This window comes from Platalea leucorodia (genome assembly GCF_965183815.1).
Source record: "Platalea leucorodia genome assembly, chromosome: W".
In the NCBI taxonomy this organism is placed as follows: domain Eukaryota; kingdom Metazoa; phylum Chordata; class Aves; order Pelecaniformes; family Threskiornithidae; genus Platalea; species Platalea leucorodia.
This window is the reverse complement of record NC_138859.1, coordinates 40,295,109-40,439,287: the sequence shown is the minus strand read 5'-3', so window position 1 is coordinate 40,439,287 and position 144,179 is coordinate 40,295,109. Positions and strand designations below refer to the sequence as shown.

At 45.3% G+C, this 144,179-nt stretch overlaps 1 protein-coding gene across 2 annotated transcripts; it reads left to right on the top strand.

Annotated features, from left to right (window-relative positions):
- Window positions 1-84,434: 84,434 nt before the first annotated feature.
- LOC309602017 (macrophage immunometabolism regulator-like) lies at window positions 84,435-139,389 on the top strand. 2 transcript variants are annotated; one of them, XM_082335293.1, is made up of 2 exons: window positions 84,435-84,541; window positions 138,513-139,389. In XM_082335293.1, exon 2 carries the CDS (start codon window positions 138,534-138,536, stop codon window positions 139,149-139,151), a length of 618 nt encoding a protein of 205 aa, XP_082191419.1. In that variant the 5' UTR covers window positions 84,435-84,541; window positions 138,513-138,533; the 3' UTR covers window positions 139,152-139,389. The 2 variants fall into 2 exon arrangements, with proteins under 2 accessions (XP_082191419.1, XP_082191420.1); XM_082335294.1 differs by having other exon boundaries at window positions 84,479-84,534.
- The last annotated feature ends 4,790 nt before the right edge of the window (window positions 139,390-144,179 follow it).

Below are 144,179 nucleotides of genomic sequence, written 5' to 3'. Positions count from 1 at the left end.
ATATAAACTGGGGAGAGTTGGCCGGGGGGCAGTGATCGCTGCTCGGGGACGTGCTGGGCATTGGTCAGCGGGTGGCGAGCAACTGTAGAGTGTATCACTTGCTTTGTATATTATTATTGTATTATTATTACTATTACTATTACTACTATTCTATTTCATTTTACTTCAATTATTAAACTGTTCTTATCTCAGCCCACGAGTTTTCTGACTTTCACCCTTCCAATTCTCTCCCCCATCCCACTGGGGTGGGGGGAGTGAGCGAGCGGCTGTGTGGTGCTTAGTCGCTGGCTGGGGTTAAAACACAACAGTCCTTTTTGGCGCCCAACGTGGGGCACAAAGGGTTTGAGATAATAACAGATTAACCAGAGTGTATTAAGGAATTTGTATCTGTTAACAGTTGCTGGTCATAATATTGATTCATCTCTTCTCGGTATCAGTCTACCTGATCTGCACCATGCTCCTGTTTTCACAGTACGTGTTAAAGATTGGTGTTGGGTTTTGCAGTTTGCTGTGCTCTGCAGTGATTAGTGATGTTTTACCTGGGAGACTTGTTATTAAAACACTGACCTTGAGCGTTATCTGGTATTTGGGTTCTGTAGTGAAGCCATTACTGTACTTCGGGTACCACCTCATGGAGACAATTAGCAATTATACCTCTTCCTCTGAGAGGTTTTTTATGGAGGAAAGACAGAATGGCACCTTTGTTGCTTTCTTCTATGATGTTTCCTCCTTCATTACAACAACTTTTCTGTATCTTGAACATCCTTGGGTAGTTAAGATACATCTATTGATAGTTCTTGGGAATATTGTTTTGGTTTTGTCTAAGGTTAACAAGCATTTTAAGAATATCATCCAGAGATCTGCCCCAAGGCTGGACAGTTATGAGTGACAGGGTGTGTGGGAGAGCATGGGCAAATGCCTAGGATGGTGGGCCCCTCCAATGTTTTGGAACTTCACCCCTGAACAAGTGCAGAATCCTGAAAAACTAGTAAAGTATTTGGAAAAAGTATGTTGTCACCCTGGCAATTCTAGGGAGACACAAATCACTGCAATGTGCTGGGGCCTGGCCCATGCCTACTGAGCCGTATTAAACGCTATTCAGAATCCTTAAGGGGAAGAGAAGGTCTCTGGATCTGACGACAAAACAACTGGCGCTGCGGCTATGACAGCCCCAGTGACAGGCGCTGTGGCTATGCCAGTCCCAGCAACAGGCGCTGTGGCTATGACAGTTGCAGCGATAGGTGCTGCGGCTATGACAGCCCCCGTGACAGGTGCTGTGGCGGCGACAGGCGCTGTGGCTACGCCAGCCCCAGTGACGGACGCTGTGGCTATGCCAGCCCCCGTGACAGGCGCTGCACCTATGCCAGCCCCCGTGACAGGCGCTGTGGCTACGCCAGAGAACCAACCCATGCCAGTATCAGTCAGACCAATACAGAAGAAAAAATACACAAGAAAATCAGCTCGTTTAGTAAGGGCTGATGATGAACCAGGGCCATCATGAGAACAGGAGGAAGAAGAGGCAGAACCCACAAATGAGATGGTAACCACCCGATCCCTGTCCCCGAGTGAGCTGCGAGATATGCGAAAAGATTTCAGTCGTCGTCCAGGCGAGCACATCATCACCTGGCTCCTCCGATGCTGGGATAATGGGGCCAGTAGCCTGGAATTAGAGGGTAGGGAAGCCAAGCAGCTGGGATCCCTTTCTAGGGAAGGGGGCATTGACAAAGCAATTGCAAAAGGGGCAAAAGTCCCCAGCCTCTGGAGGCAACTCCTGTCAGGTGTGAAGGAAAGGCATCCCTTCAAGGAAGATGTTATATGTCACCCAGGCAAGTGGACCACCATGGAGAGAGGTATCCAGTACCTGAGGGAATTAGCCGTGCTGGAGGTGATTTATGGTGACCTGGACAACGAGCAGTTATCCAGAGATCCAGATGAAGTCCAATGCACACGACCCATGTGGCGGAAGTTTGTACGGAGCGCACCATTATCGTACGCAAATTCATTGGCAACAATGACCTGGAAAGATGAAGAGGGACCAATGGTGGATGAAATGGCTGGCCAACTCCAGCAATACAAAGAAAGCCTCTCTTCCCCCCTACGGGCCTGCATCTCGGCTGTGGAGAAACTGCCTGACGTGCTAGCTGAGAAATTATCCCAGGAGTTCCAGCAATTCAAAGAGGACATGTCCTTCTCCTCACCTGTATGGACCAGTATCTCAGCCATTAGGAGTAAGCGTCCCTCTGTTCAAGAGAGAAGATATAGTGGATACACACCACGGGCCACCCTGTGGTTTTATCTGTGTGACCACGGAGAGGACATGAGGAAGTGGGATGGAAAATCTACCTCGACCCTAGAGGCACGGGTACCTGAGTTGCAAGGAAAAACAACTACAAAAGGGGGTTCTTCCAGGAAAATTGCTGCTCCAGTTTCCAGTGAGCAGTTCCCCAGACAGAGCAGAAGGGCTGATTTTGCTTCCGATCTTAATAAAGGGACTTTTGATTGGCATTTACAAGAAGTGAGTAACGAATGCTATGACCAGGACTAGAGGGGCCCTGCCTCCAGCCAGATGGAGAAAAGGGACAACCGGGTGTACTGGACTGTGTGGATTCGATGGCCTGGCACATCAGACCCACAGGAGTATAAGGCTCTAGTGGACACCGACACACAGTGTACCCTCATGCCATCAAGCTATAAAGGGGCAGAACCCATCTGTATTTCTGGAGTGACAGGGGGATCCCAAGAGCTGACTGTATTGGAGGCCGAAGTGAGCCTAACCAGGAAGGAGTGGCAGAAGCGCCCCATTGTGACTGGCCCAGAGGCTCCGTGCATCCTTGGCATAGACTACCTCAGGAGAGGGTATTTCAGGGACCCAAAAGGGTACCGGTGGGCTTTTGGTATAGCTGCCTTGGAGACGGAGGAAATTAAACAGCTGTCTACCCTGCCCGGTCTCTCAAAGGACCCTTCTCTTGTGGGGTTGCTGAGGGTCAAAGAACAACAGGTGCCAATCGCTACCACAACAGTGCACCAGTGGCAATATCGCACCAACCGAGACTCCCTGATTCCCATCCATGATCTGATTCATCGACTGGAGAGGAAAGGAGTGATCAGCAAGACTCGCTCACCTTTTAATAGTCCCATATGGCCAGTGCGAAAGTCTAATGGAGAGTGGAGACTAACAGTAGACTATTGGGGCCTGAACGAAGTCACGCCACCACTGAGTGCTGCTGTGCCAGACATGCTAGAACTTCAATATGAATTGGAGTCAAAGGCAGCCAAGTGGTATGCCACCAGTGACAACGCTAATGCGTTTTTCTCAATCCCTTTGGCAGCAGAGTGCAGGCCACAGTTTGCTTTCACTTGGAGGGGCGTCCAGTACACCTGGAATCGACTGCCCCAGGGGTGGAAGCACAGCCCCACCATTTGCCATGGACTGATCCAGACTGCATTGCAACAGGGTGGGGCTTCAGAACACCTGCAATACATTGATGACATCATCATGTGGGGCAACACAGCAGAAGAGGTTTTTGAGAAAGGGAAGAAAATAGTCCAAATCCTTCTGGAGGCTGGCTTTGCCATAAACCAAAGTAAGGTCAAGGGACCTGCACAGGAGATCCAGTTCTTAGGAATAAAATGGCAAGATGGACGTCATCAGGTCCCAATGGATGTAATCAACAAAATAACAGCCATGTCTCCACCAACCACCAAGAAGGAAACACAGGCTTTCTTGGGCATTGTGGGTTTTTGGAGAATGCATATTCCAAATTACAGTCTGATGGTAAGCCCTCTCTATCAAGTGACCCGGAAGAAGAATGATTTCAAATGGGGCCCTGAGCAACGACAAGCCTTTGAACAAATTAAGCAGGAGAGAGTTCATGCAGTAGCCCTTGGGCCAGTCTGGGCAGGACAAGATGTAAAATATGTGCTCTACACTGCAGCCGGGGAGAACGGTCCTACCTGGAGCCTCTGGCAGAAAGCACCATGGGAGACTCGAGGTCGACCCCTAGGGTTTTGCAGTCGGGGATACAGAGGATCCGAGGCTGGCTATACTCCAACTGAAAAGGAGATATTGGCGGCATGTGAAGGGGTTCGAGCCGCTTCAGAAGTGGTTGGTACTGAAGCACAGCTCCTCCTGGCACCCCGACTGCCGGTGCTGGGCTGGATGTTCAAAGGGAGGGTCCCCTCTCCACATCATGCAACTGATGCTACGTGGAGTAAGTGGGTCACACTGATCACACAATGGGCTTGAATAGGAAACCCCTTTCTTGGGGGGATCTTGGAAGTGATCATGGACTGGCCAGAAGGCAAAGATTTCGGAATATCGCCAGAGGAGGAGGTGATGTGTGCTGAGGATGCCCTGCTGTATAATAAACTACCAGAAAATGAGAAGCAACATGCTCTGTGGCAAGCGCCATGTGCTTACAATGGTGGAAGGAACCACTGGATGGCTGGAAACATATCCTGTGCCCCATGCCACCGCCCAGAACACTATCCTGGGCCTTGAAAAACAAGTCCTGTGGCGACATGGCAGCCCAGAAAGAATTGAGTCAGACAACGGGACTCTTTTCTGAAACAACCTCATAGACACCTGGGCCAAAGAGCATGGCATTGAGTGGGTATATCACATCCCCTATCATGCACCAGCCTCCAGGAAAATCGAACGATACAATGGACTGTTAAAGACTACACTGAAAGCAATGGGTGGTGGGACGTTCAAACATTGGGATACACATTTAGCAAAGGCCACCTGGTTAGTCAACACCAGGGGATCTGCCAATCGAGCTGGCCCTGCCCAATCAAGACTTTTACATACTGTAGAGGGGGATAAAGTCCCTGTAGTGCACCTAAAAAATATGATGGGGAAGACAGTCTGGGTTACTCCCGCCCCAGGCAGAGGTTAACCCATTTGTGGGATTGCTTTTGCTCAAGGACCTGGGTGCACTTGGTGGGTGATGCGGGAGGATGGGGAAGTCCGATGTGTACCTCAAGGGGATTTGATTGTGGGTGAAAATAGCCAATGAACTGAACTGTATAATGTTAGTTGCTACATAATACTGGATGTCATCACTTCAATGATTACTATGTGCCATATCAGCAGTATACAGTAAGAATCACCCAAATTAATGAAGAATGAACTTTGAGGAAACCAAGCAGAGTGCAGAGGTGATGGAACCAGAACTGGCTTTAGCATGCAGCAATGCAACACCACACACCATCTCTCCTGCCATGAAAGACTGTTATGATAGATGAAGCCCAAAGTCATGGGCTAAATGAACTCAACAAACGTTTTAGAGGGTTAGCCTCTAAACTAGATAGACTAAGGAAATTATATCTCTGTGTGTGTGTATATGTATCTCTCTCAAAAGACTGGAAAAGTGGTGGTGATTAATTGGAATGTATTGGAAAGTGTAAGACCTGGGCATGATGCATACGGTATGGAATAAGGGGTGGGTATTGTCATGGTTTCGGCTGGGATAGAGTTAATTTTCTTCCTAGTAGCTGGTATAGTGCTGTGTTTTGGATTTAGGATGAGAATCATGTTGATAACACACTGATGTTTTAGTTGTTGCTAAGTAGTGCTTACACTAGTCAAGGACTTTTCAGCTTCCCATGCTCTGCCCAATGCACAAGAAGCTGGGAGGGGGCACAGCCAGGACAGCTGACCCAGACTGGCCAAAGGGCTATTCCATATGACGTCCATATGACATCATGCTCAGTATATAAACTGGGGAGAGTTGGCCAGGGGGCAGCGATCGCTGCTCGGGGACGTACTGGGCATTGGTCAGCGGGTGGTGAGCAACTGTAGAGTGTATCACTTGCTTTGTATATTATTATTGTATTATTATTACTATTACTATTACTACTATTCTATTTCATTTTACTTCAATTATTAAACTGTTCTTATCTCAGCCCACGAGTTTTCTGACTTTCACCCTTCCAATTCTCTCCCCCATCCCACTGGGGTGGGGGGAGTGAGCGAGCGGCTGTGTGGTGCTTAGTTGCTGGCTGGGGTTAAACCACGACAGGCTTTCAGGCCTCCTCTCCTTCTTCCTGTAACAGTAAGGAATATGCTGAATGACAAATGTTAGCCTGAATGAGTTCCATGGTCATAGTCTATTCAGGAATCAAGTCTGTTAACACTTTGTCAGAATCTCTAGTCGGTCATTCAGAAAGATGTAGGGAAGAATGCTGCCTTTTTATACCTAGGCTTGACTTGCAAATGTGCTTAGCATTGCAGCTCCTGTTGAATTTTCCTAGAATTTTGATAAGCTGTATTTTAGTACTTGCAGTTGAAAAACCATTTTGGTGGAAAAACTATAGTATGATTTTTGTAAATATTTGAGAAGACTTGATTGCAGAAGAGATAGGACTTGCAATTTGATTTCCATTGGAATCAAATGGTGGATTAAATAATTATTTACTGCCTATTCTGTTAAACTCCCCAAATTATTATATATCTATAAAAGTTGGCACAGTTCAAATAAAGGGAACATTGGGTGTACAAGCATGTTTGATTGTTCTACTTTCTTTTCACCTGTGTCTTGTACCTGCCATTGCACCTTTTGGCTTCTGTGACCACACACATACTTGCTCTCTGTCTCATCTGGCTGATTTTGCCATGTTGGACTAATGAAGGACAGCCTCTGTATAGCTGCTAAACTTCAAACATGATAGCAGCATGTTTTTACAATATTGTTGAAATAGCAGTACTGATTTAAAGCAAAATTATAGGTGACTTACTTAAATAAATGCAGAGCTATATATACTTTTGTCCTTTTCAGTTACTGATTTTCACAATGGTCATTTTAAAGAATTAAAAAATATTCTTTTCATATCAATATCAGAGAAATTTTAGCTCTGAGATTACATGCTGCAGTAGTTCCTACCCTCTTCTTTTGCTGAAGTGCATGCTTTCTTTATCCCTTTTTGCTTGTCTTCTTTTACTTGGTCTGATTTCTGGTTTGCTTGTATCTTTGTATTTTAATGTGATTCCTGTGTCATCTTCTGGTTCATTGCTAAAAATGTTGGGCGTATAATCATTAATTGCCTTGATCTTTTACTTTTTTCTTAATACTAATAAAGCTGTCTATTTGGGCCAAATAAATAGTTCATTCCTTACCTTTCTTCTTGGATAAAACCGAGACTTTTTCCCAAGATGGTTCAGATCCAATATTTGATAAGCCATGCACAGGCCTAAGGAGAAGTAGATATCCATCTTGTCTGGAACACAACCATGTATTTTAATTTCATAAAATTGGTAGTCCTGTTGAAGCCAATGTATCTTCTCATCTTCTGTCAAGTTATAAATTCTTATGTAAAATGCTTTTGGGCCCAAATTAAACATTTAAATCATCTTTCTGTCTCTTAAACAGATAACTATGAAATGCATGAAATCTCAGAATTTGAGTGGTGAATAAGTGAATTCATGTAATAGGTTAGTCTGGGCAAAGGGAATTGAGCCCTATTTGTGGTGTTTGTTTCTTTTATTTCTTAATGAGCTCATAAAATAAAGTTTAATTTACAGAATACATTGTACCCGAAGTACAGTAATGGCTTCACTACAGAACCCAAATACCAGATAACGCTCAAGGTCAGTGTTTTAATAATAAATCTCCCAGGTAAAACATCACTAATCACTGCAGAGCACAGCAAACTGCAAAACCCAACACCAATATCTTTAACACGTACTGTGAAAACAAGAGCATGGTGCAGATCAGGTAGACTGATACCGAGAAGAGATGAATCAATATTATGACCAGCAACTGTTAACAGATACAAATTCCTTAATAAGCTCTGGTTAATCTGTTATTATCTCAAACCCTTCGTGCCCCACGCTGGGCGCCAAAAAGGACTGTCGTGGTTTAACCCCAGCCAGCAACTAAGCACCACACAGCCACTCGCTCACTCCCCCCACCCCAGTGGGATGGGGGAGAGAATTGGAAGGGTGAAAGTCAGAAAACTCGTGGGCTGAGATAAGAACAGTTTAATAATTGAAGTAAAATGAAATAGAATAGTAGTAATAGTAATAGTAATAATAATACAATAATAATATACAAAGCAAGTGATACACTCTACAGTTGCTCACCACCCGCTGACCAATGCCCAGTACGTCCCCGAGCAGCGATCGCTGCCCCCTGGCCAACTCTCCCCAGTTTATATACTGAGCATGATGTCATATGGACGTCATATGGAATAGCCCTTTGGCCAGTCTGGGTCAGCTGTCCTGGCTGTGCCCCCTCCCAGCTTCTTGTGCACCTGGCAGAGCACGGGAAGCTGAGAGGTCCTTGACTAGTGTAAGCACTACTTAGCAACAACTAAAACATCAGTGTGTTATCAACATGATTCTCATCCTAAAGCCAAAACACAGCACTATACCAGCTACTAGGAAGAAAAATCAACGCTATCCCAGCTGAAACCAGGACAAATTGCAATGAAAATCGGGCTCCATTTCTTTTCCATTATCTGTAACTTCCTTTGTATTTATTATCCTTAGACAGCCTTTATGAAAAGATTTTTCTTCTTTGCTTTTCTATATTCCAAACTTGTACTGTTATGGTGATTTGAGAATTAATGAAGTTACTAAATCACAAGGGCTGAAAGCTGAGCAATTGAAAGAATATTTAATTCTTTGTTTTTGTGCCCATGGATTTAATTCCAAAGCCTAATTGGCCAAACAACATCTTTTATTAAATATTCAGTCTCTTTTCCCTTATTAGGGATTATAGCCATTATCCTGAAAAGAAAAGAAAAAAAAAAAAAAAAGATTTTTGCTGGAAATCCATAAGGACATTTGTGGGGTTTTTGGAAAAAAAGAGGAGGAAAACAATTCTTGAAACATCCTAAACTCACAGGAGTGGTGCATAATATTAAAAATATATGTATGAAATTTAAAAGATACAGGAAAAATTTATTTTAAAATTCTAAGACAAGTTAAACAACAACTGATAATAGGAGAACATATATGTCACACTCAAAACTGAGTAACATTCCTATAATTGAAATTATCTTTGCAAAAGCTAACACTGCAGTAGAATAAAAGGAGCATAAATTTGGCAGTGCAGCAGCACTGAGAGGGGTATGTTTGATGTGTGTCCACGTTCATAGGGACAATAAGGAAAAGACCCTAAGGGATTCATTAAAAAGACCACGTGAACCAGAAGAACTGGCCAATGGGCCTGTGAATTGCAAACTAGATTTTGAGGCGAGTATCACACAGAGGGTGAGTGATGGTGATGATGGTGGTGTTGGGGGAGCTCCCTTTGCCCATGGTTGGGGGGGATCTTGCAGCTACCTGCGAGACCATTATGGGTTGCAGGCTGGTGCTATATGTCTTTCCTTGTCATATATAGCAGCTGAAGAAAGGGAAAAGGGCATAGAAGTGACAGTGATGTTTAAGGGGGAGAAAAAAAGGAAAAATCCTGGAGAAGTCTTGAATGGCAACCAACTCCTCTCATACCCTGTTAACAAAGTTTCTTTGTACTTGAGTTAAATTGATTGTCCAGTGTTTCCTTTCGTACATGTGTGTAGTAGCAACACGTTGGTAGACATGTCTACGACGCCACTTCTGTTAAAAGAGATTTACTGTGCTCCTGGGGAGGTGGGAAGCTTTGGGGGTATAAATCCCCTTTTTGAAGCTGGTAAAAGGCGAATGGCTGATCTGAACAGAAGCCAAGTGGCAACGTGGCTTGCAAACCAGGACACTTGCAGCTTATACCAGGAGGCAAGAAAGCACTTAAAAAGAAGCAAGATGATTGTGGCAGAGGTGGATGCACAATGGCAAGCAGACTTGGTGGCTATGCAACAGTTTTCCAAACACAACGATGGTGTTAAGTACATCTTAGCGGTGACAGATGTTTAATCCAAGCATGCCTGGGCCATTGGCCTAAAAGGCAAAACAGGTTCTGAAATAGCTGGGGCTTTTAAAACAATTTTTAGCAGGGGACGCAAGCCTCAGAAATTACAGACTGAGCAGGGAAAAGAATTTTTAAACCAGCCTTTAAACAAGCTGTTAAAGCAGTGTAATGTTCACCATTTTGTTACTAATGATGAAATAAAAGCCTCTGTCATAGAGTGGTTTAACAGGATGCTCAAAACCAGGATGTGGAGATATTTTACACTGTGCAACACGTTCCGCTACATTGATGTATTGTCAGAGTTTATAAAGAGCTATAACCATAGTTTCCACAGAACTATCAGAGCCAGGCCTGTGGATGTGAACCCTTTAAACTCTGCAAGGGTTTGGAAAACCGTATGTGGGGGGGTGTCTAAAAGGAAAGAATCTGCTCCTCTGCTGAAAAAGGGAGACCACGTCAGGATGTCTAGAACAAAAAAGAGATTTGAGAAGGGTTATGAGCAGATGTTCACAGATGAAATTTTTGTAGTAGCTGAAATTGTGAGAAGGGGACAGCTACGTGTGTACCGCTTAATAGACTATGATCATGAAGCAATCAAGGGGGCATTTTACCCTGACGAACTTCAAAAAAGTGAATCCTGATGAAGACAGAATCTACAAAATTGAGAAGATCATTGCCGCCAAAGGGAAAGGAAGAAAGAAACGGCTGCTGATGAAGTGGCATGGCTGGCCCCAGAAATTTCAGTTGTGTAGAAGCCTCCAAAGTCCAGGACACCTAGTAACTTGGGTTGGAGCAGGGGGAAAAAGGATGGTGGACGGGGGTTTTTATATCACCCTGCCCAGCAAAGCCAGTGCCATGATCTTCCCGCAAAACACCAGCTCAGACTTAACCGTGCAGCTGGAGAGGCCCCTGGAGCTCTTGGGGAAGTGGGAAGTGGGGCTGGTGGAAATACAGTACCTGCACAGCAGGAATAATATCATTGAAGATGCCATCTTTGAAATAGTGCTGCAGGGTAAGACATGGCAGTACACGTTGCAGAAAGGCTATTATCCGTCCCTCTCCATGTTGATGGAATGGAATAGAATAGACTATTTCAGTTGGAAGGGACCTACAACGATCATCTAGTCCAACTGCCTGACCACTTCAGGGCTGACGAAAAGTTAAAGCATGTTATTAAGGGCATTGTCCAAATGCCTCTTAAACACTGACAGGCATGGGACATGGACCACTTCTCTAGGAAGCCCGTTCCAGTGTTTGACCACCCTCTCGGTAAAGAAATGCTTCCTAATGTCCAGTCTAAACCTCCCCGGCGCAGCTTTGAACCATTCCCACGCGTCCTATCACTGGATACCAGGGAGGAGAGATCAGCACCTCCCTCTCCGCTTTCCTTCCTCAGGAAGCTGTAGAGAGCAATGAGGTCACCCCTCAGCCTCCTTCTCTCCAAACTAGACAATCCCAGTGTCCTTAGTCGCTCCTCACAGGACATGCCTTCCAGCCCTTTCACCAGCTTTGTTGCCCTCCTCTGGACGCATTCAAGGACCTTAAGATCCTTCTTAAATTGAGGGGCCCAGAACTGCACACAGTACTCAAGGTGAGGCCGCACCAGTGCTAAATACAGCGGGATAATCACCTCTTTTGACCGGCTGGTTATACCGTGTTTGATGCACCCCAGGATGCGTTTTTCCCTCTTGGCTGCCAGGGCACACTGCTGACTCATATTGAGCCTGTTGTTAGCCAGCACCCCCAGATCCCTTTCTGCGGGGCTGCTCTCCAGCCACTCCTCTCCCAATTTATACTTGTGCCCGGTGTTACTCCGTCCCAGGTGCAGAATCCGGCATTTGTTCTTGTTAAATTTCATGCCATCGATGATTGCCTAATGCTCCAATTTATCTAGATCCCTCTGCAAGGCCTCTTGTCCCTCAAGAGATTCAACAGCACCTCCCAGTTTAGTGTCGTCAGCAAACTTGCTAATGGCGAATTCAGCTCCTGCATCCAGATCATTGATAAAAATATTGAACAGAACTGGCCCTAGAATTGAGCCCTGAGCATGACGTCATATGGTATGGAATATCCCTTTGGTCAGTTTGAGTCATCTCTCCTGGCTATGTCCTCTCCCAACCTTTTGCCCACCCTCAGTCTACTGACCTTTGCCGGGCAGGGAAGGGGTTGGAGACACAGCCTTGATGCTGTGGGAACACTGCTCGGCAGTAGCCAAAACATTGGTGTGTTATCAGCATCATTCTAGCTACAAATACAAAGCACAGCACTATGAGGGCTGCTATGGGGAAAGTTAACTCCATCCCAGCCAGACTCAGTACAACCTCCACCCCTTATTACATACCATTTGCATCATGCTCAGGTCCCACATAATTTGATACATTTACATATCTTCTGACCATCCCATTGTATCTAATTCTCATTACTGAAATTGCCTCTTACCAACACTTACAACTTACCTTACATATGTAAATCATCTTTACATCCAACATACAGATTTATACATTCTCATTAACTATCCGCTGTCCCTTAACAGATAGATAGATATTATTTCTCCATTCCATGGGCTTCCGCCACTCCCCCAAATCTTCATAAGAAATGGCTATGACTTGGGCATCATCTGTCAAGATGAACGCTCAGGACAGGAGAAGCAGCATGTTCAGTTGTTGGGTGCCAACACCAGCTTGGTTTGGGTCATTGCTGCACTTGCCTGGTTCCTCGCGAAGCTTTATCTTCATCGGTTCAGGCAGTTCCTGCTACATTACTTCCTACAACATGTAACTCACATCACAGATTATTTTCCCCCATAGTTGTTATCTTATTGATCAGATCCATAGGGATGTGATGATGTCCATCCTGCCATTTTACTCCCAGGAATTGGATCTCCTGTGCAGGTCCCTTGACCTTGCTTCTTTTTATGGTGAAACCAGCTTTCAGAAGAATCTGAATTACTCTTTTTCCCTTCTCAAACACTTCTGCTTTGATGTCCACACCATGATGTCATCAATGTATTGCAGATGTTCAGGGGCATCACCCTGTTCCAGTGCAGTTTGGATTAATCCATGACAAATGGTAGGGCTGTGCTTCCATCCCTGGGGCAGTTGATTCCAGGTGTATTGGAGACCCCTCCACATGAAAGCAAACTGTGGCCTGCATTCTGCTGCCAAACGAAAAGGCATTGGCAATGTCAGTTGTAGCATACCACTTGTCTGCCTTTAACTCCAGTTCGTATTGGAGCTCTAGCATGTCTGGTACAGCAGCACTCAGCGGCCGTGTGACTTTGTTCAGGCCACAATAGTCTACTGTTAGTCTCCACCCGCTGTCAGACTTTTGCACTGGCCACATGGGGCTATTAAAGGGTGAGTGAGTTTTGCTGATCACTCCTTTCCTCTCCAGTCGATGAATCAGATCATGGATGGGAGCCAGGGAGTCTCGGTTGGTGCGATATTGCTGCTGGTGCACCATCATTGGCACCTGCTGTTCTTTGACCTGCAGCAATCTTACAACAGAGGGATCTTCCAAGAGGCCAGGCAAGGTAGACAACTGTTTAATCTCTGTATTCACAGCGGCTACACCAAAAGCCCATCAGTACCCTTTTGGGTCCTTGAAATACCCTCTCCTGAGGTAGTCTATGCCAAGGATGCACGGGGCCTCTGGGCCAGTCACAATGGGGTGCTTTTGCCACTCATTCCCAGTTAGGCTCACTTCAGCCTCCAATACAGTTAGTTGTTGGGATCCCCCTCTCACTCCAGAAATACAGATGGGTTCTGCCCCTTTATAGCTTGATGGCATTAAGGTACACTGTGCACCAGTGTCTACTAAAGCCTTATACTCCTGTGGGTCTGATGTGCCAGGCCATCGAATCCACACAGTCCAGTAAACCCAGTCATCCCTTTCCTCCTCCTGGCCAAAGGCAGAGACCCTCTATTCCCGGTCAGAGTATTCACTGTCTGACCCTTGCAATGCCGGACCCGAGGTCCCCTCACCAGAATCAAGGGAGGTGATGTCAGTCCTTCTTCTGTGTCTGGGGGATCGCTGATTGCCGCCTTCCATCTCTACAGCAACTAAGCTGACAGCCTTCTTTGGTGGTCCCTTCTTAGCAGTTGTCTTTCCCCTCAGTTCATGTACATGGGCTTCCAGCTTAAAGGTGGGTTCACCATCCCACTTCCTCATGTCCTCCCCCTGGTCACACAGGAAGAACCTATTTTTGTCAGTTGGGAGCTTAAGGAAAGGGAGGGAGACAAACACACAAAGTCATAAAACCTGACCAATTAGCGTTAACATATACAGTAACTAGAAACAAACCTGGTCAGTCACACTAATTGATGGGCTATCAAGAAGCTGCAGGCAAACCTCGACTTTGCAACTAATTAAGGATACAAACCTGAGGATCCAGGATGTTGGAGGGGGTCAGTGGAACTATGACAGCTGAGGAGGCAATGTGCAGGGGAAGGGGGAGCAGGAAGGAACAAAGAGGGGGATAGATAGAAAAAGGTATAAAACTTGGGTAAAAAAGTCACGTGTAAACAGGGCTGGTCAGTACACTTGTCTGGCTGAGCCATGTGCCTGATCACCACAGTCTGTCCTATCTTCTTATATCTTCTTATTAAATCTTTTCTTAACTATGTCTCTGCATAATCTCACTCTCTGTCCCGTGTGTGTGTGTGCTGCAAGGACTAAGTGCCAACTACTGGTGAGACCTGTGTGTCTGTGAGTGAAAATTGGTGTCAGCTACTGGAGTCAGACCAGGGGTGTGGGTGGCCTTGGCCTATGGTGCCAGCTACTGGAGCAAGTGGGGGACTTTTTAAATTCCCATGTGTCCCAAAAATGAGCTACTGGAGAGGGGGGAAACCAGTGTGAGTGAGGCGAGTGAGGGGCTCAGCACTGGCAGCTGAAGCAGGACTGTGTGTCACAGCCTATGTGCCTGATGCCGGCTGTTGGTGGGGAGGGAGTGTCTGTATCTTCCCCAAAGTGGGTGTGCATGGGAGTGTGCACGGGAGTGTGCACATGTATTCACTAGCAAACTTCAGGCTGGACTGGGTGGGAGCAGGCCTTGTGTTTGCGCTGGGGTATCAGATGGGTGTTGTAGAAGTCACTTTTTAGCTCAAATAAGAATCCAAAGACCTTTTGAAGCCTTAAACTGCAAGCTGTGAACTTTCACCTAGATACGCTGACCATATGCTGAACTCCTACCTAGCTACATGAAGGAAGGCCCTGAAACTGGTGCAAACCAGAAAGATAAGGTAGCCGAAACCATCGGCAGAAGCTGCAACTATTCAAGATAAGAAAAGGAATGCCCTGCCTGGAGACAGGGAAAGGATCCAATAAGGAACAAGAAGACCCCAGACCCAAATATTGCTATTGGACCAAACCGTCGCGTGAGGAGAGGGAAACATAGACTGTAAGGGTATAATTGCTCAGGGATTTCTTTGTTCGAGGTCCCTCCCTGGAGGCACCCAGCTCGAGCTGCTCTTCACTGCTGTACCACTTAATAAATTCACCTGGCGTACGTCATGTCGGAGACTCTGCTTTGGGGAAACTTAGGATCGAGCCTGAGGGGAGAGAAAGCGCCCGAGGGTGAGTGTGTGTGTGAGCAAGGAGTCGAAAAGGGGCACCCGTCAGCTCAATGGAGCTGCCCGCTGCGAAGGGACTCCGGTCCTAGCAGTTAAAGTCTCGGGTGGTGTGTGTGTGACTCCCTGAATGGTTTGTGAATGCTCGGGCAGCTGCTGCTCCTTTAACATGGGTAAGGGTCTGTGCTGGCATGCCCAGGGGGACTTGTGAGTGTGGAGTGTGTGTTTGCCAGAGAGCACCAAACTGGACTAGCCAGCAAGTAGGGGACTTGTGAAGCAGGTAAGAGGGCCAAGGATCAAAGCAGAGAGAGCAGGCCATGCCTGTGCTTGAGGGATCTGCAACTGTGCATGTGCTCATGAATCTAGGGAGTGTCATGTGTGTGCTTTCAGTGGTGAACTTCTATCTCTGCCAGCCAAAGAGGAGGAAGGGGACTTGGCTGTCTACATTTATGTTTTATGTGAGTCCTGTAAGTAGGTGCTGTTGAAGGTAGCGCCTTGTCTGTGGCAGTCTGTGTAGCTGGCCATGTCAGTGTCCTCTCTGTATATATGTGTGTGTCTGGTACATGTGCTCAGCTTCACTACTGATTGAACGTGCAAATGGGAAAGTGGCAGCCGCATCCCTCAGCCTGGGCAGAGACCCTAGGTCCCTGGGCTGGACTCCAGCATCCAGGCAGGACGGAGTCCTGGGCTAGAGCAGCTGGAAGAGGTGGCCATGCTCTTAACATCCCTTAACACAGATCGTTCATATGCTACTCATATCAGTAATCATAACATATCTGACACTTGTGGAAGCTGCTGGCCATCATGACCGACAGAAAGTAGAGCAAACTGTGGCCTGCATTCTGCTGCCAAATTAATTGAGAAAAAGGCATTGGCAATGTCAAATCCTTGTAAGAATAATGTGTATTAATTTCTGTAAAACTAGTTTATTAAGTTCAGACTAAAAAAAATGTGATGTGTAAACAGGAATAAGTTAGAAATTTCCTTTCCGTTTTTTTAACTGATTGACAAGAGTGGGTGTCAATGAAGTGATTAAAAAGCTTAGTTGTCACTCTGTATGGCACAAATTCTGACTATAGAAAAGAACGGTTTGCTGTATTACTATTGTGGTTTAACCCCAGTCGGCAACTAAGCACCACACAGTCACTTGCTCACCCTCCCCCCTCCACAGTGGGATGGGGGAGAGAATTGGAAAAAAAAAGTAAAACCCGTGGGTTGAGATAAAGACAGTTTAATAGGACAGCAGAGGAAGAGAAAATAATAATAATGATAATGAAAAAAGAATATACAAAACAAGTGATGCACAATGCAATTGCACACCACCCACTGACCAATGCCCATCCCGTCCCCGAGCAGTGATCGCTGCCCCACAGCCAACTCTCCCCAGCTTATATACTGAGCATGACGTCATACGGTATGGAATAGCCCTTGGGCCAGTCTGGGTCAGCTGTCCTGGCTGTGCCCCCTCCCAGCTTCTTGTGCACCTGGCAGAGCATGGGAAGCTGAAAAGTCCTTGACTAGTATAAACACTACTTAGCAACAACTAAAACATCAGTGTGTTATCAACATTATTCTCATCCTAAATCCAAAACACAGCACTATACCAGCTACTAGGAAGATAATTAACTCTACCCCAGCTGAAACCAGGACAATTACTTTATTAGCTATATATTCATTTGAGGGGGGATATTAATTAATGAACAATTCCAAATGATGAAATTTCAAATTAAATAAAAAAACAAAACCGAAATGTTAATTAGCATTGAAAAGTTTATTTTTGTTATTTAATGTTTGTGATGTTGCTAACATTACAGAAATTCAGAACTGCAGAACCTGTCAGCACCATCTTTTGGCAAAATTATCTTCATAGCAATAAAAAAAATCTTTGCATGTTTAGTTTCAGTTTTGGGAAATATTTACATGTTGGAAGAATAGAACTTTCCTTCTGTAAGAAATCCTTCTTCAGAGTAGGAAGTTGAATGTAAACTTGTTTTAATTTGTCTTGATTTAAAAAAAAAAAAATCACACCCTCTCATAAGATTGTCTTTAGTTTATTAAATTAAAAGATTTCTGAATATTTCTTAGGATGATACCCTAGTTTCTGTTAAATTATAGTATTCATTTAAGTATTTAAAAATTAGCAGAATTAAAATAGTTTAATATTTTTAGTTTTGCAAATACTCCTATTTTTCCCATGTAACTAGCCTCAAATATCAAGTGAACAATACATTAAGTAAGGTTATTATTATCGTGGTTTAACTCTGGTAGGCAGCTAAGCACCACACAGCCACTCGCTCACTTCCCCTGCAGTGGTATGGGGGAGAGAATCGGAAGGGTAAAAGTAAGAAAATTCGTGGGCTGAGATAAAGATAGTTTAATAAGTAAAAAACAAAACAAAACAAAACAAAAAACACAAAGTAAAATGAAACAAAAAAAACCCAAGTGATGCAAAAAACCCAATTGCTTACCACAAGCCAGGCGATGCCCAGCCAGTCTCTGAGCAACAGCAGCCCCAGCAAACTTCCCCCCCCCCCCCCGGTTTTTATTGTTGAGCATGATGTCATATGGTATGGAATATCCCTTCGGTCAGTTGGGGTCAGCTCTCCCAACTGTGTCCCCTCCCAACTTCTTGTGCCTCCCTAGCCTACTTGCTGGCAGCACAGTGTGAGAATTAGAAAAGGCCTTGATGCTGTGTAAGCACTGTTCAGTAATAGATAAAACATTGGTGTGTTATCAACACTGTTTTGGTCACAAATCCAAAGCACAGCACCATAGGGGCTGCTATGATGAAAATTAATTCTATTCCAGCCAAAACCAGTACAATTTTAAATATGATGCTTATAAGCTTATAATACTACTCTTATTGCAGTGTTATTTCTCAGTGACTGGCCACTAATCAGTTAGGTTGTTCAACATCCATGCAACTGACAGAATTATACCTTACCTTGCCATAATTAATGGCAATCAGTGTAATTTTCCAAATTTTAAAGCTCCTTTGTGCAATGCTTGCTTAGATTTGTTAGGATTTAAATGACTATTCTGACTGGAAGGAGTAAATGCAACATGAGTAAGTTTGTAAAGCCAAGAGCTAACAAGAGCTTCCAGGGATTTATGAACAGTAAGTTGCAATTTTGCCAGTAAACAGAGGCTTTATTCTTTCACTTGTAGAGAGATTAGAGGATGATTTGCATGTTCTCAAATCTATGTAATTCTCTATAGTTTAATTGAATCAAAGGAATTACTAAATTGCAATATAGAAGACCTGGTCCTTATTTTAGAAATCTCATTAATAACAAAACCAGTGATTTTTTTTTTTTAAGTAATTGTAAATCATTTTAATGAGAAACAGTAATTTTGTTTGGTTTCACGTGTAACTGTTCCATGGACTTTTTGTAGAGAATTAATAATATCTTAGATATATGATGTCTAAATGTAATAGCTAATTTTTTTTTAAATAGCTAATGCCCTTAAGTTACACCTGTATGGAAGGACTTTCATTATGAGACTTGCAAAGGGAAGAGAAAAAATAATAATAAACCAATTTTGAAAAACTGTGAGAAAACCCAAAGGTTGTATAAAGGTTGGAATTCTTGTGATTATACTGTATTTCATTGTACTTTCATTTTACTCTATTAATCTAACAGAAGTCTTTAGCTCCTTAAAATTTAAAACTTTTGTAATATATGCCTTTTGGGAGACTGACTCTTACAAAGGCTAAAATTCAGGCTTCCTATGTTTAGCCTTTTAATTTTTTTTTAATTTTTGGTAAAGGCTCCAGAGGCCAATGGGCAGTGTAACATTAAATGTACACAAATTTTACACAGGCTAGATTAGACTGATTCGGGATGAGCAACTGTCAAGCAAGCAGCCACTAGATTTCCATCCTTTTATTCCTTTCAAAACCCTAGTGGCCATGAATGTACTCAGTACTGCACCTACCATTACAAGTTGAATTGCACAGAAGTACTGTGGGTTTTATGAATATTTATGTTTTTTTCTTAATGGTTCTTTTATCATGGAACTTTTGTTTAGCTAAATAACTACAGAATAGAAATTATTGGTTTAGATATTTCCAATTACTGCCTTGGATTCACTATAGTTGCTAATTGCCTTGGGTTTGTCTTTGTGTTAGCCTAAGGAGCTTTTCTCTCATCTATTCCATCTCTGGTGTCTGAAACTACAATAGTAAAATATATCACCTAGTCCATGGTAGGTTTACAGCACTGTTTGTTTTTGTTTTTCCCTGGGTAGTTTGTATGAAATAGCTTTCCCATTGACCTCATCCTTGCTGTCAGTCCTCAGATTGCATTTCTTGGAAGTGAAATGGAAGTGGAAGAATGCTTATGAGAACAGTTGGATTGAACAGTGCGACCCAAATATTTTGGGGATTGCACCCCTTTTTATTTTCCTTTCATTAGAAGATCACTTCCAGCTGAGACCTCTTAAACTCCTTGGGTGCTTTGTCTTAAGTTCTGTGATCTGCCTTGATTCAAAACATGGATGTTCTGGCACTTTGTGAATGGGGATATGTGCTCCACCTGAACTAGATTGTAGCCCAGTGATTGGTTTTGAGGATCACAGCTGGGGTGGGTTGACCCTGGCTGGCTGCCAGACACCCACCCAGTTGCTCTCTCACTCCCCCTCCTCCAAAAGGACAGGGGGAGAAAATAAGATGGAAAAGTGTATGGGTTGAGATAAAGACAGGGAGATCACTTACCAATTACAATCATGAGCAAAACAGACTCAACTGGGGGAAAATAATTTAATTTATTGCCAATTAAAAATAGAGTAGGATTATAAGAAAGAAAGGCAAAAACTAAAATACCTTATCCCCACCCATCCCTTTCTTCCCAGGCTCATCTCTGCTGCTCCTTCCTCCACACGCTTCTCCCCTGCTCCAGCACAGGTTTCATCTCCACAAGGTAAAGTCCTTCAGGAAAAAACCCTCTCCAGCATGGGTCCCCCATAGGTTCCAGTTCCTGTCAAGAAAATCTGCTTCTATGTGGGCTCCTCTCCGCAGGCTGCAGCTTCCTTCAGGGCATATCCACCTTCTCCGGCATAGGGTCCTCCACAGGCTGCAGCATGGACATCTGTTCCACCATGCTCCTCTCCAGTGGGTGCTGGTAGCACCTTTTCTACCATAGTCTCCTCCATGGGCTGCAGGGGAATCTCTGCTCCAGTGCCTGGAGCACTTTGTCTCTCTCCAGCTTCTCCGAAGTTGGTGTCTGCAGGGTTGTTTCTCACACATATTATATTAATATATATTTTTCCTTCTCCCCTACCCACTCCTTTCTCCCAGACAGTGTTTTTCCCTTTCTAAAAGACGCTTTCACAGAGGCATCACCAGCTTTGCTGACTGGCTCAGCTTTGGCCAGTAGTAGGTCCATTTTGGAGCTGGTTGGAACGACATGGCCAGCCCCCAGTCACTCCTCACAGAGCCCATCCCTGCAGCCCCCCCACTACCAAAACTTTGCCATGTAAACCCAATGCAACAGCAAAATACACAAACTTAGGTCTGAACTGAAGGGCACAAAGTACAATATGATGTGCTGAAACACATTAAATACTAGTGAAAAAACCTCAAGTTTCTCATAACTACAAAGAAATTGCTTTTTATTCACCTTCAGCTTGGCTACAGAATCATAGAATCATTTAGGTTGGAAAAGACCTTTAAGATCATCAAGTCCAACCGTTAACCTAGCACTGCCAAGTCCACCACTAAACCATGTCCCTAAGAGCCACGTCTACACGTCTTTTAAGTACCTCCAGAGATGGGGACTCAGTCACTTCCCTGGGCAGCCTGTGCCAATGCTTGACAACCCTTACGGTGAAGACGTTTTTCCTAATATCCAATCTAAACCTCCCCTGGCACAACTTGAGGCCATTTTCTCTAGCCCTGTCGCTTGTTACATGGCAGAAGAGACTGACCCCCACCTCGCTACAACCTCCTTTCAGGTAGTTGTAGAGAGCGATAAGGTCTCTCCTGAGCCTCCTTTTCTCCAAACTAAACAACCCCAGCTCCCTCAGCCGCTCCTCATAGGACTTGTTCTCTAGACCCTTCACCAGCTTCGTTGCCCTTCTTTGGACATGCTCCAGCATCTCAATGGCCTTCTTGTAGTGAGGGGCCCAAAAATGAACACAGTACTCGAGGTGCGGCCTCACCAGTGCCGAGTACAAGGGGATGATCACTTCCCTACTCCTGCTGGCCACACTATTCCTGATACAAGCCAGGATGCTGTTGGCCTTCTTGGCCACCTGAGCACACTGCTGGCTCATGTTCAGGCGGCTGTCGACCAACACCCCAGGCAGCTCTCCAGCCACTCTTCCCCAAGCCTGTAGCGTTACCTGGGGTTGTTGTGGCCCAAGTGCAGGACCCAGCACTTAGCCTTGTTGAATCTCATACAATTGTCCTCGGCCCATTGATCCAGCCTGTCCAGATCCCTCTGTAGGGCCTTCCTACCCTCCAGCAGATCAACACTCCTGCCCATCTTGGTGTCATCTGCAAACTTCCTGAGGGTGCACTCGATCCCCTTGTCCAGATCACTGATAAAGATATTAAACAGAACTGGCCCCAATACTGAGCCCTGGGGAACACCACTTGCGACTGGCCGCCAACTGGGTTTAACTCCATTCACCACAACTCTTTGGGCCCGGCCATCCAGCCAGTTTTTTACCCAGTGAAGAGTACACCCATCCAAGCCATGAGCAGCCAGCTTCTCCAGGAGAATGCTGTGGGAAACGGTGTCAAAGGCCTTACTAAAGTCCAAGTAGACAACATCCACAGCCTTTCCCTTGTCCACTAATGTCGTGGTTTAATGCCAGCTGGCAACTAAGCACCACACAGCCGCTCGCTCACTCCTCCCTGGTGGAATGGGGGAAAGAATCGGAAGAGTGAAAGTGAGAAAACTCATGGGTTGAGATAAAGACAGTTTAATAGGTAAAGCAAAAGCTGAGCACGCAAGCAAAGCAAAACAAGGAATTCATTCACTACTTCCCATTGGCAGGCAGGTGTTCAGCCATCCCCAGGAAAACAGGGCTCCATCATGCCTAACAGTTACTTGGGAAGACAAATGCCATCACTCCCAACGTCCCCCCCTTCCTTCTTCTTCCCACAGCTTTATATACTGAGCATGATGTCATATGGTATGGAAAAGCCCTTTGGTCAGTCTGGGTCAGATGTCCTGGCTGTGCCCCTTCCCAGATTCTTGTGCACCTGGCAGAGCATGGGAAGCTGAAAAGTCCTTGACTAGTGTAAGCACTACTCAGCAACAACTAAAACATCAGTGTGTTATCAACATTATTCTCATACTAAAATCAAAACACAGCATTATACCAGCTACTAGGAAGAAAATTAACTCTATCCCAGCTGAAACCAGGACAACTAAGCGGGTCACCTTGTCATAGAAGGAGATCGGGTTAGTCAAGCAAGACCTGCCTTTCATAAACCCATGCTGAATGGGCCTGATCCCCTGATTTTCCTGTACGTGCCCTGAGACAGTTGGACTGGATCATCTCAGAGGTCCTTTCCAACCTTAATGATTCTGTGATTCTATGGTACTCAGGATGATCTGCTCCATAACCTTCCCTGGCACCGAGGTCAGGCTGACAGGCCTGTAGTTCCCTGGATCTTCCTTCCGGCCTTTCTTGTAGATGGGCATCACATTTACTAACCTCCAGTCAACTGGGACCTCCCTTTTTAGCCAGGACTGCTGATAGATGATGGAAAGTGGCTTGGTGAGCACTTCCACCAGCTCCCTCAGTATCCTTGGGTGGATCCCATCCGGCCCCATAGACTTGTGTGTGTGTCTAAGTGGTGTAGCAGGTCACTAACTATTTCCCCTTGGATTATGGGGGCTTCATTCTGCTCCCTGTCCCTGTCTTCCAGCTCAGGGGGCTGGGTACCCCAAGAACAACTGGTCTGACTATTAAAGACTGAGGCAAAGAAGGCATTAAGTACCTCAGCCTTTTCCTCGTCCTTTGTCACTATGTTTCCCCCCGCATTCAATAAAGGATGGAGATTTTCCTTAGCTCTCCTTTTGTTGCTGATGTATTCGTAGAAACATTTTTTGTTGTCTTTTACAGCAGTAGACAGTTTAAGTTCCATCTGGGCTTTGGCCCTTTTAATCCTCTCCCTGCATAACCTCATGACATCCTTGTAGTCCTCCTGAGTGGCCTGCCCCTTCTTCCAAAGGTCGAAAACTCTCCTTTTTTCCCCTGAGTTCCAGCCAAAGCTCTCTGTTCAGCCAGGACGGTCTTCTCCCCCACTGGCTCATCTTTTGGCACATGGGGATAGCCTGCTCCTGTGCCTTTAAGATTTCCTTCTTGAAGAATGTCCAGCCTTCCTGGACTCCTTTGCCCTTCAGGACTGCCTTCCAAGGGACTCTGTCAACCAGGCTCCTGACGCGGCCAAAATCTGCCCTCCAGAAGTCCAGGACAGCTGTTCTGCTAACCACATTCCTTACTTCTCCAAGAACTGAAAACTCTATCATTTCATGATCACTACACCCAAGATGGTCTCCAGCCATCACATCACCCACCAGGCCTTCTCTATTCACAAACAAGAGGTCCAGCGGGGTGCCTTCCCTAGCTGGCTCCCTCACCAGCTGTGCCAGGAAGTTACCTCCCACATACTCCAGGAACCTCCTAGACTGTTTCCTCTCCGCTGTATTGTATTTCCAGCAGGCATCTGGTAAGTTGAAGTCCCCCTTGAGAACAAGGGCTAGCGATCATGAGACTTCTCCCAGCTGCTTATAGAATATTTCGTCTGCCTCTTCATCCTGGTTGGGTGGTCTATAACAGACTCCCACCATGATATCTGCCTTGTTGGCCTTCCCTCTCATTCTTACCCATAAACACTCAACCCTTTCATCACTATCATTAAGCCCCAGACAGTCGAAACACTCCTTAACATACAGGGCTACCCCACCGCCTCTCCTTCCTTGCCTATCCCTTCTGAAGAGTTCATAGCCTTCCATTGCAGCACTCCAGTTGTGCGAGTCATCCCACCATGTTTCCGTGATGGCAACTATGTCATAGCTTTCCTGCTGCACAATGGCTTCCAGCTCCTCCTGTTTGTTGCCCATGCTGCGTGCATTGGTGTAGATGCACTTCAGTTGGGCTATTGCTCCTGCCACCATTTTGGGGGAGAAGCCCTAACTCCTACATGAACAGTCTCAGGCGCTTCCATGGTTTCTAACACATCAATAACCCTTGCGTCTTTGCTGCCACATGGATCTCCATCCCCTACCTCCACTGAGATGGCAGACCAAAGGACCTCACTAGCACACCATCCCTCAAATGTTGGTGTGCTGCCCCCAGGCTTATCTCTAGTGAGCCTGGTTTTACCCCTTTCCCCCTTCCAATCTAGTTTAAGGCTCTTTCAATGAGCCCTGCTAACTCCTGTCCAAGGATCCTTTTCCCCCTTTGAGACAGGTGTACCCCATCTGTTGCCAGCAGGCCTGATGTCATGTAGACCAACCCATGATCAAAAAACCCAAAATCTTGCTGATGACACCAGGCTCGGAGCCTGGTGTTGATCTGCTGGCTCTTCCTGCATCTTCCCTCATCATTCCCTGCAACTGGAAGGGTAGAGGAGGACACTACTTGTGCTCCTGATCCCTTAACCAGTCGTCCAAAGGCCCTGAAGTCTCTCTTGACTGCCCTTGGACTTCTTGTTGCAACTTCATTGCTGCCTACCTGAAAAAACAATAATGGATAATAATCTGAGGGCCATACCAGGGTAGGAAGTTTTCTCTTCACATCTTTAACCTGGGCCCCAGGGAGGCAGCAGACTTCCCTAAAAAGTGGGTCTGGTCTGCATATTGGGCCTTCTGTTCCCCTCAAGAGAGAGTCTCCTATGACAATGACCCATCATCTTTTTTTCTTTGTGGAAGCTGTTTTGATGCAGGGTGTAGGCTGACTTAACTTTGGTGACACCTCTGAGCTGGATGTACCATCATCCCCATCATTGTTTGGTTCTACTTGCAGAGCTTCATACCTGTTTTGCAAGGGCACCTGGGAAGGTGGGGCAAACACAGAGGAGACACACCTGCTGCACCAGGCAGGAACTTGTCACCATTGCCCCCTATCCCTTAAGTCACTGTGTTCAGCCAGGCAGAGAGAGGATAGGGAATCTTCTGTATCATGTGTCCTGTCTGCCTGACAGGCCTGTCTCAGGGAAGGTAGGGTACGATTGCAGTAGTCTAACTCTCTCTCACACTCCCTGCTACTCCTCAGCCTACTCACCTCCTCCCAGAGCTCTGTCACTAAGCAGAGGAGCTCCTCTACCTGGGCACACCTCCCACAGGTGTGCTCACTGCTGCCATCAGATACTGGCCTAAGAGTAGGGCACACCCTGCAGCCTGACACCTGGGTGGCAGCATGTTCCCACCAGAGCTCTGTCTGGAAAGCTGTGTCAGTCGTGGTGGGTGCAGAGCTTAGAGAGGCCGTGGCTTTTTGTTGGGTGGATACCATTGCTCCGTGGTCAAGCTGACAGTGCTTCAGCACCCTGCCTGCACAAACTGACACGTCACTCCCTTGCTAACACACTATACCCTGCTCACGACGCTCCTAGTAGCTAGTGTTCCCTAAGGGCTTCCTTTATACGTGGAGGGGGGGGCTTGGCCGCCGTTGCCCCTGGCCCCGCCCAGATCTCGTCAGCCGCTGTCCCGCGAGCTGCGGGCTCCTGGCGGCTCTCTCGGCTCCCCCTGAGGCTCCCCCGGTTCGGGAAACCTTCCTGTGCGCTAGAGCGTTGCGTTGCCAATCGTGCCGGCTCCGGAGCTGCTCACCTCGGCGACTGAGTGCTGGTTTCAGTTACACCGCATTTCAATCTCCCGCCGTTGCTCTTGGTACCTACATAAAAAGTCTGTATGTTAAAAATACCTGAATTATTCTGAATAAATTCATTTCTGAAAGGAAGGAGTAATGGATTATCTAACAAGCAGAAGGTGTGATGGTGTGCTCTTCCCCCCCCCCCCCCCCCCCGATCTTTATCTCTCGTAACCCTGCTCAGGTGATGATCACCAGTGATGGTCGTAATGGCTGTATCTGGTTATGATGGCTGCATCCGCCTCAAAGTGGATTCGGGAGACAGATAACAGCACAATAGCCAAGGACTATTGTGCAGTGTGCCCACCTAACCACACTGAAGAAACTACAATCTGTGGTTGATATGCAAATATGACTATGGGTCAATCATCTTACCCCCTATAAATAGCAAGTAGCCCAAGAGCCCTTTGAGCTCTCCTACATGGCAGTAGGCTGGGATCTCTCTTTGAGTAGGGATGCTTCTCAAGGTTACTCCTTGAGATTGAGAGATTCCTTGCAGCAACAGATCCTTGGGAAGTGACTAATAGCATACTAAATTTTGAAACCTTAGCTAAGTGATAAACCATTGACCAAGTCTGGGACTAGGATTGGATCCAGCCACACACTCCTCTCTGAGAGGGAATTTAGAAAGCAAGGGGGTCCTCTCTGAACCTCATGACTCAATGGGAGAGTCTCCCTGACAGTTTTTGTCTGCCCCTGTCCTCTATACAGTAAATAATCAAGTGTACCTTGCCATTGAATCTTGTTAAACCACTGTTGCATTTACCATTGAACCTTGTTAACTCACTGGTTTGTATCAATAAAGTATATTTTTGCTTTTCTCTCACTCCATCTGTGACAGAAGGCTTTCTTTGGATTTTGGTGGGGTTTTTTTTTCTTTCTTTTACCAGAATTCATGATATTTGTTTTGCCATTATTTTTTTATTTAGAGGGAAACAGGTCAATTATCTTTTAGTACTGCCAGAGCAACCCACCCCCACCTCTTCTAAATAGTGTGTTAAGCAGTCTGTTTGTGAGAAGTTAATCCTGGTAGCCAACACTCTGCAACTTTTTCAAATGTTTGCCTTCTCTGTACATGCCTTTAATCAGTGTAAGTCTACTTTTACATAAACTAAGATTGAAGCAAGCATCTTGTGTTGGGTTTAGGTGGCAAGGTTTTGGTACTGGGGGAGGCTTCAGGGGTGGCTTCTGTGAGAAGATGCCAGAAGCTGCCCCCATGTCAGACAGAGCCAGTTCCAGCCGGCTCCAAGGACCCACCGCTGGCCAAAGCTGAGCCAATCAGCACCTCTGCGATAACATATTTAAAAAGAGGGGGGAAATGCTGCACAACAGCAGTTGGAAGAGAGATGTGAGAGGAACAACTATGCAGACACCAAGGTCAGTGAAGAAGGAGGGGGAGGAGGTGCTCCAGGTGCCGGAGCAGAGATTCCCCTGCAGCCCATGGTGAAGACCATGGTGAGGCAGGCTGTCCCCCTGCAGCCCATGGAGGTTAACAGTGGAGAAGATATCCACCTGCAGCCCATGGAGGACCCCACGCCAGAGCAGGTGGATGTGCCCTGAAGGAAGCTGTGACCCTGCGGAGAGCCCGTGCTGGAGCAGGCTCCTGGCAGGACCTGTGACCCCGTGGAGAGGAGCCCATGCTGAAGCAGGTTTTCTGGCAGGACCTGTGGCCCCATGGAAAGGACCCACACTGGAGCAGTCTGTTCCTGAAGGACTATATCCTGTGGAAAGGACCCATGCTGGAGCAATTCTTGAGGAACTGCAGCCCGTGGGAAGGACCCACACTGTAGAAGTTCGTGAAGGACTGTCTTCCATGGGTGGGACCCCATGCTGGAGCAGGGTAAGAGCGTAAGAAGAAGGAGCAGCAGAGACGATGTGTTATGAACTGACTGTAAATCCTGTTCCCCATTCCTCTGCGCCACTCAGGTGGAGGAGGTAGATAAGTTGGGAGTGTAGTTGAGCCTGGGAAGTGAGGGGTAAGGGGAAGGTGTTTTTTTTAGGTTTGATCTTATTTCTCATTATCCTACTCTGATTTTGATTGGCAATAAATTAAATTAATTTTTCCCAAGTCAAATCTGTTTTGCCTGTGACGGTAATTGGTGAGTGATCTCCCTGTCCTTATCTTGACCTACAAGCTTTTTTGTCGTTATTTTCTCCCTCCTGTTTTGTTGAGGGAGTGATAGAGCGGCTTGGTGGGCACCTGGCATCCAGTCAAGGTTAACCCACCACAGGCTCTAACATTCCATCTGTGCATGATTTTTTTTTTTAATGTTTGCTTTTAAATGAATTATGTTCTTTTACCACATGGTCTCCTCAGTTACAGAACAGTTTTTGTTTTGTATGCAGTGTATGCTCTTCAAAATAAAAAAAAAATAGAACTATTCAGCTGATTGAGCAATGAATCAGTTGAAAGTTCTTTTGGATTTTGTGATGAAAAATTTATACTATTTATGCAATTTATAAAAGATGTAATAAAGAATATAAACTGAATTTTTTAAAGTCTGCTATTGCATTCTTAACAAGCAATGGCTAGACAGGATAATTTTCGCTGAGCCCAGTGCCTCAGTGATGATGGATATTGATCAAGAATAGAGCTGAGAGTTGTGTTTTCCTGGTTATGAGATTAGGTGGTCTGTCTAAACATAATATGTAGCCCAGCAGAAAACATTAGATTTTGCAATAAATTTTTTGTGTTAGTGTGAAGTGACCAGCTGAGAAGGTAGAAAAATAACTGTAGAATTATATTGGGGTTTGAAATCAGAAGTAGTGACATATGCAGCATATTTTAGATGTGCTTTTATTTCAAACTGTAGAACCTGTTAGAAAATCGTGCTGGGAGTAGAGCAATATGACATATAATACAGAGCTGTTTAATTCTTTTTTTTTTTTTTTAAATTAGAAGTAGACAGCATAGTTTGTGTCCTCCTTTATCAACTGAAACAAAGGAACATTGATTACGTTGGAAACTGGTCACAAACCCTGGAAGGGAAGAGTGACCGTGATTCTATAGCATGTTACTCTTACTCCTAGAAAAGAGTATTTGGCAGGGAGAAGATGCATGAAAGACCACTCCCATAACCTTATTTCAAAACTCATTAGGCTTTCTTTGCAGCTCATATTTATACTTTAAGCACTCAGTTCCCAGAAAAAAAAAATGGGTTAACAGGGAATGCTTAGAAGTGTGGACAGGACTGTTATTAAGAACCAAAATTGCAATAGGGAAAGTGGATCAGGCTTTTAAGCTGTCTACCTAGTCACTTCTCCAAAGAGAAGTTCTGGGGTTTTTTTGTTTGGTTTTCTGTTTGTTTGTTTGTTTGTTTTGTACTGTACCTACTCTCAGTAAGATTCTCTACTGTAATTAGCTGTGCTGATTGATAATATGTAGCTTCCACAGAACTTGAGGTTAGAAAGGATGAATTTTCTCTTAGTTATGTCTTAAGTGACCCCATTAATGTGGGGTAGACTAAAACATTTTAGCAAAGATAAATAAGGTGTGCCAAGCATCTATCATGCTGCTGTGGAAAGCAGAAAATCATCCACATGTTGGAATAAAATTCTTGACCCCCAAACCTAGTTCTTGGCATGCATACTTAAAGTTCTAACATTAGCCAAGCATCTTAGAAAATTCTGTACTACTGCCAAACATTAGTTCAATCTGTCCAATGTTAGTTCTCCAGTTGTTTCCATCCATACCTAAGTATATTCTTGTTTACCAAGTTGCATCAATCATAGTTGGATTTCTTTTAGTAAGATTAAGAAATGGCTTTAAAAACTGAGAGTGGGAGGAGGGAGTATGTCATGTATTCAGGCATTTTAGTTGACAGTAAAACACCTTTTTCTAAAATATAGACTTAAATTTTGTTCAAAATGTTATACATGCTATATTTACCTTCACTGAATGCTGAACACATATTTCAACAGGTTAGAATAATAGCCAACTTCTCTGTAGGGGTTCAGACAACTAAATTTTTTATTCTTGGTTCAGGCATATGATAATTTTATATCTAGTAAATGTCTTCTGGAAAGTTAAGAAATCCAAGTTCTTAACTTTTGAAATAAATACTGAAATATTTAACTAAATATTGTTTATTAATATATTTCATGTACATTGAAAATTGTGTGTGGAGTTGTAGGGGAAAGTGAAATACGCATCATATACTATAGTGAACCCCAAGCATACTCTGAAAAGGATGAGAACCATAAGACCTGAATGTTACTGTAGTAAGCTCTGGTAAAACAACAAATTGTGTTTAAAAACAAAACAAACAAAACCAAACCACATACACATAACCTTAGACAGTACCAAGTATACAAATTCATATTGTTAAATATGCCTTGGTGATTATCTATGTTTTTACATAGATACATGGGTGTTTAATTTCCCACCTTAGTTTGCCATAGCAAAGAAAAAAAAAGGCAGAGTTTGTTTGTTTGCTTGCTTGCTTGCTTTAATAACTAAAACTTAGGATTGTTTTAATTGTTGCTGTGTTATTTGGTACTCCTTTATTTCAGAAGTCATAACCTCAGTAGGAAGGGCTGACATCCAACACTAGAACTTTTACTATCATATATAGTATACTATCTTAAGTATAAAAAGGTTTATTTAAAAAACAAACAAAACCAAAAAAAAACCCACACTGGAATTAGTCTACAAATGTCAGCTGTAAGTTGTGTGTGTGTTGTTTATCAGTGGAACATTCTAACACTTGCTTTGTATTCCAATATTTTGGCAAGGGCAAGAAGTGATGGGCGCCTGTACAATGATTCAATAAAATTATTGAACACCCTTTCTCTACTCCCTACTCCATTCAAAAGCACCTGACTTTCTGCCCCAAACAGGAGGGTGCAACCCACTCTCTCTCCTCCCAGACTCTCTCAGGATTACAACACAACTTGCTCTGCAATCCAGCACAGGGTCAGCCATACCTTTACTATCTTCCTTTCCCCACACCAAGAACCCTGAACCTTTTTAATCTTATCCAGATTCCCAGTCCCAGCCCAATGTGTCATCACTACTAGCTCTACCTGCTAATCCTAGTCTCCATTATAGGCAACATGGTAGGGCAATCTCCAAAATCAGCCTGGAAGAGGTGACACAATGGGAATTATACAAAACAGAAGTTAAAGAGTACACTTTTTTATTTGTTGCTTTTAGCCATCTGCTTGGTTGTATCTATAAAGCCAAATGTGGCTTTCAGACTGTCAGATGAAGAGCCATAATCTATGTTTAGTGACAACTCTGAACATGCTAAATTCTTTCTGCTTACAGGAATGCAACAAATATTTTGTAGTGTTCCAAAAGCATTCTTAATGTAATACTTTATACATTACTCCACCAGAAAAATTATAGCAGCTCCCATTCAAAAATTGAGACTAATCTTTCAGTTTCACTCTATTGAGCCCTGAAGAAACATTCTGAAGAGGAGCCAGAAGTTTTCTCTGCCAGGTGCATGCTACAAGCATTTTTCTCAGCCAAATAACTCTTGCACTCTTTACTGCTGAAGATGAAGTATAGGTGAGTGTACAGGTGCTTTTATTCACTTTTTTTTTTTTCAGCTTGGTGGTTAGAACATTTTTCTGATAAACAGAAAACAGGGACTTGAAACCACTGAGACGAGAGGGAAGAGAAACAATATTTCTCCTGTCCCATTCAAGTGTTCTAACCACTAGGCTACCGTGATCTAATGCCACTTCCCCCATATGCTAACAGTTTTCTTTAAAGGTGGTTGCTGGACTTCTACTTATAAGAGAGTGCTCAATGTTCTGGTTCCCAAGCACAAGGTACCTAATGTGCAAAATCTTACCAGCAAGATGCCTATGCTCTAAAGCGATTGGAATTCAGAAATACCCACCTTACTGGCATTTCCTACTAGAAACAACTCTGGACAGTGTTACTTACAGGGGCATGTATGTTTCTTGAAATACTATATGGCTAGGCTAGCCAAATAACTGCAGTTGCCTAAATCTTCTCCTGGGGACCTGAATTATTTCCCAAGAACTGTGCTACCTAAATGGTATGTCTAAAGTAAGGGTTCAATCTGATACTCTGTATTACAGTAGTTTTGTGGTGGGTTGACCTTGGCTGGCTGCTAGACACCCACCCAGACACTGTCTGACTCTCCCTCCTCAACAGGACAGGGAGAGAAAATAAGATGAAAAAGCTTATGGGTCAAGATAAAGACAGGGAGATCACTCACCATCATGGACAAAACAGACTAGAATTGGGGAAGATTAATTTAATTTATTGCCAATTAAAAATAGAGTAGGATGGTGAGAAACAAAGACAAAGCTAAAAAAAAATCCTCCTCCCCCCCCTCCTCCTCCTTCTTCCCAGGCTCAACTTCACTCCTTCATTCCTGACTCTTCTACCTCCTCCCCCCTACAAGCAGCCCGGGGTGGGGAATAGGGAATGGCGGGTTGTGGTCACTTCATAACAGTTCATCTCTGCTGCTCCTTCCTCCTCACACTTTTTCCCTGCTCCAGTGTGGGGTCCCTCCCACGGGCTACAGTACATCAGGAAAAGACTGTTCCAGCGTGGGTCCCCCATGGGCCATAGTTCCTGTCAGGAAAACCTGCTCCAGCGTGGGGTCTCCATAGGCTGCAGCTTCCTTGAGAACATATGTACCTGCTCTGGTGTGGGGTCCTCCATGGGCTGCAGTGTGGATATCTGCTCTAACGTGGTCTTCTCCACAGGCTGCAGGGGAATCTTTGCTCTGGCACCTGGAGCGCCTCCCCCCCTCCTTCTTCTCTGACCTTGGTGTCTGCAGGATTGTTTCTCTCACATTTTTTCTTACTCTTCTCTCTCACAGCTGCTGCACAGCATTTTTTACTTTCTTAAATATGTTTTCACAGAAGCACTACCAGCTTCGCTGATTGGCTCAGTTTTGGCCAGTGGCAGGTCTGTTGCGGAGCCAGCTGGAACTGGCTTTGTCTGGCACAGGGCAGCCCCTGGTCTGTTCTCACAGAGCCTACCCCTGCAGCCCCCCCCCCAGATGCCAAACCCTTGCCACATAAACCCAATACATTAATCCAGAGGACTAAAAATTCAGAGCTGTATCCTGCCACGTGAACTAGGATTCTGTTAAGAAGCCAGCTTTGCAGAGTGGAAAGACATACCTTTTATCTCATGGATGAATGAGATTTCTGTATCTAATCTCCCCTAATTAATTAAATTAATATTAATAATAATAAATGGCTAACTACAAAATGAACTACTACTGTGCAACAAGAAATGTATCAGAAAAGCAGTGCACAAATGCTCAATACTCAAAGTTTGCCAATACTTAATAAAGTCCCCAGGTTCAGGAAAACACCACTAGAACAAACAGAAAAGTTACACAGGCCCCTCTATATATCACCTATTTAATCTCTCTACAAGTTAGTCTCAGGTTACTACATGCAACAGGTTCTCAGCTCACAGACTATAGCTGCTTTTCTTCTCCACCTTGATTACATGTAAATAGCAATCTCCCATGCCAAATAATTTTACACTGAATTTATTGTCAGTTTTCAGGACATTAACACAGAGCCAAAAATGCAATGCTTTAAGTATATTAAAACTACATTTGGGAACGTCACCTTATGTGCTTCTTTGTACTCAAAAGCTTCATCTGCCTTTCTGATACCACAGCAGGCTGCAAACTCATGTCAGTACTATTTCAGTAGCACCGCTTCAGAGAAGTAGCAGTGTTCAACAGAACTTGGGAAATTATATGACTTTCTAACCAATGAATAAACCACAAAATTAGGTAAAAACCATTGGCCATGCCCACTATGTTTTAAAGACAATTCAAGTTTGCTAAATAGTTCTTATTAGGTCTGCTTGGAAAACAAGGAGGACTAGAAGAGTTTTGGTTATTCCGTCATCAAGCATTAGGAATGGATCCTGCAAAGCTAATCCTATGACAGGAGGAAACTGCCAGGTGACCTGATTTTGTTTCGTGTGTGCTCACTGAAAAGCAGACAAGAGCCACGGCTGGCACTCAGGCCCCCACAGGCACAGTCACTACTGCACTTCTGTTAGGGCTGTGCCACGGAGTCCAGCACAACTTGCCTCACAATGCAGCGCCTCCTCCACAGCCTGAGGGGGCCCTGGCGAGAGCCCGCGGCCCAGCTGGCCTTGAGAATCAGCCCCTAGTACCCCTACCATGGGAAACTTTTGCATTGTGGAATTGGGGCAGGGAAGAGGAAGACCCATTCTTGGCGATGCCTTTTCCCAGATGGGAAGGTAAGCGACTGAGGTGTGCAGCAGAGCGGCAACCACCACTGGGCCTGAAACATCCCCCAGCAGCCACAGCCAAATGGGGTAGGCCAACACAGCCCCACCACCACTGCCTGACACCCCCCACCTGAAAGGGATGACACAGCTAGCAAGGTTGAGTGAGCCACAGGAGGACGGGACCTGCCACATCCCCCATAGCAGGCTGAACCAGGGTGAGGAAGAAGGAGAGAGCCTGAAGCAGCGCAGGTAAAGCACTGTCTCACCTATGCATAACTCTGCCTGCACCCCCAACACCGCCTACCTCCACATCTCTCCCACCACTTCAAGGCATGCCACATAAATCTTGGGTACAACAGCTGTTACTTCAGCATGCTGGGTCGGGAGAAAACAAAACCAGCAGATTGCACCCCATGGGGCAGATTGCGCTGGCGCTTCTGCAGGTGCAGGCCTGGGGGGAAGGTAGAGAATGGGAGAGGAAGGGGGGGTAGAGGGAAGGAATGGATTGCGTTGATTTTGTTGCACTCATACATGGATCTTGCAGCATTAAAAAGGAAAATAGTTAAATGTTGGTTGGTATGACTGTGAAAACTAAGACACTAAAGCAAAAAGAACCCTGGTTATATGGAAGCTTCAGTTTCTTGTCTAAATATTTTCCTTGGCTCTAAAACAGTGGATTTTTTTTAATTTAAAGGTATTGAAGAATTACTTACTGACTGTAAAATTACTTTTTTTTTTAAATATAGAGTGTGTCAAAGCAGACTCTGAAACATGAATTTAGTTTGAGTGTTTGCTGTTTAACTGAGAACATATATTTGGGAAGAACAGAAGCACTGAAGCTAAATCCTGCCTTATATTTTTTCTTGGTTTTTTTGTTTCATTTTACTTTGTGTTTTTTGTTTTGTTTTGTTTTGTTTTTTACTTATTAAACTATCTTTATCTCAGCCCACGAATTTTCTTACTTTTACCCTTCCGATTCTCTCCCCCATACCACTGCAGGGGAAGTGAGCGAGTGGCTGTGTGGTGCTTAGCTGCCTACCAGAGTTAAACCACGATAATAATAACCTTACTTAATGTATTGTTCACTTGATATTTGAGGCTAGTTACATGGGAAAAATAGGAGTATTTGCAAAACTAAAAATATTAAACTATTTTAATTCTGCTAATTTTTAAATACTTAAATGAATACTATAATTTAACAGAAACTAGGGTATCATCCTAAGAAATATTCAGAAATCTTTTAATTTAATAAACTAAAGACAATCTTATGAGAGGGTGTGATTTTTTTTTTTTTAAATCAAGACAAATTAAAACAAGTTTACATTCAACTTCCTACTCTGAAGAAGGATTTCTTACAGAAGGAAAGTTCTATTCTTCCAACATGTAAATATTTCCCAAAACTGAAACTAAACATGCAAAGATTTTTTTTATTGCTATGAAGATAATTTTGCCAAAAGATGGTGCTGACAGGTTCTGCAGTTCTGAATTTCTGTAATGTTAGCAACATCACAAACATTAAATAACAAAAATAAACTTTTCAATGCTAATTAACATTTCGGTTTTGTTTTTTTATTTAATTTGAAATTTCATCATTTGGAATTGTTCATTAATTAATATCCCCCCTCAAATGAATATATAGCTAATAAAGTAATTGTCCTGGTTTCAGCTGGGGTAGAGTTAATTATCTTCCTAGTAGCTGGTATAGTGCTGTGTTTTGGATTTAGGATGAGAATAATGTTGATAACACACTGATGTTTTAGTTGTTGCTAAGTAGTGTTTATACTAGTCAAGGACTTTTCAGCTTCCCATGCTCTGCCAGGTGCACAAGAAGCTGGGAGGGGGCACAGCCAGGACAGCTGACCCAGACTGGCCCAAGGGCTATTCCATACCGTATGACGTCATGCTCAGTATATAAGCTGGGGAGAGTTGGCTGTGGGGCAGCGATCACTGCTCGGGGACGGGATGGGCATTGGTCAGTGGGTGGTGTGCAATTGCATTGTGCATCACTTGTTTTGTATATTCTTTTTTCATTATCATTATTATTATTTTCTCTTCCTCTGCTGTCCTATTAAACTGTCTTTATCTCAACCCACGGGTTTTACTTTTTTTTTCCAATTCTCTCCCCCATCCCACTGTGGAGGGGGGAGGGTGAGCAAGTGACTGTGTGGTGCTTAGTTGCCGACTGGGGTTAAACCACAATAGTAATACAGCAAACCGTTCTTTTCTATAGTCAGAATTTGTGCCATACAGAGTGACAACTAAGCTTTTTAATCACTTCATTGACACCCACTCTTGTCAATCAGTTAAAAAAACGGAAAGGAAATTTCTAACTTATTCCTGTTTACACATCACATTTTTTTTAGTCTGAACTTAATAAACTAGTTTTACAGAAATTAATACACATTATTCTTACAAGGATTTGACATTGCCAATGCCTTTTTCTCAATTAATTTGGCAGCAGAATGCAGGCCACAGTTTGCTCTACTTTCTGTCGGTCATGATGGCCAGCAGCTTCCACAAGTGTCAGATATGTTATGATTACTGATATGAGTAGCATATGAACGATCTGTGTTAAGGGATGTTAAGAGCATGGCCACCTCTTCCAGCTGCTCTAGCCCAGGACTCCGTCCTGCCTGGATGCTGGAGTCCAGCCCAGGGACCTAGGGTCTCTGCCCAGGCTGAGGGATGCGGCTGCCACTTTCCCATTTGCACGTTCAATCAGTAGTGAAGCTGAGCACATGTACCAGACACACACATATATACAGAGAGGACACTGACATGGCCAGCTACACAGACTGCCACAGACAAGGCGCTACCTTCAACAGCACCTACTTACAGGACTCACATAAAACATAAATGTAGACAGCCAAGTCCCCTTCCTCCTCTTTGGCTGGCAGAGATAGAAGTTCACCACTGAAAGCACACACATGACACTCCCTAGATTCATGAGCACATGCACAGTTGCAGATCCCTCAAGCACAGGCATGGCCTGCTCTCTCTGCTTTGATCCTTGGCCCTCTTACCTGCTTCACAAGTCCCCTACTTGCTGGCTAGTCCAGTTTGGTGCTCTCTGGCAAACACACACTCCACACTCACAAGTCCCCCTGGGCATGCCAGCACAGACCCTTACCCATGTTAAAGGAGCAGCAGCTGCCCGAGCATTCACAAACCATTCAGGGAGTCACACACACACCACCCGAGACTTTAACTGCTAGGACCGGAGTCCCTTCGCAGCGGGCAGCTCCATTGAGCTGACGGGTGCCCCTTTTCGACTCCTTGCTCACACACACACTCACCCTCGGGCGCTTTCTCTCCCCTCAGGCTCGATCCTAAGTTTCCCCAAAGCAGAGTCTCCGACATGACGTACGCCAGGTGAATTTATTAAGTGGTACAGCAGTGAAGAGCAGCTCGAGCTGGGTGCCTCCAGGGAGGGACCTCGAACAAAGAAATCCCTGAGCAATTATACCCTTACAGTCTATGTTTCCCTCTCCTCACGCGACGGTTTGGTCCAATAGCAATATTTGGGTCTGGGGTCTTCTTGTTCCTTATTGGATCCTTTCCCTGTCTCCAGGCAGGGCATTCCTTTTCTTATCTTGAATAGTTGCAGCTTCTGCCGATGGTTTCGGCTACCTTATCTTTCTGGTTTGCACCAGTTTCAGGGCCTTCCTTCATGTAGCTAGGTAGGAGTTCAGCATATGGTCAGCGTATCTAGGTGAAAGTTCACAGCTTGCAGTTTAAGGCTTCAAAAGGTCTTTGGATTCTTATTTGAGCTAAAAAGTGACTTCTACAACACCCATCTGATACCCCAGCGCAAACACAAGGCCTGCTCCCACCCAGTCCAGCCTGAAGTTTGCTAGTGAATACATGTGCACACTCCCGTGCACACTCCCATGCACACCCACTTTGGGGAAGATACAGACACTCCCTCCCCACCAACAGCCGGCATCAGGCACATAGGCTGTGACACACAGTCCTGCTTCAGCTGCCAGTGCTGAGCCCCTCACTCGCCTCACTCACACTGGTTTCCCCCCTCTCCAGTAGCTCATTTTTGGGACACATGGGAATTTAAAAAGTCCCCCACTTGCTCCAGTAGCTGGCACCATAGGCCAAGGCCACCCACACCCCTGGTCTGACTCCAGTAGCTGACACCAATTTTCACTCACAGACACACAGGTCTCACCAGTAGTTGGCACTTAGTCCTTGCAGCACACACACACACGGGACAGAGAGTGAGATTATGCAGAGACATAGTTAAGAAAAGATTTAATAAGAAGATATAAGAAGATAGGACAGACTGTGGTGATCAGGCACATGGCTCAGCCAGACAAGTGTACTGACCAGCCCTGTTTACACGTGACTTTTTTACCCAAGTTTTATACCTTTTTCTATCTATCCCCCTCTTTGTTCCTTCCTGCTCCCCCTTCCCCTGCACATTGCCTCCTCAGCTGTCATAGTTCCACTGACCCCCTCCAACATCCTGGATCCTCAGGTTTGTATCCTTAATTAGTTGCAAAGTCGAGGTTTGCCTGCAGCTTCTTGATAGCCCATCAATTAGTGTGACTGACCAGGTTTGTTTCTAGTTACTGTATATGTTAACGCTAATTGGTCAGGTTTTATGACTTTGTGTGTTTGTCTCCCTCCCTTTCCTTAAGCTCCCAACTGACAAAAATAGGTTCTTCCTGTGTGACCAGGGGGAGGACATGAGGAAGTGGGATGGTGAACCCACCTTTAAGCTGGAAGCCCATGTACATGAACTGAGGGGAAAGACAACTGCTAAGAAGGGACCACCAAAGAAGGCTGTCAGCTTAGTTGCTGTAGAGATGGAAGGCGGCAATCAGCGATCCCCCAGACACAGAAGAAGGACTGACATCACCTCCCTTGATTCTGGTGAGGGGACCTCGGGTCTGGCATTGCAAGGGTCAGACAGTGAATACTCTGACCGGGAATAGAGGGTCTCTGCCTTTGGCCAGGAGGAGGAAAGGGATGACTGGGTTTACTGGACTGTGTGGATTCGATGGCCTGGCACATCAGACCCACAGGAGTATAAGGCTTTAGTAGACACTGGTGCACAGTGTACCTTAATGCCATCAAGCTATAAAGGGGCAGAACCCATCTGTATTTCTGGAGTGAGAGGGGGATCCCAACAACTAACTGTATTGGAGGCTGAAGTGAGCCTAACTGGGAATGAGTGGCAAAAGCACCCCATTGTGACTGGCCCAGAGGCCCCGTGCATCCTTGGCATAGACTACCTCAGGAGAGGGTATTTCAAGGACCCAAAAGGGTACTGATGGGCTTTTGGTGTAGCCGCTGTGAATACAGAGATTAAACAGTTGTCTACCTTGCCTGGCCTCTTGGAAGATCCCTCTGTTGTAAGATTGCTGCAGGTCAAAGAACAGCAGGTGCCAATGATGGTGCACCAGCAGCAATATCGCACCAACCGAGACTCCCTGGCTCCCATCCATGATCTGATTCATCGACTGGAGAGGAAAGGAGTGATCAGCAAAACTCACTCACCCTTTAATAGCCCCATGTGGCCAGTGCAAAAGTCTGACAGCGGGTGGAGACTAACAGTAGACTATTGTGGCCTGAACAAAGTCACACGGCCGCTGAGTGCTGCTGTACCAGACATGCTAGAGCTCCAATACGAACTGGAGTTAAAGGCAGACAAGTGGTATGCTACAACTGACATTGCCAATGCCTTTTCGTTTGGCAGCAGAATGCAGGCCACAGTTTGCTTTCATGTGGAGGGGTCTCCAATACACCTGGAATCAACTGCCCCAGGGATGGAAGCACAGCCCTACCATTTGTCATGGATTAATCCAAACTGCACTGGAACAGGGTGATGCCCCTGAACATCTGCAATACATTGATGACATCATGGTGTGGACATCAAAGCAGAAGTGTTTGAGAAGGGAAAAAGAGTAATTCAGATTCTTCTGAAAGCTGGTTTCACCATAAAAAGAAGCAAGGTCAAGGGACCTGCACAGGAGATCCAATTCCTGGGAGTAAAATGGCAGGATGGACATCATCACATCCCTATGGATCTGATCAATAAGATAACAACTATGGGGGAAAATAATCTGTGATGTGAGTTACATGTTGTAGGAAGTAATGTAGCAGGAACTGCCTGAACCGATGAAGATAAAGCTTCGCGAGGAACCAGGCAAGTGCAGCAATGACCCAAACCAAGCTGGTGTTGGCACCCAACAACTGAACATGCTGCTTCTCCTGTCCTGAGCGTTCATCTTGACAGATGATGCCCAAGTCATAGCCATTTCTTATGAAGATTTGGGGGAGTGGCGGAAGCCCATGGAATGGAGAAATAATATCTATCTATCTGTTAAGGGACAGCGGATAGTTAATGAGAATGTATAAATCTGTATGTTGGATGTAAAGATGATTTACATATGTAAGGTAAGTTGTAAGTGTTGGTAAGAGGCAATTTCAGTAATGAGAATTAGATACAATGGGATGGTCAGAAGATATGTAAATGTATCAAATTATGTGGGACCTGAGCATGATGCAAATGGTATGTAATAAGGGGTGGAGGTTGTACTGAGTCTGGCTGGGATGGAGTTAACTTTCCCCATAGCAGCCCTCATAGTGCTGTGCTTTGTATTTGTAGCTAGAATGATGCTGATAACACACCAATGTTTTGGCTACTGCCGAGCAGTGTTCCCACAGCATCAAGGCTGTGTCTCCAACCCCTTCCCTGCCCGGCAAAGGTCAGTAGACTGAGGGTGGGCAAAAGGTTGGGAGAGGACATAGCCAGGAGAGATGACTCAAACTGACCAAAGGGATATTCCATACCATATGACGTCATGCTCAGGGCTCAATTCTAGGGCCAGTTCTGTTCAATATTTTTATCAATGATCTGGATGCAGGAGCTGAATTCGCCATTAGCAAGTTTGCTGACGACACTAAACTGGGAGGTGCTGTTGAATCTCTTGAGGGACAAGAGGCCTTGCAGAGGGATCTAGATAAATTGGAGCATTAGGCAATCATCGATGGCATGAAATTTAACAAGAACAAATGCCGGATTCTGCACCTGGGACGGAGTAACACCGGGCACAAGTATAAATTGGGAGAGGAGTGGCTGGAGAGCAGCCCCGCAGAAAGGGATCTGGGGGTGCTGGCTAACAACAGGCTCAATATGAGTCAGCAGTGTGCCCTGGCAGCCAAGAGGGAAAAACGCATCCTGGGGTGCATCAAACACGGTATAACCAGCCGGTCAAAAGAGGTGATTATCCCGCTGTATTTAGCACTGGTGCGGCCTCACCTTGAGTACTGTGTGCAGTTCTGGGCCCCTCAATTTAAGAAGGATCTTAAGGTCCTTGAATGCGTCCAGAGGAGGGCAACAAAGCTGGTGAAAGGGCTGGAAGGCATGTCCTGTGAGGAGCGACTAAGGACACTGGGATTGTCTAGTTTGGAGAGAAGGAGGCTGAGGGGTGACCTCATTGCTCTCTACAGCTTCCTGAGGAAGGAAAGCGGAGAGGGAGGTGCTGATCTCTCCTCCCTGGTATCCAGTGATAGGACGCGTGGGAATGGTTCAAAGCTGCGCCGGGGAGGTTTAGACTGGACATTAGGAAGCATTTCTTTACCGAGAGGGTGGTCAAACACTGGAACGGGCTTCCTAGAGAAGTGGTCCATGTCCCATGCCTGTCAGTGTTTAAGAGGCATTTGGACAATGCCCTTAATAACATGCTTTAACTTTTCGTCAGCCCTGAAGTGGTCAGGCAGTTGGACTAGATGATCGTTGTAGGTCCCTTCCAACTGAAATAGTCTATTCTATTCTATTCTATTCAGAGAAGATTATTCTGGGAGTTATTGAAAAACACCTGAAATACAATGCAGTCATTGGCCTGAGCCAGCACAGATTCACGAGGGGAAAGTCCTGCTTTACAAACTTTATTTCCTTCTATGACAAGGTTACCCACCTAGTTGACCAAGGGAAGCCAGTCGATGTAATCTTTTTGGACTTCAGTAAAGCCTTCGATACTGTCTCTCCCAGTATCCTCCTGGACAAAATGTCCAGCATACAGCTGGATAAACACATAACACAATGGGTGAGCAATTGGCTGACGGGTTGGGCTCAAAGGGTTATAGTAAATGGGGTTACATCGGGCTGGCGACCAGTCACTAGCAGGGTTCTGCAGGGATCCATCTCAGGGCCAGTGCTCTTCAATATCTTCATAAATGACTTGGATGCAGGACTTGAAGGTTTGTTATCAAAGTTTGCCAATGACACAAAATTGGGAGGAGCCGGGGCCCTGCAGAGAGATCTGGACAAATTAGAGAGCTGGGCAATCACCAACCATATGAAGTTCAACAAGGGCAAGTGCCGGAATTTGCACCTGGGACATGGCAGCCCTGGATGTACACACAGACTGGGGAACGAGAGGCTGGAGAGCAGCCCCGTGGAGAGGGATCTGGGGGTTCTGGTCGACGGCAAGTTGAACATGAGCCAACAGTGTGCCCTGGCAGCCAGGGGGGCCAACCGTGTCCTGGGGTGCATCAAGCACTGTATTGCTAGCCGGTTGAGGGAGGCGATTGTCCCGCTCTACTCTGCACTGGTGCGGCCTCATCTTGAGTACTGTGTGCAGTTTTGGGTGCCACAGTATAAAAAGGATACGAAGCTACTAGAGAGTGTCCAGAGGAGAGCCACGAAGATGGTGAAGGGTTTAGAGGGGAAGCCTTATGAGGAGCGGCTGAAGTCACTTGGTCTGTTCAGCCTGGAGAAGAGGAGACTGAGGGGAGACCTCATCGCAGTCTACAGCTTCCTCACAAGGGAAGGAGGAGGGGCAGGTGCTGATCTCTTCTCCCTGGCGACCAATGATAGGACCCGAGGGAATGGCAGGAAGATATGCCAGGGGAGGTATAGGTTGGAGATAAGGAAAAGGTTCTTCACCCAGAGGGTGGTGGAGCACTGGAACAGGCTCCCCCCGGGAGGTAGTCACGGCGCCAAGCCTGACAATATTCAAGAAGCATTTGGACAACGCCCTCAGACATATGATGTGAATTTTGGGGTTGTCCTTTGCAGGGACAGGTGTTGAACTCGATGATCCTTGTGGGTCCCTTCCAACTCAGGATATTCTATGATTCTATGATTCTATTCTATTCTGTTATAAAAGCTAAGAGAAAGGAGGAGGGGTGCGTATTCATTATTAAGATGTTTGTCTTCCGAAACAATCGCTAAGTGTACTGAGGTCCTACTGCCACGACCTTAAAAGATTACTTGATCTACGAATGTATAGAGATCGCGACCATGGGTTTGTAGGTTTCCGTAATACACAAGGGCACAGAGGCTTTTATCCTCTAAATTTCTCTGCTTTCTTACAAATTACCACAAATACCACACAAATGACCACTAGAATATATATTACCACAAAAATCACCACTAGCAAGTATAACCATGATTAATAAAGCATATATATATATCAAGCTATTATAAATTACTATCAGCCATCAATAATATAGTATCAATCAACATTATAAAAACAATCAATATTATAGTAACAACCAATAACAGCAACCAGGTAAGTATATGTTATTACAGGTTACTACAAACATCATTAGTGAAGCAAGCTTATCAACAATATAAGAGCAGATATAATAGATTACTTGTATGGATATATAATACTGGTATCAAGCGAATTAGACAGATTTCAGAAGGGACTAAACCATCCCAGAAGGGAGGACAAACCAGTCCCAGAGGGGGACCCAACCATACTAAAGGTGGTAGGACAAACCAAACCGAACCAAGAAGTGGTCCTGGTAGGGGGCAGGGATAAATAAAGTAAGAGAGTGTCACTTAAAAAATTATTTGTGTTACGGAGTTTGGAGTCAGTCAGGCGTCCCCCATGAGAGTCCAAGATCTCATAGAAAGTTCATGTGGAATTCAACCTGTTTAGGAAAAGTACGTGCAGCTATCCTATCCTTATGTCATAGAGACATAAGAGGGCATAGGACGCAACCGATAGGTGATGTTAATTTCTGTTTTTCACCTGGAACAGCCAATAGATGACCATAGAATCATAGAACAGCCCAGGTTGGAAGGGACCTTGAAAGATCATCTGGTCCAACAGATCATGGGAAGGGGAGCCTAGATGAGATTATCTAGCACCCTGTCCAATTGCATTTTGAAAACCTCCAATGATGGGGACTCTACCACATCCCTGGGGAGGTTGTTCCAGTGATTGATTGTTCTCACTGTAAAAAATTTCTTTCTTATGTCGAGATGAAACCTCTCCTGGTGCAACTTGTACCCGTTGCCCCTTGTCTTGTCCATGGGGCTCCTTGTGAAGAGAGAGCCTCCGTCCTCTTTGTAGCCGCCCTTTAAGTACTGGAATACTGTGAGGAGGTGCCCCACAAGCCTTCTCTTCTCCAGGGAGAAAAGACCTAACTCCTCCAGTCTTTCCTCATAGGGCAGGTTCTCCAGCCCTTTGATCATCTCTGTGGCCCTCCTTTGGACCCTCTCCAGTCTGTCTGCATCTTTCTTGAATTGTGGGAACCAGAAATGGACACGGTACTCCAGGTACGGCCTGACAAGCGCTGAGTAGAGTGGGATGATCACGTCTCTGTCTCTGCTAGTAATGCCCCTCCGGATGCAGCCCAGGATCCGATTTGCCTTTGTTGCTGCAGCGGTGCACTGCTGACTCATGTTCAGCTTGTTGTCCACCAGGACCCCCAGGTCCCTTTCAGCAGGGCTGCTCCCCAGCCACACAAATCCTAGCTGGTACTGGAGTCTTTGGTTATGTCGTCCCAGGTGCAGGACCTTGCACTTGCCTTTGTTAAACTTCATGCTGTTCTTGCTAGCCCACTCTTCCAGCCTGTCCAGGTCTCTCTGTAAGATGGCTTTTCCTTCTGATATGTCCACCTCACCACCCAGTTTGGTGTCATCAGCAAACTTGGTGAGGGTGCTTTCAATCCCATCGTCCAGATCATTTATGAAGATGTTGAACAGTGTGGGGCCCAGTATCGATCCCTGGGGGACCCCACTTGTGACAGGCTGCCAGCCTGAGTAAAAACCATTGATCACCACCCTCTGAAGGCAGCCTGTTAGCCAATTTCATACCCATCTTGCAGACCACCCATCCAATCTGTATCTTGCCAGTTTGTCCAGGAGAAGGCTGTGGGAAACTGTGTCAAATGCTTTGCTGAAGTCCAGGTAAACAACATCCACTGCTCTCCCCATTTCGACAGAAGATGTTATTTTGTTGTAGAAAGTGATCAGGTTAGTCTGGCATGATTTGCCCTTGGCAAATTTGTGCTGGCTTTTCCCAATCGCCTGCTTCATTTGGTTTGTGGTAGTTTCTAGGAGGACTCGTTCCATTATTTTCCCAGGGATTGAAGTAAGACTAATGGGCCTGTAGATGCCGGGGTCCTCTTTTGGGCCCTTCTTGAAGATGGGTGTGACATTTGCCTTCTTCCAGTCATCAGGGACATCCCGTGATCTCCACGACTTTTCAAAGATTATAGACAGTGGCCTTGCAACAATGTCAGCTACTTCTCCTGCCACCCTGGGGTGGATTCCATCCAGGGCCCATAGGTTTATGTGGGTTGAGCCCTCGCAAGAGGCCGCAGACCAGCCCTTCCTCCACTACTGGTGCGTTGACACGTGTTGTCGTAGCTACTTGATCCTGTGATCTGGGGTCCAGCTACACCAGTAAAGACAGAGGCAAAGAAGGTATTGAGAACCTCTGCCTTGTCAGCATTATTAATAACTAGTTTCCCTGCCCTGTTTAGTAATGGGCCTATGTCTTTCCTGTGCTTTTGCTTACTGCTCACGTACCTGAAGAACCCTTTCTTGTTGTTCTTGACATGTCTGGCCAATTTCAGTTCCAGCTGAGCCTTAGCCTTCCTGACTGCATCTCTGTATGCCCTAGCAAGGCTCTTGTAGTCCTCAATGGCTATTTGGCTGCCTTTCCATAGCCGGTATGCTTCTTTTTTGCTTTTAAGCATACCCATAAGGTCATTGTTAAGCCAGGGTGGTCTCTTGTTCTGCCTTCTTCCTTTCCCTTTGTAGGGGATGGACTGTTCTTATGCTTCCAGGAGGCTGTTCTTGAATAACTCCCAGCACTTGCAAGCTCCTTTGCCCTCTGTGGATGCTTCCCATGGAAACCCTTGCAGCTGGGTTCTGAATGTATTGAAGTTGGCTCTTCGAAAATCCAGGGTCTTTGTCCTACTACTGGTCTTCAGCGTGCTCGGCAGGATCTTAAACTCCACAGTGTTGTGATCGCTGTATCCAAGGCTACCATTGGTAGTTGTGTTGTCAAGTAGCAGGAAGCAGTCCTCAATGCATTCCAGGAACCTGATGGACGACTTATGCACTGCTGTGTTGTTTTCCCAACAAATGTCCGGGTAATTGAAGTCACCCATGAGGACCAGGTTCTGTTGGCCTGAGACTTCCTTGAGCAGCCGAAGTAAGGTTTTGTTGGCCTCATCATCCTGATTGGGAGGTCGGTAACAGATACCTAACATAAGATTCCCCTTGGTGACGATCCCTCTAATCCTGATCCAAAGGCATTTGGTAGAACTTTCGTGGTCTCCATAGGTCACCTCCATACACTCAAAATTCTCTTTTACGTAAAGTGTAACTCCACCTCCTCTTCTTCCCTTCCTATTTTTCCTAAAGAGCTTGTAGCCATCCACTGCGGTCTTCCAGTCATGTGAGTTTTCTCACCAAGTTTCTGTGATTCCGATGACATCATAACTCTTAGACTGGGCACGGAGCTCCAGTTCCTCCTGTTTGTTGCCCAGACTAGATACATTGGTATACATGCACTTGAGGTGGATGGACTTAGGGTTCTTGCCATCGGAGAGGGTTGGGGAGCATTCCTCACTATTCTGGTAGGTGCACTCATCCAACCTGTTGCTTATGGATATGCGGGTGTGTCATGGTATAACCCCAGTCGGCAACCAAGCACCACACAGCCTCTCGCTCACTGTCCCCCCCCAAGTGGAATGGGGGAGAGAATCGGAAGGGCAAAAGTAAGAAAACTCGTGGGTTGAGATAAGAACAGTTTAATGATTGAAATATAATAATAACAACAACAACAATAATAATAATAATATTGTAATGAAAAGGAAAACAACAAAAAGAGAGAGAGAAACAAAACCCAGGAAAAAACAAGTGATACAACCACTCACCATCCGCCGACCAATACCCAGCACGTTCCCGAGCAGCGATCGCTGCCCCCCGGCCAACTCTCCCCAGTTTATATACTGAGCATGATGTCATACGGTATGGAACAGCCCTTTGGTCAGTTTGGGTCAGCTGTCCTGGCTGTGTTCCCTCCCAGCTTCTTGTGCACCTCCTCGCACAGTGGGCTACCTGGGGTTATTTTTTAATTTTCTAATAAATAATATATAATAATATTATAATATATATTATATTAATATATATGTTATATAGTTTTTAAACATCTATCTATAAATAAGAAATAAAACCCAGCATATTCTAGACCACATATTCTAATACCTCTGTCAGCCTTCTAACTCATTTTTAGGTGTAACAGTGCTGTAGTCTAATTGAATACAGTTCCTTTAGGGATGGCACAAATTCAGTATTCCAGTTCTCAAGTTCCTTGCAAAATAGCTAGATGGAGGTCTGACTCAGTCGTCAATGATGTGCAGTTCTGTCTCTGATCCCTCCTTCTTCCTTCAATGAAGGAAGTGAGGGAAAGAAACTTTTCGTATTTTACATAGGTATCTCAATATTAGTCGGAAAGGGAGGTATTTTAGGCTATTTTTGGCTTGAACGTATCTTTTATCAAGCATACTTTTGAGAAATCCATTTTTATACAACATTCTTGATCTATATAATCTGATGACTGAGGAAAAAGGAAATTTCAAAGACGTTTTCTGAAGCACCGCACCTACATATTTCCATTCTGTTCAGTAAAAGGGACCAAAAAAAACCCAACAACAAGGAAAACGAAGATCATGAAGGGGATGTGCATTTTGTACCAGATCAAGGCTCCTCCTAATATAATTGCAACCTCTGCTTCCAACACAGTCTATTTGGTCTGGGTGCATGTGTCTAACTAAATCTCCTGATGTAATACATGTCTCTCCAGAAGAGGGAATAACTGCTCCTTTCATAAGCTTATTACTATTTATTGTATGCTGTCTCCTGTCAGTCTTTGAATATGTGGCTGTAAGACTATTTAGACCTTCTGTCTTATTTGTCTTCAGATTCTTGATAACTTTTAAAATCCATTAGTGGTGTAGGCTGTGTAACCTTACAACAAAAACAAAAGTCTAGGTAGACAATATCCACTGCTCTCCCCTCATCTACCAGGCCAGTCACTTCATCGTAGAAGTTTATCAAGTTGGTGAAGCATGACTTCCCTTTAGTGAAGTCATGCTGACTATTTGGGATGACTTTCTTGTCCTTCATGTGCCTGGAAATGGTTTCCAGGCTTAGCCTTCCAAGGGATCGAGGTGAGGCTGATGGGCCTGTAGTTCCCTGGGTCCTCCTTCTTGCCCTTCTTGAAGATAGGAAGGACATTTGCTTTCCTCCAGTCCTTGGGCCCCTCTCCCAATGATCGATCAAAGATTATCTAGAGTGGCCTCACAATGACATCTGCCAGATCCCTCAGCACTCGTGGGTGTATCCCATCAGGGCCCATGGACTTACTTATGTATGTCCAGCCCGCTTAAATATTCCCTGACCTGATCCTCTTCGTGAGCCTTCCTTGCTCCAGACTTTCCCCCGGTCTCTGGGACCTGGGATAACCTTGACAGGCTTGAGGAGTGGGCCCATGCGGATCTCATGAAGTTCAACAAGGACAAGTGCAGGGTCCTGCACTTGGGTCGGGGCAATCCCTGATATCAGTACAGGCTGGGGGGATGAAGGGATTGAGAGCAGCCCTGAGGAGAAGGACTTGGGGGTACTGATAGATGAAAAGCTGGACATGAGCTGGCAATGTGCTCTCGCAGCCCAGAAAGCCAACCGTATCCTGGGCTGCATCAAAAGAAGCGTGGCCAGCAGGTCAAGGGAGGTGATTCTCCCCCTCCACTCCACTCTGGTGAGACCCCATCTGGAGTACTACATCCAGTTCTGGGGTCCCCAGTATAAGAAGGACATGGACCTGTTGGAGTAGGTCCAGAGGAGGGCTGCGAAAACGGTCAGAGGGCTGGAACACCTCTCCTATGAGGAAAGGCTGAGAGAGTTGGGGTTGTTCAGCCTGGAGAAGAGAAGGCTCCAGGGAGACCTTATTGCAGCCTTTCAATACTTAAAGGGGGCTTATAAGAAAGATGGGGACAGACTTTTTAGCAGGGCCTGTAGTGATAGGACAAGGGGCAACGGTTTTAAACTAAAAGAGGGTAGATTTAGATTGGACATAAGGAAGAAATTTTTTATGATGAGGGTGGTGAGACAGTGGAACAGGTTGCCCAGAGAAGTTGTGGCTGCCCCATCCCTGGAAGTGTTCAAGGCCAGGCTGGATGGGGCTTTGAGCAACCTGATCTAGTGAAAGATGTCCCTGCCCATGGCAGGGCAGGGGTTGGACTAGATGATCTTTAAAGGTCCCTTCCAACCCAAACCATTCTATGATTCCTGAAGGCCAGTCTTGCTAGTAAAGCCTGAGGTGAAAAAAGCATTCAGTACCTCAGCCTTTTCCATGTCCTGTGTAACCAGGTCCCCCGTCTCCTTCAGCAGTGGGCCCATGTTTTCCCTAGCCTTCCTTTTGTTGCCTATGTACTTATAGAAGCCCTTCTTGTTCCCATTGACATCCCTGGCCAGATTCAATTCCATTTGGGCTTTAGCTTTCCTAACCTCATCCCTGGATTCTCAGACAATGTTTCTATATTCCTCCCAGGTTACCCGTCCTTGCTTCCACCCTCTGTATGCTTCCTTTCTGTGTTTGAATTTGTTGTGGTTTAACCCCAGCCAGCAACTAAGCACCACACACGCTTTTTACCCTCCTCCCTCCCCTCAGGATCCTGAACTCCACCATTTCATGGTCAGTGCATCCAAGGCTGCCTTTGACCTTCACATCCCCAGCGAGCCCCTCCTTGTTGGTAAGCATGAAGTCCAGCAGAGCACCTCTCCTCATTGGCTCCTCTATCACTTGGAGGAGGAAGTTATCATCAATACACTCCAGGGACCCGCTTATGCCCTGTCCCTCCAGCAGATATCAGGGCAGTTGAAATCTCCCATGAGGACCAAAGCCTGTGAACGTGAGGCTGCTCCTATCTGTCTGTAGAGGGCCTCATTCGCTTGTTCTTCCTGATCAGGCAACCTATAGCAGACACCCACTACAATGCCACCCTTACCTGTCCTCTCTTTCATCCTAACCCATAAGCTCTCAGTTGGTTCATCATCCATCCCCAGGCAGAGCTCCATGCACTCCAACTGCTCTTTCACATAAAGGGCAACTCCCCCTCCTTGTCTTCCCGGCCTGTCTTTCCTAAAAAGCCTGTATCCCTCCATTGCAACTCTTCAGTCACGCGAGCCATCCCACCACATCTCTGTGATCCCAACAAGATAGCAGCCCTGCAACTGCACACAGATTTCTAACTCCTCATGTTTATTCCCCATACTGCGTGCCTTAGTGTACAGGCACTTCAGAGGCACCCCAGCATGTTGACTTCCTAGAAAGGGTTTTGGGGATTTCTCCAAAAAAAGTGCCTTCCTTGTAGGCACTTCCTTGCTTCAGTGCAAATGCTGGAAGTGACCCTGCTTAAGCCCTTTTTTGGTGATTTTGTAATCCCTTCCTGTCACATCACCCCAGGCCCTTTGCTTGTCGACCCTGTCTGTCACTCCCTCACAGGGCTGTTGGTTACTCTCTCCCTCCCCCATCATTTTTAATTTAAAGCCCTTCTTATGAGGTCAGTCACCCACCGGCAAAAATAGCTTTGCCCCTCTTAGTGAGGTGGATCCCATCTCTCCCAAGCAGATGCTGATCTGCAAACAGGGTCCCACGGTTGTAGAACCCAAAACCCTGTTGCCAACACCAGTTCTGTGGCCAATTATTGACATGCATTATCAGTGTCCTCCTCCTTACACCCTTTCCCCTCACCAGCAGGATTGAGGAGAACACCACCTGGGCCCCATGCCCTTGACTACCACCCCCAGACTTCTGTAGTCACTTTTGATCCTATCCAGGTTTCCCCTAGCAGTACCATTTGTGTCCACATGGAAGAACAGCAGGGGGTAGTAGTCAGAGGGTCCGTTGAGCTTTGACAGTTGCTCCACAACATCCTGGATCCGGGCCCCCAGCAGGCAGCAAGCCTCTCTAGATGATAGGTCAGGTTGACAGATGGGTGCCTCTGTCCTCCTCAGCAGGGATGACTTGCTGCTTCTTCCTGGTGGTCTTTCATGGTTTAGGGTTAGGTGGACCAGATCCTTTGCTTGAAGGCACATCTGGCTCCTCTTCAACTTTGAGGGCGGTGAACCTATTTTGTAGCTGTAAGCCCCTTAGGTGGGGCAGGAGCCTTCCTCTTGGTGCCAGAAGTCACCAGCTTCCATTCGTCACCTTCTTCAGAGGTTACACTTACCTTAATACTAGGGGTAGACACTGCCTGCTTCTCTACTGCTTTGGGGGTCTGGGGCTCTTCAAGCTGCTGCATCTCAGAGAAAATCCTGTCTATCATCCTTTCATCTTCTCTGATGCTGCGCAGCCTACTCACTTCCTCCTGTAACTCCTCCACTCGGTGGCACAGCTCCTCTAAGACAGCACACCTCCTACAGGACAGAGGGACATCTCTCGTTATCAGAGAGGCCCCAGGCACTCCCTGCAGCCTGGGACTTGTAGGGCTGCATCCGCCATCTGAAGCTTGGTCTGCGTTGAAGCCTCTACCCCGGCAAGGACAGCTGCTGCAACACCTGCTGGGGAAACTGCTCTGTGGCATGTCACCACCATATCCGAGACTGTTACAGTGGTACGAATTCAGCTAAGGCCCCCTTCTTTGCGCCCTTCTGTGTGAACTGCCACTAATTCCTACTAAAGTCAGCTTAATTATGCTAAAAGTGAATTTGGCCAAAAAAGCAAATCAAGGAATAATTGTTACACTCTCTAAAATTCATTTTACTACTACAACATAAAAAATAAAGATGGGATTTTATTAAATGACACACTTAAGACATTTTGTTTAGGTTTTAGATAAATTGTTACCATATTTCAACTTAGCCAAATATCCTTATAAGATCTGTTAAAAAATGACTAAACTTTTGGGTTTGGATTGCAAATGTTAGGAAATCATATGGGAATAGATGCTATTTCTACTGTCAGGACAGGCCCAAAGCGAGAGAGAAAACTTCAGGAGTCAAAGGCTCTACCAGGTAGTAGCTTAAAGAGGCCGGATACGGTAGAATCGAGAATCCAAGGAAGATCATCCGAGTTCCCAGTTGCTGATGTTGCAGTTAGGGTTGCCTGAAAGAAAAACAAAACTGCTTAATTCCTTTTGGATATTAGATAATTTAGATATCTACCACTCAGAAACAAGATGTTTGTTACCCTGGTGGTCGAGCACCTGGTGCTTCGAAGGGGTGTTTGTAATATGCAAGGAAAACTTCCTTTAATTTTTCCATCCTTCAGCTTTCCAGTATGGGAGCCATTGAGTGGCCCCAGCCCATACTGCCTAGGAATCAGTTTATATTGTGCAGGTGCCCCGTTCAGCAGCTAGCACTACCGCTTGGAGCTCAGCCAATTGAGCTGATCCCACTGTCTCTTGTGTTTTGGCTGTCCCATCCAAGGGCTGCAGGAGGGCAGCCCTTCCCTTCCATTCCCCTTTAATCCTTTGAGCAGACATGGTCCAGACATTAGACCAAACCTTGGTATCCTTTTGTAAATCATATGGGGGTGGTACATTTTGAATGGGTGAGGGTGGCATATCAAGGGGGGTGGTTCAGCATTCCCTTGCCACTGGATATTGTACTTTGTCAACTTCCCTGTAAGTCCTGTTCTCCCCTTGACCCAGTTGCAATGTGCTATGTACATTACCATTTTTTGGACTGTACTGGAGCGTGCAATTCCCTGGGGAATGGGAGCAGACTCTCTGATTCTTTTGAGGATGGGGAACGGTATTTCTAAGGGTGTGTCTAATGTGATGGGTTCAGTATCTAATAGAGCTACGTAAGTAGCCAGCAGCAATTTTTCCCAGGGCGAATACCGTGATTGTGAACCTTGCCACCCCTTTGACCCAAACTGTATTGGACTTAATTGGGCCTTATCAGGAGCTCATTGCCACAATCCCCATTGATATCCTTTTTCTGTGAGTCCTTTATGTAGGCTAAAGGGGGCCCCGGTATTATTGGGCCCATAGTCTGATATTCTGATATCAGGTTCGAGACCATCTAAGGAACCTGAAGGTGCACAAGTCCATGGGACCTGATGAGATGCATCCGCGGGTCCTGAGGGAACTGGCGGATGAAGTTGCTAAGCCACTATCCATCATATTTGAGAAGTCATGGCAGTCCGGTGAAGTTCCCGCTGACTGGAAAAGGGGAAACATAACCCCCATTTTTAAAAAGGGAAAAAAGGAAGACCTGGGGAACTACAGGCCAGTCAGCCTCACCTCTGTGCCCGGCAAGATCATGGAGCAGATCCTCCTGGAAACTATGCTAAGGCACATGGAAAATAAGGAGGTGATTGGTGACAGCCAACATGGCTTCACTAAGGGCAAATAGTGCCTGACAAATTTGGTGGCCTTCTACGACGGGATTACAGCGTTGGTGGATAAGGGAAGAGCGACTGACGTCATCTACCTGGACTTGTGCAAAGCATTTGACGCTGTCCCGCATGACATCCTTGTCTCTAAATTGGAGAGACATGGATTCGACGGACGGACCACTCGGTGGATAAGGAATTGTCTGGATGGTCGCACTCAAAGAGTTGCGGTCAATGGCTCAATGCCCAACTGGAGACCTGTGACGAGTGGCGTTCCTCAGGGGTCGGTATTGGGGCCGGTGCTGTTTAACATCTTTGTCGGCGACATAGACAGTGGGGTCGAGTGCACCCTCAGCAAGTTTGCCGACGACACCAAGCTGTGTGGTGCAGTCGACGTGCTGGAGGGAAGGGATGCCATCCAGAGGGACCTTGACAGGCTGGAGAGGTGGGCCCGGGCAAACCTCATGAAGTTCAGCAAGGCCGAGTGCAAGGTCCTGCAGCTGGGTCAGGGCAATTCCAAGCACAAATACAGGCTGGATGGAAAATGGATAGAGAACAGCTCTGAGGAGAAGGACTTGGGGGTGTTGGTTGATGAGAAACTCAACATGACCCGGCAATGTGCGCTTGCAGCCCAGAAAGCCAACCGTATCCTGGGCTGCATCAAAAGAAGCGTGGCCGGCAGGTCGAGGGAGATGATTCTCCCCCTCTACTCTGCTCTCGTGAAGCCCCACCTGGAGTACTGTGTTCAGCTCTGGGGCCCCCAACACAAGAAGGACATGGACCTGTTGGAGCGAATCCAGAGGAGGGCCATGAAGATGATCAGTGGGCTGGAGCACCTCTCCTGTGAGGACAGGCTGAGACAGTTGGGGTTGTTCAGCCTGGAGAAGAGAAGGCTCTGGAGAGACCTTATAGCAGCCTTCCAGTACCTGAAGGGGGCCTACAAGAAAGCCGGAGAGGAACTTTTTACAAGGGCACATAGTGATAGGACAAGGCGTAATGGCTTTAAACGGAAAGAGGGTAGATTTAGATTAGATATAAGGAAGAAGTTCTTTACTATGAGGGTGGTGAGGCACTGGAACAGGTTGCCCAGAGAGGTTGTGGGTGCCCCCTCCCTGGAAGTGTTCAAGGCCAGGTTGGATGGGGCTTTGAGCAACCTGATCTAGTGAAAGGTGTCCCTGCCCATGGCAGGGGGGTTGGAACCAGATGATCTTTAAGGTCCCTTCCAACCCAAACCATTCTATGATTCTATGATTCTATGGTTCTAAAACATTGTGTATTAATAAACAAAGTACCTCTTCATGAGTAACTGTCCATTCCCAGGTAGCATGCTGCTTCAACAAATTGTATAAGGGTCGAGCAATTATACTAAACCCTGCAGTATGAGCTTGTCAGAATCCTAAAGTTCCTAGGACTTGTCAGAGCTCCTTCTTATTGCAGGGTGAGCTCAACTCAGATATTCACTGCAAGGTATCAGAGGGAACATGCTGCCTGCCGCTTTGCCAAGTTATGCCTAAAAATCAAGCTGTTTGGCTAGGTCCCTGTCGTTTAGCTTCAGGGATAGTAATTCCCTTATTTTCCAGATGGACTAGGATGGGACCACGCACTATTTGGACCTTATTGGGGGAATCTCCTCCAATTAAAATGTCATCTATATATTGATATACTATTACCCCTGTTTCCTGTGGGACTTGTTCTAATTCCCTAGCCTAAGCCTGATGTGACTATGTAGGGCTATGTTTGAATCCTTGGGGTAATCTGATAAAAGTGTATTGTATTCTGCCTCAAGCGGAAAGCAAATCTCTCTTTATCCTCAGGTTGTAATGGGACCATGAAAAACATATCCTTTACATCCAGGGCCACCATCCAAGGACGGGCCACTTGCTCTATAGTGAAAACAAGATCCGTTATAGATGGGATGGCAACATGTAAGGGTCCAGTATTTTCATTCGGTTTACGATAATCTACCATCAAACACCAGGTGCCGTTAGGCTTACGGACAGGCCACACGGGGGACTTCTATGGTGTCGTGGTTTAACCCCAGCCAGCAACTAAGCACCATGCAGCCACTCGCTCACTCCCCACCAGTGGGATGGGGGAGAGAATCAGAAGGGTAAAAGGGAGAAAACTCGTGGGTTGAGATAAGAACAGTTTAATAATTGAAGTAAAATAAAAATAGAACAGTTAAATAAGCAAAACAAAAACCGTGCACGCAAACAAAGCAAAACAAGGAATTCATTCACTACTTCCCATCGGCAGGCAGGTGTTCAGCCATCTCCAGGAAAGCAGGGCACCCTCACGCGTAACGGTTACTTGGGAAGACAAACGCCATCATGCCCAATGTCCCCCCACTTCCTTCTTCTTCCCCCAGCTTATATATACTGAGCATGACGTCACATGGTATGGAATAGCCCCTTGGCCAGTCTGGGTCAGCTGTCCTGGCTGTGCCCCCTCCCAGCTTCTTGTGCACCCGGCAGAGCATGGGCAGTTGAAAAGTCCTTTACCACTGTGAGCGCCACTTAGCAACTACTTAGCAAGAACAAAACGTCAGTGTATCCTCGACATTGTTCTCATCCTAAACCCAAAACACAGCCCCATACCGGCTACCAAGACGAAAATTAACTCTATCCCAGCTGAAACCAGGACATATGGGTGTACTGGTTTTGGCTGGGATAGAGTTAATTTTCTTCATAGTAGCTTGTATAGTGCCATGTTTTGGATTTGTGATGAAAACAGTGTTGATAACACAGGGATGTTTTAGTTATTTCCCAGCAGCGCCTACACAGCGTCAAGGCCTTTTCTGTTTCTCATACTGCCCTGCCAGTGAGTAGGAGAAAATAAGATGAAAAAGCTCGTGGGTCGAGATAAGGACAGGGAGATCATTCACCAATTACTTTCACAGGCAAAACAGACTCGACTTGGGGAAATTAATTTAATTTATTGCCAATCAAAGTCAGAGTAGGATAATGAGAAATAAGAACTAATCTAAAAACACCTTTCCACCACCCCCCCCTTCTTCCTGGGCTCCACTTCACTCACAACTCTTGTACCTCCTCCCCCCGAGGGGCACGGGGGGATGGGGAACGGGGGTTGCGGTCAGTTCATAATGCTTTGTCTCTTTGCTTCACCTCCCAAAACGTGGTTGAAGCACAAGTTCCCCCAAAGAAATCCATTGACGTCACAAGCAAGGAGGTCAAATCATCCAAAACTCCATCTCCTCAAGCATGCAAAGACTGAGCCTTGTCCCCCAACGGGACAAAAGAAAGCTAACCTTTGCACAGTCACTGTGAAAAGCACTATCCCAACCCTCCAAGAAAACTTTCATAAGAAATGCAAAAAGAGAGGGATCCATATCCCCAGAAAAACAAGGAGGGAGGCAAAAAGCAGACATGGGGGTACCCCCCCAACCTGCAAAAGAATAGTTGTAGGAGGGGGAAAGGGGAGGTGAAGCAGCGCCTGCCCTTTCTAGAGCCTCCACACAAATAAGCCGCTCTATTGAGGCTTGAGTCTTCTCTCCTATCTCACCCAGCATCCTCTGCAGACGCACCTGCAGGGGCTTAGGGATCAGACATCTCCACCCAGTATTCCTGGCAGCAGGGATATCTCTGAGCTAGTTGTCAGGGCAGGCTCAAGATGAGAGACAAAACCTTAGGATTCGAAGGCTCTAGCAGGCAGTAGCTTGAAGGGGCTGAGCTCTGTCTGCTAGCCAATTTTATTAGGTCTCCTGATAACAATGGCAGCCATAGACGTAATATTTACAAAACATCGTCTCCTTTGAATGGATACTCGTGGAACCACGACAAGTACTTTTGACTGTTTTAATATAAAACTGTTCAGTATTTTTATGATCTTTTACAATGTAAAAGTTATACTACTACATCAAACATACCCCTCTCAGTGCTGCTGCACTGCCAAATTTATGCTCCTTTTATTCTACTGCAGTGTTAGCTTTTGCAAAGATAATTTCAATTATAGGAATGTTACTCAGTTTTGAGTGTGACATATATGTTCTCCTATTATCAGTTGTTGTTTAACTTGTCTTAGAATTTTAAAATAAATTTTTCCTGTATCTTTTAAATTTCATACATATATTTTTAATATTATGCACCTCTCCTGTGAGTTTAGGATGTTTCAAGAATTGTTTTCCTCCTCTTTTTTTCCAAAAACCCCACAAATGTCCTTATGGATTTCCAGCAAAAATCTTTTTTTTTTTTTTTCTTTTCTTTTCAGGATAATGGCTATAATCCCTAATAAGGGAAAAGAGACTGAATATTTAATAAAAGATGTTGTTTGGCCAATTAGGCTTTGGAATTAAATCCATGGGCACAAAAACAAAGAATTAAATATTCTTTCAATTGCTCAGCTTTCAGCCCTTGTGATTTAGTAACTTCATTAATTCTCAAATCACCATAACAGTACAAGTTTGGAATATAGAAAAGCAAAGAAGAAAAATCTTTTCATAAAGGCTGTCTAAGGATAATAAATACAAAGGAAGTTACAGATAATGGAAAAGAAATGGAGCCCGATTTTCATTGCAATTTGTCCTGGTTTCAGCTGGGATAGCGTTGATTTTTCTTCCTAGTAGCTGGTATAGTGCTGTGTTTTGGCTTTAGGATGAGAATCATGTTGATAACACACTGATGTTTTAGTTGTTGCTAAGTAGTGCTTACACTAGTCAAGGACCTCTCAGCTTCCCGTGCTCTGCCAGGTGCACAAGAAGCTGGGAGGGGGCACAGCCAGGACAGCTGACCCAGACTGGCCAAAGGGCTATTCCATATGACGTCCATATGACATCATGCTCAGTATATAAACTGGGGAGAGTTGGCCAGGGGGCAGCGATCGCTGCTCGGGGACGTACTGGGCATTGGTCAGCGGGTGGTGAGCAACTGTAGAGTGTATCACTTGCTTTGTATATTATTATTGTATTATTATTACTATTACTATTACTACTATTCTATTTCATTTTACTTCAATTATTAAACTGTTCTTATCTCAGCCCACGAGTTTTCTGACTTTCACCCTTCCAATTCTCTCCCCCATCCCACTGGGGTGGGGGGAGTGAGCGAGTGGCTGTGTGGTGCTTAGTTGCTGGCTGGGGTTAAACGACGACAAATTGACTGTTATTGATATGTGGCAAAATTTTGGTAGCAGGAGGCTGCAAGGGAGGCTTGTGTGAGAAGGACAGAGTATCGGACGGAGACAGTTCCAGCCATCTCCAAAAAGGACCTACCACTGGCCAAAGCTGAGCCAATCATCAGCAACGGTGGTAGTGCTTCTGGGATAACATTTAAGAAGGGGGGAAAAAAAAGCCTGGGCAACTGCAGCCAGAGAAAGGAGTGAGAATATGTAAGAGGAACAGCCCTGCAAACACCAAGGTCAGTGAAGAAGGAAGGGGAGGAGGTGCTCCAGGCACCAGAGCAGAGATTCCCCTGCAGCCCATGGTGAAGACCATGGTGAGGCAGGTTGTACCCCTGCAGCCCATGGAAGTTAACGGTGGAGCAGATATCCACCTGCAGCCCATGGAGGACCCCATGCCGGAGCAGGTGAATGCACCCAAAGGAGGCTGTGACCCTGTGGGAAGCCCATGCTGGAGCAGGTTTGCTGGCAGGACTTCTGACTCCGTGGAAGGGACCCACGCTGGAGCAGTTCTTGAAGAACTGTAGCCTGTGGGAAGGACTCACGATTGATAAGCTCATGGAGGACTGTCTCCTGTGGGTGGGACCCCACGCTGGAGCAGGGGAAGAGTATGAGGAATCCTCCCCCTGAGGAGGAAGGAGCAGCAGAGACGATGTGTGATGAACTGACTGCAAACCCCATTCCCCACCCCCCTGTTCACCCCCATAGGTGAGCTTGCTAGTTGTGATTTGAATCAGAACAGAAAAAGCAAGAAAAAAAATTGTGGTTTGAGATAAAGATGGTTTAATAAGTGAAGGGGGGAAAAAAAGAAAAAAAAAGTGATGCAAAAGCAATTACTCGCCACCAGCAGATTGATGCCCAGACGGTCCCTGAGCAATTCCAGCAAAGCTGGAAGTGCGGAATGCGCTATGAAGAGATCTGTAAGGTAAACCAGTACCAGTGTTTCATGCCTGTGATCAATACTCCAGAAGCAGGGCAGGGCTATATTATCTATGACATAGAATGTATGCAGGAAACCAGAAAACATGTCCCGAACTACATTTTTGCCATGGAATTACACCGGATGCACCTTGGGATGAAGAAAAAGGGCCAGAAAGGAAAACTGAAGGAGAATGGGAGTTTAAAGGGGACACATACCTGACTTGCAAGAAGAACTGAGTTACTATTTCCAACAAGATGTAAAAAGTCTGAGGGAGGTCTGCAGATCATACAGGAATGAGATTATGGTGAATACTCATTGCACATTCTATGAGAAAGAGGACAATGAAAAGGTGAAGGTTTATCACCGTATAGATCCATTTCAGTATATGATGCTGGCCTCTACTTGCATGTCCATATACCGGTTTATGTTCCTTAAACGTAACATGGTTGCACTCCTCCCTCCAGATGGCTAGCATTGGAGGAAAAAGAGATATTCATCCCCCTCTATTCAATGGCTTAAGTATGCAACTGAAAAGAAATATATTCAAATCTGTCATGCATTACAAGGTGGCGAATATCAAGTAGGATCCTACTTGGGCGGCTATGCAGTCATTGATGGGGTGCTGACAGCTTTTGAATTTAATGGGTGCTTTTTTCCATGGCTCTATCAAATGCTACCATGAAAATGAATGGAATCCTCTGGCAGGGGCCACCTTCAGATATTTGTATTGCACAACACAACAAAAAATGGACTACCTAAAGACAGCACATTTTAACATCAGATCTATATGGGAGCAGGAGTTGGTCGCTATGACAAAATCAGATGGGGAGCTTGCAGAGTTCTTAGCCAGGACCAAACTGTGTCAAAAGCAAGACACTAACTGCAATACGACTTGCTTACAAGAAGGAACACTACCTGGGACCATGAGCTTTTACCTCAGGGTCGATGTGACCCGAAGACCCAACCTAAGCCAGCTCTTACCGACTGAGAACACCCCATGCAGACAATAAAACAATAGAAGATTTACCCTTCAATGAAACCAGGCGTATAACCATGGCCAGAACCACAATCAACCAGAATCCAGGATAAACCCACACACACCTGCACGGGACATCGGTTTAGAACAATGAAGATGAACACACCACTGACCATATGTCCACACCACCTGCACGGGACAAGCAACGTACTGATCCTGCATGGGACAAGTACATACCAATTATGCGAGCAATAGTAACTGATTAGCCCACCCCTTAACATGAGTAATTTGATTGGTCTACACAACTGTATTGTAACATATTTAAACCCTGCTTTCTTCTGTATTGGGGTCCTCCATGTATTAGGCTGGGGCACCGCTATGCACATAACTAAAATAAGAGAATAAATTCCCTTGGTAATTTTATGCTAAGCGTCCTTGTCTCCCTCCTCGGCTGGCGAAGAACTGACTTTTATAACTTCCCACACCATGCAGAGATGTGCTTTTTGGCAGCAGGACAAATGCCATTTGTCTGTATTATGAAGAACCCCCCGATGAAAAGATACATTACGATGATTTCACTTGTCTCTATCCCTTCATCAGCAAAATAAAACAATACCCTCTAGGGTACCCCAAAGTTATTTTTGAGAATTTTGACAACTTGACAGCCTACTTCGGGATGGTCAAAGTAAAGGTGTGCCCACCTTGTAGGCTCTTTTTTTCTGTGCTTCCCGTGAGGGTAAATGGGAAGTTATTTGTTTCTCCTGTGTCACACTTATGCTGAAACCTGCCAGGCTCTCTGCACCCACAGTGATGAAGAAAGAGCCCTTGTGGCTACCTGGTGTTCCCCAGAACTGAACAAAGCTCTGGAGAAGGGCTACAGGGTTTGTGAAATCTATAAGGTTTGGCATTTTGAAAAGAGGGGCAGCAGCCTTTTCTCAGATTATATAAAACCCCACCTCCGCCAGAAGCAGGAACCTTCAGGCTGCACAGCCTGGTGCACAGATAATGATGATATGTTGAAGATTACAGGCAGAAAGAAGGTGTCATTTTGTGGCCTGAACATATTAAGAAAAACCCTGCCCAAATGCCAAGTTGCAAAGCTGTTTTTCTCTGTGGAGAAAATTTGGACAGAGATCTAACCTACCCAACACCACCATAGTAAGAGAACCAGATGAGGTGTATGGTTACCTATTTTCTCTGGCTTATGATGTGTCTTCTTGTAATTTTATTGACAAGGATGTGGCCATTGTCTCGTGGAAGAATGCCAAAGGACACGTGACCCTGGAGCATAACACTAACATTTTTATAGCTTGCTTCACCATAGCATATGTGCGCCTAGAGCTTTACAGTTTCTTAGATGCCCTGCAAGACAATTGCCTTTATCATGACACAGACTCTGTGATATTCGTGAGTCGTCCATGGGATTGAAACCCACCTGCTCAGGGACTATTTAGGCAAGCTGACAAGCAAGTTGCTGCCAGATGAGAACGTTACTGAGTTTGTGTCATCAGGCCCCAAATCCTACAGCTACATGCAGTTTGAAGGAAAGTGTTGTTTAAAGGTTAAAGGCATCATTCTAAATACAGCAAACAGATCAATTTTGAGGCCCTGAGGGATCTCATGTTGGATTACGGCATAAATCCAGACAGTGATGACCCTAAAAAGATCATGATAGAGCAGCATTCTATCATCAGGAACAAACAGAAGTGGACAATAGAAACCAGGCACCCCCAGAACATGCAGAAGGTGGTCTACAACAAGAGCACTGACTAAAAATTTTAAAAGCCTCCCCTATGATTTTTGATCATGGACATGCACTGGAAGCACCCCTTTTCTGCTATTCTACTAGGGCCTAGCAACTGTGCAAAAAGTTATTTTGTAAAAAGTATTTTGGAGAACATCGACTGCTTGCTTTCTGTTATGCCTGAGAATATTGTGTGGTGTTACAGATGTTGGCAACCGTTGTATCAGGAACCACTCTATAAATATCCTTTTATCAGGAGAGCTTACCTGAAAGCCTTACTGATAGCCATTTATTTCTCCCTAATGAAGTAAATATGGTTGTGATATATTATTTGATCAACTGCTTGTGTGAGCAACAAAATTGAGAAAGCTTTTACTAACTATGTGCATCACAGGAATCTTAGCATCCTGTACAGTGTCCAGATTTTTTTTACCAGGGTAAAAAGAGCTGTGCCATCACCCTCAACACAAAATATATGATGTTATTTAAGAACCCCCAAGATAATCAATAGGTTGTATCCCTAGCCAGGCAGATCTATCCTGGCAAGGCCTGGTTCTTTTTAGAAGCGTTTGAAGATGCTATGAAGGCACCTGTGGTGGGTTGACCCCAGCTGAAGAGTAAGCCCCCACCCAGTCACTCACTCACTCCCCACCACAGCAGGATGGGGGAGAGAATCAGAACAGAAAAAGCAAGAAAAAAAATTGTGGTTTGAGATAAAGATGGTTTAATAAGTGAAGGGGGGAAAAAAAGAAAAAAAAAGTGATGCAAAAGCAATTACTCGCCACCAGCAGATTGATGCCCAGACAGTCCCTGAGCAATGGCTACTTTGGAAAAACTTCCCCCCCACCCCAGTTTTAATGCTGTGAATGACATTATATGGTATGGAATATCTCTTTGGTCAATTTGGGTCAGCTGTCCCGGCTGTGTCCCCTCCCAGCCTCTTGTCCACCCCTAGCCTACTTGCTGCAGGGGCAGAGTGAGAAACAGAGAAAGCCTTGACTCTGTGTAAGCACTGTTCATCAATAGCTAAAACATTGGTGTGTTATCAACACTGTTTTGGTCACCAGTTTGAAACACAGCACCATAGGGGCTGCTATGAAGAAAATTAACTCCATCCAAGCTAAACCCAGTATGGCGCCATATGGGTACCTAGTTGTTGATTAAAATGCTTTTAGGCTAAGAAATGGTCTTTTCCCACCAGAGTGCTGGCCATTTACATATTGTGAAAAAAAAAGACTGGTTTCAGCACTGACTGACACCCTATGTTGCTATTGGTGCAGACTCGGGAGCATGATGTCCCACTGTCTGAAGAGTAACCTGTCCCTCCTGGAGCTGTTGATCCAGTTCTTCCCCCGGAAGAGGAAAGCAATACTCTGCTCTGCTTCTGATGACCTGATAAAGGTAATTTCTGAAATTGCACTGAATACCCTGAAGGGGAACATTTCATTAAAACCCCACCAGATACGCATTCTGAAAAAGGGACACAAATTCATTAAAAGCCTGAGTAGTAAAAGTGTGTCCTTCAAAAGAAAGAAGCTACTGGTGAAGGAAGCTGGTGGCCTTATCAATTGTCTTTTAAGTTTTGCTCTTCTGCGCATCAGGGGACTTTTGGTAAAGCAGTGATGGAATATGCATAAAAAAATGTATCTATCTGGTGCCTGCAAACTGTTTGGAGCAGCTAAGGATGCCACTATTACCCAGGGAAGACATGAGGGCTGATGCAGTCCACTCTTTGGATACTGAAATGAGGGACTAAAACCAGTCTTGATGGCCTACGAGAAAGCTAAAGTATATACAGCCACTCTTCAAAGTACTTGGCACACATGAAGGAGACCGATCAGGAAAGGGGGGAAAAAACCTCTTTTTCCAGAACAAAACAAGGCAGAAGCAGAAAAGCCCTTCAGGACTCCTGAGAACCCTGACCCTGTTGTTCAGGAAGTGTTTGATAATGTGCATCCATGATATAGGAAGAATGCACAAGTGCTCTGATGTAAGCAGCCAGAAAGGCGGCCTGGTTAGAAGGGGAAAACTGCTGAACAAAGGAAAAAGCCTGCCAGCCTGGGAGCTGTGAGCCTGGGAACCCGGCCTTGACACCAGAAACATCCTTGCAAAGTGCAGCTGGCCTCTTTGAAGTATAACTGGGGTACCTAGAAACCAGAGACATCCTGAGATACCATCAATAAGCACAAAACCAAGAAACTGTAACAGCAACTTATCATCTGAGAAGGTGGAAACAGTAATAAACTGGTCTGAAACAACAACAATCATCATCATTTATTGGCTGTTCCAGGTGAAAAACAGAAATTAACATCACCTATTGGTTGCATCCTACGCCCTCTTACGTCTCTATGATATAAAAAGGACTTAATTTTTATTCAAAATGGAGCTTCTCTCTCTGAGAACTCCCTGTGCTGAACATACTTTTCCTTTCCTAAACAGGTTGAATTCTGCATGAACTTTCTACGAGATCTTGGACTCTCACTGGAGACTCCTGGCTGACTCCAGACTCTGTGACGTGGATCATCTCTGAAATGAGACTCTCTCTGTTATCTTATTGGTCCCCCCTTGGGCCCACTTTTGGGGTTGGTTCGGTTTGCCCTCCCCCACCTTTGAGATGGTTTGGCCCCTTCTGAAATCAAATTCACTTGATGATACTGGTATTATATATCCACATAAGTAATCTATCATAAGTATATCTGCTGTTATATTGTTGATAGGTTGCTTCACTAATGATGTTTGTAGTAACCTGTAAGAATATGTACCTACTTGGTTGTTGCTGTTATTGATTGTTGCCATACTAATGTTGATGATAGTATATTATTGATTGCTGATAGTAATTTGTAATAGCTTGATTATACATATTCATTTTATTAATCATAGGTAAACTTGCTAGTGGTGATTTGTGTGGTATTTGTGGTAATCTGTAATAAAGTAGAGAAATTTAGAGGATAAAAGCCTCTGTGTCCTTGTGTATTACGGAATCCTATGAACTGATGGTTGCGATCTCTACACATCTGCAGGCCGGGTAACCCTTTAGGTCATGACATGCTCGTAGGTAAACTAGGGCAACACAAGCATATTTCTTCTTGGGACAATCAAGGAAGTTTTGTATACAAAGGAGATGTCATCAGGGGGTCCAGCCTGCTCAACTTAGTCTAAGGCATCCTTCAGACTTGTGCCCCTTCTAGCCTGAGAACACCTAAAAGCTGGAATGTTTTTATGAAAGCCATGGCTGTGGTGAATGTCCAGTCTTCTGCCATGGATCATACAGCAAACCGGGATCTCTTGGAACAACTAAAAGTGACAGAGGAGGACCAAGAAGCACCACACACACGATTTAAGAAGAGAAAGATACCCAAAGCAAGCCCAGTGGCTCACCCTGTAAAATTTACTGATGAAAATAAATATTCATAAAATCTTTGTTGTCTGTAGTGTCCATTTAAAAAAAAAAAAACATATGGGGGGGGGGGGGAGATGGTTAAAGAATATACACACAAACACAAAGCCCTGCAGTTGGACTGTAAGTTCTATTTACAGAATACATTTATGAAAATCATTACAAGAGATGCAGGCCTGGGTCTTCTGAAACATTTTTTCAGTAGCTCTGGTCATGGGGAAAGCTCCATACTCATATTTTACAAAAGGCATCACCATCTGGTCATTTTGTACTAGATCGTCAGAACACAGTTTTAAAAGCTCTTCAAAAGGTAGTTCATTGTTACAGTGATGTAGGAAAAAGACACGGTGGTATCCACAGGCCGTGGAGAGGGGATGCTGCAGTTGCTTCCTGTGGCAAGCAATATCCTTAGCGTTGTGTTTTAAAAAGGACATGATGCTTTCAGGAAAGAAAGTGCTTTTTGAGGGGGGGGGGATAGCCATACGAGTCAAAAAAACTCTGTGTGGTTCTGATCTGCCAGGAAAATTCTAGCCAGTGCTCTCCAGGTCGGTTATGTAGACGCATATTCTCAACCACACTTGCTGGTCTTGGAGAAACATGGGCCCTAAGGAGCCAGTCACTCAGGTACATGCCTACAAATGTTTTTATGGCACTGAGATCTGCTGAGAAAAAACAGGAAAGCTGTTTGGTGTCCATCCTCACATATAGTCAAAGAGCAGGTGTCTCCACCGGTTTATTTGAAGATGTTGTCAAATACAAATACATCGTACACAATCATATTAACAGTGGTGGTCAAGGCCCCTGTAAAGTGTACTTCTACTCTCAGGTTTTCTCTTTTAATCAGGGAATAGTGATCTGCGCATTCTTGGTCTGGAGACAGGTCAAAGGCAAACAGGGTATAGCCACAGGCGAACTCTTCCCTGTCAATCAGCAGGGAATGGTCTTTCATATGGCTGCCGATCATCTGAACAAGCTACATGCATTCTCTCACACAGCAGTCATTCTCAAAATCAGGCTGCAGTGGTTTCGCTGATATTTGTTCATCATCCACATAGAGGGCCACAAAATGTACATCATAATATTTAAAGTTGAAAGAGTTCTTAGCATAATTGCTGCTAAAAGCATTGTTAACCCAAAAATAAAAAGCTTGGGCAGCTGCCTCAGGAACAAATTTTCCTAGTTGCTGACACAACTGCCGGCTGGTATGCTGAACACTTTCATGTCCACCCAATCCACCGTGTATTTAGCTTTGGCTGTAAGCAATGCCTAAGTGTGCCCCAAACACACTCCAGGCACCACCTGCCCTTTCTTCACAAACACTGAGGCATAGGTAATAATCAGCTTTCAGGCTCCTGCTGCCTGGGACCTCGTCAAATAAAAGCTGTCTTTGCTGCACATCAGCTTAATTTTATATCCACATCGTTCAAAAAAGCTTGTCTTGAAAGAACAGATCGCTGTGGAGGGGTCCTGATAGTTCAGTCCTCCTACTCTGGGCTGTCAGAGCCGAGCATTGCCTAAACCCCTGATTAACAACACCATCCAGCGTGACTGCTTCCTGCTGCCCAGCTGTTTAGAACAGCCCTGTGGAGAAGTGTGTGGACAAAGTGACACGACTGTAATTGAGAAACAATTCAATGAAGGCACAGTAGGGGTAGCAGTTGTTGCTCTGGCTTATCAACTGGTTCCCTAGTGTAACATTCAGCTGGCTGAAAATACAGATCAGTGGATAATTCACGAGGCCCACAGCCTCACCAGCAAGGTTGGACCTGTCAGCTTTTTCAGTCCTACAGCAAAGGTACAGCAGGGTGTTCAGATCTCTGCAATCTTCCCCATTCCCAGCTATGAAAAAGCCCAGAGGTGCAAACTATGTAATAGTGGAAAGAAAGTGAAGCCACCTCAATAAACAGGCTTTTCTGAATGATGGTCTATGTTGGTGACACTTCAAACAAATCCAGCTCATATTTGGCACGTTCTTCTGAGCAGCCATGAATGAAAGCCACCCCTTTTAAAATATATCTCCTTTATCTAGCGGTAGAACGGGCCCTCTTTCTCTGAGTTTTCCATTTCTTTTGTACCATTGGGGCTGGGTTGTTCTTTTTCTTCTTCTTGTCCTGGTCAGACTGTTGTCTGGCAATCCCCCTGTATTGGGCTTACACAGCAAGGTTTTGGCAGCGTCGGGGCTGCAGGGATGGCTTTTGTGAGAAGATGCCAGAAGCTGTCCCCATGTCAGACAGAGCCAGTTCCAGCCAGCTGCAAGATGGACCCGCCGCTGGCCAAAGCTGAGCCAGTCAGTGATATTGGTAGCGCCTCTGTGATAACATATTTAAGAAAGGGTAAAAACTGCTGCACAACAGCAGCAGAGAGAGAGGAGGGAGAATAAGCGAGAGAAACAACTCTGCAGACACCAAGGTCAGTGAAGGAGGAGGGGGAGGAAGTGCTCCAAGTGCAGAGATTCGCCCACAGCCCGTGATGACGACCATGGTGACACAGTGTAGGGCATGAGAAGACTTTGTTACTGTAGCCCAGGATAGTTCGCTTCCCCCCATCTGCACCTACCTTTGCAGGGGCACCAACCTGATGACCGGCATTACATTAGTGAGTTTGCTAATGAGCAAAACAAGACATTGCATATGTATGATATGTTAATCAGTGCGAGTTTTATTATCCACCCCTGCGGTGCTTTCCCTTGACCTTCACTCCAGAGCAGGGCTCCACTGCATCGGGTCCCCATTTTGACTAGCATTGGTGCCCTGGGGCTCCCACTGTGGTAACGCTATGCTTTCAATAAAGCCAAAGCTTTCACTCGCTGAGTGTTGTGTCTCATCCCTGAGGGATCCGCAGCTGCTTTTTGTGCATAAAACGCAGGTTTGTCCCCCTGCAGCCCATTGATGTCCATGGTGGAGCCGATATTCACTCTGCAGCCTGTGGAGGACCCCACGCCGGAGCAGGTGGATGTGCCCTGAAGGAGTATTTGTGACCCCATGGAGAGCCTGTGCTGGAACAGGCTCCTGGCAGGAACTGTGACCCCCATGGAGAGGAGTCCACGCAGGAGCAGGTTTTCTGGCAGGACCTGCGGCCCCATGGAAAGGACCCACGCTGGAGCAATCTGTTCCTGAAGGACTGCACTCCATGGAAAGGACCCATGCTGGAGCAGTTCTTGAAGAACTGCAGCCTGTGGGAAGGAACCACGTTGGAGAATGCTGTGAAGGACTGTCTCCCGTGGGAGGGACCCCACGCTAGAGCTGGGGAAGAGCGTGAGGAGGAAGGAGTGGCAGAGATGAAGTGTTATGGACTGACCACAGTCCCCAGTTCCTGTCCCCCTGTGCCCCTCGGAGGGAGGAGGTAGAAGAGTTGTGAGTGAAGTTGAGCCCGGGAAGAAGGGAGGGGTGGGGGGAAGGTGGATTGTTTTAGATTTGTTCTGTCCTGCTCTGTTTAATTGGCAATAAATTAATTTTCCCCAAGTCGAGTTTGTTTTGCCCGTGACGGTAACTGGTAAGTAATCTCCCTATCCTTATCTCGACCCATGAGCTTTTTCATCTTATTTTCTTACCCTGTCTTGCTGAGGAAGGGGAGTGAGAGAGTGGCTTGGTGGGCACCTGGCAGCCAGCCAAGTTTAACCCACCACACCCCCTTTTTCTTTTAAAGGGCTGGTGTGGGCCTTTCCTCTGGGGTCGTGACACAACTCTCCTTCTTTTAAGAGTTTTTCTTTCAATATAAGCAAGTCCTGAGCCTTCCTGATTTGCCCGTGTTTTCAACTTATCCGTGACAACCTTGGAAACATTACTAAACACGTTTTTTTTGCAATATCTTGAGCAGCGCTTTTAATGTGTGGCTCAACAATTTCCAAGCCCCTTTTCACAAGCAGAATGGCTTTTCTAAACAGGCTACAGAATATACCTCCAGCACCCACACCATACATCACAGCAATGCTTTGAAAAACAGGGAGACCGTTGCCAGCCTGGGCTCTATAGTAATTCATGTACAAGGATGGATCCCTGTAATTTTTTACCACTACCATTTTGGTGTGGTTTCTTAAAATATCACAGGCTTCCAGGGCTGAAGATGTAGCTTCATAATCACCTTCCCAAAGCAAAATGAGACATGTTTGCTCTGGTCAGTCTTTATTTCAATGCTGATCATGTCGATGTGGTGGCAGCTTACTGGCACATAGTGTGTCACTGTGACAATCTCGTTACTATCATCAGTCAGAACACAGCACAATAATGGAACTGCAAAGTCCCCAAATCCATGTAGAGACTGAGCAAGTCAAACCCTCTGGTGATGTCCACCTGCTGTGGGTTAACCTTGGCTAAGGGCCAAACTCCCACCCATCTGTCCTTAACAGGACAGGGGGAGAAAATAGGATGAAAAATCTCGTGAGTCAAGATAAAGACAGGAAGATCACTTACTAGTTACCGTCATGGGCAAAACAGACTCAATTTGGGGAAAATTAATTTAATTTATTGCCCCCGAGTGGCACTGGGGGGATGGGGGGGTTACAGTCAATACATAGTAGTTCCTCTCTGCCACTCCTTCCTCACACTTTTCCCCCTGCTCCAGTGTGGGTCCTTCCATGGCCTACAGTCTCATCAGGAACAACCTGCTCCAGCATGGGCTCTCCAAGGGCCACGATTATTTCAGGAAACATCCAACTGCTCTGACGTGGTGTAGCGTGAGAAACAGATGCGGATCCCTCAGGGACAAGGCATGACACTCAGCGAGTGGAAGTTTTGGCTTTATTGAAAGTGCAGCATTTCCGCGGTGGGAGCCCCAGGCACCGACGCTAGTAGAAAAAGGGGAAAACCCGATGTAGCGGAGCTCCGCTTGTGGCGAGGCTCAAGGGAAAGCACCGCAGGGACAGATAATAAACATAAGCTGATAATAAACATACACGTGCAATGTCTTGTTTCTTTCATTAACGAACTTGCTAACGTAGTACGTATCCTGTTGTCTGAGTTCCAGGATCTGCATCTGGCCACCTTGCTGGTGCCCCATGCAAGGGTGCGGGTGGCTCCATCAAGATAAGATGTACTTTGGACTCTCCATGTTTGGCTGGAGGAGGTGAACTATTCTGGGTTACCGTGACAAAGTCTTCTCACGCCCTACACGTGGGGTCCTCCATGGGCTGCAATGTGGATATCTGCTCTTCTGTGTCTTCCACAGGCTGCAGGGGAAATAACTGCTCCAGTGCCTGGAGCACCTCCTCTCCCTACTTCTCTGACCCTGGTGCTCACGCTGCTGTTTCTCCATCTACCCCCCCTCCACCACCTGTCCAGCATTCTTGCCCTTTCTTATGTTTTCAAAGAGGCACCACCAATTTCACCAATTGGCTTGGCTTTGGCCTGTGGCGGGTCTGTTTTGGAGCCGGCTGAAACCAGCTGTGTCTGGCACAAGGAAGCCCCTGATCTCTTCTCACAGAGGCCACCCCTGCAGGCTCCCCCACCACCAAAACCTTGCTACGTACACCCAATACACTGCCACAAAGGGAACTTTCTTAGCAGCAACACCTGGAAAAGCCCCCAAAATATGTGCCGGATCCCCAGTTGTAGAAAAAGCGTAAGGCTTTTCATCCCTTTTTGAGCTTTGTTTTCCTTATGACAAGGTCACAGACCACAAGGGATAAGGAGGGGTGGAAGGTTACAGCACGGAGTGGTAAGAGAAACCCCTCCTTACCCTCTAAGTTACCCTCTAAGATAGCCTTACAGAACAGGTATGAGGCCCTGGGTACGTTAGATGAAGCGCGTAATGAGAAAGAGGAGGAACCTGCGGAAGCAGTCTTGCCAAGATCAGAGAGACCAACCCCTCTCAACAAAACCTGCATTAAGACCAGCGCCGAGAAGAGACAACAGTGAGTTACGGTCATCGGTTCCTGAGCGGAACGGAAGCACCCATTTGCAGACCGGACCCTCATTTCAGGGAAGTTTGCTGCCTCCCTGGGGCCTGAATTAGGGACGTCACCACAAGACTGAAGAGCCTAGTTCAACCTTCAGACTGCTATCTGCTCTTTCACGTGGGTACAAATGATGTCGCAACAAAAAGTCTGAGGTCAATCAAAAGAGACTTCAGAGCCCTGGGAAGAATGCTAAAAAATTCAGGAGCACAGGTAGTGTTTCCTTCGAGGCACAAGGTATGCTGGGGCCTGACGGGATCCACCTGTCCCAATGGGGAAAACGCGTCTTTGGGTTTAAGCTGGTGGGACTGATCTAGAAAGCTTTAAACTAGAATAGATGGGGGAAGGGGATACCAACAGGATTGCAGTAGGTAAGCCAAGGGTTGGCATGGCATTGCCTGAGGGTGGCAATGCTAGTGGGAACATTTACACGGCTCCTGAGAGCACGGAGGGCTCAGGAGTGTATCTGAAATCCTTGCACACCAACGCACGCAGTATGAGAAACAGACAGGATGAACTGGAAGCGTTGGTCAGCTCCCAGAGCTATGATATCATTGGTATGTGTGGAGTGGCTTGGTGGGCACCTGGTGGCTAGCCAAGGTCAACCCACCACAAGTATGTCTTATTTTAAACAGTTACTTAGATAGAACACATTATGATCACCCCAAGTATCTGTCATCTGAAATCATTCACCATTGCTTTCCCCTCCTATCAACCTTCACAACTAGATGGAAGTCCATCTCAAAGCTTGACAACTAGGTCAGCAGCAAGTGGCCTAAGTGTTATCGCTTACTCATTGGCAGAATCATATTACCACATAACTACAAAAATATTCCTTCTGGCTGATCACATGTCATGTGCAAAACTATATGATTACTTGAATATTTGTTGGGGGGAAGTTGTGATATACTAACTCAAAGGATTTCATAGCCTCACATACTGCAGGACAACATCGGAAGAGGAGATTTCTGACTCAGGCTAAACGCAATATTGCAGATTTCACCAGGAAACAAACTGAATTTCTGTACTGTGAGCAACACAAACATCATCATAACACTGAAATATACTCTCAATTCATTTTCTTATGCTGCTGCTGCTTAACCAGATATGTTCCCCATTTTCTTTATTTATTTACTGATTTAGCGCTTAAAACAGTTTTGTTAATTTGTAAAACCAATGATCCTTACATGCTTTCAAAGCTAAAGAGACTGTAGTTAAAAATTCTTATTAAACCCTTGTTCTTTGTTTCTCTGTTGAGTTGTCCTAGCTGAGAATTTCAGAGATGTAAACTCTAGGTGCATCTAGATGCATAGAGAGAGGCTATTCTAGGTATATATCTAATGCTGACACTCTTCTCTGAAATGCAAGACCATGACGAGCTGAAGTCTTCTAGACTACTTGAACCAGAATGGAGCATGGATTTTGTACTGAGGACATCTATGCACTCCCCAGGAGGGTATCAAGCATTAGCTATGTACTTAAGAATGTGTCTTTAAAAACACAGATTTAGGAACAAAATCTGGCTCAACTCCAAACCAGGGGAATTAGAAATACCTGAGATACAACTGTATCATTCAGCTCCCAACAAACTAATATCTAAAGAAAAAAATGGACAATGCTGTTATACTTTCCCTTCCCGCTCCCTTTTCGTTTTTATTACTTAAAGAAGGGAAGTAAGGCAATTTTTTGCAAGGCTAGTTGCAGTAATAGCAACTTTGATCAGTCCCTGGATGTTTTGCACCAGAAGGTGCTGGTCTGTTATGATCCCAGTAATAAAGTGTTGCAGGTTCGGCTTGGCTAACAGCCAAACACCCACACACTCCCCCTCCTCAGCAGGACAAGGGGAGAAAATGGGATGAGAAAATTCGTGGATCAAGATAAAGACAGGGAGATTACTTACCAATTACTGGCATTGGCAAAACAGACTCAACGTGAGAGCTATGATGTCGTTGGTATTAGTGAGACTTGGTGGAATGAGTCCCACGATTGGAGTGCTGGGACGGAGGGCTACAGGCTGTTCAGGAGGGATAGGCAGGGAAGGCGAGGTGGAGGAATTGCACTGTATGTAAGGGAGAGGCTTGACTGTACAGCCCTTACAGTTAGTGATGATGTGGTTGAGAGCCTCTGGGTGAGGATTAGGGGGATGGAAAACAAAGGAGATGTTGTTGTGGGTGTCTACTACCGATCGCCCAGCCAGGATGTTAGCACCGATGAGTTACTCTATAGGCAATTAGGAGAAATCTCTGGATAGGTAGCCCTTGTCCTTATGGGAGATTTCAACTTCCCAGACATCAACTGGGAATATCATACTGCTGTGACAAGCAAGTCTTGGAAATTCTTGAAGTTTGTGGGAGATAACTTCTTGTCACAAGTACTCTGTGAGCCAACTAGGAAAGACTTGCTATTTGTGAATAGAGAAGGACTCATGGGGGATGTGATGGTAGGTGGCTGTCTTGGCCACAGGGATCATGAAATGGTTGAGTTTAAAATTTTCAGTGTAATAAGAAAAAAGGACAGCAGAGTTGCTACTCTGGACCTCAGGAGAGCAAACTTTAAGCTATTCAGGGAGCTCGTTAGCAGAGTACCCTGGGAATCTGCCTTTGAGGGCTTAGGAGTCCACGAGTGCTGGTCAGTCTTTAAGAACCACCTTTTAAAAGCACAGGAGCAGGCAATCCTTTGTGTCAAAAGTCAAGCAAGTGGGGCAAAAGACCAGCTTGGCTGAACAGGGAACTCCTCGTGGAACTCAAGTGGAAAAAGAAATTGTATGATCTATGGAAGTGAGGTCAGGTTTCACAGGAAGATTACAGAGCTGTGGTTCGTATATGTAGGGAGAAAACACAAAAGGCCAAAGCTCAGCGAGAGTTACTAGAGTTGAAACTGGACAGTGTTGTGTCAGACAACAAAAAAAGGCTTTTTTTTAAGTATGTTAGTAGCAAGAGGTGGTCTAAGGAAAACGTTGGACCGATACTTGATGAAGATGGTCATCTGACAAATAGGGATGACGATAAAGTGGAGGCATTAAATGCTTTTTTTGCCTCAGTCTTTAATAATACCAATAGACCTTGGGCTGCCCGGTCCCCTGAGTCGGAGGACCACGAGTGTGGGAACAGTGACTTTCCATTTGTGGACACTGAAATTGTAAGGGACCAGCTGTATCAGCTGAATGTTCACAAGTCCATGGGGCCTGATGGGGTTCATCCCAGAGTACTGAAGGAGCCAGCGGATGTTACGGCAGGACCCTTCTCGATCATCTACCAAAGGTCTTGGGAGTCTGGGGAGGTCCCTGCTGACTGGAAGCTAGCCAATGTTATTCCAATTTACAAGAAGGGCATGAGGGAAGACCCAGGGAACTACAGACCTGTTAGTCTAACCTCAGCAGCTGGAAAAATTATGGAGAAGATCACACTGGGTGCTACTGAAAGGCATTTAAAGAACAATGCAATCATCAGGCACAGTCAACATGGATTCACAAAGGGAAAGTCCTGTTTAACCAGTTTGATAGCCTTCGATGATGAGGTCACCCACCTAGTGGATGAAGGGAAGGAGGCAGATGTAGTTTTTCTGGATTTTAGTAAGGCTTTTGATACTGTCCCTCACAGCATCCTTCTGGACAAGTTGTCCAACTGTGGGATGAGTGGGTTCACGGTGCACTGGGTGAAGAACTGGCTGAATGGCAGGGCTCAAAAGGTTGACAGGCTCAAACAAGAAGACAAATACTAAAACACCATCTTTCCTCCCCTCTTTCCAAGGCTCAGCTTCACTCCTCTATGCCCCCAAGTGGCGCAGAGGGGCTTAGGGGGGAGTGGAGTTATGGTTATTACATAAGTTTCTTTCTCTGCTGCTCCTTCCTTCTAACACTTTTCCCCTGTTCCTGCATGTGTTCCCCATGGACTGTAGTCCTTCAGGAAAAAATCTGCTCCAGTGTGGATTCTCCAGGGGCCACAGTTTCCATCAGGAAAATATCTGCTCCGGCATGGGTCCTCCACAGGCTGCAGCGAATATCTGTTCCAGTGCCAAGGAGCACCTCCTCCTCTTCATTCTCTGACCTTGGTATTCCCTCTATTGTTTCTCACTGTTTTTTTCCCCTCCTCTTCTGCCTGTCCAGCATTTTTTGCCCTTTCTTAAAAGATGCCTTGAAGAGGGATCTAGATAAATTGGAGTATTAGGCAATCATCGATGGCATGAAATTTAACAAGCCAAAATGCCGCATTCTGCACCTGGGACGGAGTAACGCCGGGCACAAGCATAAATTGGGAGAGGAGTGGCTGGAGAGCAGCCCCGCAGAAAGGGATCTGGGGGTGCTGGCTAACAACAGGCTCAATATGAGTCAGCAGTGTGCCCTGGCAGCCAAGAGGGAAAAACGCATCCTGGGGTGCATCAAACACGGTATAACCAGCCAGTCAAAAGAGGTGATTATCCCGCTGTATTTAGCACTGGTGCGGCCTCACCTTGAGTACTGTGTGCAGTTCTGGGCCCCTCAATTTAAGAAGGATCTTAAGGTCCTTGAATGCGTCCAGAGGAGGGCAACAAAGCTGGTGAAAGGGCTGGAAGGCATGTCCTGTGAGGAGCGACTAAGGACACTGGGATTGTCTAGTTTGGGGAAAAGGAGGCTGAGGGGTGACCTCATTGCTCTCTACAGCTTCCTGAGGAAGGAAAGCGGAGAGGGAGGTGCTGATCTCTCCTCCCTGGTATCCAGTGATAGGACGCGTGGGAATGGTTCAAAGCTGCGCCGGGGAGGTTTAGGCTGGACATTAGGAAGCATTTCTTTACCGAGAGGGTGGTCAAACACCGGAACAGGCTTCCTAGAGAAGTGGTCCATGTCCCATGCCTGTCAGTGTTTAAGAGGCATTTGGACAATGCCTTTAATAACATGCTTTAACTTTTGGCCCTGAAGTGGTCAGGCAGTTGGACTAGATGATCGTTGTAGGTCCCTTCCAACTGAAATAGTCTATTCTATTCCATTCCATCAACATGGAGAGGGACGGATAATAGCCTTTCTGCAACGTGTACTGCCATGTCTTACCCTGCAGCACTATTTCAAAGATGGCATCTTCAATGATATTATTCCTGCTGTGCAGGTACTGTATTTCCACCAGCCCCACTTCCCACTTCCCCAAGAGCTCCAGGGGCCTCTCCAGCTGCACGGTTAAGTCTGAGCTGGTGTTTTGCGGGAAGATCATGGCACTGGCTTTGCTGGGCAGGGTGATATAAAAACCCCCGTCCACCATCCTTTTTCCCCCTGCTCCAACCCAAGTTACTAGGTGTCCTGGACTTTGGAGGCTTCTACACAACTGAAATTTCTGGGGCCAGCCATGCCACTTCATCAGCAGCCGTTTCTTTCTTCCTTTCCCTTTGGCGGCAATGATCTTCTCAATTTTGTAGATTCTGTCTTCATCAGGATTCACTTTTTTGAAGTTCGTCAGGGTAAAATGCCCCCTTGATTGCTTCATGATCATAGTCTATTAAGCGGTACACACGTAGCTGTCCCCTTCTCACAATTTCAGCTACTACAAAAATTTCATCTGTGAACATCTGCTCATAACCCTTCTCAAATCTCTTTTTTGTTCTAGACATCCTGACGTGGTCTCCCTTTTTCAGCAGAGGAGCAGATTCTTTCCTTTTAGACACCCCCCCACATACGGTTTTCCAAACCCTTGCAGAGTTTAAAGGGTTCACATCCACAGGCCTGGCTCTGATAGTTCTGTGGAAACTATGGTTATAGCTCTTTATAAACTCTGACAATACATCAATGTAGCGGAACGTGTTGCACAGTGTAAAATATCTCCACATCCTGGTTTTGAGCATCCTGTTAAACCACTCTATGACAGAGGCTTTTATTTCATCATTAGTAACAAAATGGTGAACATTACACTGCTTTAACAGCTTGTTTAAAGGCTGGTTTAAAAATTCTTTTCCCTGCTCAGTCTGTAATTTCTGAGGCTTGCGTCCCCTGCTAAAAATTGTTTTAAAAGCCCCAGCTATTTCAGAACCTGTTTTGCCTTTTAGGCCAATGGCCCAGGCATGCTTGGATTAAACATCTGTCACCGCTAAGATGTACTTAACACCATCGTTGTGTTTGGAAAACTGTTGCATAGCCACCAAGTCTGCTTGCCATTGTGCATCCACCTCTGCCACAATCATCTTGCTTCTTTTTAAGTGCTTTCTTGCCTCCTGGTATAAGCTGCAAGTGTCCTGGTTTGCAAGCCACGTTGCCACTTGGCTTCTGTTCAGATCAGCCATTCGCCTTTTACCAGCTTCAAAAAGGGGATTTATACCCCCAAAGCTTCCCACCTCCCCAGGAGCACAGTAAATCTCTTTTAACAGAAGTGGCGTCGTAGACATGTCTACCAACGTGTTGCTACTACACACATGTACGAAAGGAAACACTGGACAATCAATTTAACTCAAGTACAAAGAAACTTTGTTAACAGGGTATGAGAGGAGTTGGTTGCCATTCAAGACTTCTCCAGGATTTTTCCTTTTTTTCTCCCCCTTAAACATCACTGTCACTTCTATGCCCTTTTCCCTTTCTTCAGCTGCTATATATGACAAGGAAAGACACATAGCACCAGCCTGCAACCCATAATGGTCTCGCAGGTAGCTGCAAGATCCCCCCAACCATGGGCAAAGGGAGCTCCCCCAACACCACCATCATCACCATCACTCACCCTCTGTGTGATACTCGCCTCAAAATCTAGTTTGCAATTCACAGGCCCATTGGCCAGTTCTTCTGGTTCACGTGGTCTTTTTAATGAATCCCTTAGGGTCTTTTCCTTATTGTCCCTATGAACGTGTTCTTCTAAAGTTCGCATTTTGTTCTGGCTATCCATTTTCATGAACAGTGTTGCCTGTGCCTTGCAGGACCACACAAAGCCCAAAGTTTGCCCCAGTAACACTGCATGGTCATCCTGTTGGGCTGGGCCCAGATGCAGAGGCCTCTCAATCCAGCTCAAAGGATTGGTCTCTTCTTTGCACATGACAGGGTTCTCCCAGGGGGTCCCTTGGTGGGCCTCCTAGGAGGGGTTTGTAGCCCTTGGGCACATTCAGACTTGTCCATGCCCCCTCTATCCTTTTGGTGCCCCTCCACCCTCATGAAGTCCCCACCCCAGACATGTTAGGGCTTGTTCTGTAACCTTTTAAAGTGGGGGACCCCAAACCTGCCTTTTACTTTTGTTTAATTACTTTCTGTTCACATTTAAACTTTAATTATTCATGCCATTAGCTCTTATTAAAGAATGTTTTAGACATTTTATACCTATACTTTTACAGATATGTAATTTCTATATCTTTATAATCATGTATATATACATGCAGATAAAGATAAATATTAAAATAGTGCATCTATATATAAATATCTATTTATAACATATATAGAAATAGATATAAGTAGTGTGCAAATATGTTTATATTCCATCTATTGTATATATTTTTATATCTGAACCCTTCCTGATGCAAAGGAAGCAGGCAGCCAATCAGAGGGAGATCTGAGAATATGTGGGTATGACAGTGTCAAAAATGGCCGTCAGCCAATCACAAAGCAGTGTGAAAACACATGGGGAATGACATTGTCAAAAGTGGGGCACTTCCTTTTCTGTCATGCTTCTGGGTACACTGGTAGGGGTGGCTAGTTCTGCCAGCCAATCACAGGGCTGTCTGAGAACACATGGGCATTACAGTGTCAAGAAATGGCCATCAGCAAATCACAGAGCAGTATGAAAACATGTGGGTTATGATGTTTAACAAAATGGCAGTCCCCTGCACATTTAGGGGAAGGGTTTTCCTGGCCTGATGTAATTCTGGGGAAAACTGTAGGGGTGGCTGGTCCTGCCAGCCAATCACAACAGATGACATGACCAGAAGAGGAGACCGACTTTTGGTGGGCCAGAACCATCATATATGAGCATTTTCCCCCATACGCTACATTACTAAGTTGATGCTGCTAACTAACATCAAGATAGCTGTTTGCTATTACTCATCACTAAACTAAGACACATGTAAAAAGTTGATACATAGTGTAAAAGCAAAACATTTTGTTTCTCTAGTTAGTAACAATTCAAAACAGTAAGTTAAAAAGAGTTTTCCATTATTATTGCATTTTATTTTTCCACATCCTTTACTTTCATCTTCTCATCAACTGAAAATTAAGTTTAACTTTCAAAGTCATCTCTCCAGTTTCAGGATAAGTGACTTGGGGGGAGGGGGGGAACAAAACACAACCAACCCTGACTTGTCAGAAAATATTCAGTTAACTTTTTTAAATAAAGACAGAAGGAGAAAGCTAGAGTTTTAATGTATTACAAATTTCATTGAATAAATGCTGCTTTTTTTTTTCTTTAAAAACTAAATGCTAATAGCAATAAAGGTCTTCACTGCTTTTATGTTGGACAAGAAACATGTTCAGTAGTAAATTATGTTGTTATGCCTGAAAATACAGATCTGCAGAGATTATTTTGAAACTATCAACCTAAACAAAAGCTATATTATACTCAGCCTTTTTCTAGGGACAACTATTCAAAGACAGACACTATTTTTAAATAAGACCTACTCTTGAAGTCATTAGGAAAAAAATATCATGTTTAATCAACACAGTTTACTTTGAGGGTTTTGGGGAAGGGTTTTTTGGGGGGCTGTGTGTCCCCCAACTGAAGCAGTTGAAATAACTAGTCCTTTGTCTTAATGCGATTGTGGTGGGTTAACCTTGGCTAGATGCCAGGTCCCCACTAAGCCACTCTATCACACCCCCTCCTCAACTGGACAGGGGGTAGAAAATATGACGAAAGGCTCGTGGGTCGAGATAAAAGAGATCACTCAGCAATTACCGTCATGGGCAAAACAGACTCGACTTGGGGAAATTAATTTAATCTATTGCCAATCAAATGTCAGTGTAGGATACTGAGAAATAAAAACAAATCTTAAAACTCCTATTTTTTATGCTATTATTTATTATTTATTATTATATTTATTATTTTATGCTATCCTATTATTTATGCTATTCTCTCTTTCTTTATAGTTTTAGGTCTAATATATACAATTTTAAATAATACTTTACAGAGTCTGAGTGCCTTTCTGTATTGGGTATATGTGGCAAGGTGGGGGGGGGGGGGCACTCACAGGTGGTCTCTGGGAGAAGAGGTCAGGGGCTGCCCTTTGCCAGACACAGCCAGTTCCAGGCAGCTTGATGAGGGACCCGCCAGAGGCCAAAGCTGAGGCAATCAGCAAATTTTGTGGCACCTCTGAAAACATATTTAAGTGTATTCGATTTACATGGAAACGTTTTGGTAGTGGGGGGGCTGCAGGGGTGGCTTCTGTGAGAAGACACCAGAAGCTGCCTCCATGTCAGACAGAGCCAGTTCCAGACAGCTCCAAGATGGAACCACTGATACAAAGATCGGTGTTCTCCGAACCCCCTTGCTTTCTAACTTTCCTCACCGAGGTGGGAAGCTAGGTGCGGATGGGTAAGGAAACCGATGTAATGAAACTCAATAACAACAGAGTGTTATTAAGCAGGCATTTTATTGCAGCGCTGGGCAGCACTGGGGATTCTCCACCATGAGTGCTCCTCCGAGTTGGTAGACTTTCAGAGATTATATGCTATATAAAGTCATACATATTCACAGGATTTCCGAGAATTCATTTACATAAACATGAGATTTCCTGGAACTTATTAACATATGCAAATGTCCGATCCGCATGCGCAGTCGTCTTCCTTGGTGGTCTGTGGGTGGTCGTCGGGGTCTTCAGATGAAGGCTCGTAGTCGTCTTCACTGTGTTCGCTGACTGATTTTTGCTTCAGTTCTGGGACCATGTCCTTCAAGGCTGTTGTTGTCATCCCCTTGCAACTTTCTTATCTTCCGTGCCTTTGTTCTCCCAAGGCCCAGTTGTCTGAGATGGGATCATCCCGGAGCCCCCTTATCTTACAACTACTCTAACTACTCTCTAAATCACAAAGGCCTTTCTTTTGTTTAGTTAAGCGACTAAGATATTTACAATATCCTCCTTTCCCCTAGGCTTTAATTCTTTCAGGAGGCATTTTGATGCAGTGGCTTTGTCTATCTATCTTGGCTTTAACCCTTTCACCACCACTGGCCAAAGCTGAGCCAATCAGAGACAGTGGTAGCGCCTCTGTGATAACATATTTAAGAAAGGGCAAAAACTTCTGCGCAGCAGGAGCTGTGAGAGAGGAGGGAGAATATGTGAGAGGAACAACTATTCAAACACCAAGGTCAGTGAAGAAGAAGGGGGAGGAGGTGTTCCAGGTGCTGGAGCAGAGATTCCCCTGCAGCCCATGGTGAAGACCATGGTGAGGCAGGTTGTCCCCCTGCAGCCCATGGAGGTCCACATGGAGCAGATATTCACTCTGCAGCCTGTGGAGGACCCCACGCCGGAGCAGGTGGATGTGCCCTGAAGGAGTATTTGTGACCCCATGGAGAGCCTGTGCTGGAACAGGTTCCTGGCAGGAACTGTGACCCCCATGGAGAGGAGTCCACGCAGGAGCAGGTTTTCTGGCAATACCTGTGGCCCCATGGAAAGGACCCACGCTGGCGCAGTCCATTCCTGAAGGACTGCACTCCATGGAAAGGACCCATGCTGGAGCAGTTCTTGAAGAACTGCAGCCTGTGGGTGGGACCCACGTTGGAGAATGTTGTGAAGGACTGTATCCTGTGGGAGGGACCCCACGCTAGAGCTGGGGAAGAGCATGAGGAGGAAGGAGTGGCAGAGATGAAGCGTTATGGACTGACCACAACCTCCATTCCCCATACCCCTGTGCCCCTCGGAGGGAGGAGGTAGAAGAGTTGTGAGTGAAGTTGAGCACGGGAAGAAGAGAGGGGTGAGGGGAAGGTGTTTTTAGATTTGTTGCTTCTCATTATCCTGTTCTGATTTGATTTGCAATAAATTAAATAAATTTCCCCAAGTCACGTCTGTTTTGCCCGTGACAGTAATTGGTAAGTAATCTCCCTGTCCTTATCTTGACCCACAAGCCTTTTCTTGTATTTTCTCTTTTATAAAAGCTAGGTGAAGAAGGAGGAAGGGAGGATGTTCAGAGCTATGGTGTTTGTCTTCCGAAGTAACCATTACACTTGATGAAGCCCTGCTTTCCTGGAAACGGCTAACCGTCTGCCTGCCGATGGGAAGTAGTGAATGAATTCCTTATTTTGCTTTGCTTGGCCGTGCAGCTTTTGTTTACCTATCAAACTGTCTTTATCTCAGTCCATGAGTTTTCTCACTTTTACCCTTCTGATTCTCTCCCCCATCCCCCTGTGGGGAGAGTGAGCGAGCAGCTGTTTGGGGCTTAGCTGCCTACTGGGTTTAAACCATGATACTTGTGGCCTACAGGATCGTAACATATTCCTTATATATAATTTTATTTTCTTATGTTTAATTTTGAAAAAAATTTGTGTTAAATTTTGTTCTTGCTCCATCTGAATGTTACCTCATGAGATGCAACAATTTAATATTTTCTCTATTTGCTTTTTTGTGTCTTAGAATAGTTTGGTATCTGTCTCAAGGAATAGCAGGAGTTGGTGAAGAATATCTACAATTCCTTGGTACCTTTCATGAGCTTTATCTCTAGTTTTAGTCTTGCTGTGACTCTTTTCCCCCTTTTCCGTCTCTACAAACATGGTATCCATCTGTATCTGTGACTATTCTAGGGGACCTTCAAGAGCATAGTGAAGTGACATTTTTTTAAGCCCCTTCAGCTGAATACAAAATTGTCATATGGTTAAGAACAACCATGTAGAAAATTGAGAGGGTGACTCTGGGCACAAGTTGGTGGGACCCAACTCCCCACCACTGTGTTTGTAATCTGGGGCTGGCAGTGCATACAGCAGGATCACCAGCTTGCACTGGAAGAGCCTGTAAGCTGCATACAGGTCAAGGGGCTAGCTGCCCCTGCTCTAGATATAGTGCAACGTGGCACCTTTGTAGATACTCTTACATAGCTCAGTTTTAACCTGACTTTTCCCTTTCAAGTAAATATTTCACTTTTTTTATTGCACATTGGAAATAATTATTTCCAAAACCCTTTGCTCTATAAGTACATAATTCCAAGAGCATGCTTTGGTGACAGCAAAAGAAAATGGAATTTCCAAGTATACATAATATATGTATGCGAGTAGTACAAGGACAACTTTTAGCCAAGATAAGAAGTGACAAGTGCCCCACCCCCAGCTTCTGGTGAAGTACTCGCCCCTGCAGACAGCCAGTTGTACCATTTGCTCCGGATGTTACGCCCCTCTTTCGGTCACATGGTCTGTTGTGATTGGCTGGAAGCATCCATTACCCCACGGGTCTTTTACCCTTAGCTCCAGCCAGCGTAGTGGACTGCACCGTACTCTGAGCCTTGTTGTCTCTCCTCCCTGCGTGTTGGAGTTCTGCCGCCCTGGACCGCTGGTAGGAGGTGGGGGTGGTGGTTCGCTGAGCCGCCGGGGTTGCAGTTCGGGCTCCGTGGCGGGCCCTGCCTGTGCCTGCTGGAGCGCAGGCGACGGGTGGTACCTTGGTAGGGGCCGCGGGAAGCCGGGCAGACTTTAGCGCACCGTGCGGCTGGCCAAGGTGCTGTGGGGGCCGGCGAGGGGCTGGCGGGAAAGGTGCTGTGCGGTGGGACCGAAGGGCGGTGGGCGGGTGCTGTGAAGCGCCAGCGGGCGTGTTGCGGAGTGGCGGCAGCGGGGCGCCCAGCATTGTTCGCGAAGGTCGTGTGAGGGCTGCGTCCCCCGTGGGGCCCGCCGGGGCGGTGCGATTAAATCACCCAGATGTGCGGCTCGGAGTAAGTGAGTGTGTGTGTGTGTGTGCGCGCGCGCGCGCGCTTCCTGGCTGTCGGGCCGCGGGCAGGCGGGTGGGCGTGTATTGGCTGGGCCGCGGGCGCGGCGTTAACTGCGGATTTCCTGTCGCGTCAGGGTGCTGAGCGCAGGGAGCTGACAACTTCTGCTGAGAGCGGCGTTACGCTTCTGCGTGCGGCGGCGGTGGGGTGCACTCGCGCTTGGCGCTTCAGCAAGAGACGGTAACGCCGCTGCCCCCTCGTAATGCGGCTGAGCCTCACAGCAGGGATGGCAGCTTCCGCCAGATGCTCCCTGTCTTTAAAGTCGCTTCTCAAATAGACCTTGATCACTCCGGGGCCGCGCCGTGAGACCAGGCAGCAGCGGTCAGGAGGCGTCTGAAATACGGTTATGTGGGGCAGGGTGTGCAGGGTAGGTAGCAGACACGTTCTTCATGTGGCTGAACAGCCGTCCTCTCACAGCTGCATGGTGCTTCTCGAGCCCTTGCAGCACCCAGTGCTCTTATGTAGACAGGATTTTCCCCTGCAGCACGGAGATCCTGATATGTATGTTTTCACTTTCCTTTTCTCTGAGTAGAGTTCATATCTCTGTACTTACTGTTGTAGTGTCGTCAGCAAGACAGGAATGAATTTGGTGAACTCTCTTCCTGCCACAGTGGAAGGGTCTGCAGGCCTGTTTTGCCCTGTGTGTTCTCTCTGACCCACATTTTCTTCTCCTCCTATAAATGCTTTAAAATATAATGGAAATAAGAATTAGGCAGTGAAGAGCAGAGCAGTGAAGCTGTTCTGGCAAATCTAGGAGGGGAAAAAAAAAAAGGTATTAATTCTGATACCTTTGTGTAGAAACCTTGGGAATTTTTATGTAAATCCTAAAGCTTGTAGTTAGATTGATCAAGTGTATTTTTTGCACCAGCTATTGTTAACAGACTAAACTGGTGGGAAAGACAGAATTAACATATGTTAGTACCTGTATCTGTTCATAACTGCTTAATTCTTTGAAGCTGCAACTTAAAACCAACAGCAGTCCCAATTATAACATTCTTAATACTTTTATACAAGTGCTAAACCTGACTATAACCTTACTATTCAGCCTAATAGTAACAAGGTATACTAGTGCCCAGCTTTCTGTGGGTAAATTTATATAGCACTGTAGTAAAAGGTGGTGGGTTTTGGTTTGTTTTGGGTTTTTTTTTCTTTTTTTTTTTTTGTGGGGTTGTTTGGTTTTTTTGTGGATTTTTTTTTTTTAGTGAAAGGTAAATGGAGAGTCAAAGCTCTGTTTAAATGTCAGTTATATCATCCATGATACTCACAGATTGCATTTGTAGCACTCTAATGTACATTAAAATGTTACTTTACAGAATATGAAGCTTGCTAAGTGGTTTTGGTTTATTAGCAGGTTTCTTTTGCCCATTAAGATATTGGGGAGGGAGTGTCTCTGAACAGTTAAAAGTACTGATGTTTCAAGTGTCCTACAGCTATGTAGTAAAATAAAATCATAGAATGTCCTGAGTTGGAAGGGACCCACAAGGATCATCGAGTCCAACTCCTGTCCCTGCAAAGGACAACCCCAAAATTCACATCATATGTCTGAGGGCGTTGTCCAAATGCTTCTTGAATATCGTCAGGCTTGGCGCCATGACTGCCTCCCGGGGGGAGCCTGTTCCAGTGCTCCACCACCCTCTGGGTGAAGAACCTTTTCCTTATCTCCAACCTATACCTCCCCTGGCATATCTTCCTGCCATTCCCTCGGGTCCTATCATTGGTCGCCAGGGAGAAGAGATCAGCGCCTGCCCCTCCTCCTTCCCTTGTGAGGAAGCTGTAGACCGCGATGAGGTCTCCCCTCAGTCTCCTCTTCTCCAGGCTGAACAGACCAAGTGACTTCAGCCGCTCCTCATAAGGCTTCCCCTCTAAACCCTTCACCATCTTCGTGGCTCTCCTCTGGACACTCTCTAGTAGCGTTGTATCCTTTTTGTACTGTGGCGCCCAAAACTACAAACAGTACTCAAGATGAGGCCGCACCAGTGCAGAGTAGAGCGGGACAATCGCCTCCCTCAACCGGCTAGCAATACAGTGCTTGATGCACCCCAGGACACGGTTGGCCCCCCTGGCTGCCAGGGCACACTGTTGGCTCATGTTCAACTTGCCGTCGACCAGAACCCCCAGATCCCTCTCCATGGGGCTGCTCTCCAGCCTCTCGTTCCCCAGTCTGTGTGTACATCCAGGGCTGCCATGTCCCAGGTGCAAATTCCGGCACTTGCCCTTGTTGAACTTCATATGGTTGGTGATTGCCCAGCTCTCTAATTTGTCCAGATCTCTCTGCAGGGCCTCTCTGCCCTTGGGAGTGTCAACAGCTCCTCCCAATTTTGTGTCATTGGCAAACTTTGATAGTAATCCTTCAAGTCCTGCATCCAAGTCATTTATGAAGATATGGAAGAGCACTGGCCCTAAGATGGATCCCTGCAGAACCCTGCTAGTGACTGGTCGCCAGCCCGATGTAACCCCATTTACTATAACCCTTTGAGCCCAACCCGTCAGCCAATTGCTCACCCATTGTGTTATGTGTTTATCCAGCTGTATGCTGGACATTTTGTCCAGGAGGATACTGGGAGAGACAGTATCGAAGGCTTTACTGAAGTCCAAAAAGATTACATCGACTGGCTTCCCTTGGTCAACTAGGTGGGTAACCTTGTCATAGAAGGAAATTAAGTTTGTCAAGCAGGACTTTCCCCTCGTGAATCTGTGCTGGCTGGGGCCAATGACTGCGTTGTCTTTCAGGTGTTTTCCAATAACTCCCAGAATAATCTTCTCCATAATTTTGCCAGGCACAGAGGTGAGACTGACAGGCCTGTAGTTACCGGGGTCATCCCTGTTGCCCTTCTTGAAGATTGGGACAACGTTTGCCAGCTTCCAGTCAGCTGGGACCTCCCCAGATTCCCAAGAGCATTGGAAAACCATTGAGAGAGGTCTCGCTATGACATCAGCCAGCTCTTTAAGTACCCTGGGATGAATCCCATTGGGCCCCATTGACTTATAGGGATCCAGCTGGAACAGCAAATCCCGCACAAGTTTGGGGTTAGTTGGGAGTTTGTCATTCTCACAGTCATGGTTCTCTAGCCGAGGGCTCTGGGGGTCCCAGAGCCCATCATCGGTGTTGAAGACCGAGGCGAAGAAAGCATTAAACGTCTCTGCTTTGTCTATGTCCCTGTTCGTGAGGTGACCATGCTCGCCAAGTAACGGGCCAATGTTATTTCTCCCCTGCCTTTTGCTATTTACATATTTTTAAAAGCCCTTTTTATTGTCCTTCACAGTACTGGCCAGCTTCAGCTCTAGTTGAGCTTTGGCCGTGCGTATTTCCTCCCTACAGTGGCGAACAGCCTCTCTGTAGTCCTCCCGTGTCACCTGACCTTGCTTCCGCTGGCCATACATTTTCTTTTTTCGCCTTAGTTCTAGCATAAGATCCCTACTCAGCCAAGCCAGCCTTCTACCTCGCCTGCTTGACTTCCGACATTTTGGAATTGCCTGCTCCTGTGCTCTTAGGAGGTGGTACTTAAAAAGTGACCAGCACTGATGGACCCCAGCACCTTCAAAAGCTTTTTCCCAGGGGACCTCACTAAGTAGTTCCCTGAGCAGCCTGAAGTCAGCTCTCCTCATATCCAGAGTTGAGGTCCTGCTGGCAGTTTTCCTCCTGTTACCATAGATTTTAAACTTGACTGCTTCGTGGTCGCTGTGGCCAAGGCAGCCACCAATCGCCACTTCACCCACGAGACCCTCTCTGTTAATAAGCAACAAATCGAGGAAGGCACCTTTCCTGGTTGGTTCTCTTAGTACTTGTTGTCATGTCCCACCTGGGGAGGAGGGGGGAGGAGTGACAAAGATTCGCAAATCCTCTCGGTGTGGATTAAGGTGGGCCAACACTCAAGGTCCGTACACAAACACCAGCTTTAATAGAGAGAGAGAGATTATCACCAGTCCTGGATCCAGCGTTGGTCCTGCCAACAAGGGTATTCGGTGAGGGAAGAAAAAGAGTGAGGAGAAGTGAAGGTTCTTATAGAGATGTTGATTCTGCGCAGGGTGCTCGGTGAGAATAATTCGACAAATCACGCACGCACGAGCATGAGCACGAACGTAAGCATGAGTACCGGTCCACACACGAGCACCAACTCCCACAAACTACAGCACATTTATCAGGCTACATGATTAGTATAAACCCGCCTAAATTTACACTTATTGGATAGTGATTAACGTTTCGTACACTATTGGTTTACTGTATTTAAATTTGCTTTGCTTGCTATGTAAATTAGCACGCATGCTCATTTCAGGTGTGTGTGGGGGGCAAGTCTTTTCGGTCCTGAATTGAGTCGGTGGTCGCGATCTCCCCTCGCCACATTTACCTTTTACCTACTTTCTGCAGTTTTATCTTCTCTGGCCACCGTCCAGTCTTTGGTGCCAAGATGTTCACTTTTGTTGGCTTGTTAGCTCTTCTTCAGGGTTAGAGCCGTTAGTTTTCCACAGTTTGTTATCTTTTAGCTCCCTCCCAAATTCCTTTCCCAAGGCACAAGTGGTTAGTAGTTTTGCTAATTGGAAAATTACATCAGTGACCAGTCAAACCAAGAGGAGCGATACCAGGGCTGTCCCCCAGGCAGTAGGGGTGGGGGGGGAATAAGACACTTCACAGACCACGGGGAACAGGGCCGAGGCAAGGCCGCCCTGTCTCCACAGGACTCCCTCCCTCACCCTCACTCCAGGGTACTGTCCGGTCCTGGGTCCTAGCGACTGTTGCTCTGCATTGTGGTTTTAGCACCAGGCTGTTTGAGACATCTTGTTGTTTTACACTAGCAGTTCTCTACACCACCCCGTGGCTCAAACAGTGGTGCGATTCGAGTTCCGTACTTTACATCTTCATCTTTGGTGGTGATTTGAATATAGCAGATAGAAGGAGAAAGAGAGGACAGGAGTTTATAAATCATACACCTAACTACTGCAAGGCCTATTACCACTGACAGAAATATCGTTAAAATCACAGTACTAATATCTACAAGCCATTTTCCCCACCCCGTGAGTCCAAGAGACTTCAGGAGAGAGTTGAACTAGGGTCCAGGGCTCCAGCCGTTAAACCGGTCCTTTGGTTGCATTGCTCGGAAAAGTTCTCCAGTCTGCTCAGATACCTCTCTCATCTTCTTTCGTGCTTCTTCTATGGTGGTAGTCGCGTTGTGAATGGTGAGACAGCATTCTCCATCGGTGAGATTCAACATTCCACATACTCCCTGCTCTTTTAACAATAGCATATCTAAAGCTAATCTGTTTTGTAAAGTCATTTTAGACACCTGTTGGACTTGCAAATTTAGTTCCCCGAAAGCATGTCTGGTCCAATTACTCAAAACATGTGCTTGCCAGGTTAGGTTTTCTAAGACAAACTGGTGTTTTTTAAGGGTTACGTATGGAGTAAATATATTTTCTAACATCAAAGATGTTGTCATGCCCCAGGTATAATAATCAGGTATTCGGACTCCCTGCACTGCCCATTCCGGTGCAGTCTGAGGTGCTTGAATGTCCCGTTTCCTCTGGTTATATTCGGGGTTGTTAAAGCCAAATGTTTTGGAGGGGCACATTGATGGAACACCGATGGTGCAGCGTAAACCCGCCATTTCATATACATGCAGGTGTGAGTACAGTTTTCCATCTGAACATGCCCAGAGGGTACCCTGAGGGGCTGGATACTTAGCAGTGGAGCATGTTGATGGGTCATGGGGTTCGGTTATTGCGACTCCTTCTTCCCACGCAAAATTCCGCTTTGCCTCGTGGGTAAGCGTGACTCCACATTTTATCGCAATTTCTGGATTAGTAATGGTTCCATTACACATGGAATCTCCAGGTTTAAACCCTGTTACCGGAAAACCCCAACAAATGCACATATCCCGAATAAAGACTCGCAGTTCGGGGATATACTATGTTTCTATGGGGTCCCACGTTAGCAATCCACAACTAACTGTTCATGAACACATCATTAGAGGGGTATCCTCATAGGGTAGGGGATTTATTTCTTGTGCATCAATTGTACTATCTGGGTTGGACAAAAAATGCTTAAGGGACCAAGCATATTCATAACGAGAGCGGCTATGGTGAGCATAGCCACCCCGTTTGTTAGGAATCCGAATACACCGACCCGGGGAAAACGCAACATTATATTCATGTTGCAAGGGTTCACCATGAGAGGGAGGGTCCCACCAACGTACAAGATTGCAAGGAATCTCCACCTCCCGGGGACACAATGTCCAATTTTTTTGGGCTGCAAGGGTGGCACTTGTAGTTCCCCTGCAGAGCTGTTGCTTCCAACAGGTGGCATTCCGCATATCTCTCCAGGGTATATTAACCGGAAATCGATAGGCCACTGGAGAGGGTTGGTACCAAGTTGTCCCGCTATACTCTTGGAATGGGAGTGAGTCAGTTCCCCACAAACATTTTCCTTTCCAGTGTGTATTTTGAATACATTTTTGGTTTAACGTTTCTAGCTTTGAATTTAGAATTCGTGAGAAATTTAGCCAAATGATGGCGAATTTAAAGCCCTCCGACGCGGATGTGGGGAGGTCTACACAAAGACCTTGGTCTGTTCGATTCCAGATCCGGATGAAACCTGTAATTAGTTCCCATGCCAAATTGGGTTGGTTATTCAAATTCCCAGTTGACTGAGACAGGATTATACATGCACAAAGTAAGAATATAAACTTCTCCCACACCATTTATCCCTAGTAAAGAAGAAAAATATGCTTAATAAAATCAGACCAACAACGCAAAAAATGACCCATCCAACAACAGAAAACATAAGTCCCACGGTGAGCTTCTGACAACCTGTAAAACATATACATAAAGATGAACAATGATTAATAGGATGGGACAATCCATCGGGTATGAATTCGGTGATTCTTCCCGTGGGCATCAGTAGCTTCCCAGGCGTACACTCCAAGAGGTTTCGTTAAAACCAGTGGAACTGTTCCCACAGTGGGAAGCTCCACCAGCACGGGTTGTCCTGGGTAATGACGTGTGTGAATGGGGTCCTTGGTTCCTCTTCTTCCTGGAAGTATGGTGGGAGGTTGGGGACAGAAAGCGGTGAGTCGTGGACATCCATTTATCCCCCAGCGACTGTTCACTTTATAAACTGCATCCGGCAGTCTCTCTGCCCACCTAGGATCGTGAGGCCTCAGGGCACGTTTCAAAAGCCCATTTGTGTGTTCAACAATTCCATTGGCTTGAGGGTGATAAGGGGTGTGGAAGATCCACTGAATCCCTTCTCTCTGCGCCCACTCCTTAACTACTCCTGCAGTAAAATGACTTCCTTTATCTGATTGGATCGATTGGGGCTTGGGTAGGTAACTGAACCAGAGTTTTAAACCTTTTACCTTGCTTTCCCCAGTAGCTCGCTGCACCGCTTCTGCTTGTGTCAGCCCTGATACCACTTCTATCCCTACTAATACATACCTTTTCCCATTGGAAAGTTGAAAGGGACCGATATAATCTACTTGCCATGTCTCCCACAGCCCCTTCTTATCTCGCAAGTGTAAGAGCGGGTCTTTCAAAGGGTCATGTTCTAATCTTATACAGCATTGACTACAAGCAGAAATGATCCTGTATACGCAGCTCTCGGGTTACAGGCCAGCCCCTGCCATCGGCTTCTTTGAAGAGGTCTTTAACCCCTGAATGACCGCGTTTCACATGTAACCACTCTAACAGATATTCCCATTTCTCCCCTTCACTTTCTACAGCTATATTTGCTAGGCGGGTCAGCGAGTCTACTTGGTTGTTCAAAAGGTGAGCTGGATTGTCTCCTGCTTGATGTGCAGTGACCCATCCTACCAGAAAGGATTTTTGTTTGGAAATATTCAGAATTTCCTCCCACTTTTCCCGCTGCCATACTGGTATTCGGTTTACCTCCCATCCATTTTGTTCCCAAAAAGGGAGCCACTCTGTACATCCCTTGAACACAGCATATGAGTCTGTATAACTATACACTGGTTCTCTGGTCTCAGCTTCCCTGGTGACCACACTCCACACAGCAACTAATTCGCCCACTTGGGCACTCCCCTCACCCTCCGTTATGATTTGGTCCCCAGAGTCAACATGTAGTGCTACTGCTCGGTACTTCCACACCTTTCCCTCCCTCCTAGAGGATGCGTCAGTGAACCACACATTTTTCAGATGGGGCTCAAATGGAGGAGCAGGTTTTATGCATGAGGGAGGGGGTTCTGTGTCTGGGTGATCGGTGGGTGGATCTTGTATTTGGAGTATTTTGGGCGCTCCTTCCTCTATTTTCCGTGTGTGGCAATAGTGATCCAACTGCGCATACCACTTCCTTACTGTTTCTCGCTGTGCCGCCCCAATGGGAGGTGGGGTTCCAGACAACACTGGCTTCAAAACCTTAAAGGGCCCTCATAAGATGATTGGTTGCTGCCGTATGATCCTTTCGGCTTCCTGCAAAGCTAGACTAACCACAAAAAGGCCCTTCTCCCAAACTGAGTAACGGTTTTCTGCATCTTTAAAACTGCGTGAGTAGAATCCTATGGGACGAGTTGGACCTTCAGGCCCACGTTGCCACATATGTATAGATAGCCCGTGAATTGCAAAACCCCATTCAATGTGGAGTGGATCTGTTGGGTGTATTGGCCCTAAAGCCTGATACGTGCCTGCTTCAAAAATCAACAACTTTAAGGCTTCTTCATGGACAGGGGTCCAGTCCCAGATGACTCTTTTGCGTGTTAGATCATATAAGGGATGGGCTATGATAGAAAAATCCGGAATGTGTTTTCTCCAAAATACCAGCAGTCCTAGGGCATGTTGCAGTTCTTTTTTTATTACCAGGCATTTTTACTTGTTCAAGAGCAGTTAGAGTTTTGGGGGGAATGCATGCCATTCCTCCCCTCCACCAAATGCCTAGGAATTTTACCTCGGAAGAGGGAAGCTGTACCTTTTCTGCTGGGATTTGGAGCCCTAAATTCTCTCGGTGATTGATTATCTCCGTCTGGGTCTGTCCTACTGCAGCAGCATCAGGGCCGCCTATCAACACACCATCGATGTATTGATATACCTTGACGCCCTCTCCAGGAGTGACTTGAGCAAGCTCTTGTGCTAGTGCATAGTGCGCAATGGTCGGTGAATGACGGTATCCCTGGGGAAGACGTGTGAAAGTGAATTGCACACCCTCCCATGTGAAGGCAAAGCGGTCTCTGTCAGCTTCCTGTAAGGGAACCATAAAAAAACATATCCTTCACGTCAATGGTTGCTAAAATCTGATGTGCTTGCTCCTGTATGGTCGCGAGCAATTCGGCTATGTTAGGCACTGCAGCCGTCAAGGGGCCTGTGTTGGCATTTAGGCGCCGATAGTCAATTGTTAGTCGCCATTTTCCATTTGGTTTGCGGACTGGCCATACCAGGGAGTTGTAAGGTGAGTGAGTTGGGATAATTATCCCTTGCTCTCGCAACTCCGTTATCACAGGGGTTATACCCTCCCGAGCCCCTAAGGGAAGAGGGTACGGTTTGACATTAACAATTTTGGAAGGAGGGAGCACGGGTGCCGATTGTAGAAGTCTTACAGAAACCATGGGGAGTCCGAATTTCCACTCCCTTCCTTTTGAGTCTGTCCATGCTCTCCCCTTCAATAAATCAAGTCCTAAAATGTTCATAGGCAAAGTACCCAATATCATCGTGGTCTCAACAGGAGATGTGTCTCCCGGTAACCAGCATCTGACTCGAGCCGTTGGCTGTGGCTTAGAGTTTCTAAAAGCATCTGTGACCCAAATTTGTTTTTTATCAGCAACTATGCCATTGCGATTAGCGACATCCGCCTGAAGTGCTGACATCTGAGCACCCGTGTCAACTAAGAAAGTAACTGGGGTTTTAAAGAGACCAAGGGGAAAAGTAATTAACAAGTCCCCTTTATTATTTTCTGTGAGCCTTCTCAAATGGACCCACTGGCCGTCCCCCGGCTCACTTACTGGGGATGGCACATCCAGTTTTCCGTCCCAAGATCAATCAAATCCTTTTCGGGGGCGTTAGGTACCTTAGAGGTAACTCCCGCAATGTCATTAGATCGGGGCTCCGCCCTCATACTCTCGCAAGTGTGCTGGTCAATTTGGAGGGGTACTTTCTGTTTGTTTTTCCACGCTCGAACGACCTTCTCTAAGGTTATAGTGGGCATACCATCCATTAACTCCCGGGGAATCCCCTTCTCGATTCCCTCTGCCCACAATAGGTTTCTCCTCACCCCTGAGGCCTGAGGAGGGGGCCGATTTTCTCGCTGTTCCACTCTCCTTACAGCAGTTCTTGATTTTATAGCCCCCCTAGTGAGACCTATTCTCCCACCATAATTTATCAGTTCCTGGGCTACTTCCCCCCAAGTCATGGCCCCTCTCTCTTGTTGGTTTCGTCTCCCCCCTCCCCTCGGAGCCAGGATATCCCTTAGACGGTCCTGCAGCTGTACCGCGTACAGCTTCAGTGAGTCCGGAAGACCCCGGATCAGGGGAGTCATTCTATCAGGGTGTGCATTTAACAACATCGGGGAAGGCTGTTGAGGGACTAAACGCCTGTCATGCATCAACTGGAGGCAAGCAGCCTTTTGTAAACTTTTGGTTAAGTGATTTATATCAGGGGTCTCAATATATGCCGGGTCTCCTCGTTCCAGGGGGTCTAAACCTCCTGCCCAGTATGCGGCTCGTTGAGTTAACGACCATGGCTCTCTTTGATCATCAGTGGTTAAAAATATACCGGGCCCCCAGTATACCTGCGCCTCATCTTCTGACAGTAAAACTTGGTCTCCGCCAGACAATGACACCCTCCATACATACTCAGTCTCAGATTCTTGAGCCCGTCTAGTATATTTTTCCTGGATTTTTGTTAGTTCGGTTGCCGAATACGGCACCATCCGTGTGGTGACTTGCGGAGCTCCTCCACCTTGGCCTTCGGTGGTCTCCGTTTTGATTAATGGTCTCGGAATTGCCTGCTCTTTTTCGGCTTCAGGATAAAAAATTTCTTGACTAATTTTCAATTCCTTGAGCGGGTATAGAGGTTTTGAATTGGATGCCGACTTTTCGGCTAACTTTGCCAAACTTGAAAATCCCGGCTCACTATCCGGAATTGAGTCACAATCTGTTTGATTGTAAACCCCCCACTCATTCTCTTCTAATTCAGACCATAAGATTTTTTCTCGGTCCAATGCATCCGCTAGAGCCGTGCAAGCCCTCTGAGTGGCATTACGCTCCACAGTTAGCTGTTTCTGTGAGCTCTCCAGCTGTTTTTGTAAACTCTTGCTTTTCTCACGTTCCGCTGTTAATTGGTCCTGTAAAGACCTAATTGTTTCTCCTTCCGCCTGCCTCGCCAAATGCCTTTCCTTTTGTGCCGCTGTCAGCGCAGCTCCTAATACAGCACACACCAGACCCTTTCCTTTACCCGCTCGCCACTTCTGCTCCTTCGCAAGGGTGACTATACGATTTACCACTGTCTCAGGGTCGTGCCAATTATCATGAGCCGAAGCTATTCCAGGTGGCGTAGGGCACGCTTTGTACTCCTTCAACTTCTCAAAGATTGGGGAGCAGTCAAGCATCGACATTTCCCGGGCAGTCATGACTTACCACTGCTCGAACCTCTCCCGGCCTATGGCTGAGAGGTCACTTCCCGATTCTCCCTGTCCGTGTTCACCGGATGGAGAATCGGTATCCCCTTAGGACTTTCCAACACCGAGGGGATCCTGTCCGTGATGCCAATTTAAAAAATGTCACGTCCCACCTGGGGAGGAGGGGGGAGGAGTGACAAAGATTCGCAAATCCTCTCAGTGTGGATTAAGGTGGGCCAACACTCAAGGTCCGTACACAAACACCAGCTTTAATAGAAAGCTTCTATAGAGACAAATATCGAGTACAAATATTCAATACCCGCCAACCCTCTCACAGTTATATTCACCCCAGCTATGCGGTTTTACAGAAAATCAAGGTAGGCTATGCAGTACTTAACTTCAATTTAACAACTTTAACAACTTAATCACCTTAGGAAAAGTGAGAGAGAGAGAGGGAGGGAGAGAGGGGGTGGGGGGGAGAGAGAGAGGGAGGGAGGGAGGAGGAGGAGAGAGAGAGGGGGCAGGAGAGAGGGAGAGGGGGAGAGAGAGAGAGAGAGAAGAGAGGAGAAGAGAAGAGAATCACCAGTCCTGGATCCAGCATTGGTCCTGCCAAGAAGGGTTGGCTACTGAAAGGACTGAAGAGAACACCACCTGAACACCTGATCCTTCAACCAACTGCCCCAAGGCTCTGAAATCCCTTTTGATTGACTTGGGACTTCTTTTTGTTATCTCTTTGCTGCCGACATTAAGAACTAATAGTGGGTAATAGTCTGAGGACCTTACCAGACTAGGAGGTTTTCTAGTGACATCTAGTCTCATGATACAAAAATTCATGGATGCTTCTCCTCACAGTCTGAATCCCCCCCAAGGGAGAAACGGAGTATTGAGAGAGTCCCTGAAATGAAACTCAATAGCAACGAAGTTACTATTAAGCAGGTATTCTTTATTGCAGCGCTGGGCAGCACTGGGGATTCTCCACCATGAGTGCTCCACCGATCTGGTAGACTTTCAGAGATTATATACTATAAAATCCTACATATTCACAGGATTTCCGCGAAATCATTTACATAAACATGAGATTTCCTGGAACTTATTAACATATGCAAATGTCCGATCCGCATGCGCAGTCGTCTCCCGCGGTGGTCTTCAGGTGGTCTTTGGGGGTCTTCAGATGAAGGCTCGTAGTCTTCTTCCCTGTGTTCGCTGATTGACCTTTGCTTCTGCGCAAACTCGGTCCTAAGATCACGTAAACGGTGTCCTTCAGGGCTGTTGTCGTCATTCTTTTGTGACCTCCTATCTTCCATGTATTTGTTCTCCCAAGGCCCAGTTGTCTGAGATGGGATTATCCTGGAGCCCCCTTATCTTACAACCATTCTAACTACTCCCTAAATCACAAAGGCCTTTCTTTTGTTTAGGTAAGTGACTAAGATATTTAAATATCCTCCTTGCCCCTAGGCTTTCAGGAGGCATTTTGATGCAGTGGCTTTGTCTATCTTGGCTTTAACCCTTTCATTCCCCCCTTTTCTTTAAACTTTGTAAATTTCTTTTCAAAGGTCTTAAGTTTCCATATTTTATCACCTTAGGCAAGGCCCAAACTCTCATAGCCAATTTCTTCAGCTTATACCACAAAAGGCAATTGACAACTGTTAGTATAATAACAAACACCAATAATATCAGGAGTGGGTGGACTAGAACATTCAAAGTTTTCTCTGCAGAGGGTGAGTATCCCAAAAAGATATCCCACCAATGATGGGCAGTATCATCTTTAATTTGACTAGACAGTCCAATAAGTTTGTCCTTAGTTATCATTGGTTCAAGATTTTGTTTAATTTTTCCAGAGATGTTTGCACGACTTATATTTAAGCCAAAACATTGCCACTTGTTCTTCTGTATATGCGAACACATAAAGGGAGTGATTAGGTGATATTCTGCAACTACCGATCAATTAGTCACTAAACACACATGTCTGGCATTAATTTCTACAAACATGTCAAACACATCAGGAGACAGGATCATCCATTTGCAACTGTTAACAGAATGTTCTAATAAGCATGGTTAGACTGTTGTCCACATAAGATACCGTCAGAGGTGGTTTCACAAAGATCTAAATCATATGTTTGTCTCAGGCAGTGGCAAAGATTTTTCAGGAATTATAATTAATACCTCACCTTGTTCCACAGCTCGTCTTGCCTCGTAATCAGCCAATTTATTTCCCACTTCCCTGTCAGTGTTACCTCTCTGATGCCCTTTGCAGTGCATAATCGCCACTGCTGACGGAAGTTGTACGGCATCTAAAAGTCACAAAATTATATCAGCATGTTTTATACCTTTTCCTTGAGTGGTCAAGAGTCCTCGTTCCTTCCAAATTGCTCCATGGGCGTGGACTACACCAAAGGCATATTTTGACTCGCAGCCCTTCAGCCAGCTCCAACGCTCTCACTAGGGCAATTATTTCAGCTAGTTGTGCAGATGTACCCTTAGGGAGTGACTTTGCTTCCACCAGTCGGTCTGTGGTGGTTCCAGCATATCCTGCCATTCGAACTCCATTCTTTATGAAACTGCTCCCATCAGTATACCACCTTCGGTCGGCTTCCTCCAGCGGCTCCTTCTTCAAGTCTGGTCTGCTTGCATATACAGTTTCAATAGTTTCTATACAATCATGCACAACAGTCTCCATTTCCTGATTATCGCTTATGATTTCTATATCATCTAAAACGGAGGTTACAGTGTGGGAAGTGTGCACAATCATCTTTTGTCCCAAAGTAAATTTTCGAGCTTCTTGGATAATCAAAACAACGGCGGCCACTGCCCGAAGGCATCCCGGCCATCCTTTGCTTACTTCATCCAATTGTTTAGAGAAGTATGCTACAGCTTGTTTATAAGGACCCAGCTTCTGGGCCAGAATTCCCAGAGCCACTCCTTGCCTTTCATACGAGAACAGCCAAAAAGGTTTCGTTACATCTGGTAGGCCCAAAGCTGGAGCCTTCATTAGCTCCAGTTTCACTTCCTTGAATGCCCTCTTAGCTTCATCAGTCCATATTAATTGTGTCTGGCTATTTTCAACAGTTCATATAGAGGGTTAACCAAAAGTCCATAATTATAGATCCATAATCGGCACCAACCTGTCATTCCCCAAAAGGTTCAAAGCTCTTTTACCGTGGTTGGTTCTGGAGTTCTGCAGATAGCTTCCTTTTGGTCATTCCTGAGATGTCTTTGTCCCTTAGAAATCATGAATCCCAGGTATATTACTTCCTTCTTCAAGATTTGGGCTTTCTGTAATGAGACTCGGTAACCACTTAATCCCAGAAAATTCAACAAGCTCACAGTCCATTCCTTACACTCTTCATCCTTTTCTGTGGCTATTAAGATATCATCCACATATTGCAAAAGAATCCCATTTCCTGGGGGCCTCTCCCAGGTCTCTAATTCCTTAGCTAATTGATTTCCAAAAATGGTAGGGCTGTTTTTAAATCCTTGGGGTAACACTGTCCAGGTCAGTTGGGTTTTTCGTCCTGTATCGGGGTTTTCCCATTCAAAGGCAAATAAATTGCAGTTTTCTGGAGCCAAGGTAAGGCAAAAGAATGCATCCTTTAAATCTAACACAGTAAACCATTCATAGGTTTCCTTTAAACCAGTCAGCAGAGTATATGGGTTTGCCACTACCGGATACAAATCTTCAACTATTTATTACCCACAAATCTTGCACCAATTGATAAGTTTTGCCATCAGGCTTTTTGACGGGCAAAATGGGAGTGTTATATTCTGAAGAGCATTCAATTAAGTCCAAATTTTATAAACTCTTCTAAAATACTTTTTACCCCTCGCCTATCTTCCAATTTCAAGGGGTACTGCTTTATCTTAAGAGGTCGTGCCCCTTCTTTGAGTTTAACAACAACCAATTCAGCATTTTTAGCCTTTCCAGGTATTCCTGAGGCCCACGCTCCTGGGTATACCTGGTCTTTTATTTCTTGTATAATTTCTTCTTCTCTAATTTGGGGTTCAGTAAGAACCAAGCTTAAAATTCCAATGTGATTTTTGTCTGGTATTTTAAATTCAATTTCCCCATTTCTAAATTTTATTTCGGGATTTAGTTGTTCTAATAGGTCCCTTCCCTTCCCAGTAATGGTCTAGGAGCCTCAGGCAGGTAGAGAAATTTGTGAATCCCCACACTCTTCCCAATTCTAAATTTTAATGGTTTCAAGAAAAAAGCTTTTTCAACCTGCCCAGTTGCTCCCACAACATTAACATTTTGTTTACTTAGAGCTAACAAGGTTTGATTCAATACAGAGAATGTGGCTAACGCAGCCACTATCTCCTTTCCCAGTTTCCTTCTGTCCTCCCCCTCCCCATTCCGATATACTCTCCATGCTTCCTCCAGCAACTTTTCTAAATTCCTTATATCTGGTTCCCCAAGTTTCTGAAGTTTCTTTCTGGTATCATTAGCGGATTGTCCCAGAAACAGAGATACCAACCGCTGTGTGGCAGCTTCTGACTCCAGTTCCATAGTAGTAAATCTTCTCACAGCAGCCCGTAAGCTATCTAAAAACTTCGTGGGCGTTTCAGTCTGCCCCTGCTTGATAGCATACAGAGCAGACCAGTTAACTGCCTTTGGGATCGCATGTTCTATTCCAAATTTGATCCAGGTTCGGTATCGTTGCAACAAACGGTACTGAGCTGGATCATTAGGGTCCCAACCCGGGTCCCTGGAGGGCACAGGATCTTCGGCTGTGCTGTGTAACACTCGTCCCTCAATCTATGTTTCTACAAGAGCTCGGGCTGCCTTTAATACAAGCTGCTTCTCAGTTTCAGTCATAGCGTCTAGCATAAGATCCACATCTTTCCAGTCCGGGTCCAAATTCTCAGTAATCCACTCAAACCTTTTCGCAATCCCACTTGGGTCCTCCCTGTACCCCTTAATCGCATCCTTCCACTTATCCACATCATCCATCTGGAAAGGCACTTTTCTTCCGCCTTTCTGGGTTTCTCTCTCACCTTCAAACACCTCTAGTAGTCCAATACTACATGCTGAACAACATCGCTTCAACTTCCCTAACTCTTTCCGATTTTCCCTTTCCAAAGCCAACACCATGGGATCTTGGGGAGCAAAATTAAAACCACAATCTTTCTGGGACTCAGGGTGATTTCGGAGGGTGAAAAACATATCCGCATACATAGCTTCGTCCCATTTTCCTCCCTCCTTAAAAATAACAGGAGTTGCAGCAAGGCATTATACTTCAGAGTCCTATTCAAAGGCCACTTCTCTTCATCATCTAATTTATACAATGGCCATCACTGATTACAATACTTAATTAGAGTTTTCTTATTCACATTTCCTCCAGGAGGACCCCTTGTGTCCTTCCAATGATATAAAATGCAACCTAATGGAGATTTCTTTTACTTTGTTGTGACCCTCCCATTTTATTGGTCCCAGTTCTCTCCTGTATTCCCTCAGTATCTTAACTGTTAGTTCCATGGTACACACTTTACCACTTAGAGGGTTACAGAATTACTGTTTTACATCCGTACAACCTTTTTCTTTCGCTTCGTCCGTCTCCGGCCGTTTCCCTCGCGGGACAACGAAACCGCGGATCAGGACTCCGCACTCGCTTCGTACTAAGAGTACGTCTCATTCACACACGCACAGGACAGTATAGACACTTTTGACAACAAAAAGCTCACATACCAATACAATGAACAAAAATCCTAAAAGCAAACACAGAGCAACTACTTGTCCTTATAACATGCCAAACACAATCCCAAAATCAAATCACCGAGTTCCAAAGCCAAGATCCAATGTACCCAAATGCAGGCGTTCCAAATGAGCACCGAAGTGCTCCCAGATGGGCACCGAAGTGCCCCCAGTGTATACCTTTAAGGCGCTAGCAGCCCGGTATACTCCACCAAGCGTGAACCACTCACGGCTTACAGGGGTTTCCGACAGATGACTAGTCCCAAATCAAATTTAAGAAAGAATACCTTTTTCCGAAGACGGTCCTTGTCTGCTCCCGCAGCGATCCGATTGAGGCAAGGAATCCCTCCGGAAATTTTCCGGGGGTACCCTAGGGAGTCCCGTTCTCAACGGGTCCTGCAGCCGAGCAGAGAGGGTCCCATCTGGGGTGCCAAAACTGATACAAAAATTCACGGATGCTTCTCCTCACAGTCTGAATCCCCCCCAAGGGAGAAACGGAGTATTGAGAGAGTCCCTGAAATGGAACTCAATAGCAACGAAGTTACTATTAAGCAGGTATTCTTTATTGCAGCGCTGGGCAGCACTGGGGATTCTCCACCATGAGTGCTCCACCGATCTGGTAGACTTTCAGAGATTATATACTATAAAATCCTACATATTCACAGGATTTCCGCGAAATCATTTACATAAACATGAGATTTCCTGGAACTTATTAACATATGCAAATGTCCGATCCGCATGCGCAGTCGTCTCCCGCGGTGGTCTTCAGGTGGTCTTTGGGGGTCTTCAGATGAAGGCTCGTAGTCTTCTTCCCTGTGTTCGCTGATTGACCTTTGCTTCTGTGCAAACTCAGTCCTAGGATCACGTAAACGGTGTCCTTCAGGGCTGTTGTCGTCATTCTTTTGTGACCTCCTATCTTCCATGTATTTGTTCTCCCAAGGCCCAGTTGTCTGAGATGGGATTATCCTGGAGCCCCCTTATCTTACAACCATTCTAACTACTCCCTAAATCACAAAGGCCTTTCTTTTGTTTAGGTAAGTGACTAAGATATTTAAATATCCTCCTTGCCCCTAGGCTTTCAGGAGGCATTTTGATGCAGTGGCTTTGTCTATCTTGGCTTTAACCCTTTCACTCAGGTCTTAATTTTTCTTATCTAGTTATTATTTATATGCAATTTTATGTAGGGTTTGTCGTGGTTTAACCCCAGCCAGCAACTAAGCACCACACAGCCGCTCGCTCACTCCCCCCCGGTGGGATGGGGGAGAGAATCGGAAGAGTAAAAGTGAGAAAACTCATGGGTTGAGATAAAGACAGTTTAATAGGTAAAGCAAAAGCCACACGCACAAGCAAAGCAAAGCAAGGAATTCATTCACTACTTCCCAGCGGCAGGCAGGTGTTCAGCCATCTCCAGGAAAGCAGGGCTCCATCACGCGTAACGGTTACTTGGGAAGACAAACGCCATCACACCCAATGTCCCCCCCTTCCTTCTTCTTCCCCCAGCTTATATACTGAGCATGATGTCATATGGTATGGAATAGCCCTTTGGCCAGTCTGGGTCAGCTGTCCTAGCTATGCTCCCTCCCAGCTTCTTATGCACCTGGCAGAGCACAAGAAGCTAAAAAGTCCTTGACTAGTGTAAACTCTACTCAGCAAGAACCAAAACATCAGTGTCTTATCAACATTATTCTCATCCTAAATCCAAAACACAGCACTCTACCAGCTACTAAGAAGAAAATTAACTCTATCCCAGCTGAAACCAGGACAGTATCCACCCCTTATTCCATACCATTTACGTCATGCTCAGGTCCCACATTATCCAATACATCCTCATTAACCACCACCCCACTTATTCTATGGACCACTCCTGTAAAATGTCTGTAAAATGTCCATAAACATCCACAAATGTCCACATAATGTCCATTGAGTTCATTTAGTCCGTGACTGGGCTCCATCGGTGATGGTGATCACTCAGGACAGGAGAGGTGGTGTGTTGCGTGGAGTTATTGGGCACCAAAGCCAGCTCAGGTCGGGTTACTGCTGCACTTGCACTGCTTCTTGTAAGGCTTCTCCTCCATTTGTTCAGGTGGTTCCTGCTATGGTAATTCCTATAACATGCAACTCAGATCATGGGTTACAACAATTTAAAGGTATTTCCATTACAATCTCCACCCCTGGCCACTTTGGGCCAGGATTAACATTGCAATGAACTCCTCCCCTTGCTCCTAGCCTGGCTAGCAACAAGGGGTTCCTGTTATAGTAATTCTCATAACATGCAACTCAAATCCTGGGTTACAACAATTTAAAGGTATTTCCATTACAATCTCCACCCCTGGCCCCTTTGGACCAGACCATTGGGTTTAACACTGCAATGGACTCCTCCCCTTGCCCCTGCTTCGGCTTGGACTTATCCACAGACTGTAGTCCCTTAGCGGTTTACCTGCTCCAAGCGGAGCCTTGTCTATGAGCCACAGTCTCTCCAGGGGTATACCTGCTGTGGCATGGATTTATCCACAGCCACAGTCACTTAGAGGTGCACCTGTTCCCACATGACCTTCTCCATGGGCCACAATGCTTTCAGAGATATACCTGCTCCAGCGTGGCCTTGCCCGCAGCCACAGTCTCTTCAGAAGTAAACTTGCTCCACCATGGCCTTACCCGCAGCCACAGTCTCTTCAGAAGTAAACTTGCTCCACCATGGCCTTACCCATGGCCACACGCTTTGAGGTGCTCCAGCATGACCTCATGCACAGCCACTGATGCTTCAAGGTGTACCTGCTGCAGCACGGACTTATCCACAGCCACAGATGCTTCGAGGCGTACCCTCTCCAGCGTGGACTTATCCTTGGGCCACAATCCCTTCAAGAAGTATACCTGCTGTGGCACAGACATAACCATGGCCACAGACTCTTCGAGACATACCTGCTCTGGTATGGGCTTATCCACGTCCACAGGCGCTTCGGGGTGTCCTGCTCCCGCATGGACTCATCCACAGGTCACAGTCCCTTTGACTCGAGTTCACACTGGAGTTTCAGCCTGTCCAGTACAGCAGCACAGAAACAGCAGCGATGCCCTGGCCATCTGCCAGCCCAGGGCATGGCCGTTGTTGTTATCAAAATGTTCCCAGGCACAGCAGAGTAAGATGATCAGCAGTACAGCAAGTAGCAAAAGCAAAAAGCAGCCACTAACGAGCACTATACTCTAATATACAGTAAGGCAAGCAAGCCCCATGGCAAGTACAGAAGCGTGCTGATTAATACCTAAACAGCACTAACAACTATAAATTCAATCATCTAGCACATTCCAATTAAATCTGTCATTATCTCGAACCCTTCGAGCCCCACGTTGGGCGCCAAAAAGGACTGTCGTGGTTTAACCCCAGCCAGCAACTAAGCACCACACAGCCGCTCGCTCACTCCCCCCCGGTGGGATGGGGGAGAGAATCGGAAGAGTAAAAGTGAGAAAACTCATGGGTTGAGATAAAGACAGTTTAATAGGTAAAGCAAAAGCCACACGCACAAGCAAAGCAAAGCAAGGAATTCATTCACTACTTCCCAGCGGCAGGCAGGTGTTCAGCCATCTCCAGGAAAGCAGGGCTCCATCACGCGTAACGGTTACTTGGGAAGACAAACGCCATCACACCCAATGTCCCCCCCTTCCTTCTTCTTCCCCCAGCTTATATACTGAGCATGATGTCATATGGTATGGAATAGCCCTTTGGCCAGTCTGGGTCAGCTGTCCTAGCTATGCTCCCTCCCAGCTTCTTATGCACCTGGCAGAGCACAAGAAGCTAAAAAGTCCTTGACTAGTGTAAACTCTACTCAGCAAGAACCAAAACATCAGTGTCTTATCAACATTATTCTCATCCTAAATCCAAAACACAGCACTCTACCAGCTACTAAGAAGAAAATTAACTCTATCCCAGCTGAAACCAGGACAGGTTTTAGCTGACATAAGTGAGAGTGCATGTGTACCTATTGCACAGAAAATAGCGAATAATGTCTATTAGTAGATGTTTTCTGTGAACATGGCTTGTTACAGTGTCTAGGGTGGTGATGTACATCACTGTACATACATGCTTGCATAGCTGCATGTAGAAATGAATTAATTAATGTCAGAAGACTGCAGTTAAGCAGATAGTAGGAATGATGGAGAAGGTCTGTGATGGGAGAATGACTTGCTGCTTCTACCAGTAGTTGGCTGTCTTCTGACATTGCTCTGAATACAGTAGAATTCCTTGGAACATTCCCATAAAGAGGCACAAGGAGTAGACATGTGCAGCATCGATTTTTTTTGTTTGTTTGGTTTTGGTTTTTTCCCCTCCTCCTTTTCCCCTGTTTCCCTTATTGAAAGCTTCCCTTCCCACCACCCAACTTAATGTTGCTGCTGTTGGTGTATTTTGAAACATATTCTGTCTTATGTGGTATGTTGGTGTTTTGGGGTTTTTGTTTTGTTTTGTTTTGTTGTTTTTTAAGAGAGTGGTTATGAGGATGGAGGAGGGGGTGGTACTTGCAGTGACTCTGAAATAGAGGGAAGTGGACAATGGCTGTGTGATCACCAAAATTAAATTCTTGTATGACTGTACTGGCATTTTAGCATGGCTTTCTTTATAATCTCTTAATCTTTGACCAGCCATATGCTGCCTGTCTTGCCACCAGGCTTGCATAATCAGATGCAAATGCAATATATTATGGTAAAGTCAGATGAACTGAGTATTCCTGGTCAATGTTTGGCCAGTCATTGGAAGTGTTCAAGGTCAGGTTGGATGGGGCTTTGAGCAACCTGATCTAGTGGAAGATGTCCCTGCTCATGGCAGGGGGGTTGGACTAGATGATCTTTAAAGGTCCCTTCCAATCCAAACGACTCTGACTCTGTTTTTCTCTTGGCGCTACTTATAAGTGTAAATCATATTTTTTATATTTGAGTGAGCTGTTAGACTTCTATTAATGTTTGTCCCATACTGGCATTGCATGTAAACAAACACTAATTTTTAGGTAGCAATTAGTATGGGGAGGGACATTTGAGAAGGAGACAGAGACTAAAACTTGAAAGGTCATTATATTACATAGTTTTAGTAAGCTTGAGGAAGTGACCTTGAGGAAGTGACCTTCAGAAAGTGTGGATGGTGTAAGTGAAATGAGACACACCTTTCCAAGAAACAGTACCTGCTGCAGATTATATCACCGTATTGGGTTTGCATGGCAAGATTTTGGTAGTGGAGGGGGGGGCAGGGGTGGGTACAGGGGTGGCTTCTGTGAGAAGACACCAGAAGCTGCCCCCATGTTGGACAGAGCCAGTTCCAGACGGCTCCAAAACGGACCTGCCACTGGCCAAAGCTGAGCCAATCAGTGGTGATGGTAGCACTTCTGTGATAACATATTTAAGAAGGGGTGAAACTGCTGCGCAACAGCAGCTGGAAGAGAGGAGGGAGAATATGTGAGAGAAACAACTATGCAGACACCAAGGTCAGTGAAGAAGAAGGGGGAGGAGGTGCTTCAGGCGCCGGAGCAGAGATTCCCCTGTAGATTGTGGAGAAGACCATGGTGATACAGGCTGTCCCCCTACAGCCCATGGAGGTCCACAGTGGAGCAGATATCCACCTGCAGCCTGTGGAGGACCCCATGCCGGAGCAGGTGGATGTGCTTGAAGGAGGACTTGTGACTCCATGGAGAGCCTGCGCTGGAGCAGGCTCCTGGAAGGACCTGTGACCATGTGGAGAGAGGAGCCCACACTGGAGCAGGTTTGCTGGCAGGACTTGTGACCCCGTGGGGAACCCACGCTGGAGCAGTCTGTTCCTGAAGGACTGCACCCTGTGGAAAGGAGCCATGCTGGAGCAGTTCATGAAGGACTCTCTCTTGTGGGTGGGACCCCATGCTGGAGCAGGGGAAGAGAGTGAGGAGAAAGGAGCAGCAGAGACAACGTGTGATGAACTGACTGCAACCCCCATTCCCCATCCCCCTGTGCTGCTCGGGAGGGAGGAGGTAGAGAATTCGGGAGTGAAGTTGAGCCTGGGAAGGTGTGGGAGGAGTGGGGGGAAAGAGTTTTAAGATTTGTTTTTATTTCTCAGTATCCTACACTGACATTTGATTGGCAATAGATTAAATTAATTTCCCCAAGTCGAGTCTGTTTTGCCCATGACGGTAATTGCTGAGTGATCTCTTTTATCTCGACCCACGAGCCTTTCGTCATATTTTCTACCCCCTGTCCAGTTGAGGAGGGGGTGTGATAGAGTGGCTTAGTGGGGACCTGGCATCTAGCCAAGGTTAACCCACCACAATCGCATTAAGACAAAGGACTAGTTATTTCAACTGCTTCAGTTGGGGGACACACAGCCCCCCAAAAAACCCTTCCCCAAAACCCTCAAAGTAAACTGTGTTGATTAAACATGATATTTTTTTCCTAATGACTTCAAGAGTAGGTCTTATTTAAAAATAGTGTCTGTCTTTGAATAGTTGTCCCTAGAAAAAGGCTGAGTATAATATAGCTTTTGTTTAGGTTGATAGTTTCAAAATAATCTCTGCAGATCTGTATTTTCAGGCATAACAACATAATTTACTACTGAACATGTTTCTTGTCCAACATAAAAGCAGTGAAGACCTTTATTGCTATTAGCATTTAGTTTTTAAAGAAAAAAAAAAGCAGCATTTATTCAATGAAATTTGTAATACATTAAAACTCTAGCTTTCTCCTTCTGTCTTTATTTAAAAAAGTTAACTGAATATTTTCTGACAAGTCAGGGTTGGTTGTGTTTTGTTCCCCCCCTCCCCCCAAGTCACTTATCCTGAAACTGGAGAGATGACTTTGAAAGTTAAACTTAATTTTCAGTTGATGAGAAGATGAAAGTAAAGGATGTGGAAAAATAAAATGCAATAATAATGGAAAACTCTTTTTAACTTACTGTTTTGAATTGTTACTAACTAGAGAAACAAAATGTTTTGCTTTTACACTATGTATCAACTTTTTACATGTGTCTTAGTTTAGTGATGAGTAATAGCAAACAGCTATCTTGATGTTAGTTAGCAGCATCAACTTAGTAATGTAGCGTATGGGGGAAAATGCTCATATATGATGGTTCTGGCCCACCAAAAGTCGGTCTCCTCTTCTGGTCATGTCATCTGTTGTGATTGGCTGGCAGGACCAGCCACCCCTACAGTTTTCCCCAGAATTACATCAGGCCAGGAAAACCCTTCCCCTAAATGTGCAGGGGACTGCCATTTTGTTAAACATCATAACCCACATGTTTTCATACTGCTCTGTGATTTGCTGATGGCCATTTCTTGACACTGTAATGCCCATGTGTTCTCAGACAGCCCTGTGATTGGCTGGCAGAACTAGCCACCCCTACCAGTGTACCCAGAAGCATGACAGAAAAGGAAGTGCCCCACTTTTGACAATGTCATTCCCCATGTGTTTTCACACTGCTTTGTGATTGGCTGACGGCCATTTTTGACACTGTCATACCCACATATTCTCAGATCTCCCTCTGATTGGCTGCCTGCTTCCTTTGCATCAGGAAGGGTTCAGATATAAAAATATATACAATAGATGGAATATAAACATATTTGCACACTACTTATATCTATTTCTATATATGTTATAAATAGATATTTATATATAGATGCACTATTTTAATATTTATCTTTATCTGCATGTATATATACATGATTATAAAGATATAGAAATTACATATCTGTAAAAGTATAGGTATAAAATGTCTAAAACATTCTTTAATAAGAGCTAATGGCATGAATAATTAAAGTTTAAATGTGAACAGAAAGTAATTAAACAAAAGTAAAAGGCAGGTTTGGGGTCCCCCACTTTAAAAGGTTACAGAACAAGCCCTAACATGTCTGGGGTGGGGACTTCATGAGGGTGGAGGGGCACCAAAAGGATAGAGGGGGCATGGACAAGTCTGAATGTGCCCAAGGGCTACAAACCCCTCCTAGGAGGCCCACCAAGGGACCCCCTGGGAGAACCCTGTCATGTGCAAAGAAGAGACCAATCCTTTGAGCTGGATTGAGAGGCCTCTGCATCTGGGCCCAGCCCAACAGGATGACCATGCAGTGTTACTGGGGCAAACTTTGGGCTTTGTGTGGTCCTGCAAGGCACAGGCAACACTGTTCATGAAAATGGATAGCCAGAACAAAATGCGAACTTTAGAAGAACACGTTCATAGGGACAATAAGGAAAAGACCCTAAGGGATTCATTAAAAAGACCACGTGAACCAGAAGAACTGGCCAATGGGCCTGTGAATTGCAAACTAGATTTTGAGGCGAGTATCACACAGAGGGTGAGTGATGGTGATGATGGTGGTGTTGGGGGAGCTCCCTTTGCCCATGGTTGGGGGGATCTTGCAGCTACCTGCGAGACCATTATGGGTTGCAGGCTGGTGCTATATGTCTTTCCTTGTCATATATAGCAGCTGAAGAAAGGGAAAAGGGCATAGAAGTGACAGTGATGTTTAAGGGGGAGAAAAAAAGGAAAAATCCTGGAGAAGTCTTGAATGGCAACCAACTCCTCTCATACCCTGTTAACAAAGTTTCTTTGTACTTGAGTTAAATTGATTGTCCAGTGTTTCCTTTCGTACATGTGTGTAGTAGCAACACGTTGGTAGACATGTCTACGACGCCACTTCTGTTAAAAGAGATTTACTGTGCTCCTGGGGAGGTGGGAAGCTTTGGGGGTATAAATCCCCTTTTTGAAGCTGGTAAAAGGCGAATGGCTGATCTGAACAGAAGCCAAGTGGCAACGTGGCTTGCAAACCAGGACACTTGCAGCTTATACCAGGAGGCAAGAAAGCACTTAAAAAGAAGCAAGATGATTGTGGCAGAGGTGGATGCACAATGGCAAGCAGACTTGGTGGCTATGCAACAGTTTTCCAAACACAACGATGGTGTTAAGTACATCTTAGCGGTGACAGATGTTTAATCCAAGCATGCCTGGGCCATTGGCCTAAAAGGCAAAACAGGTTCTGAAATAGCTGGGGCTTTTAAAACAATTTTTAGCAGGGGACGCAAGCCTCAGAAATTACAGACTGAGCAGGGAAAAGAATTTTTAAACCAGCCTTTAAACAAGCTGTTAAAGCAGTGTAATGTTCACCATTTTGTTACTAATGATGAAATAAAAGCCTCTGTCATAGAGTGGTTTAACAGGATGCTCAAAACCAGGATGTGGAGATATTTTACACTGTGCAACACGTTCCGCTACATTGATGTATTGTCAGAGTTTATAAAGAGCTATAACCATAGTTTCCACAGAACTATCAGAGCCAGGCCTGTGGATGTGAACCCTTTAAACTCTGCAAGGGTTTGGAAAACCGTATGTGGGGGGGTGTCTAAAAGGAAAGAATCTGCTCCTCTGCTGAAAAAGGGAGACCACGTCAGGATGTCTAGAACAAAAAAGAGATTTGAGAAGGGTTATGAGCAGATGTTCACAGATGAAATTTTTGTAGTAGCTGAAATTGTGAGAAGGGGACAGCTACGTGTGTACCGCTTAATAGACTATGATCATGAAGCAATCAAGGGGGCATTTTACCCTGACGAACTTCAAAAAAGTGAATCCTGATGAAGACAGAATCTACAAAATTGAGAAGATCATTGCCGCCAAAGGGAAAGGAAGAAAGAAACGGCTGCTGATGAAGTGGCATGGCTGGCCCCAGAAATTTCAGTTGTGTAGAAGCCTCCAAAGTCCAGGACACCTAGTAACTTGGGTTGGAGCAGGGGGAAAAAGGATGGTGGACGGGGGTTTTTATATCACCCTGCCCAGCAAAGCCAGTGCCATGATCTTCCCGCAAAACACCAGCTCAGACTTAACCGTGCAGCTGGAGAGGCCCCTGGAGCTCTTGGGGAAGTGGGAAGTGGGGCTGGTGGAAATACAGTACCTGCACAGCAGGAATAATATCATTGAAGATGCCATCTTTGAAATAGTGCTGCAGGGTAAGACATGGCAGTACACGTTGCAGAAAGGCTATTATCCGTCCCTCTCCATGTTGATGGAATGGAATAGAATAGACTATTTCAGTTGGAAGGGACCTACAACGATCATCTAGTCCAACTGCCTGACCACTTCAGGGCCAAAAGTTAAAGCATGTTATTAAAGGCATTGTCCAAATGCCTCTTAAACACTGACAGGCATGGGACATGGACCACTTCTCTAGGAAGCCTGTTCCGGTGTTTGACCACCCTCTCGGTAAAGAAATGCTTCCTAATGTCCAGTCTAAACCTCCCCGGCGCAGCTTTGAACCATTCCCACGCGTCCTATCACTGGATACCAGGGAGGAGAGATCAGCACCTCCCTCTCCGCTTTCCTTCCTCAGGAAGCTGTAGAGAGCAATGAGGTCACCCCTCAGCCTCCTTTTCCCCAAACTAGACAATCCCAGTGTCCTTAGTCGCTCCTCACAGGACATGCCTTCCAGCCCTTTCACCAGCTTTGTTGCCCTCCTCTGGACGCATTCAAGGACCTTAAGATCCTTCTTAAATTGAGGGGCCCAGAACTGCACACAGTACTCAAGGTGAGGCCGCACCAGTGCTAAATACAGCGGGATAATCACCTCTTTTGACTGGCTGGTTATACCGTGTTTGATGCACCCCAGGATGCGTTTTTCCCTCTTGGCTGCCAGGGCACACTGCTGACTCATATTGAGCCTGTTGTTAGCCAGCACCCCCAGATCCCTTTCTGCGGGGCTGCTCTCCAGCCACTCCTCTCCCAATTTATGCTTGTGCCCGGCGTTACTCCGTCCCAGGTGCAGAATGCGGCATTTTGGCTTGTTAAATTTCATGCCATCGATGATTGCCTAATACTCCAATTTATCTAGATCCCTCTTCAAGGCATCTTTTAAGAAAGGGCAAAAAATGCTGGACAGGCAGAAGAGGAGGGGAAAAAAACAGTGAGAAACAATAGAGGGAATACCAAGGTCAGAGAATGAAGAGGAGGAGGTGCTCCTTGGCACTGGAACAGATATTCGCTGCAGCCTGTGGAGGACCCATGCCGGAGCAGATATTTTCCTGATGGAAACTGTGGCCCCTGGAGAATCCACACTGGAGCAGATTTTTTCCTGAAGGACTACAGTCCATGGGGAACACATGCAGGAACAGGGGAAAAGTGTTAGAAGGAAGGAGCAGCAGAGAAAGAAACTTATGTAATAACCATAACTCCACTCCCCCCTAAGCCCCTCTGCGCCACTTGGGGGCATAGAGGAGTGAAGCTGAGCCTTGGAAAGAGGGGAGGAAAGATGGTGTTTTAGTATTTGTCTTCTTGTTTGAGCCTGTCAACCTTTTGAGCCCTGCCATTCAGCCAGTTCTTCACCCAGTGCACCGTGAACCCACTCATCCCACAGTTGGACAACTTGTCCAGAAGGATGCTGTGAGGGACAGTATCAAAAGCCTTACTAAAATCCAGAAAAACTACATCTGCCTCCTTCCCTTCATCCACTAGGTGGGTGACCTCATCATCGAAGGCTATCAAACTGGTTAAACAGGACTTTCCCTTTGTGAATCCATGTTGACTGTGCCTGATGATTGCATTGTTCTTTAAATGCCTTTCAGTAGCACCCAGTGTGATCTTCTCCATAATTTTTCCAGCTGCTGAGGTTAGACTAACAGGTCTGTAGTTCCCTGGGTCTTCCCTCATGCCCTTCTTGTAAATTGGAATAACATTGGCTAGCTTCCAGTCAGCAGGGACCTCCCCAGACTCCCAAGACCTTTGGTAGATGATCGAGAAGGGTCCTGCCGTAACATCCGCTGGCTCCTTCAGTACTCTGGGATGAACCCCATCAGGCCCCATGGACTTGTGAACATTCAGCTGATACAGCTGGTCCCTTACAATTTCAGTGTCCACAAATGGAAAGTCACTGTTCCCACACTCGTGGTCCTCCGACTCAGGGGACCGGGCAGCCCAAGGTCTATTGGTATTATTAAAGACTGAGGCAAAAAAAGCATTTAATGCCTCCACTTTATCGTCATCCCTATTTGTCAGATGACCATCTTCATCAAGTATCGGTCCAACGTTTTCCTTAGACCACCTCTTGCTACTAACATACTTAAAAAAAAGCCTTTTTTTGTTGTCTGACACAACACTGTCCAGTTTCAACTCTAGTAACTCTCGCTGAGCTTTGGCCTTTTGTGTTTTCTCCCTACATATACGAACCACAGCTCTGTAATCTTCCTGTGAAACCTGACCTCACTTCCATAGATCATACAATTTCTTTTTCCACTTGAGTTCCACGAGGAGTTCCCTGTTCAGCCAAGCTGGTCTTTTGCCCCACTTGCTTGACTTTTGACACAAAGGATTGCCTGCTCCTGTGCTTTTAAAAGGTGGTTCTTAAAGACTGACCAGCACTCGTGGACTCCTAAGCCCTCAAAGGCAGATTCCCAGGGTACTCTGCTAACGAGCTCCCTGAATAGCTTAAAGTTTGCTCTCCTGAGGTCCAGAGTAGCAACTCTGCTGTCCTTTTTTCTTATTACACTGAAAATTTTAAACTCAACCATTTCATGATCCCTGTGGCCAAGACAGCCACCTACCATCACATCCCCCATGAGTCCTTCTCTATTCACAAATAGCAAGTCTTTCCTAGTTGGCTCACAGAGTACTTGTGACAAGAAGTTATCTCCCACAAACTTCAAGAATTTCCAAGACTTGCTTGTCACAGCAGTATGATATTCCCAGTTGATGTCTGGGAAGTTGAAATCTCCCATAAGGACAAGGGCTACCTATCCAGAGATTTCTCCTAATTGCCTATAGAGTAACTCATCGGTGCTAACATCCTGGCTGGGCGATCGGTAGTAGACACCCACAACAACATCTCCTTTGTTTTCCATCCCCCTAATCCTCACCCAGAGGCTCTCAACCACATCATCACTAACTGTAAGGGCTGTACAGTCAAGCCTCTCCCTTACATACAGTGCAATTCCTCCACCTCGCCTTCCCTGCCTATCCCTCCTGAACAGCCTGTAGCCCTCCGTCCCAGCACTCCAATCGTGGGACTCATTCCACCAAGTCTCACTAATACCAACGACATCATAGCTCTCACGTTGAGTCTGTTTTGCCAATGCCAGTAATTGGTAAGTAATCTCCCTGTCTTTATCTTGATCCACGAATTTTCTCATCCCATTTTCTCCCCTTGTCCTGCTGAGGAGGGGGAGTGTGTGGGTGTTTGGCTGTTAGCCAAGCCGAACCTGCAACACTTTATTACTGGGATCATAACAGACCAGCACCTTCTGGTGCAAAACATCCAGGGACTGATCAAAGTTGCTATTACTGCAACTAGCCTTGCAAAAAATTGCCTTACTTCCCTTCTTTAAGTAATAAAAACGAAAAGGGAGCGGGAAGGGAAAGTATAACAGCATTGTCCATTTTTTTCTTTAGATATTAGTTTGTTGGGAGCTGAATGATACAGTTGTATCTCAGGTATTTCTAATTCCCCTGGTTTGGAGTTGAGCCAGATTTTGTTCCTAAATCTGTGTTTTTAAAGACACATTCTTAAGTACATAGCTAATGCTTGATACCCTCCTGGGGAGTGCATAGATGTCCTCAGTACAAAATCCATGCTCCATTCTGGTTCAAGTAGTCTAGAAGACTTCAGCTCGTCATGGTCTTGCATTTCAGAGAAGAGTGTCAGCATTAGATATATACCTAGAATAGCCTCTCTCTATGCATCTAGATGCACCTAGAGTTTACATCTCTGAAATTCTCAGCTAGGACAACTCAACAGAGAAACAAAGAACAAGGGTTTAATAAGAATTTTTAACTACAGTCTCTTTAGCTTTGAAAGCATGTAAGGATCATTGGTTTTACAAATTAACAAAACTGTTTTAAGCGCTAAATCAGTAAATAAATAAAGAAAATGGGGAACATATCTGGTTAAGCAGCAGCAGCATAAGAAAATGAATTGAGAGTATATTTCAGTGTTATGATGATGTTTGTGTTGCTCACAGTACAGAAATTCAGTTTGTTTCCTGGTGAAATCTGCAATATTGCGTTTAGCCTGAGTCAGAAATCTCCTCTTCCGATGTTGTCCTGCAGTATGTGAGGCTATGAAATCCTTTGAGTTAGTATATCACAACTTCCCCCCAACAAATATTCAAGTAATCATATAGTTTTGCACATGACATGTGATCAGCCAGAAGGAATATTTTTGTAGTTATGTGGTAATATGATTCTGCCAATGAGTAAGCGATAACACTTAGGCCACTTGCTGCTGACCTAGTTGTCAAGCTTTGAGATGGACTTCCATCTAGTTGTGAAGGTTGATAGGAGGGGAAAGCAATGGTGAATGATTTCAGATGACAGATACTTGGGGTGATCATAATGTGTTCTATCTAAGTAACTGTTTAAAATAAGACATACTTGTGGTGGGTTGACCTTGGCTAGCCACCAGGTGCCCACCAAGCCACTCCACACATACCAATGATATCATAGCTCTGGGAGCTGACCAACGCTTCCAGTTCATCCTGTCTGTTTCTCATACTGCGTGCGTTGGTGTGCAAGGATTTCAGATACACTCCTGAGCCCTCCGTGCTCTCAGGAGCCGTGTAAATGTTCCCACTAGCATTGCCACCCTCAGGCAATGCCATGCCAACCCTTGGCTTACCTACTGCAATCCTGTTGGTATCCCCTTCCCCCATCTATTCTAGTTTAAAGCTTTCTAGATCAGTCCCACCAGCTTAAACCCAAAGACGCGTTTTCCCCATTGGGACAGGTGGATCCCGTCAGGCCCCAGCATACCTTGTGCCTCGAAGGAAACACTACCTGTGCTCCTGAATTTTTTAGCATTCTTCCCAGGGCTCTGAAGTCTCTTTTGATTGACCTCAGACTTTTTGTTGCGACATCATTTGTACCCACGTGAAAGAGCAGATAGCAGTCTGAAGGTTGAACTAGGCTCTTCAGTCTTGTGGTGACGTCCCTAATTCAGGCCCCAGGGAGGCAGCAAACTTCCCTGAAATGAGGGTCCGGTCTGCAAATGGGTGCTTCCGTTCCGCTCAGGAACCGATGACCGTAACTCACTGTTGTCTCTTCTCGGCGCTGGTCTTAATGCAGGTTTTGTTGAGAGGGGTTGGTCTCTCTGATCTTGGCAAGACTGCTTCCGCAGGTTCCTCCTCTTTCTCATTACGCGCTTCATCTAACGTACCCAGGGCCTCATACCTGTTCTGTAAGGCTATCTTAGAGGGTAACTTAGAGGGTAAGGAGGGGTTTCTCTTACCACTCCGTGCTGTAACCTTCCACCCCTCCTTATCCCTTGTGGTCTGTGACCTTGTCATAAGGAAAACAAAGCTCAAAAAGGGATGAAAAGCCTTACGCTTTTTCTACAACTGGGGATCCGGCACATATTTTGGGGGCTTTTCCAGGTGTTGCTGCTAAGAAAGTTCCCTTTGTGGCAGTGTATTGGGTGTACGTAGCAAGGTTTTGGTGGTGGGGGAGCCTGCAGGGGTGGCCTCTGTGAGAAGAGATCAGGGGCTTCCTTGTGCCAGACACAGCTGGTTTCAGCCGGCTCCAAAACAGACCCGCCACAGGCCAAAGCCAAGCCAATTGGTGAAATTGGTGGTGCCTCTTTGAAAACATAAGAAAGGGCAAGAATGCTGGACAGGTGGTGGAGGGGGGGTAGATGGAGAAACAGCAGCGTGAGCACCAGGGTCAGAGAAGTAGGGAGAGGAGGTGCTCCAGGCACTGGAGCAGTTATTTCCCCTGCAGCCTGTGGAAGACACAGAAGAGCAGATATCCACATTGCAGCCCATGGAGGACCCCACGTGTAGGGCGTGAGAAGACTTTGTCACGGTAACCCAGAATAGTTCACCTCCTCCAGCCAAACATGGAGAGTCCAAAGTACATCTTATCTTGATGGAGCCACCCGCACCCTTGCATGGGGCACCAGCAAGGTGGCCAGATGCAGATCCTGGAACTCAGACAACAGGATACGTACTACGTTAGCAAGTTCGTTAATGAAAGAAACAAGACATTGCACGTGTATGTTTATTATCAGCTTATGTTTATTATCTGTCCCTGCGGTGCTTTCCCTTGAGCCTCGCCACAAGCGGAGCTCCGCTACATCGGGTTTTCCCCTTTTTCTACTAGCGTCGGTGCCTGGGGCTCCCACCGCGGAAATGCTGCACTTTCAATAAAGCCAAAACTTCCACTCGCTGAGTGTCATGCCTTGTCCCTGAGGGATCCGCATCTGTTTCTCACGCTACACCACGTCAGAGCAGTTGGATGTTTCCTGAAATAATCGTGGCCCTTGGAGAGCCCATGCTGGAGCAGGTTGTTCCTGATGAGACTGTAGGCCATGGAAGGACCCACACTGGAGCAGGGGGAAAAGTGTGAGGAAGGAGTGGCAGAGAGGAACTACTATGTATTGACTGTAACCCCCCCATCCCCCCAGTGCCACTCGGGGGCAATAAATTAAATTAATTTTCCCCAAATTGAGTCTGTTTTGCCCATGACGGTAACTAGTAAGTGATCTTCCTGTCTTTATCTTGACTCACGAGATTTTTCATCCTATTTTCTCCCCCTGTCCTGTTAAGGACAGATGGGTGGGAGTTTGGCCCTTAGCCAAGGTTAACCCACAGCAGGTGGACATCACCAGAGGGTTTGACTTGCTCAGTCTCTACATGGATTTGGGGACTTTGCAGTTCCATTATTGTGCTGTGTTCTGACTGATGATAGTAACGAGATTGTCACAGTGACACACTATGTGCCAGTAAGCTGCCACCACATCGACATGATCAGCATTGAAATAAAGACTGACCAGAGCAAACATGTCTCATTTTGCTTTGGGAAGGTGATTATGAAGCTACATCTTCAGCCCTGGAAGCCTGTGATATTTTAAGAAACCACACCAAAATGGTAGTGGTAAAAAATTACAGGGATCCATCCTTGTACATGAATTACTATAGAGCCCAGGCTGGCAACGGTCTCCCTGTTTTTCAAAGCATTGCTGTGATGTATGGTGTGGGTGCTGGAGGTATATTCTGTAGCCTGTTTAGAAAAGCCATTCTGCTTGTGAAAAGGGGCTTGGAAATTGTTGAGCCACACATTAAAAGCGCTGCTCAAGATATTGCAAAAAAAACGTGTTTAGTAATGTTTCCAAGGTTGTCACGGATAAGTTGAAAACACGGGCAAATCAGGAAGGCTCAGGACTTGCTTATATTGAAAGAAAAACTCTTAAAAGAAGGAGAGTTGTGTCACGACCCCAGAGGAAAGGCCCACACCAGCCCTTTAAAAGAAAAAGGGGGTGTGGTGGGTTAAACTTGGCTGGCTGCCAGGTGCCCACCAAGCCACTCTCTCACTCCCCTTCCTCAGCAAGACAGGGTAAGAAAATAAGATGAAAAAGCTCATGGGTCGAGATAAGGATAGGGAGATTACTTACCAGTTACCGTCACGGGCAAAACAAACTCGACTTGGGGAAAATTAATTTATTGCCAATTAAACAGAGCAGGACAGAACAAATCTAAAACAATCCACCTTCCCCCCACCCCTCCCTTCTTCCCGGGCTCAACTTCACTCACAACTCTTCTACCTCCTCCCTCCGAGGGGCACAGGGGGACAGGAACTGGGGACTGTGGTCAGTCCATAACACTTCATCTCTGCCACTCCTTCCTCCTCACGCTCTTCCCCAGCTCTAGCGTGGGGTCCCTCCCACGGGAGACAGTCCTTCACAGCATTCTCCAACGTGGTTCCTTCCCACAGGCTGCAGTTCTTCAAGAACTGCTCCAGCATGGGTCCTTTCCATGGAGTGCAGTCCTTCAGGAACAGATTGCTCCAGCGTGGGTCCTTTCCATGGGGCCGCAGGTCCTGCCAGAAAACCTGCTCCTGCGTGGACTCCTCTCCATGGGGGTCACAGTTCCTGCCAGGAGCCTGTTCCAGCACAGGCTCTCCATGGGGTCACAAATACTCCTTCAGGGCACATCCACCTGCTCCGGCGTGGGGTCCTCCACAGGCTGCAGAGTGAATATCGGCTCCACCATGGACATCAATGGGCTGCAGGGGGACAAACCTGCGTTTTATGCACAAAAAGCAGCTGCGGATCCCTCAGGGATGAGACACAACACTCAGCGAGTGAAAGCTTTGGCTTTATTGAAAGCATAGCGTTACCACAGTGGGAGCCCCAGGGCACCAATGCTAGTCAAAATGGGGACCCGATGCAGTGGAGCCCTGCTCTGGAGTGAAGGTCAAGGGAAAGCACCGCAGGGGTGGATAATAAAACTCGCACTGATTAACATATCATACATATGCAATGTCTTGTTTTGCTCATTAGCAAACTCACTAATGTAATGCCGGTCATCAGGTTGGTGCCCCTGCAAAGGTAGGTGCAGATGGGGGGAAGCGAACTATCCTGGGCTACAGTAACAAAGTCTTCTCATGCCCTACACTGTGTCACCATGGTCGTCATCACGGGCTGTGGGCGAATCTCTGCACTTGGAGCACTTCCTCCCCCTCCTCCTTCACTGACCTTGGTGTCTGCAGAGTTGTTTCTCTCGCTTATTCTCCCTCCTCTCTCTCTGCTGCTGTTGTGCAGCAGTTTTTACCCTTTCTTAAATATGTTATCACAGAGGCGCTACCAATATCACTGACTGGCTCAGCTTTGGCCAGCGGCGGGTCCATCTTGCAGCTGGCTGGAACTGGCTCTGTCTGACATGGGGACAGCTTCTGGCATCTTCTCACAAAAGCCATCCCTGCAGCCCCGACGCTGCCAAAACCTTGCTGTGTAAGCCCAATACAGGGGGATTGCCAGACAACAGTCTGACCAGGACAAGAAGAAGAAAAAGAACAACCCAGCCCCAATGGTACAAAAGAAATGGAAAACTCAGAGAAAGAGGGCCCGTTCTACCGCTAGATAAAGGAGATAGATATATTTTAAAAGGGGTGGCTTTCATTCATGGCTGCTCAGAAGAACGTGCCAAATATGAGCTGGATTTGTTTGAAGTGTCACCAACATAGACCATCATTCAGAAAAGCCTGTTTATTGAGGTGGCTTCACTTTCTTTCCACTATTACATAGTTTGCACCTCTGGGCTTTTTCATAGCTGGGAATGGGGAAGATTGCAGAGATCTGAACACCCTGCTGTACCTTTGCTGTAGGACTGAAAAAGCTGACAGGTCCAACCTTGCTGGTGAGGCTGTGGGCCTCGTGAATTATCCACTGATCTGTATTTTCAGCCAGCTGAATGTTACACTAGGGAACCAGTTGATAAGCCAGAGCAACAACTGCTACCCCTACTGTGCCTTCATTGAATTGTTTCTCAATTACAGTCGTGTCACTTTGTCCACACACTTCTCCACAGGGCTGTTCTAAACAGCTGGGCAGCAGGAAGCAGTCACGCTGGATGGTGTTGTTAATCAGGGGTTTAGGCAATGCTCGGCTCTGACAGCCCAGAGTAGGAGGACTGAACTATCAGGACCCCTCCACAGCGATCTGTTCTTTCAAGACAAGCTTTTTTGAACGATGTGGATATAAAATTAAGCTGATGTGCAGCAAAGACAGCTTTTATTTGACGAGGTCCCAGGCAGCAGGAGCCTGAAAGCTGATTATTACCTATGCCTCAGTGTTTGTGAAGAAAGGGCAGGTGGTGCCTGGAGTGTGTTTGGGGCACACTTAGGCATTGCTTACAGCCAAAGCTAAATACACGGTGGATTGGGTGGACATGAAAGTGTTCAGCATACCAGCCGGCAGTTGTGTCAGCAACTAGGAAAATTTGTTCCTGAGGCAGCTGCCCAAGCTTTTTATTTTTGGGTTAACAATGCTTTTAGCAGCAATTATGCTAAGAACTCTTTCAACTTTAAATATTATGATGTACATTTTGTGGCCCTCTATGTGGATGATGAACAAATATCAGCGAAACCACTGCAGCCTGATTTTGAGAATGACTGCTGTGTGAGAGAATGCATGTAGCTTGTTCAGATGATCGGCAGCCATATGAAAGACCATTCCCTGCTGATTGACAGGGAAGAGTTCGCCTGTGGCTATACCCTGTTTGCCTTTGACCTGTCTCCAGACCAAGAATGCGCAGATCACTATTCCCTGATTAAAAGAGAAAACCTGAGAGTAGAAGTACACTTTACAGGGGCCTTGACCACCACTGTTAATATGATTGTGTACGATGTATTTGTATTTGACAACATCTTCAAATAAACCGGTGGAGACACCTGCTCTTTGACTATATGTGAGGATGGACACCAAACAGCTTTCCTGTTTTTTCTCAGCAGATCTCAGTGCCATAAAAACATTTGTAGGCATGTACCTGAGTGACTGGCTCCTTAGGGCCCATGTTTCTCCAAGACCAGCAAGTGTGGTTGAGAATATGCGTCTACATAACCGACCTGGAGAGCACTGGCTAGAATTTTCCTGGCAGATCAGAACCACACAGAGTTTTTTTGACTCGTATGGCTATCCCCCCCCCCCTCAAAAAGCACTTTCTTTCCTGAAAGCATCATGTCCTTTTTAAAACACAACGCTAAGGATATTGCTTGCCACAGGAAGCAACTGCAGCATCCCCTCTCCACGGCCTGTGGATACCACCGTGTCTTTTTCCTACATCACTGTAACAATGAACTACCTTTTGAAGAGCTTTTAAAACTGTGTTCTGACGATCTAGTACAAAATGACCAGATGGTGATGCCTTTTGTAAAATATGAGTATGGAGCTTTCCCCATGACCAGAGCTACTGAAAAAATGTTTCAGAAGACCCAGGCCTGCATCTCTTGTAATGATTTTCATAAATGTATTCTGTAAATAGAACTTACAGTCCAACTGCAGGGCTTTGTGTTTGTGTGTATATTCTTTAACCATCTCCCCCCCCCCCCCCATATGTTTTTTTTTTTTTAAATGGACACTACAGACAACAAAGATTTTATGAATATTTATTTTCATCAGTAAATTTTACAGGGTGAGCCACTGGGCTTGCTTTGGGTATCTTTCTCTTCTTAAATCGTGTGTGTGGTGCTTCTTGGTCCTCCTCTGTCACTTTTAGTTGTTCCAAGAGATCCCGGTTTGCTGTATGATCCATGGCAGAAGACTGGACATTCACCACAGCCATGGCTTTCATAAAAACATTCCAGCTTTTAGGTGTTCTCAGGCTAGAAGGGGCACAAGTCTGAAGGATGCCTTAGACTAAGTTGAGCAGGCTGGACCCCCTGATGACATCTCCTTTGTATACAAAACTTCCTTGGTTGTCCCAAGAAGAAATATGCTTGTGTTGCCCTAGTTTACCTACGAGCATGTCATGACCTAAAGGGTTACCCGGCCTGCAGATGTGTAGAGATCGCAACCATCAGTTCATAGGATTCCGTAATACACAAGGACACAGAGGCTTTTATCCTCTAAATTTCTCTACTTTATTACAGATTACCACAAATACCACACAAATCACCACTAGCAAGTTTACCTATGATTAATAAAATGAATATGTATAATCAAGCTATTACAAATTACTATCAGCAATCAATAATATACTATCATCAACATTAGTATGGCAACAATCAATAACAGCAACAACCAAGTAGGTACATATTCTTACAGGTTACTACAAACATCATTAGTGAAGCAACCTATCAACAATATAACAGCAGATATACTTATGATAGACTACTTATGTGGATATATAATACCAGTATCATCAAGTGAATTTGATTTCAGAAGGGGCCAAACCATCTCAAAGGTGGGGGAGGGCAAACCGAACCAACCCCAAAAGTGGGCCCAAGGGGGGACCAATAAGATAACAGAGAGAGTCTCATTTCAGAGATGATCCACGTCACAGAGTCTGGAGTCAGCCAGGAGTCTCCAGTGAGAGTCCAAGATCTCGTAGAAAGTTCATGCAGAATTCAACCTGTTTAGGAAAGGAAAAGTATGTTCAGCACAGGGAGTTCTCAGAGAGAGAAGCTCCATTTTGAATAAAAATTAAGTCCTTTTTATATCATAGAGACGTAAGAGGGCGTAGGATGCAACCAATAGGTGATGTTAATTTCTGTTTTTCACCTGGAACAGCCAATAAATGATGATGATTGTTGTTGTTTCAGACCAGTTTATTACTGTTTCCACCTTCTCAGATGATAAGTTGCTGTTACAGTTTCTTGGTTTTGTGCTTATTGATGGTATCTCAGGATGTCTCTGGTTTCTAGGTACCCCAGTTATACTTCAAAGAGGCCAGCTGCACTTTGCAAGGATGTTTCTGGTGTCAAGGCCGGGTTCCCAGGCTCACAGCTCCCAGGCTGGCAGGCTTTTTCCTTTGTTCAGCAGTTTTCCCCTTCTAACCAGGCCGCCTTTCTGGCTGCTTACATCAGAGCACTTGTGCATTCTTCCTATATCATGGATGCACATTATCAAACACTTCCTGAACAACAGGGTCAGGGTTCTCAGGAGTCCTGAAGGGCTTTTCTGCTTCTGCCTTGTTTTGTTCTGGAAAAAGAGGTTTTTTCCCCCCTTTCCTGATCGGTCTCCTTCATGTGTGCCAAGTACTTTGAAGAGTGGCTGTATATACTTTAGCTTTCTCGTAGGCCATCAAGACTGGTTTTAGTCCCTCATTTCAGTATCCAAAGAGTGGACTGCATCAGCCCTCATGTCTTCCCTGGGTAATAGTGGCATCCTTAGCTGCTCCAAACAGTTTGCAGGCACCAGATAGATACATTTTTTTATGCATATTCCATCACTGCTTTACCAAAAGTCCCCTGATGCGCAGAAGAGCAAAACTTAAAAGACAATTGATAAGGCCACCAGCTTCCTTCACCAGTAGCTTCTTTCTTTTGAAGGACACACTTTTACTACTCAGGCTTTTAATGAATTTGTGTCCCTTTTTCAGAATGCGTATCTGGTGGGGTTTTAATGAAATGTTCCCCTTCAGGGTATTCAGTGCAATTTCAGAAATTACCTTTATCAGGTCATCAGAAGCAGAGCAGAGTATTGCTTTCCTCTTCCGGGGGAAGAACTGGATCAACAGCTCCAGGAGGGACAGGTTACTCTTCAGACAGTGGGACATCATGCTCCCGAGTCTGCACCAATAGCAACATAGGGTGTCAGTCAGTGCTGAAACCAGTCTTTTTTTTTCACAATATGTAAATGGCCAGCACTCTGGTGGGAAAAGACCATTTCTTAGCCTAAAAGCATTTTAATCAACAACTAGGTACCCATATGGCGCCATACTGGGTTTAGCTTGGATGGAGTTAATTTTCTTCATAGCAGCCCCTATGGTGCTGTGTTTCAAACTGGTGACCAAAACAGTGTTGATAACACACCAATGTTTTAGCTATTGATGAACAGTGCTTACACAGAGTCAAGGCTTTCTCTGTTTCTCACTCTGCCCCTGCAGCAAGTAGGCTAGGGGTGGACAAGAGGCTGGGAGGGGACACAGCCGGGACAGCTGACCCAAATTGACCAAAGAGATATTCCATACCATATAATGTCATTCACAGCATTAAAACTGGGGTGGGGGGGAAGTTTTTCCAAAGTAGCCATTGCTCAGGGACTGTCTGGGCATCAATCTGCTGGTGGCGAGTAATTGCTTTTGCATCACTTTTTTTTTCTTTTTTCCCCCCCTTCACTTATTAAACCATCTTTATCTCAAACCACAATTTTTTTTCTTGCTTTTTCTGTTCTGATTCTCTCCCCCATCCTGCTGTGGTGGGGAGTGAGTGAGTGACTGGGTGGGGGCTTACTCTTCAGCTGGGGTCAACCCACCACAGGTGCCTTCATAGCATCTTCAAACGCTTCTAAAAAGAACCAGGCCTTGCCAGGATAGATCTGCCTGGCTAGGGATACAACCTATTGATTATCTTGGGGGTTCTTAAATAACATCATATATTTTGTGTTGAGGGTGATGGCACAGCTCTTTTTACCCTGGTAAAAAAAATCTGGACACTGTACAGGATGCTAAGATTCCTGTGATGCACATAGTTAGTAAAAGCTTTCTCAATTTTGTTGCTCACACAAGCAGTTGATCAAATAATATATCACAACCATATTTACTTCATTAGGGAGAAATAAATGGCTATCAGTAAGGCTTTCAGGTAAGCTCTCCTGATAAAAGGATATTTATAGAGTGGTTCCTGATACAACGGTTGCCAACATCTGTAACACCACACAATATTCTCAGGCATAACAGAAAGCAAGCAGTCGATGTTCTCCAAAATACTTTTTACAAAATAACTTTTTGCACAGTTGCTAGGCCCTAGTAGAATAGCAGAAAAGGGGTGCTTCCAGTGCATGTCCATGATCAAAAATCATAGGGGAGGCTTTTAAAATTTTTAGTCAGTGCTCTTGTTGTAGACCACCTTCTGCATGTTCTGGGGGTGCCTGGTTTCTATTGTCCACTTCTGTTTGTTCCTGATGATAGAATGCTGCTCTATCATGATCTTTTTAGGGTCATCACTGTCTGGATTTATGCCGTAATCCAACATGAGATCCCTCAGGGCCTCAAAATTGATCTGTTTGCTGTATTTAGAATGATGCCTTTAACCTTTAAACAACACTTTCCTTCAAACTGCATGTAGCTGTAGGATTTGGGGCCTGATGACACAAACTCAGTAACGTTCTCATCTGGCAGCAACTTGCTTGTCAGCTTGCCTAAATAGTCCCTGAGCAGGTGGGTTTCAATCCCATGGACGACTCACGAATATCACAGAGTCTGTGTCATGATAAAGGCAATTGTCTTGCAGGGCATCTAAGAAACTGTAAAGCTCTAGGCGCACATATGCTATGGTGAAGCAAGCTATAAAAATGTTAGTGTTATGCTCCAGGGTCACGTGTCCTTTGGCATTCTTCCACGAGACAATGGCCACATCCTTGTCAATAAAATTACAAGAAGACACATCATAAGCCAGAGAAAATAGGTAACCATACACCTCATCTGGTTCTCTTACTATGGTGGTGTTGGGTAGGTTAGATCTCTGTCCAAATTTTCTCCACAGAGAAAAACAGCTTTGCAACTTGGCATTTGGGCAGGGTTTTTCTTAATATGTTCAGGCCACAAAATGACACCTTCTTTCTGCCTGTAATCTTCAACATATCATCATTATCTGTGCACCAGGCTGTGCAGCCTGAAGGTTCCTGCTTCTGGCGGAGGTGGGGTTTTATATAATCTGAGAAAAGGCTGCTGCCCCTCTTTTCAAAATGCCAAACCTTATAGATTTCACAAACCCTGTAGCCCTTCTCCAGAGCTTTGTTCAGTTCTGGGGAACACCAGGTAGCCACAAGGGCTCTTTCTTCATCACTGTGGGTGCAGAGAGCCTGGCAGGTTTCAGCATAAGTGTGACACAGGAGAAACAAATAACTTCCCATTTACCCTCACGGGAAGCACAGAAAAAAAGAGCCTACAAGGTGGGCACACCTTTACTTTGACCATCCCGAAGTAGGCTGTCAAGTTGTCAAAATTCTCAAAAATAACTTTGGGGTACCCTAGAGGGTATTGTTTTATTTTGCTGATGAAGGGATAGAGACAAGTGAAATCATCGTAATGTATCTTTTCATCGGGGGGTTCTTCATAATACAGACAAATGGCATTTGTCCTGCTGCCAAAAAGCACATCTCTGCATGGTGTGGGAAGTTATAAAAGTCAGTTCTTCGCCAGCCGAGGAGGGAGACAAGGACGCTTAGCATAAAATTACCAAGGGAATTTATTCTCTTATTTTAGTTATGTGCATAGTGGTGCCCCAGCCTAATACATGGAGGACCCCAATACAGAAGAAAGCAGGGTTTAAATATGTTACAATACAGTTGTGTAGACCAATCAAATTACTCATGTTAAGGGGTGGGCTAATCAGTTACTATTGCTCGCATAATTGGTATGTACTTGTCCCATGCAGGATCAGTACGTTGCTTGTCCCGTGCAGGTGGTGTGGACATATGGTCAGTGGTGTGTTCATCTTCATTGTTCTAAACCGATGTCCCGTGCAGGTGTGTGTGGGTTTATCCTGGATTCTGGTTGATTGTGGTTCTGGCCATGGTTATACGCCTGGTTTCATTGAAGGGTAAATCTTCTATTGTTTTATTGTCTGCATGGGGTGTTCTCAGTCGGTAAGAGCTGGCTTAGGTTGGGTCTTCGGGTCACATCGACCCTGAGGTAAAAGCTCATGGTCCCAGGTAGTGTTCCTTCTTGTAAGCAAGTCGTATTGCAGTTAGTGTCTTGCTTTTGACACAGTTTGGTCCTGGCTAAGAACTCTGCAAGCTCCCCATCTGATTTTGTCATAGCGACCAACTCCTGCTCCCATATAGATCTGATGTTAAAATGTGCTGTCTTTAGGTAGTCCATTTTTTGTTGTGTTGTGCAATACAAATATCTGAAGGTGGCCCCTGCCAGAGGATTCCATTCATTTTCATGGTAGCATTTGATAGAGCCATGGAAAAAAGCACCCATTAAATTCAAAAGCTGTCAGCACCCCATCAATGACTGCATAGCCGCCCAAGTAGGATCCTACTTGATATTCGCCACCTTGTAATGCATGACAGATTTGAATATATTTCTTTTCAGTTGCATACTTAAGCCATTGAATAGAGGGGGATGAATATCTCTTTTTCCTCCAATGCTAGCCATCTGGAGGGAGGAGTGCAACCATGTTACGTTTAAGGAACATAAACCGGTATATGGACATGCAAGTAGAGGCCAGCATCATATACTGAAATGGATCTATACGGTGATAAACCTTCACCTTTTCATTGTCCTCTTTCTCATAGAATGTGCAATGAGTATTCACCATAATCTCATTCCTGTATGATCTGCAGACCTCCCTCAGACTTTTTACATCTTGTTGGAAATAGTAACTCAGTTCTTCTTGCAAGTCAGGTATGTGTCCCCTTTAAACTCCCATTCTCCTTCAGTTTTCCTTTCTGGCCCTTTTTCTTCATCCCAAGGTGCATCCGGTGTAATTCCATGGCAAAAATGTAGTTCGGGACATGTTTTCTGGTTTCCTGCATACATTCTATGTCATAGATAATATAGCCCTGCCCTGCTTCTGGAGTATTGATCACAGGCATGAAACACTGGTACTGGTTTACCTTACAGATCTCTTCATAGCGCATTCCGCACTTCCAGCTTTTACATCCATGCTATTTTTCTACATAGGTCTTACACTTTTAACAGAAAATCATAGCCAAACAATCAATTTGTTTTTTAATAGCCAGGGCTTTGTGCCACTGTAAACATTTCCCAGACCTGCACAACAGCCTGCAGCTGGGGCACCTTATCCTTGTCCCCAAGTTAACTACATAGTTCTGAGACAAGCACAGCTGGCAATAACATTTACAGCTGTGGCCATGGTTATAGAATGTATGACAAAGCTCACAAAAGTTTCTTGCCCTAAATACGTTCCTGACATCCTTAACACCATAATAATGTTCATCATGTAAAAGGAGGAAACAGGTCTTGGGATATCTAAGACTGTCATTTGGCTTAAAAATCCCCCAAACCTTTTTCCCAACTGAGGAGAAAGACTAGGATGCAAAGTATAGAATTACAAGAGTAATTCTTTTATTCATAGAATCATAGAATACCAGGTTGGAAAGGACCTCAAGGATCATCTGGTCCAACCTTTTTAGCACAATCTAGACGAGATGGCCCAGCACCATGTCCAGATGAGTCTTAAACATGTTCAGCGTAGCAGAGTCAACCACTTCCCTGGGGAGATTATTCCAATGGTTGACTGTTCTCATTGTGAAAAATTTACCTCTCGTGTCCAATTGGAATCTCCCTGGGAGTAACTTGTACCCGTTACCCCTTGTCCTCACCACGTGACTCCTTGTAAAAAGGGAGTCTCCATCTTCTTTGTAGCTCCCCTTTCAGTACTGGTACATGGTGATGAGATCACCTCCAAGCCTCCTTTTCTCAAGGCTGAACAAGCCCAGTTCTCTCAGCCTATCCTCATACGGCAGGCTTCCCAGACCCTTGATCATCCTGGTGGCCCTTCTCTGGACCCCCTCCAGCCTGTCCACATCTTTTTTGTATAACGGGGACCAGAACTGTACACAGTATTCCAGGTGTGGCCTGACAAGTGCCGAGTAGAGAGGGATAATGACTTCTTTATCTCTGCTGGTGATGCCCTTTTTGATGCAACCCAGCATCCTATTGGCCTTCTTGGCCGCAGCAGCACACTGTTCACTCATATTGAGCTTCCTGTCCACCAGGACCCCCAGGTCCCTTTCCACAGAGCTGCTATCCAGCCAGGTGGATCCCAGTCTGAGCTGCACTCCTAGATTATGTTTTCCCAGGTGCAAGACCTTACACTTGTCCTTGTTAAACTTCATAAGGTTCCTGTTAGCCCACTCTTCCAGCCTATCCAGGTCTTCCTGCAGGGTGGCTCTCCCTTCCAGAGTGTCTACTTCCCCACTCAATTTGGTGTCATCTGCAAACTTCATCAGGCTACACTTGATCCCGTTATCCAGATCACTTATAAAGATATTGAATAGCATTGGGCCCAATATCGATCCCTGGGGGACCCCACTTGTGACGGGTTGCCAGTTTGAAAAAGAGCCATTTACCACCACCCTTTGGGTGCGGCCCACCAGCCAATTCCTCACCCACCGCACAGACCACTTGTCTAGGCCATAACGCATCAGTTTCTCCAGGAGGAGGCCGTGGGGAACCGTATCGAAAGCCTTGGAGAACTCCAGGTAGACGACATCCACCGCTCGCCCCATGTCAACCGAGCAGGTCACTTTATCATAGAAGGCCACCAGATTTGTCAGGCACGATCTGCCTTTTGTGAAGCCGTGTTGGCTTTTCCCAATCACGTGCTTCATTTGACTCGTGATGGCCCCCAGGAGGATCCGTTCCATAACTTTCCCGGGGACTGAAGAAAGACTGATGGGCCTATAATTACCCGGATCCTCCCTTGAGCCTTTCTTGTAGATAGGGGTAACATTCACCTTCCCCCAGTCCTCTGGGACATCCCCCGATCTCCACGACTTCTCGAAGATTATAGAGAGTGGCCCCGCAATGACATCAGCCAGCTCTCTCAACACCCTCGGGTGGATAGCATCAGGGCCCATCGATTTGTAGGGGTCAAGCTCCTGTAATAATTCACATACTAACTCCTCCTTCACTGATGGTGGGTCTATGTTTGGATCCTCCTGGATTTTCATTCCCAACGCCTGGGATCCAACAGTGTTGGTAAAGACAGAGGTGAAGAAAGTGTTGAGAACCTCTGCCTTTTCCGCATTGTTGGTGACTGATTCACCTCTACTGTTTAACAGTGGGCCTATGTTTTCCTTCTGTTTCCGCTTGCAATTTACATACCTGAAGAACCCTTTCTTATGATTTTTGATGTCTCTGGCCAGTTCCAGTTCAAGTTGAGCTTTTGCCTTTCTAACTGCATCTCTGCACACTCTGGCAATGCCCTTGTAGTTCTCAGTGGACAATCTTCCACTTCTCCATCTCTGGTACGCATCTCTCTTGGTTTTAAGCAGACCCAGGAGCTCGTGGCTGCGCCAAGGGGGCCTCTTGCTCCGCTTCCTTCCCTTTCTTTTATAGGGAATAAACTGGTTTTGTGCTTCCAAGAGAGCATTCCTGAAGAACTCCCAGCACTCGCTGGCTCCTTTATCCTCCATGGAAGCTTCCCACGGAATCCCTCCCAACTGAGCTCTGACTGAGCTGAAGTTTGCTCTTCTAAAATCTAGAACCCTTGTCTTGGTGCTAACCTTCAGCATGCTCAGACGGATCCCGAACTCCACAATATTGTGATCACTGCAGCCAAGGTTGTTACTGACCGAGATATTACAAAGCAGGTTTTCTTGGTTTGTGAATAGCAGGTTCAGCAGTGCCTCCTTCCTGGTTGGCACATCTAACATTTGTAAGAGGAAACAGTCCTCTACGCATTCCAGGAACTTGATGGATGACATGCGAGCTGCTGTATTGTTCTTCCAGCAAATGTCTGGGTAGTTGAAGTCACCCATGAGAACCAGGTTCTGTTGACCAGAAGCTTGCCTTAGTGTCCCAAATATTGCTTCATCGGCTTTATCGTCGTGGTTTGGAGGTCGGTAGCAGATGCCCACTGTAAGGTCCTGCTTGGAGACGACCCCTCTGATTTTAACCCAGAGGCATTCAATAGAGCACTCACAATCACCGTAGTTAACTTCGATAAATTCGAGGTTTTCCTTAGTATAGAGAATATATATATTCATGCGCATGAGGTGTCCCATCCAAATGTGGGCACCCCAAATGTGGTTTTACACATGGTTCTTATACCTTTCAAGCGTTCAGGTACAACATGAATTGACTAATTGCTACTTAACACACACACACTACTGTTTACTAATCATAGAATCATAGAATCATAGAATGGTTTGGGTTGGAAGGGACCTTTAAAGATCATCTGGATCCAACCCCCCTGCCTTGGGCAGAGACGCCTTCCACTAGACCAGGTTGCTCAAAGCCCCATCCAACCTGGCCTTGAACACTTCCAGGGATGGGGCACCCACAACTTCTCTGGGCAACCTGTTCCAGTGCCTCACCACCCTTATAGTAAAGAACTTCTTCCTTATATCTAATCTAAATCTACCCTCTTTCAGTTTAAAGTCATTACCCCTTGTCCTATCACTAACTTCGCAAAGCAACTGTATTTCTATGATGTCATCATCCACATGCTTCTCTATTGATCTAGACTTTCCTGGAGTCGGTCTTGCTATAGTTACTTATCTATGACGCCAGACAATGGGAGGGTTTCACAGAGGTGTTAGAGGGGCTAGGATGCTGGCATTATTATTATCCAGGGGTATCTTTTATCTGTCGTGGACAGCTTTAAGATTCCAAGAAGCAAAGTTCTTGTCTCCAGGGTGGGGCTGTCCTCCTCCTTGTGATGAGCTGGGGTCCTTTAGTTTGCTTGCTTAAGTGTGGCTATTCAGTATACAATGTAAACTATATATATATCTTAAGAAAGTTAATACAATTTCAAACTATAAAGACTAATTGGTATAATACTTAGAGAATGAGTTTTTCCTAACAACGTATAGCACCAGCCTGCACCCCATAATGGTCTTACAGGTAGTAGCTGTAAGATCCCTCACAACCATGGGCAAAGGTCTCTGTGTGACAAGTCAAAATCCAGTTTGCGATTCACAGGCCCATTGGCCAGTTCTTCTGGTCTGCGTGGCCTTTTTCAGGAATGCCTCAAGGTCTATTTCTTATTTTCCTCACACACATGTTCTTCTGAAGTTGGCATTTTGTTCTGGTTTTCCATTTTTGCAGCCAGCATTGTCTGTGCCTTGCAGGACTGCGCAAAGCCCAAATTTTGCCCCACTGTATGGTCATCCTGTTGGGCTGGGCCCAGATACAGGAACTTCTCAATTCGGCTCACAGGATTGGTCTCTTCTCTGCATGTGACAGGGTTTTCCCAGGGGGGCCCTTGGTGTGATTCCTAGGAGGGGTTCATAGCCCTTGGTCACCTTCCAACTTGTCTGTGCCCCATCCCCCTGCCTTTTGCCGCCTGTGGTGGGTTAACCTTGGCTGACTGCCAGGTGCCCACCAAGCCTCTCTCTCACTCCCCCTCCTCAGCAAGACAGGGTGAGAAAATAAGATGAAAAAGCTCATGGGTCGAGATAAGGACAGGGAGATCTCTCACCAGTTACCATCACAGGCAAAACAGACTCAACTAGGGAAAGATTAATTTAATTTATTGCCAATTAATCACAGAGCAGGATAATGAGAAATAAGAACAAATCTAAAAACACCACCTTCCCCACACCCCTCCCTTCTTCCTGGGCTCAACTTTACTCCCGACTCTTGTACTCTGCCGCTCCTTCCTCTTCATGTTGTTCCCCTGCTCCAGCATGGGGTCTCTCCCACAGGATACAGTCCTTCATGAACTTCTCAAAGTAGGTCCTTCCCCCAGGCTGCAGTTCTTCACAAATTGCTCCAGTGTGGGTCCTTTCCACAAGGTTCAGTCCTTCAGGAACAGAATGCTCCAGTGTGGGTCCCCCATGGGCCACAATTCCTGCCAGGAACCTGCTTCTGCTTGGGCTCTCCCTGGGCTGCAGCTTCCTTCAGGGCATATCCACCTGTTCCGGCGTGGTGTTCTCCACAGGCTGCAGTGTGGATATCTGCTCCACTGTGGACCTCCATGGGCTGCAGGGGGACAACCTGCCTCACCATGGTCTTCACCATGAACTGCAGGGGAATCTCTGCTCTGGTGCCTGGAGCACCTCCTCCCCCTCCTTCTTCTCTGACTTTGGTGTCTGCATAGTTGTTTCTCTCGCATATTCTCACTCCTCTCTCTGACTGCAGTTGCACAGGGTTTTTTTTCCCCTTCTTAAATATGTTATTACAGAGGCACTACCACCATCGCTGGTTGGCTCGGCCTTGGCCAGCAGTGGGTCCATCTTGGAGCTGGCTGGCATTGGATGTATTGGGCATAGGGGAAGCTTCTAGCAGCTTCTCACAGAAGCCACCCCTGTAGCCCCCTCCACTACCAAATCCTTGCCACACAAACCCAATACAGTCTTACACTCTGTAGAGTGTCTCATAACAAAACTATTGCTGACATCTGCCTTTTAAAATTATTTTGGCCCCCTTTTTAATAACAAATACTATAAATATACACTTGATATTCTTAAATATATTAAAATCATATTCTTGAGTAATACTGTACAAAAAACTGAAGTATCTTTCCACTCTATTTTTTAATCCTTTTAGTCTATTTGATCCTTTATAACCCCTTTCCTTTGAGGCCATCTACATCCATTAGCACATCCACAGTAACATCTCCTGTACTCAGCTGCTTATTTTTTCCATTCACAATAATATCAGTAAACATACCTAAAAAAAACAAAAAAGGCATCTAACAGTTACTACCTCAGGCATAACCATGGACTACACCTGACCTACTGGGTACTGCAATGTTTCCCTGTGGTTGGTTGACCTTGCCTGGCCGCCAGGTGCCCACCAAGCTACTCTATCCACTCCCCCTCCTCAACAAGGACGGGGGAGAAAAATGGGTCAAGATAAGGACAGGGAGATCACTCAGCAATTACCGTCACGGGCAAAACAGACTTGACTTGGGGAAATTAATTTAATCTATTGCAAATCAAAATCAGAGCAGAATAATGAGAAATAAGAACAAATCTTAAAACTCCTTCCCCCCACCCCTCCCTTCTTCCCAAGCTCAACTTCACTCCCAAATTATCTACCTCCTCCCCCCCCCGAGCAGTGCAGGGGGACAGGGATTAGAGGTTGCAGTCAGTTCATAACCTGTTGTCTCTGCCGCTACTTCCTCCTCACGCTCTTCCCTCATTTTGGAGCTGTCTGGAACTGGCTCTGTCCAACATGGGGGCAGCTTCTGGTGTCTTCCCACAGAAGCCACCCCTGCAGCTCCTCCCGCTACCAAAACACTGTGGGATTTTTGGTTAAAGTATTTATAACAAAGTAAACAGTATTCTAGTGTTCAATAAATATACCATAAGATTCTTAGAAGTATCTTAAGAATAACCAATATTCAGATTTCTATGGATTTCTTTTGTTTTTTATTATTTTTGGAAACAGAATACTTTGCCCTGACTTTTCTCCCCTCACAGCTATTCCAAAATCTTCAGTTCAGTGCCTTTACAGATACAACTTTCCACTGCTAGCCATTACCATCTTTAACATGGAAAGATAAGGTTGATATCACAGCAATTATATGCAAGTGCATCCAGATCCCAGAGCACTTTGAATTCTGCTTTGAATGTAATCTACACTATCTCTGTGTAGCTATTTCTCAAAATGCAAAGGTCACATCTGTTTCCATTCCACCTTTCCTTCACTGTCAGCCTCACCTTTGCTCTAAACAGTAGCTAGTGACTCTCTAGCAAATAGATTTCAGAAAAAAAAAATCTACAGAGCTTTGTAATGATTAAAGGCAACGAGACTCAAAGAAGAAAGAAAAGTTAGTATGTAAGTGTCCAGCAGAAAAAAAGTTCATTATAGGAAATTGTAAGACACATTAATGGTTTAGTAACATTTCACAAATGAGACTGCCTTTACAGCGTGCTATTATCAGTTTGCAAACTTTTAAAGCTGCTACTTGCTCCCATCCTGAGGCTTGAGAGGTCACAGACAGAGAAGCAAAGATGCAACAAGCAAGGGAAGGAAAGTACCACCTCCTTTTCAGTACTTTATTCAATCATTTGGAATTAGACACCCCTATATAAAATAGGATTAAAACAAACAAACAACAAGAAACCCATCAAGGTTAACCACCATTCAATTGTCTTAAAATAAGAGGGGAAGCTTCGTGCAAATCTCACTTGCAAAAAAAAAAAAAAAAAATCTATCCTAATGCAAAATTTAAGCCTACTTTGTTTCTGTTCAGGGATTGTGAAGGAGCGGCTTGAGTAACGCTCCCGCCTCTACTACCCTGCTTAGTCTCAAATCAACCTGCTGCTTCACTCCCATTCTAATTAAATAGGAGTAAACAAAATTCTCATAGCTTTGCTAAACAGGATTTTATTTGCCAGTCATTGACAAAAACCTTCTATTATGGAGACATTATTGCTAAAGTTTCTTTAGTCTTAAATGTCCTTTTCCAGTTCTCCTGGTCTACTTAGGATTCTTCATTACCAGTTTTGTACAGCATTGCTTTTACAGATAAGCAGATACACTTCATCCAGCATGTTTTAAAACATTTTGTATTAAAAAATACAGATAACGCAGCAAAAATGAAACAAAAAATGAAAATACTATATTATATGTAACACCGACATTTTTCACTGAAGAAAAAACTACATAAAAACCTCAGTAATGTTGCTTGTTATATTTAATTGGCTTTCTGAAATATATTTATGGAGTCAATTCAAACTTTCAAAATAGCAGAAACAAATGTTATTTCCTACTTTAGCACCGTATCTAGACAACAAGACAATAAATACAGTGAGGTTTCAGCACACAGAGTTAAAGATACTCATGACAATTCCTTATGTAGAAATTATAGTTCTTCCACCATCAAGAATCAAGGTTACTGGAAACATAGCACAGAAAAAAATCTGCATTAAAACTTTTGGCTACCATGGACTTTTAGCCAAGAAACAAATATTTAACTGTTCCTGCTCTTTTAATTCCTAGCTTTTATCCTCCAGTTCAGAAATATTTCCAGTAATCTTCTAGAAGGATTCACCTTTTTTGTTAAAAAGCAGAAACAACACTAGAAGTAAAATACAGTTTTACAGCAAGGTTAGAAATTACTCTCATTACCTAGACACATAAGGGATTAAAAACCAGCAAACCTTTCCCCTCCCAAATATCACTTGCTAAGCGATGCGTGCTCTAAGGACAGGGAAGGACGAAGGGATGCCTCCATGCAAAGCTAAAAAAGCCTTAAGAGCTGGAAAGCAAAACAAAGGCTCTTCTCAAAATACAGCTTATAAAATTCATTTACTTCAGTTCAAAACATGGGTGTGTGTATTGGGTTAGCGTGGTGAGGTTTTGGTAGTGGGGGGGGCTACAGGGGTGGCTTCTGTGAGAAGATGCCAGAAGCTTCCCCCATGTCCAATAGAACCAGTGCCAGCCAGCTCCAAGATGGACCCACCACTGGCCAAGGCCGAGCCCATCAGTGACGGTGGTAGTGCTTCTGTGAAAAAATATTTAAAAGGGGGGGAAAAAAACTGCTGTGCAACAGCAGCTGAGAGAGAGGAGTGAGAATATGTGAAACAACTCTGCAGACACCAAGGTCAGTGAAGAAGGAAGGGGAGGAGGTGCTTCAGGTGCTGGAGCAGAGATTCCCCTGCAGCCCATGGAGGTTAAGGGTGGAGCAGATATCCACCTGCAGCCCATGGAGGACCCCATGGGACTCCCTCTGATTGGCTGCCTGCTTCCTTTGCACCAGGAAGGGCTCAGATATAAAAAATATACACATTTACATACAATAGATGGAATATAAACATATATAGAAATATATATATATAAAAGAGTGTACAAAGATGTATCATATATTTTATTTATTTATACATACACTATTTTCTATATATACTTATACATGTATCTACATATGTGTGCATATATATACAATTATAAAGATATAGAAATTAAATATATATAAATGAGTAAAAGCATAGGTATAAAATGGCTAAAACATTCTTTAATAAGAGCTAACTGCATGAATAATTAAAGTTTAAATCACAGCATCACAGAATGGTTGAGGTTGGAAGGGATCTCTGGAGGTCATCTGGTCCAACCCCCCTGTCCAGTTGAGGAGGGGGAGTGATAGAGCAGCTTTGTTGGGCACCTGGCATCCACCCAGGGTCAACTCACCACAAACACAAAACTGAATAGAGAAGTACTAGTTATGGTTTCTAGGTGATAAAAAATCTGATTTCTGAGATCCTCTCTCATCTCCTTTATTGGCTAAAGGCTCTGTTTGTGATCAATCTCTGTTTTATTTTTAGGAGAATAGCACTGTGCTTAAAATGGACATAAATGGAGAGTCCAGAACTACCATATCTACCCTCCCTGTACCTCTTGCAGAGGTCAGTTCTGCAGGCAAAACAGAAGCAGAGAAACCACGATGTTCCAGTACCCCCTGCTCACCAATGCGACGGACGGTTTCAGGCTATCAGATCCTTCATATGGATTCTAACTACCTGGTTGGCTTCACGACTGGAGAGGAGCTGCTAAAATTAGCCCAAAAGTATACAGGAAATGAAGATAATAAAGGGGAATCCAGGCCTAACTTGCACTCTAAACAGCTTGATTCAGGACTTGCATGTTCCTCCCGTTTGTACAAAACTAGAAGTAGGTACTATCAGCCATATGAGATCCCAGCAGTAAATGGGAAGAGGAGGAGACGGATGCCCAGCTCAGGGGATAAATGTGCTAAGGCTTTACCATATGAACCTTACAAGGCACTTCATGGTCCCCTGCCTCTTTGCTTTTTAAAAGGTAAAAGGGCTCACTCTAAATCCTTGGACTACCTCAATTTAGACAAAATGAGCATCAAGGAACCTGCTGACACAGACATGCTACAATACCAGCTCCAACACCTTACCCTTAGAGGGGACCGTATGTTTGCAAGAAATAACACATGAACTATGAACTATAGTCTAGAATTTAGAACCAGTTTCTGGTTATTTCTCTGTTGCTGCAAAAATCCACTGTCATACTGTGTACATGACTGTCCACATTGTAGGTGACTAAACGTTATCAGGAAGTAATTTATTTGAATAGAATTTTGACAGTGCATTGTGTTACAAATACTTGCAGGGAAAAAAATCTTTCCAGAGCAAGCAGCTTCTAATGCAAATTTGACTGCAGCTGGTGGATATTTCTTTGGACACCTTTTAACAAAGAAAAGGCTTTTGTTTTTTGGATTTGGGGTGGGTTTTTTGTACAGTTATCTAGTATTTATGGTAATTTAATACTGAAAAATTGATGGTCTGCTTAGTTGTTGCTAATTTTGGCTTGATGTTAGAAATTGCTCTTGGATAAATACTCAAGTTATCTTTTTGTTTCTTACTGTATTCTACAATAAAATGTATGTATGATTTTTTAAATCATGGGAAGGAATGTGAGCTTGGCTAAATTGGATCACTTGTTATTTTAAACCATCCCATTCAAACATTTTGAAACTGGGTTTACACTGGTGGTGAGGGGGAAATTCACCCATAAAATAAACCTTTGTTCATTTGCTACTTTAAACCTATTAAATTATTTTTTTAGTTTCTGCATGGAAGTAATTGTTTTGCCTCCTCTGTTTTATAAAACTAGTTTGGAATAAGTATTTGGAATATTAAAAAATATTTTTGAAAGTGAAGGGTTTGGGTTTTTTGTTAATACGACTTATTTTTTATGTTGTCTTGACATGTAAACAAGGATACACTTCAGATTCCAGTAAATACACTAGAATGTCTACATCACTATGTCAATAAAGTTTTTCATTTTAATTCATGATTTCTATATAGTATAGTAATGGAAGATGTCAAATAACTCTAGCATTGCTTTGGAAATTTAGTTTATTTGAAGCACTGAACACTTTTATTAAGATCCGGAAGGCAGATTTTTAGATGGAGTGCAAGTGAAGTGTTTCTATATCAGCCCTGAAGAGCTGATTCTGGATTATTCAACAGAGTAGATTGAATACACTGGCTTAATTTGTTGCTTAAGAATTTTTTGTCCAAATATGACATCAAATGCAGTTTTGACAGCTGTATTCTTAGATATATTTAAAACACGTTAGTAACTTATGTTTAAAAATTAAAAAAAGTTTTTAGACTTTTTTAGGTGCAATCTATTACTGAAGCAGCGTGCAACTTCTTTTTGGTTTACTTATTTAGTAGTTAAAATTAAGATCACGTTGTTTTGAAACATATCTTATTTGATCAGTTGTTTCTGGTATAATTCAGGGGGTTTTTTGTTTCTCCTTCAGAATGAATAGCAAGCACTATTGTAACTGAAGGCAGTGAAGAGGAGCCCAGTAGACTGTTTTACTGGTTTGGTTAATGTTTTCTGGCTTATTAGAATATTTACAACTGATGTGCATTTTAAAGAGTTAACTGCACCTCTGTAAATTTAATGTATTGAACAATGATCTCTAAAGTAAACTTTTCTTGTGTAGTCTTTAGTTTGAAAAACAGAATATGGTCAGATGCCAAAGAGATGGAGGTTTTGTCTAAGGAATAAACACCACTATGTATTGAAATACCGTATGAAAATGTATTTCTGGCTGAAAATAAAGAGAGTGATATAAATACATATATTTGTGGAGTCTTTTGCTGTGTAGAAGAACAAGGACATTTAAAAATACAACTTTAGAACAGGAATCATGAAAACCTGAAACCTTATACTTCTGTGAAATATTTAGACAGTTGGGATTCTTCTGTTGTTTCAGGAAATCAGACATACAATTATTAGTACATTTTGTGCATATTGTTACTTTGGTCCTGTACAGTAATTGTATAGCTACATCTATAGAGATGCTGGTGGCTGTATAGCTAAGTTCAAACATGAAAAATTTGTTAGTAGTTAGTACTTTTTCTGTCTGGTGGCTTGCTTGTGAAAGTGATTGCGCCTATTAACATTGCTTAACTGTTTTACACTTGCAGTTACACTTGTATAGTACATAATCATTCAAGAGCCATATTTTTTTAAGTTGGATTTGTAATGTTCTTAATTACAACTCTTAAATTCATATACTGATTTCCTGTTTTTACTTCTAAAAGAAGCAAAATCTCAGACATAAGAAAGCTTTTAATCTTGTCTTATTTTTGATAATTATAATGTCTTACATTAATCTGTTAAAATTAAAGGCAAGATGGTTCTTCAGACTATTAAAATGAAATCAAATGTTATCAATACTGACTTCTCAAAGTGAAATCTTTACTAAATATCAGGCTCTGGATGTTATTGTGGCCTTTCAATACATAAAGGGGGCTTGTAAGAAAGATAGAGAAAGACTTTTTACCAGGGCCTGTAGTGACAGGACACCAGATAATAGTTTCAAACTAAAAGAGGGTAGATTTAGATTGGACATAAGGAAGAAATTCTTTATGCCGAGGGTGCTGAGACACTGGAACAGGTTGCCCAAAGAAGCTGAGGATGCCCCATCCCTGGAAGTGTTCAAGGTCAGGTTCAATGGGGCTTTGAGCAACCTGGTCTAGTGGAAGATGTCCCTGCCCCCTGCAGCAGGGTTGGACTAGATGATCTTTAAAGGTCCCTTCCAACCCAAATCATTCTATGATTCTATGAATACAGAGTCCTCACTATTGTTCTAATAAATTAAAAGAAAAAATTGCATTGAGAAAACAATGTTTCCCTGTGGCCTATAGATATCTTCCAGATGATTAGAAGAGTGAAAGTGGTAGAATCAATAAAAGGTAGTAACACTAATCATAGAATCATCTAGGTTGGAAAAGACCCTTAAGATCATCGAGTCCAACCATTAACCTAACACTGCCAAGTCCACCACTAAACCATGTCCCTAAGCACCACGTCTACACATCTTTGAAACACCTCCAGGGATGGGGACTCAACCACTTCCCTGGGCAGCCTGTTACGATCCTTGACATGCCTCCCCTTGTTACAATGCTCCCTAATATACAGGGCTACCCCACCGCCTCTCCTTCCTTGCCTATCCCTTCTGAATAGTTTATAGCCATCCATTGTACCACTCCAGTTGTGCGAGTCATCCTACCATGTTTCCGTGATGGCAACTATGTCATAGCTTTCCTGCTGCACAATGGCTTCCAGCTCCTCCTGTTTATTGCCCATGCTGTGTGCATTGGTGTAGATGCACTTCAGTTGGGCCATTGATCCTGCCACCTTTTTTGGGGAAGAAGCCCTATTTCCTATGTGACTATGCTCAGGTGCTTCTGTGGTTTCTAATGCATCGACAACCTTGTGTCTTTGCTGCTGCATGGCTCTCCATCCCCTACCCCCATTGAGATAGCTAAGGTGCTGCGTGCATTAGTATAGGGAAATTTCAGATGTGCTCCAGTGTACTCAGCACATCGTGGAGCAGACCGAAAGACCTTGCTAGCACACTTTCCCTCAAACATTGGCATGCTGCCCCCAGGCTTATCTCTATCAAGCCTGGTTTTACCCCTTTCCCCCTTCCAATCTAGTTTAAGGCTCTTTCAATGCGCCCTGCTAACTCCTGTCCAAGGATCCTTTTCCCCCTTTGAGACAGGTGTACCCCATCTGTTGCCAGCAGGCCTGGTGTCTTGTAGACTGATCCATGATCAAAAAACTCGAAATTTTGCTGGTGACTCCAAGCTCAGAGCCAGGTATTGATCTGCTGGGTCTTCCTGTTTCTTCCCTCATCATTCCCTGCAACTGGAAGGGTAGAGGAGGACACTACTTGTGCTCCTGATCCCTTAACCAGTCGTCCAAAGGCCCTGAAGTCTCTTTTGATTGCCCTTGGACTTATTGCAACTTTGGTGCTGCCTACATGAAAAAGCAATAATGGATAATAATCCAAGGGCTGTACCAGGGTAGGAAGTTTTCACATCTCTAACCTGGGCCCCAGGGAGGCAGCAGACTTTCCTAAGAAGTGGTTCTGGTCTGCATACTGGGCCTTCTGTTCCACTCGGGAGAGAGTCTCCTATGACAATAATTCGTCCGACCCCCACCTCGCTACAACCTCCTCTCAAGTAAAGAGAAAAGGCCTTGATGCTGTGTAAACACTGCTCAACAGCAACTAAAACATCCCTATGTTATCAACACTTTTCAGCACAAATCCAAAACATGGCATCTACTATGAAGAAAATTAACTCTATCCCAGCCAAAACCAGTACAGAATAGCAAGGACTAGGAGGTGCTCCACGGCAGAACAGACACATCCCCAAAGGAACTGCAGCCCATGAAGGATCCATGCTGAAGCATAGGAAAAGAGTGAGAAACAAGGAGTGGCAGAGAATAACCACTATGCCCTGCCCCCAACCTGCTGTGCTGGACCCCCTTGCTTTCTAAAGGAGTGGCTGAGGGAGCTGGGGTTGTTTAGTGTGGAGAAGAGGAGGCTGAGGGGAGACCTTATTGTTCTCTACAACTACCTGAAAGGAGGTTGTAGTGAGGTGGGGGTCAGTCTCTTCTGCCAAGTAACAAGTGATAGGACAAGAGGAAACAGCCTCAAGTTGCGCCAGGGGAGATTTAGGTTGGATATTAGGAAAAAACTTCTTCACCGAAAGGGTAGTCAGGCATTGGAACAGGCTGCCCAGGGAAGTGGTTGAGTCCCCATCCCTGGAGGTATTTAAAAGATGGGTAGATGTGGCGCTTGAGGACATGGTTTAGTGGTGGACTTGGCAGTGTTAGGTTTACGTTTGGACTCGATGATCTTAAAGGTCTTTTCCAACCTAAACAATTCTATGATTCTATGGTTGATTTAATTTCAATCTGATGGATGATACATTCTGGACCTTACTTTAAGTGGGGTTGAAGAAAGAGTCTGTGTGAAAAATTACATCTTTCAGCATATGACAGTTAACAATATTGTTGTGAAGACCTTGAGAAAGTTGGTCATAACAGAAGGGAGTAAAGAAAGTACTGAACTTGACATATGGTTATTCGAAGTTTCTGTTTTGATTATTGCATTTGTGCTTTGTTATGGTTCTTTGATCTATAAG

Excerpts from the sequence above, each read along its gene's own strand:
- LOC309602017 (XM_082335293.1), top strand. The coding sequence starts at position 138,534 with ATGGACATAAATGGAGAGTCCAGAACTACCATATCTACCCTCCCTGTA.